Source organism: Plectropomus leopardus, chromosome 15, assembly GCF_026936395.1.
Source record: "Plectropomus leopardus strain MGB_pleo_1.0 chromosome 15, ASM2693639v1, whole genome shotgun sequence".
Taxonomy (NCBI): Eukaryota; Metazoa; Chordata; class Actinopteri; order Perciformes; family Serranidae; genus Plectropomus; species Plectropomus leopardus.
The window spans coordinates 11,076,541-11,179,429 of record NC_142190.1 but is presented as its reverse complement, the minus strand read 5'-3'; the positions used below and the strand labels follow the sequence as shown (position 1 = coordinate 11,179,429).

The 102,889-nt window shown below is 38.3% G+C and overlaps 4 protein-coding genes across 6 annotated transcripts; 1 reads left to right on the top strand and 3 right to left on the bottom strand.

Annotated features, from left to right (window-relative positions):
- Nucleotides 1–28,279: 28,279 nt before the first annotated feature.
- Nucleotides 28,280–34,505, bottom strand: vps26c (VPS26 endosomal protein sorting factor C). 2 transcript variants are annotated; one of them, XM_042498719.2, is made up of 8 exons: nucleotides 34,279–34,505; nucleotides 33,061–33,204; nucleotides 32,754–32,903; nucleotides 32,494–32,574; nucleotides 31,442–31,516; nucleotides 29,976–30,150; nucleotides 29,751–29,903; nucleotides 28,280–28,561 (listed from the first exon to the last, which is right to left on the bottom strand). In XM_042498719.2, exons 1-8 carry the CDS (start codon nucleotides 34,333–34,335, stop codon nucleotides 28,479–28,481), a joined length of 918 nt encoding a protein of 305 aa, XP_042354653.2. In that variant the 5' UTR covers nucleotides 34,336–34,505; the 3' UTR covers nucleotides 28,280–28,478. The 2 variants fall into 2 exon arrangements, with proteins under 2 accessions (XP_042354653.2, XP_042354654.2); XM_042498720.2 differs by having other exon boundaries at nucleotides 29,976–30,126; nucleotides 34,279–34,504.
- Nucleotides 34,506–36,820: 2,315 nt separating this feature from the next.
- On the bottom strand, nucleotides 36,821–41,468 carry kcnj15 (potassium inwardly rectifying channel subfamily J member 15). The gene is made up of 2 exons (XM_042498717.2): nucleotides 40,435–41,468; nucleotides 36,821–39,019 (listed from the first exon to the last, which is right to left on the bottom strand). The coding sequence occupies exon 2, from the start codon at nucleotides 38,949–38,951 to the stop codon at nucleotides 37,929–37,931; it is 1,023 nt and encodes a 340-aa protein (XP_042354651.2). The 5' UTR covers nucleotides 38,952–39,019; nucleotides 40,435–41,468; the 3' UTR covers nucleotides 36,821–37,928.
- Nucleotides 41,469–42,685: 1,217 nt separating this feature from the next.
- On the bottom strand, nucleotides 42,686–50,648 carry smg8 (SMG8 nonsense mediated mRNA decay factor). Its single transcript, XM_042498715.2, has 5 exons — nucleotides 48,998–50,648; nucleotides 47,946–48,849; nucleotides 46,955–47,100; nucleotides 45,370–46,254; nucleotides 42,686–44,193 (listed from the first exon to the last, which is right to left on the bottom strand). Exons 1-5 carry the CDS (start codon nucleotides 49,628–49,630, stop codon nucleotides 43,981–43,983), a joined length of 2,781 nt encoding a protein of 926 aa, XP_042354649.2. The 5' UTR covers nucleotides 49,631–50,648; the 3' UTR covers nucleotides 42,686–43,980.
- On the top strand, nucleotides 50,644–102,067 carry ppm1e (protein phosphatase, Mg2+/Mn2+ dependent, 1E). Of its 2 annotated transcripts, none has more exons than XM_042498595.2 (8): nucleotides 50,644–50,770; nucleotides 50,903–51,096; nucleotides 83,200–83,321; nucleotides 86,596–86,795; nucleotides 87,672–87,860; nucleotides 91,046–91,189; nucleotides 92,116–92,209; nucleotides 92,671–102,067. In XM_042498595.2, exons 2-8 carry the CDS (start codon nucleotides 50,912–50,914, stop codon nucleotides 93,612–93,614), a joined length of 1,878 nt encoding a protein of 625 aa, XP_042354529.1. In that variant the 5' UTR covers nucleotides 50,644–50,770; nucleotides 50,903–50,911; the 3' UTR covers nucleotides 93,615–102,067. The 2 variants fall into 2 exon arrangements, with proteins under 2 accessions (XP_042354529.1, XP_042354528.1); XM_042498594.2 differs by having other exon boundaries at nucleotides 50,651–50,789.
- Nucleotides 102,068–102,889: the final 822 nt, after the last annotated feature.

Genomic DNA, 102,889 nt, shown 5'->3' with positions numbered 1-102,889 from the left:
GTCAAAATATGACATGTCCCAAAAACAGATGAAAACACCTGAAAACAGCATAAAATAGCGTGCCAATAAACGCCATAGCATAGAATTTTGCAAAAACTGCCCAAAACACCATAAAAACACAGGTCCAAAAAATGAGCGAAAAAGCAAGGCTATAGTAAGGCAAAAATGTCAAAATATGACATGTCCCAAAAACAGATGAAAACACCTCAAAACAGCATAAAATAGCGTGCTGAAACACGCCATAGCATAGAATCTTGCAAAACTGCCCAAAACACCATAAAAACACATGTCCAAAAAATCAGCGAAAAAGCAAGGCTATAGTAAGGCAAAAATGTCAAAATATGACATGTCCCAAAAACAGCTGAAAACACCTCAAAACAGCATAAAATAGCATGCCAAGAAACGCTATAGCATAGAATCGTGCAAAAACTGCCCAAAACACCATAAAAACACAGGTCCAAAAAATGAGCCAAAAAGCAAGGCTATAGTAAGGCAAAAATGTCAAAATATGACATGTCCCAAAAACAGCTGAAAACACCTCAAAACAGCATAAAATAGCATGCCAAGAAACTCCATAGCATAGAATCGTGCAAAAACTGCCCAAAACACCCTAAAAACATGGGTCCAAAAAATGAGCCAAAAACCAAGGCTATAGTAAGGCAAAAATGTCAAAATATGACATGAACCAAAAACAGATGAAAACACCTCAAAACAGCATAAAATAGCGTGCCAATAAACGCCATAGCATACAATCTTGCAAAAACTGCCCAAAACACCATAAAAACATGGGTCCAAAACTGAGCGAAAAAGCAAGGCTATAGTAAGGCAAAATGTCAAAATATGACATGTTCCAAAAACAGATGAAAACACCTCAAAACAGCATAAAATAGCGTGCCAATAAACGCCATAGCATAGAATTTTGCAAAACTACCCAAAACACCATAAAACACAGGTCCAAAAAATGAGCTAAAAGCAAGGCTATAGTAAGGCAAAAATGTCAAAATATGACATGTCCCAAAAACAGCTGAAAACACCTCAAAACAGCATAAAATAACGTACAATAAACGCCATAGCATACAATCTTGCAAAAACTGCCCAAAACAACATAAAAACACAGGTCCAAAAACTGAGCGAAAAAGCAAGGCTATAGTAAGGCAAAAATGTCAAAATATGACATGTCCCAAAAACAGATGAAAACACCTCGAAACAGCATAAAATAGCGTGCTGAAACACACTATAGCATAGAATTTTGCAAAAACTGCCCAAAACAACATAAAAACATGGGTCCAAAAAATGAGCCAAAAACCAAGGCTATAGTAAGGCAAAAATGTCAAAATATGACATGTCACAAAAACAGCTGAAAACACCTCAAAACAGCATAAAATAACGTGCCAATAAACGCCATAGCATACAATCTTGCAAAAACTGCCCAAAACACCATAAAAACACAGGTCCAAAAAATGAGCCAAAAAGCAAGGCTATAGTAAGGCAAAAATATCAAAATAGGACATGTCCCAAAAACAGCTGAAAACACCTCAAAACAGCATAAAATAGCGTGCTGAAACACGCCATAGCATAGAATCTTGCAAAAACTGTCCAAAACACCATAAAAACACAGGTCCAAAAAATGAGCTAAAAAGCAAGGCTATAGTAAGGCAAAAATGTCAAAATATGACATGTCCCAAAAACAGATGAAAACACCTCAAAACAGCATAAAATAGCATGCTGAAACACACTATAGCATAGAATTTTGCAAAAACTGCCCAAAACACCATTAAAAACACAGGTCCAAAAAATGAGCTAAAAAGCAAGGCTATAGTAAGGCAAAAATATCAAAATATGACATGTCCCAAAAACAGCTGAAAACACCTCAAAACAGCATAAAATAGCGTGCCAAGAAACGCCATAGCATAGACTTTTGCAAAAACTGCCCAAAACACCATAAAAACACAGGTCCAAAAAATGAGCCAAAAAGCAAGGCTATAGTAAGGCAAAAATGTCAAAATATGACATGTCCCAAAAACAGATTAAAACACCTCAATACAGCATAAAATAGCATGCTGAAACATGCCATAGCATAGAATCTTGCAAAAACTGCCCAAAACAACATAAAAACACAGGTCCAAAAACTGAGCGAAAAAGCAAGGCTATAGTAAGGCAAAAATGTCAAAATATGACATGTCCCAAAAACAGATGAAAACACCTCAAAACAGCATAAAATAGCGTGCCAAGAAACGCCATAGCATAGAATCGTGCAAAAACTGCCCAAAACACCATAAAAACACAGGTCAGAAAAAATGAGCCAAAAACCAAGGCTATAGTAAGGCAAAAATGTCAAAATATGACATGTCCCAAAAACAGATGAAAACACCTCAAAACAGCATAAAATAGCGTGCCAATAAACGCCATAGCATACAATCTTGCAAAAACTGCCCAAAACACCATAAAAACATGGGTCCAAAAACTGAGCGAAAAAGCAAGGCTATAGTAAGGCAAAAATGTCAAAATATGACATGTTCCAAAAACAGATGAAAACACCTCGAAACAGCATAAAATAGCGTGCCAATAAACGCCATAGCATAGAATTTTGCAAAAACTACCCAAAACACCATAAAAACACAGGTCCAAAAAAATGAGCTAAAAAGCAAGGCTATAGTAAGGCAAAAATGTCAAAATATGACATGTCCCAAAAACAGCTGAAAACACCTCAAAACAGCATAAAATAACGTGCCAATAAACGCCATAGCATACAATCTTGCAAAAACTGCCCAAAACAACATAAAAACACAGGTCCAAAAACTGAGCGAAAAAGCAAGGCTATAGTAAGGCAAAAATGTCAAAATATGACATGTCCCAAAAACAGATGAAAACACCTCGAAACAGCATAAAATAGCGTGCTGAAACACACTATAGCATAGAATTTTGCAAAAACTGCCCAAAACAACATAAAAACATGGGTCCAAAAAATGAGCCAAAAACCAAGGCTATAGTAAGGCAAAAATGTCAAAATATGACATGTCACAAAAACAGCTGAAAACACCTCAAAACAGCATAAAATAACGTGCCAATAAACGCCATAGCATACAATCTTGCAAAAACTGCCCAAAACACCATAAAAACACAGGTCCAAAAAATGAGCCAAAAAGCAAGGCTATAGTAAGGCAAAAATATCAAAATAGGACATGTCCCAAAAACAGCTGAAAACACCTCAAAACAGCATAAAATAGCGTGCTGAAACACGCCATAGCATAGAATCTTGCAAAAACTGTCCAAAACACCATAAAAACACAGGTCCAAAAAATGAGCTAAAAAGCAAGGCTATAGTAAGGCAAAAATGTCAAAATATGACATGTCCCAAAAACAGATGAAAACACCTCAAAACAGCATAAAATAGCATGCTGAAACACACTATAGCATAGAATTTTGCAAAAACTGCCCAAAACACCATTAAAAACACAGGTCCAAAAAATGAGCTAAAAAGCAAGGCTATAGTAAGGCAAAAATATCAAAATATGACATGTCCCAAAAACAGCTGAAAACACCTCAAAACAGCATAAAATAGCGTGCCAAGAAACGCCATAGCATAGACTTTTGCAAAAACTGCCCAAAACACCATAAAAACACAGGTCCAAAAAATGAGCCAAAAAGCAAGGCTATAGTAAGGCAAAAATGTCAAAATATGACATGTCCCAAAAACAGATTAAAACACCTCAATACAGCATAAAATAGCATGCTGAAACATGCCATAGCATAGAATCTTGCAAAAACTGCCCAAAACAACATAAAAACACAGGTCCAAAAACTGAGCGAAAAAGCAAGGCTATAGTAAGGCAAAAATGTCAAAATATGACATGTCCCAAAAACAGATGAAAACACCTCAAAACAGCATAAAATAGCATGCTGAAACACGCCATAGCATAGAATCTTGCAAAAACTGCCCAAAACACCATAAAAACACAGGTCCAAAAAATCATCGAAAAAGCAAGGCTATAGTAAGGCAAAAATGTCAAAATATGACATGTCCCAAAAACAGCTGAAAACACCTCAAAACAGCATAAAATAGCATGCCAAGAAACTCCATAGCATAGAATCGTGCAAAAACTGCCCAAAACACCATAAAAACACAGGTCCAAAAAATGAGCCAAAAAGCAAGGCTATAGTAAGGCAAAAATGTCAAAATATGACATGTCCCAAAAACAGCTGAAAACACCTCAAAACAGCATAAAATAGCATGCCAAGAAACTCCATAGCATAGAATCGTGCAAAAACTGCCCAAAACACCCTAAAAACATGGGTCCAAAAAATGAGCCAAAAACCAAGGCTATAGTAAGGCAAAAATGTCAAAATATGACATGAACCAAAAACAGATGAAAACACCTCAAAACAGCATAAAATAGCGTGCCAATAAACGCCATAGCATACAATCTTGCAAAAACTGCCCAAAACACCATAAAAACATGGGTCCAAAAACTGAGCGAAAAAGCAAGGCTATAGTAAGGCAAAAATGTCAAAATATGACATGTTCCAAAAACAGATGAAAACACCTCGAAACAGCATAAAATAGCGTGCCAATAAACGCCATAGCATAGAATTTTGCAAAAACTACCCAAAACACCATAAAAACACAGGTCCAAAAAAATGAGCTAAAAAGCAAGGCTATAGTAAGGCAAAAATGTCAAAATATGACATGTCCCAAAAACAGCTGAAAACACCTCAAAACAGCATAAAATAACGTGCCAATAAACGCCATAGCATACAATCTTGCAAAAACTGCCCAAAACACCATAAAAACACAGGTCCAAAAAATGAGCCAAAAAGCAAGGCTATAGTAAGGCAAAAATATCAAAATAGGACATGTCCCAAAAACAGCTGAAAACACCTCAAAACAGCATAAAATAGCGTGCTGAAACACGCCATAGCATAGAATCTTGCAAAAACTGTCCAAAACACCATAAAAACACAGGTCCAAAAAATGAGCTAAAAAGCAAGGCTATAGTAAGGCAAAAATGTCAAAATATGACATGTCCCAAAAACAGATGAAAACACCTCAAAACAGCATAAAATAGCATGCTGAAACACACTATAGCATAGAATTTTGCAAAAACTGCCCAAAACACCATTAAAAACACAGGTCCAAAAAATGAGCTAAAAAGCAAGGCTATAGTAAGGCAAAAATATCAAAATATGACATGTCCCAAAAACAGCTGAAAACACCTCAAAACAGCATAAAATAGCGTGCCAAGAAACGCCATAGCATACAATCTTGCAAAAACTGCCCAAAACACCATAAAAACACAGGTCCAAAAAATGAGCCAAAAAGCAAGGCTATAGTAAGGCAAAAATATCAAAATAGGACATGTCCCAAAAACAGCTGAAAACACCTCAAAACAGCATAAAATAGCGTGCTGAAACACGCCATAGCATAGAATCTTGCAAAAACTGTCCAAAACACCATAAAAACACAGGTCCAAAAAATGAGCCAAAAAGCAAGGCTATAGTAAGGCAAAAATGTCAAAATATGACATGTCCCAAAAATAGATGAAAACACCTCAAAACAGCATAAAATAGCGTGCTGAAACACACTATAGCATAGAATTTTGCAAAAACTGCCCAAAACAACATAAAAACATGGGTCCAAAAAATGAGCCAAAAAGCAAGGCTATAGTAAGGCAAAAATATCAAAATATGACATGTCCCAAAAACAGCTGAAAACACCTCAAAACAGCATAAAATAACGTGCCAATAAACGCCATAGCATACAATCTTGCAAAAACTGCCCAAAACACCATAAAAACATGGGTCCAAAAACTGAGCGAAAAAGCAAGGCTATAGTAAGGCAAAAATGTCAAAATATGACATGTTCCAAAAACAGATGAAAACACCTCGAAACAGCATAAAATAGCGTGCCAATAAACGCCATAGCATAGAATTTTGCAAAAACTGCTCAAAACACCATAAAAACACAGGTAAAAAAAAATGAGCTAAAAAGCAAGGCTATAGTAAGGCAAAAATGTCAAAATAGCACATGTACCAAAAACAGATTAAAACACCTCAAAACAGCATAAAATAGCATGCTGAAACACGCCATAGCATAGAATCTTGCAAAAACTGCCCAAAACACGTTAATAACACATGTCCAAAAAATCAGCGAAAAAGCAAGGCTATAGTAAGGCAAAAATGTCAAAATAGGACATGTCCCAAAAACAGCTGAAAACACCTCAAAACAGCATAAAATAGCATGCCAAGAAACGCTATAGCATAGAATCGTGCAAAAACTGCCCAAAACACCATAAAAACACAGGTCCAAAAAATGAGCCAAAAAGCAAGGCTATAGTAAGGCAAAAATGTCAAAATATGACATGTCCCAAAAACAGCTGAAAACACCTCAAAACAGCATAAAATAGCATGCCAAGAAACTCCATAGCATAGAATCGTGCAAAAACTGCCCAAAACACCCTAAAAACATGGGTCCAAAAAATGAGCCAAAAACCAAGGCTATAGTAAGGCAAAAATGTCAAAATATGACATGAACCAAAAACAGATGAAAACACCTCAAAACAGCATAAAATAGCGTGCCAATAAACGCCATAGCATACAATCTTGCAAAAACTGCCCAAAACACCATAAAAACACATGGGTCCAAAAACTGAGCTAAAAAGCAAGGCTATAGTAAGGCAAAATGTCAAAATATGACATGTTCCAAAACAGATGAAAACACCTCAAAACAGCATAAAATAACGTACCAATAAACGCCATAGCATACAATCTTGCAAAACTGCCCAAAACACCATAAAAACACAGGTCCAAAAATGAGCCAAAAAGCAAGGCTATAGTAAGGCAAAAATGTCAAAATATGACATGTCCCAAAAACAGATGAAAACACCTCAAAACAGCATAAAATAGCGTGCTGAAACACGCCATAGCATAGAATCTTGCAAAAACTATCCAAAACACCATAAAAACACGTCCAAAAAATGAGCCAAAAAGCAAGGCTATAGTAAGGCAAAAATGTCAAAATATGACATGTCCCAAAAACAGATGAAAACACCTCAAAACAGCATAAAATAACGTGCCAATAAACGCCATAGCATAGAATATTGCAAAAACTGCCCAAAACACCATAAAAACATGGGTCCAAAAACTGAGCGAAAAAGCAAGGCTATAGTAAGGCAAAAATGTCAAAATATGACATGTCCCAAAAACAGATGAAAACACCTCAAAACAGCATAAAATAGCATGCTGAAACACACTATAGCATAGAATTTTGCAAAAACTGCCCAAAACACCATTAAAAACACAGGTCCAAAAAATGAGCTAAAAAGCAAGGCTATAGTAAGGCAAAAATGTCAAAATATGACATGTTCCAAAAACAGATGAAAACACCTCGAAACAGCATAAAATAGCGTGCCAATAAACGCCATAGCATAGAATTTTGCAAAAACTGCTCAAAACACCATAAAAACACAGGTAAAAAAAAATGAGCTAAAAAGCAAGGCTATAGTAAGGCAAAAATGTCAAAATAGCACATGTACCAAAAACAGATTAAAACACCTCAAAACAGCATAAAATAGCATGCTGAAACACGCCATAGCATAGAATCTTGCAAAAACTGCCCAAAACACGTTAATAACACATGTCCAAAAAATCAGCGAAAAAGCAAGGCTATAGTAAGGCAAAAATGTCAAAATATGACATGTCCCAAAAACAGCTGAAAACACCTCAAAACAGCATAAAATAGCATGCCAAGAAACGCTATAGCATAGAATCGTGCAAAAACTGCCCAAAACACCATAAAAACACAGGTCCAAAAAATGAGCCAAAAAGCAAGGCTATAGTAAGGCAAATATGTCAAAATATGACATGTCCCAAAAACAGCTGAAAACACATCAAAACAGCATAAAATAGCGTGCGAAGAAACGCCATAGCATAGAATTTTGCAAAAACTGCCCAAAACACCATAAAAACATGGGTCCAAAAAATGAGTCAAAAAGCAAGGCTATAGTAAGGCAAAAATGTCAAAATATGACATGTCCCAAAAACAGATGAAAACACCTCAAAACAGCATAAAATAGCGTGCTGAAACACACTATAGCATAGAATTTTGCAAAAACTGCCCAAAACAACATAAAAACACAGGTCAGAAAAAATGAGCCAAAAAGCAAGGCTATAGTAAGGCAAAAATATCAAAATATGACATGTTCCAAAAACAGCTGAAAACACCTCAAAACAGCATAAAATAACGTGCCAATAAACGCCATAGCATAGAATATTGCAAAAACTGCCCAAAACACCATAAAAACATGGGTCCAAAAACTGAGCGAAAAAGCAAGGCTATAGTAAGGCAAAAATGTCAAAATATGACATGTCCCAAAAACAGATGAAAACACCTCAAAACAGCATAAAATAGCATGCTGAAACACACTATAGCATAGAATTTTGCAAAAACTGCCCAAAACACCATAAAAACACAGGTCCAAAAAATGAGCCAAAAAGCAAGGCTATAGTAAGGCAAAAATATCAAAATATGACATGTCCCAAAAACAGATTAAAACACCTCAAAACAGTATAAAATAGCGTGCCAATAAACGCCATAGCATAGAATTTTGCAAAAACTGCCCAAAACACCATAAAAACACAGGTCAGAAAAAATGAGCGAAAAAGCAAGGCTATAGTAAGGCAAAAATGTCAAAATATGACATGTCCCAAAAACAGATGAAAACACCTCAAAACAGCATAAAATAGCGTGCGAAGAAACGCCATAGCATACAATCTTGCAAAAACTGCCCAAAACACGTTAATAACACATGTCCAAAAAATCAGCGAAAAAGCAAGGCTATAGTAAGGCAAAAATGTCAAAATATGACATGTCCCAAAAACAGATGAAAACACCTCAATACAGCATAAAATAGCGTGCTGAAACATGCCATAGCATAGAATCTTGCAAAAACTGCCCAAAACACCATAAAAACACAGGTCCAAAAACTGAGCAAAAAAGCAAGGCTATAGTAAGGCAAAAATGTCAAAATAGGACATGTCCCAAAAACAGATGAAAACACCTCAAAACAGCATAAAATAGCGTGCTGAAACACGCCATAGCATAGAATCTTGCAAAAACTGCCCAAAACACATTAATAACACATGTCCAAAAAATCATCGAAAAAGCAAGGCTATAGTAAGGCAAAAATGTCAAAATATGACATGTCCCAAAAACAGATGAAAACACCTCAAAACAGCATAAAATAGCGTGCCAAGAAACGCCATAGCATAGAATCGTGCAAAAACTGCCCAAAACACCATAAAAACACAGGTCCAAAAACTGAGCGAAAAAGCAAGGCTATAGTAAGGCAAAAATGTCAAAATATCACATGTCCCAAAAACAGATGAAAACACCTCAAAACAGCATAAAATAGCGTGCTGAAACACGCCATAGCATAGAATCTTGCAAAAACTGCCCAAAACACATTAAAAACACATGTCCAAAAAATCATCGAAAAAGCAAGGCTATAGTAAGGCAAAAATGTCAAAATATGACATGTCCCAAAAACAGATGAAAACACCTCAAAACAGCATAAAATAGCGTGCCAAGAAACGCCATAGCATAGAATTTTGCAAAAACTGCCCAAAACACCATAAAAACACAGGTCCAAAAACTGAGCGAAAAAGCAAGGCTATAGTAAGGCAAAAATGTCAAAATAGGACATGTCCCAAAAACAGATGAAAACACCTCAATACAGAGTAAAATAGCATGCTGAAACAAGCGATAGCATAGAATATTGCAAAAACTACCCAAAACACCATAAAAACACATGTCCAAAAAATGAGCCAAAAAGCAAGGCTATAGTAAGGCAAAAATGTCAAAATATGACATGTCCCAAAAACAGATGAAAACACCTCAAAACAGCATAAAATAGCGTGCTGAAACATACTATAGCATAGAATCGTGCAAAAACTGCCCAAAACACCCTAAAAACATGGGTCCAAAAAATGAGCCAAAAACCAAGGCTATAGTAAGGCAAAAATGTCAAAATATGACATGAACCAAAAACAGATGAAAACACCTCAAAACAGCATAAAATAGCGTGCTGAAACACACTATAGCATAGAATTTTGCAAAAACTGCCCAAAACAACATAAAAACATGGGTCCAAAAAATGAGCCAAAAACCAAGGCTATAGTAAGGCAAAAATATCAAAATATGACATGTCCCAAAAACAGCTGAAAACACCTCAAAACAGCATAAAATAGCGTGCCAAGAAACGCCATAGCATAGAATCGTGCAAAAACTGCCCAAAACACCATAAAAACACAGGTCAGAAAAAATGAGCCAAAAACCAAGGCTATAGTAAGGCAAAAATGTCAAAATATGACATGTCCCAAAAACAGATGAAAACACCTCAATACAGCATAAAATAGCGTGCGAAGAAACGCCATAGCATACAATCTTGCAAAAACTGCCCAAAACACGTTAATAACACATGTCCAAAAAATCAGCGAAAAAGCAAGGCTATAGTAAGGCAAAAATGTCAAAATATGACATGTCCCAAAAACAGATGAAAACACCTCACAACAGCATAAAATAGCGTGCTGAAACACACCATAGCATACAATCTTGCAAAAACTGCCCAAAACAACATAAAAACACAGGTCCAAAAACTGAGCGAAAAAGCAAGGCTATAGTAAGGCAAAAATGTCAAAATATGACATGTCCCAAAAACAGATGGAAACACCTCAAAACAGCATAAAATAGCATGCTGAAACACGCCATAGCATAGAATCTTGCAAAAACTGCCCAAAACACCATAAAAACACCGGTCCAAAAAATGAGCCAAAAAGCAAGGCTATAGTAAGGCAAAAATGTCAAAATATGACACGTCGCAAAAACAGATAAAAACACCTAAAAACAGCATAAAATAGCGTACAAGAAACGCTTATAGCATAGAATCGTGCAAAACTGCCCAAAACACCATAAAAACACAGGTCCAAAAACTGAGCGAAAAAGCAAGGCTATAGCAAGGCAAAAATGTCAAAATAGGACATGTCCCAAAAACAGATGAAAACACCTCAATACAGAGTAAAATAGCATGCTGAAACAAGCCATAGCATAGAATATTGCAAAAACTACCCAAAACACCATAAAAACACATGTCCAAAAAATGAGCCAAAAAGCAAGGCTATAGTAAGGCAAAAATGTCAAAATATGACATGTCCCAAAAACAGATGAAAACACCTCAAAACAGCATAAAATAGCGTGCTGAAACATACTATAGCATAGAATTTTGCAAAAACTGCCCAAAACACCATAAAAACACAGGTCCAAAAAATGACCGAAAAAGCAAGGCTATAGTAAGGCAAAAATATCAAAATATGACATGTCCCAAAAACAGCTGAAAACACCTCAAAACAGCATAAAATAGCGTGCTGAAACACGCCATAGCATAGAATCTTGCAAAAACTGCCCAAAACACCATAAAAACACATGTCCAAAAAATGAGCCAAAAAGTAAGGCTATAGTAAGGCAAAAATGTCAAAATATGACATGTCCCAAAAACAGATGAAAACACCTCAAAACAGCATAAAATAGCATGCTGAAACACACTATAGCATAGAATTTTGCAAAAACTGCCCAAAACACCATAAAAACACAGGTCCAAAAAATGAGCCAAAAAGCAAGGCTATAGTAAGGCAAAAATGTCAAAATATGACATGTCCCAAAAACAGCTGAAAACACCTCAAAACAGCATAAAATAGCATGCCTAAACACGCCATAGCATAGAATCTTGCAAAAATGGCACCATAATTGACGACAAGGTCACCTTCAAATTCAACAGTTCTAAGATGTTCTCCAAATGTCAACGCCTCTTGTTTTTGAGGAAACCCCATAAACTCCAGTTTCTTCAATCCATCTTTTGCTCCTTTTACCGATATTTCATCAAATCCATTATCACCTTCAACATTACAACCTGGTTTGGAGCCTTGATCAAAATCCATCATTATCCTCTCAACAAAATTATCAGGATGTGTAGCAAAATCATCAGCCTGGACCTTGAACCACTCATCAGCATCTATAACAGACAGACTAAACTGAAAGGTCTTCAAAAAGCCTCAGACCCCACTCACACACTAAAGAGCCACTACTGCCCCCCACCATCTGGCCGCGGGTACGGGGAACTCCCATTTAAGACTAAGCAGGCTTCGCAAAGCTTTGTGCCGACTTCTGTTAGACTCATCAATGCTTGAGTTTTACCAGCTTACCCGGCCCCTACCCTCGACTGACGGATCATTGGACTAATCGTTTTCTTTTTAACTACATCGATATGCTACATATTTTATGCTGTCCTGTTCTATCTCGTCCTGTATACTGCTCTATGTGTTGGTATTGTAAAGTTTCATTGTGTTTGTACGCTTACCGAAGCTTTTAATCACACATGAAGTTCCTGAGGGAAAAATAAAGTTCTTTTGACCTTGACTTGACTTTGAAAACAGCATAATATAGCATGTTTAAAAAACAAGACATATGCCAAGAAACGCCATGACATAGAATCTTGCAAAAACTGCCCAAAACACCATAAAAACACAGGTCCAAAAAATGAGCTAAAAAGCAAGGCTATAGTAAGGCAAAAATGTCAAAATAGCACATGTACCAAAAACAGAGTAAAGCACCTCAAAACAGCATAAAATAGCATGCCAATAAACGCCATAGTATAGAATCGTGCAAAAACTGCCCAAAACATCCTAAAAACATGGGTCCAAAAACTGAGCGAAAAAGCAAGGCTATAGTAAGGCAAAAATGTCAAAATAGGACATGTCCCAAAAACAGATGAAAACACATCAAAACAGCATAAAATAGCGTGCTGAAACACGCCATGACATAGAATTTGCAAAACTGCCCAAAACACCATAAAAACACAGGTCCAAAAATGAGCCAAAAAGCAAGGCTATAGTAAGGCAAAAATGTCAAAATATGACATGTCCCAAAAACAGCTGAAAACACCTCAAAACAGCATAAAATAGCGTGCTGAAACACGCCATAGCATAGAATCTTGCAAAAACTGCCCAAAACACCATAAAGACACATGTCCAAAAACTGAGCCAAAAAGCAAGGCTATAGTAAGGCAAAAATGTCAAAATATGACATGTCCCAAAAACAGCTGAAAACACCTCAAAACAGCATAAAATAGCATGCTGAAACACGCCATAGCATAGAATCTTGTAAAAACTGCCCAAAACACCATAAAAACACATGTCCAAAAACTGAGCAAAAAAGCAAGGCTATACTAAGGCAAAAATGTCAAAATATGACATGTCCCAAAAACAGATTAAAACACCTCAAAACAGCATAAAATAGCGTGCCAATAAACGCCATAGCATAGAATCTTGCAAAAACTGCCCAAAACACCATAAAAACACAGGTCCAAAAACTGAGCGAAAAAGCAAGGCTATAGTAAGGCAAAAATGTCAAAATATGACATGTCCCAAAAACAGATGAAAACACCTCAAAACAGCATAAAATAGCATGCTGAAACACGTCATAGCATAGAATCTTGCAAAAACTGCCCAAAACACGTTAATAACACATGTCCAAAAAATGAGCCAAAAAGCAAGGCTATAGTAAGGCAAAAATGTCAAAATATGACATGTCCCAAAAACAGCTGAAAACACATCAAAACAGCATAAAATAGCGTGCCAAGAAACGCCATAGCATAGAATTTTGCAAAAACTGCCCAAAACACCATAAAAACACAGGTCCAAAAAATGAGCCAAAAAGCAAGGCTATAGTAAGGCAAAAATGTCAAAATATGACATGTCCCAAAAACAGATGAAAACACCTCACAACATCATAAAACAGCATGCCAATAAACACCATAGCATAGACTTTTGCAAAAACTGCCCAAAACACGTTAATAACACATGTCCAAAAAATGAGCCAAAAAGCAAGGCTATAGTAAGGCAAAAATGTCAAAACATGACATGTCCCAAAAACAGCTGAAAACACATCAAAACAGCATAAAATAGCGTGCCAATAAATGCCATAGCATAGAATTTTGCAAAAACTGCCCAAAACACCATAAAAACACAGGTCCAAAAAGTGAGCTAAAACCAAGGCTATAGTAAGGCAAAAATGTCAAAATATGACATGTCCCAAAAACAGATTAAAACACCTCAAAACAGTATAAAATAGCGTGCCAATAAACGCCATAGCATAGAATTTTGCAAAAACTGCCCAAAACACCATAAAAACACAGGTCAAAAAAAATGAGCTAAAAAGCAAGGCTATAGTAAGGCAAAAATGTCAAAATAGCACATGTACCAAAAACAGATTAAAACACCTCAAAACAGCATAAAATAGCATGCTGAAACACGCCATAGCATAGAATCTTGCAAAAACTGCCCAAAACACGTTAATAACACATGTCCAAAAAATGAGCCAAAAAGCAAGGCTATAGTAAGGCAAAAATGTCAAAATATGACATGTCGCAAAAACAGCTGAAAACTCCTATAAACAGCATAAAATAGCATGCCGAAACACGTCATAGCATAGAATTTTGCAAACACTGCCCAAAACACCAAAAAAACACAGGTCCGCAAAATGAGCGAAAAAGCAAGGCTATAGTAAGGCAAAAATGTCAAAATATGACATGTCCCAAAAACAGATGAAAACACCTCACAACATCATAAAACAGCATGCCAATAAACACCATAGCATAGACTTTTGCAAAAACTGCCCAAAACCCCATAAAAACACATGTCCAAAAAATGAGCCAAAAAGCAAGGCTATAGTAAGGCAAAAATGTCAAAATATGACATGTCCCAAAAACAGATTAAAACACCTCAAAACAGCATAAAATAGCGTGCCAAGAAACGCCATAGCATAGAATTTTGCAAAAACTGCCCAAAACACGTTAATAACACATGTCCAAAAAATGAGCCAAAAAGCAAGGCTATAGTAAGACAAAAATGTCAAAACATGACATGTCCCAAAAACAGCTGAAAACACATCAAAACAGCATAAAATAGCGTGCCAATAAACGCCATAGCATAGAATTTTGCAAAAGCTGCCCAAAACACCATAAAAACACAGGTCCAAAAAATGAGCCAAAAAGCAAGGCTATAGTAAGGCAAAAATGTCAAAATATGACATGTCCCAAAAACAGATTAAAACACCTCAAAACCGCATAAAATAGCGTGCCAATAAACGCCATAGCATAGAATTTTGCAAAAACTGCCCAAAACACCATAAAAACACAGGTCCAAAAAATGAGCTAAAAACCAAGGCTATAGTAAGGCAAAAATGTCAAAATAGCACATGTACCAAAAACAGATGAAAACACCTCAAAACAGCATAAAATAGCGTGCCAATAAACGCCATAGCATAGAATCGTGCAAAAACTGCCCAAAACACCATAAAAACACAGGTCCAAAAAATGAGCCAAAAAGCAAGGCTATAGTAAGGCAAAAATGTCAAAATATGACATGTCCCAAAAACAGATGAAAACACCTCACAACAGCATAAAATAGCGTGCTGAAACACGCCATAGCATACAATCTTGCAAAAACTGCCCAAAACACCATAAAAACACATGTCCAAAAACTGAGCGAAAAAGCAAGGCTATAGTAAGGCAAAAATGTCAAAATATGACATGTTCCAAAAACAGATGAAAACACCTCAAAACAGCATAAAATAGCGTGCCAAGAAACGCCATAGCATAGAATCGTGCAAAAACTGCCCAAAACACCATAAAAACACAGGTCCAAAAAATGAGCCAAAAAGCAAGGCTATAGTAAGGCAAAAATGTCAAAATATGACATGTCCCAAAAACAGATGAAAACACCTCAAAACAGCATAAAATAGCGTGCCAATAAACGCCATAGCATAGAATCGTGCAAAAACTGCCCAAAACACCATAAAAACACAGGTAAAAAAAAATGAGCCAAAAACCAAGGCTATAGTAAGGCAAAAATGTCAAAATATGACATGTCCCAAAAACAGATTAAAACACCTCGAAACAGCATAAAATAGCGTGCCAATAAACGCCATAGCATAGAATCGTGCAAAAACTGCCCAAAACAACATAAAAACACAGGTCCAAAAAATGAGCCAAAAAGCAAGGCTATAGTAAGGCAAAAATGTCAAAATATGACATGTCCCAAAAACAGATGAAAACACCTCACAACAGCATAAAATAGCGTGCCAATAAACGCCATAGCATAGAATTTTGCAAAAACTGTCCAAAACACCATAAAAACACAGGTCCAAAAAATCAGCGAAAAAGCAAGGCTATAGTAAGGCAAAAATGTCAAAATAGCACATGTACCAAAAACAGATTAAAACACCTCAAAACAGCATAAAATAGCATGCTGAAACACGCCATAGCATAGAATCTTGCAAAAACTGCCCAAAACACCATAAAAACACAGGTCCAAAAAATGAGCCAAAAAGCAAGGCTATAGTAAGGCAAAAATGTCAAAATATGACATGTCCCAAAAACAGATGAAAACACCTCAAAACAGCATAAAATAGCGTGCCAATAAACGCCATAGCATAGAATCGTGCAAAAACTGCCCAAAACACCCTAAAAACATGGGTCCAAAAAATGAGCCAAAAACCAAGGCTATAGTAAGGCAAAAATGTCAAAATATGACATGAACCAAAAACAGCTGAAAACACCTCAATACAGCATAAAATAGCATACTGAAACATGCCATAGCATAGAATTTTGCAAAAACTGCCCAAAACACCATAAAAACACAGGTCCAAAAACTGAGCGAAAAAGCAAGGCTATAGTAAGGCAAAAATGTCAAAATAGGACATGTCCCAAAAACAGATGAAAACACATCAAAACAGCATAAAATAGCGTGCTGAAACACGCCATAGCATAGAATTTTGCAAAAACTGCCCAAAACACCATAAAAACACAGGTCCAAAAAATGAGCCAAAAAGCAAGGCTATAGTAAGGCAAAAATGTCAAAATATGACATGTCCCAAAAACAGCTGAAAACACCTCACAACAGCATAAAATAGCGTGCCAATAAACGCCATAGCATAGAATTTTGCAAAAACTGCTCAAAACACCATAAAAACACAGGTAAAAAAAAAATGAGCTAAAAAGCAAGGCTATAGTAAGGCAAAAATGTCAAAATATGACATGTCCCAAAAACAGCTGAAAACACCTCAAAACAGCATAAAAAAGCATGCCAAGAAACGCTATAGCATAGAATCGTGCAAAAACTGCCCAAAACACCATAAAAACACAGGTCCAAAAAATGAGCCAAAAAGCAAGGCTATAGTAAGGCAAAAATGTCAAAATATGACATGTCCCAAAAACAGCTGAAAACACCTCACAACAGCATAAAATAGCGTGCCAATAAACGCCATAGCATAGAATTTTGCAAAAACTGTCCAAAACACCATAAAAACACAGGTCCAAAAAATGAGCTAAAAAGCAAGGCTATAGTAAGGCAAAAATGTCAAAATAGCACATGTACCAAAAACAGATGAAAACACCTCAAAACAGCATAAAATAGCATGCCAATAAACGCCATAGTATAGAATCGTGCAAAAACTGCCCAAAACATCCTAAAAACATGGGTCCAAAAACTGAGCGAAAAAGCAAGGCTATAGTAAGGCAAAAATGTCAAAATAGGACATGTCCCAAAAACAGATGAAAACACATCAAAACAGCATAAAATAGCGTGCTGAAACACGCCATGACATAGAATTTTGCAAAAACTGCCCAAAACACCATAAAAACACAGGTCCAAAAAATGAGCCAAAAAGCAAGGCTATAGTAAGGCAAAAATGTCAAAATAGGACATGTCCCAAAAACAGCTGAAAACACCTCAAAACAGCATAAAATAGCATGCTGAAACACGCCATAGCATAGAATCTTGTAAAAACTGCCCAAAACACCATAAAAACACATGTCCAAAAACTGAGCAAAAAAGCAAGGCTATACTAAGGCAAAAATGTCAAAATAGGACATGTCCCAAAAACAGCTGAAAACACCTCAAAACAGCATAAAATAGCATGCTGAAACACGCCATAGCATAGAATCTTGTAAAAACTGCCCAAAACACCATAAAAACACATGTCCAAAAACTGAGCAAAAAAGCAAGGCTATACTAAGGCAAAAATGTCAAAATATGACATGTCCCAAAAACAGATTAAAACACCTCAAAACAGCATAAAATAGCGTGCCAATAAACGCCATAGCATAGAATCTTGCAAAAACTGCCCAAAACACCATAAAAACACAGGTCCAAAAACTGAGCGAAAAAGCAAGGCTATAGTAAGGCAAAAATGTCAAAATAGCACATGTACCAAAAACAGATTAAAACACCTCAAAACAGCATAAAATAGCATGCTGAAACACACCATAGCATAGAATTTTGCAAAAACTGCCCAAAACACCATAAAAACACAGGTCCAAAAACTGAGCCAAAAAGCAAGGCTATAGTAAGGCAAAAATGTCAAAATATGACATGTCCCAAAAACAGATGAAAACACCTCACAACAGCATAAAATAGCATGCTGAAACACGTCATAGCATAGAATCTTGCAAAAACTGCCCAAAACACGTTAATAACACATGTCCAAAAAATGAGCCAAAAAGCAAGGCTATAGTAAGGCAAAAATGTCAAAATATGACATGTCCCAAAAACAGCTGAAAACACATCAAAAGAGCATAAAATAGCGTGCCAAGAAACGCCATAGCATAGAATTTTGCAAAAACTGCCCAAAACACCATAAAAACACAGGTCCAAAAAATGAGCCAAAAAGCAAGGCTATAGTAAGGCAAAAATGTCAAAATATGACATGTCCCAAAAACAGATGAAAACACCTCACAACATCATAAAACAGCATGCCAATAAACACCATAGCATAGACTTTTGCAAAAACTGCCCAAAACACGTTAATAACACATGTCCAAAAAATGAGCCAAAAAGCAAGGCTATAGTAAGGCAAAAATGTCAAAACATGACATGTCCCAAAAACAGCTGAAAACACATCAAAACAGCATAAAATAGCGTGCCAATAAATGCCATAGCATAGAATTTTGCAAAAACTGCCCAAAACACCATAAAAACACAGGTCCAAAAAGTGAGCTAAAAACCAAGGCTATAGTAAGGCAAAAATGTCAAAATATGACATGTCCCAAAAACAGATTAAAACACCTCGAAAAAGCATAAAATAGCGTGCCAATAAACGCCATAGCATAGAATTTTGCAAAAACTGCCCAAAACACCATAAAAACACAGGTCAAAAAAAATGAGCTAAAAAGCAAGGCTATAGTAAGGCAAAAATGTCAAAATAGCACATGTACCAAAAACAGATTAAAACACCTCAAAACAGCATAAAATAGCATGCTGAAACACGCCATAGCATAGAATCTTGCAAAAACTGCCCAAAACACGTTAATAACACATGTCCAAAAAATGAGCCAAAAAGCAAGGCTATAGTAAGGCAAAAATGTCAAAATATGACATGTCCCAAAAACAGCTGAAAACACCTCAAAACAGCATAAAATAGCATGCTGAAACAAGCCATAGCATAGAATCTTGCAAAAACTTCCCAAAACACGTTAATAACACATGTCCAAAAAATGAGCCAAAAAGCAAGGCTATAGTAAGACAAAAATGTCAAAACATGACATGTCCCAAAAACAGCTGAAAACACATCAAAACAGCATAAAATAGCGTGCCAAGAAACGCCATAGCATAGAATTTTGCAAAAACTGCCCAAAACACCATAAAAACACAGGTCCAAAAAATGAGCCAAAAAGCAAGGCTATAGTAAGGCAAAAATGTCAAAATATGACATGTCCCAAAAACAGATGAAAACACCTCACAACATCATAAAACAGCATGCCAATAAACACCATAGCATAGACTTTTGCAAAAACTGCCCAAAACCCCATAAAAACACATGTCCAAAAAATGAGCCAAAAAGCAAGGCTATAGTAAGGCAAAAATGTCAAAATATGACATGTCCCAAAAACAGATTAAAACACCTCGAAACAGTATAAAATAGCATGCCAAGAAACGCCATAGCATAGAATCTTGCAAAAACTGCCCAAAACACGTTAATAACACATGTCCAAAAAATGAGCCAAAAAGCAAGGCTATAGTAAGACAAAAATGTCAAAACATGACATGTCCCAAAAACAGCTGAAAACACATCAAAACAGCATAAAATAGCGTGCCAATAAACGCCATAGCATAGAATTTTGCAAAAGCTGCCCAAAACACCATAAAAACACAGGTCCAAAAAATGAGCCAAAAAGCAAGGCTATAGTAAGGCAAAAATGTCAAAATATGACATGTCCCAAAAACAGATTAAAACACCTCAAAACCGCATAAAATAGCGTGCCAATAAACGCCATAGCATAGAATTTTGCAAAAACTGCCCAAAACACCATAAAAACACAGGTCCAAAAAATGAGCTAAAAACCAAGGCTATAGTAAGGCAAAAATGTCAAAATATGACATGTCCCAAAAACAGATTAAAACACCTCGAAAAAGCATAAAATAGCGTGCCAATAAACACCATAGCATAGAATTTTGCAAAAACTGCCCAAAACACCATAAAAACACAGGTCAAAAAAAATGAGCTAAAAAGCAAGGCTATAGTAAGGCAAAAATGTCAAAATAGCACATGTACCAAAAACAGATGAAAACACCTCAAAACAGCATAAAATAGCATGCTGAAACACGCCATAGCATAGAATCTTGCAAAAACTGCCCAAAACACGTTAATAACACATGTCCAAAAAATGAGCCAAAAAGCAAGGCTATAGTAAGGCAAAAATGTCAAAACATGACATGTCCCAAAAACAGCTGAAAACACATCAAAACAGCATAAAATAGCGTGCCAATAAACGCCATAGCATAGAATTTTGCAAAAGCTGCCCAAAACACCATAAAAACACAGGTCCAAAAAATGAGCCAAAAAGCAAGGCTATAGTAAGGCAAAAATGTCAAAATATGACATGTCCCAAAAACAGATTAAAACACCTCAAAACCGCATAAAATAGCGTGCCAATAAACACCATAGCATAGAATTTTGCAAAAACTGCCCAAAACACCATAAAAACACAGGTCAAAAAAAATGAGCTAAAAAGCAAGGCTATAGTAAGGCAAAAATGTCAAAATAGCACATGTACCAAAAACAGATTAAAACACCTCAAAACAGCATAAAATAGCATGCTGAAACACGCCATAGCATAGAATCTTGCAAAAACTGCCCAAAACACGTTAATAACACATGTCCAAAAAATGAGCCAAAAAGCAAGGCTATAGTAAGGCAAAAATGTCAAAATATGACATGTCCCAAAAACAGATGAAAACACCTCAAAACAGCGTAAAATAGCGTGCTGAAACACGCCATAGCATAGAGTAATGCAAAAACTGCCCAAAACAACATAAAACACATGTCCAAAAAATGAGCGAAAATACAAGGCTACAGTAAGGCAAAAATGTCAAAATATGACATGTCCCAAAAACAGATGAAAACACCTCAAAACAGCATAAAATAGCGTGCCAAGAAACGCCATAGCATAGAATTTTGCAAAACTGCCCAAAACACCATAAAACACAGGTAAAAAAAATGAGCCAAAAAGCAAGGCTATAGTAAGGCAAAAATGTCAAAATATGACATGTCCCAAAAACAGATGAAAACACCTATGAACAGCATAAAATAGCGTGCCAAGACACACCATAGCATAGAATCTTGCAAAAACTTCCCAAAACACCATAAAAACACAGGTCCAGAAAATGAGGCAAAAAGCAAGGCTATAGTAAGGCAAAAATGTCAAAACATAACATATCCCAAAAACAGATTAAAACACCTCCAAACAGCATAAAATGGCATGCCACGATACGCCATAGCATAGAATCTTGCAAAAACTGCCCAAAACACCATAAAAACACAGGTCCAAAAAATGAGCCAAAAAGCAAGGCTATAGTAAGGCAAAAATGTCAAAATATGACATGTCCCAAAAACAGATTAAAACACCTCAAAACAGCATAAAATAGCATGCCAAGGAACACCATAGCATAGAATTTTGCAAAAACTGCCCAAAACACCATAAAAACACAGGTCCAAAAAATGAGCCAAAAAGCAAGGCTATAGTAAGGCAAAAATGTCAAAATATGACATGTCCCAAAAACAGCTGAAAACACCTCAAAACAACATAAAATAGCGTGCTGAAACACGCCATAGCATAGAATCTTGCAAAAATGGCACCATAATTGACGACAAGGTCACCTTCAAATTCAACAGTTCTAAGATGTTCTCCAAATGTCAACGCCTCTTGTTTTTGAGGAAACCCCATAAACTCCAGTTTCTTCAATCCATCTTTTGCTCCTTTTACAGATATTTCATCAAATCCATTATCACCTTCAACATTACAACCTGGTTTGGAGCCTTGATCAAAATCCATCATTATCCTCTCAACAAAATTATCAGGATGTGTAGCAAAATCATCAGCCTGGACCTTGAACCACTCATCAGCATCTATAACAGACAGACTAAACTGAAAGGTCTTCAAAAAGCCTCAGACCCCACTCACACACTAAAGAGCCACTACTGCCCCCCACCATCTGGCCGCGGGTACGGGGAACTCCCATTTAAGACTAAGCAGGCTTCGCAAAGCTTTGTGCCGACTTCTGTTAGACTCATCAATGCTTGAGTTTTACCAGCTTACCCGGCCCCTACCCTCGACTGACGGATCATTGGACTAATCGTTTTCTTTTTAACTACATCGATATGCTACATATTTTATGCTGTCCTGTTCTATCTCGTCCTGTATACTGCTCTATGTGTTGGTATTGTAATGTTTCATTGTGTTTGTACGCTTACCGAAGCTTTTAATCACACATGAAGTTCCTGAGGGAAAAATAAAGTTCTTTTGACCTTGACTTGACTTTGAAAACAGCATAATATAGCATGTTTAAAAAACAAGACATATGCCAAGAAACGCCATGACATAGAATCTTGCAAAAACTGCCCAAAACACCATAATAACGCATTTTGAAAAAATGACCGAAAAAGCAAGGCTATAGTAAGGCAAAAATGTCAAAATATGACATGTCCCAAAAACAGCTGAAAACACCTCAAAACAGCATAAAATAGCATGCCAAGAAACGCCATAGCATAGAATCGTGCAAAAACTGCCCAAAACACCATAAAAACACAGGTCCAAAAAATGAGCCAAAAAGCAAGGCTATAGTAAGGCAAAAATGTCAAAATATGACATGTCCCAAAAACAAATTAAAACACCTCGAAACAGCATAAAATAGCGTGCCAATAAACGCCATAGCATAGAATCTTGCAAAAACTTCCCAAAACACGTTAATAACACATTTCCAAAAAATGAGCCAAAAAGCAAGGCTATAGTAAGGCAAAAATGTCAAAATATGACATGTCCCAAAAACAGCTGAAAACACCTCAATACAGCATAAAATAGCGTGCTGAAACACGCCATAGCATAGAATTTTGCAAAAACTGCCCAAAACACCATAAAAACACAGGTAAAAAAAAATGAGCCAAAAAGCAAGGCTATAGTAAGGCAAAAATGTCAAAATAGGACATGTCCCAAAAACAGATGAAAACACCTATGAACAGCATAAAATAGCGTGCTGAAACACGCCATAGCATAAAGTAATGCAAAAACTGCCCAAAACACCATAAAAACACATGTCCAAAAAATGAGCGAAAATACAAGGCTACAGTAAGGCAAAAATGTCAAAATATGACATGTCCCAAAAACAGATGAAAACACCTCAATACAGCATAAAATAGCATGCCAAGAAACGCCATAGCATAGAATTTTGCAAAAACTGCCCAAAACACCATAAAAACACAGGTAAAAAAAAATGAGCCAAAAACCAAGGCTATAGTAAGGCAAAAATATCAAAATATGACATGTCCCAAAAACAGATTAAAACACCTCGAAAAAGCATAAAATAGCGTGCCAATAAACGCCATAGCATAGAATTTTGCAAAAACTGCCCAAAACACCATAAAAACACAGGTCAAAAAAAATGAGCTAAAAAGCAAGGCTATAGTAAGGCAAAAATGTCAAAATAGCACATGTACCAAAAACAGATTAAAACACCTCAAAACAGCATAAAATAGCATGCTGAAACACGCCATAGCATAGAATCTTGCAAAAACTGCCCAAAACACGTTAATAACACATGTCCAAAAAATGAGCCAAAAAGCAAGGCTATAGTAAGGCAAAAATGTCAAAATATGACATGTCCCAAAAACAGATGAAAACACCTCAAAACAGCATAAAATAGCGTGCCAATAAACGCCATAGCATAGAATTTTGCAAAAACTGCCCAAAACACCATAAAAACACAGGTAAAAAAAAATGAGCCAAAAAGCAAGGCTATAGTAAGGCAAAAATGTCAAAATATGACATGTCCCAAAAACAGATGAAAACACCTATGAACAGCATAAAATAGCGTGCCAAGACACACCATAGCATAGAATCTTGCAAAAACTTCCCAAAACACCATAAAAACACAGGTCCAGAAAATGAGCCAAAAAGCAAGGCTATAGTAAGGCAAAAATGTCAAAATATGACATGTCCCAAAAACAGATTAAAACACCTCAAAACAGCATAAAATAGCGTGCCAAGAAACGCCATAGCATAGAATTTTGCAAAAACTGCCCAAAACACCATAAAAACACAGGTCCAAAAAATGAGCCAAAAAGCAAGGCTATAGTAAGGCAAAAATGTCAAAATATGACATGTTCCAAAAACAGATGAAAACACCTCAAAACAGCATAAAATAGCGTGCCAAGAAACGCCATAGCATAGAATTTTGCAAAAACTGCCCAAAACACCATAAAAACACAGGTCAAAAAAAATGAGCTAAAAAGCAAGGCTATAGTAAGGCAAAAATGTCAAAATAGCACATGTACCAAAAACAGATTAAAACACCTCAAAACAGCATAAAATAGCATGCCAAGAAACGCTATAGCATAGAATCGTGCAAAAACTGCCCAAAACACCATAAAAACATGGGTCCAAAAAATGAGCTAAAAACCAAGGCTATAGTAAGGCAAAAATGTCAAAATAGCACATGTACCAAAAACAGATTAAAACACCTCAAAACAGCATAAAATAGCATGCCAAGGAACACCATAGCATAGAATTTTGCAAAAACTGCCCAAAACACCATAAAAACACAGGTCCAAAAAATGAGCCAAAAAGCAAGGCTATAGTAAGGCAAAAATGTCAAAATATGACATGTCCCAAAAACAGCTGAAAACACCTCAAAACAACATAAAATAGCGTGCTGAAACACGCCATAGCATAGAATCTTGCAAAAATGGCACCATAATTGACGACAAGGTCACCTTCAAATTCAACAGTTCTAAGATGTTCTCCAAATGTCAACGCCTCTTGTTTTTGAGGAAACCCCATAAACTCCAGTTTCTTCAATCCATCTTTTGCTCCTTTTACAGATATTTCATCAAATCCATTATCACCTTCAACATTACAACCTGGTTTGGAGCCTTGATCAAAATCCATCATTATCCTCTCAACAAAATTATCAGGATGTGTAGCAAAATCATCAGCCTGGACCTTGAACCACTCATCAGCATCTATAACAGACAGACTAAACTGAAAGGTCTTCAAAAAGCCTCAGACCCCACTCACACACTAAAGAGCCACTACTGCCCCCCACCATCTGGCCGCGGGTACGGGGAACTCCCATTTAAGACTAAGCAGGCTTCGCAAAGCTTTGTGCCGACTTCTGTTAGACTCATCAATGCTTGAGTTTTACCAGCTTACCCGGCCCCTACCCTCGACTGACGGATCATTGGACTAATCGTTTTCTTTTTAACTACATCGATATGCTACATATTTTATGCTGTCCTGTTCTATCTCGTCCTGTATACTGCTCTATGTGTTGGTATTGTAATGTTTCATTGTGTTTGTACGCTTACCGAAGCTTTTAATCACACATGAAGTTCCTGAGGGAAAAATAAAGTTCTTTTGACCTTGACTTGACTTTGAAAACAGCATAATATAGCATGAAAAAACAAGACATATGCCAAGAAACGCCATGACATAGAATCTTGCAAAAACTGCCCAAAACACCATAATAACGCATTTTGAAAAAATGACCGAAAAAGCAAGGCTATAGTAAGGCAAAAATGTCAAAATATGACATGTCCCAAAAACAGCTGAAAACACCTCAAAACAGCATAAAATAGCATGCCAAGAAACGCCATAGCATAGAATCGTGCAAAAACTGCCCAAAACACCATAAAAACACAGGTAAAAAAAAATGAGCTAAAAAGCAAGGCTATAGTAAGGCAAAAATGTCAAAATAGCACATGTCCCAAAAACAGCTGAAAACACCTCAAAACAGCATAAAATAGCGTGCTGAAACACGCCATAGCATAGAATTTTGCAAAAACTGCCCAAAACACGTTAATAACACAGGTCCAAAAAATGAGCCAAAACGCAAGGCTATAGTAAGGCAAAAATGTCAAAATATGACATGTCCCAAAAACAGCTGAAAAAACCTCAAAACAGCATAAAATAGCATGCTGAAACACGCCATAGCATAGAATCTTGCAAAAACTGCCCAAAACACCATAAAAACACACGACCAAAAAATGAGCCAAATGACATGTCCCAAAAACATCTCAAAATAGCCTAGAAAAGCACGCTGAGACACACCATAGCATAAATGGTTACAAAAACGGCCCAAAACACTATAATATAGCATTTCAAAAAAACATCAAAAACATCATAGTATCGTATGTCATATGATATGTCGTGTGCTATGGCAGCAGCTTTTATTTGATCTCATACACTGTTTTTTCCTATTGAGCTCCGCTCAGCAGTGCAATAGAATTATTTTGTATTATTTACTATGATGACAATAAAAATATTCTGATTCTGATTTTGGGTCGTTTTTGATGACAAAAAAGACTGATGTTTTTAGGTCATTTTTGACAACATACTTTAATTTGATGATTTTGTCCCATCGTCATTTTTTGTCTTTGTAATGAATTGGAAACACTGCCATACTACAGTATGGCAAAAAATGTCAAAATATTACATCCAAAAAACAGCTGAAAACTACATAAAAAAAAAAACATGCTGAGATACATATGGAATGTTGAAAAAACATCCGGAAACATCATAATATAGCACGTCGAAAAAAACATCGTAGTCTGTCGTGTGGTATGGCAGCAGCTCTCTGACTGACAGGTAAGCCCTGCAAAGGTTATAAACAAAGCCAAGAAAATAACACCTGTCTGCGCTGGATGACATCTACACCTCCCGCTGCCCACAGACAATTTCATTTTATTGAGCTCCGCTCAGCAGTGCAAAAGAATTCATGTCGAAATATTACATGTCGAAAAAACTGCTGAATACCACATAGTATAGCATGTTGAAACACGTCATAGTATAGAATGTCAAAAAATTGCCATAAACATCATAATACTGCATGTGGAAAAAATACCCCAAAATGTTATATTATAGTATGTCAGAAAAAAAGGATGATATTAACAGAAAAGGAAGAAAACAAAATATTTTTTTTAACCAGTTCTTGACTGAAATCGGACCAGAGTTTTATAACTGTTTTTTCTTATCAATGCTAAGAGACTGTATGCACTGATTGATAGTTTTATCGGGAACCACACTTATCAAGCCCCTTGATGGTTTTCTTGGTTTCCCCTGCATGTCCCTTTTTATTGGAATGTATAACATTGCTGTTTTTTTTTTTTAAAAATTTTTTATATGTGCTAAATAAATCAAATCAAATCAAAGCATACAAGATAACATAAATAGTAAAAATGAATAAATCATTTAAAACATATCAACATGAATTTTAGACAGCATACATTACTGTGACGTTTTTAAATGGTGTTTTTGACGTCATTTTTAAGATGACATGCAGTAGTATGAACTCTTAATGTCTAGCATTTGTTTTTATTCACTGTATAAGGCCGTGGCTGAAGGAGCAGAGCACCTGAAGATTTCCCTGTGCTGCCTGGGAGAAGGCGCCAAGCCCTGTGATGTCTTCACCCAGTCTTAACGCTCCTTTTTCTCAATACCTCTGCTACCGTTCACCATCCACATGTGTGATTTTATCTTCTGTTTTTTGTACCCTGAAAAATTTTCAGATTCTGTTCAAATCTGTTAAAATGGAAACTGTTAAAATCTTTGGAAATCAGCGTCTCAAGTGATAGTAATAACTGCCCTTATTATCAATTTCAGCAAAAAGATATTTCAAAGTATTTACTTTAAAAAACTTGTTTATTGAGTGAAAATTATTAAAACATAATAGAGACATAATATGAAACACTTATGGTCATAATCATGTAGATTTAAGAAAAAAAAGGATATGTTTTAATTTAGATCAATGTAATTAGTTCTTGCAGAAAGTGCTGTAGGGAGAATCAAATCCAGAGCTGCAGTGAACTTATCTCAGTGGGTTCAGACTCTGCACAGTTTCAGGGGGAAGTTCTCTGTAATCAGGTGATCATCATGAAGCACGATGACAATGTTGACTTCAAACTCTATAAAAGACGGAAGCAAGCATATCCATAAGTCACAATAACAGTAAAGCTTAAATCAAAATTTTGACCTTTTTAATCAGACACAGTCTGACACACCGACCAAAAAAACATCAGTGTAGCATGTCGTCCAAAAATCTGTAAAAACGTCATACTTATGTATGTCCTCTAAAATGGCAAAAACGTCATAGCATAGTATGTTGTCCAAAAATCCCTATAAACGTCATAGTGTACTATGTGGTCCAAAAATCATAAAAGTTGACAAAGTATGGTATGTTGACCGAAAATCACTAAAACCGTCATACTTTAGTATGTCGACCGAAAATTACTGAATACGTCATACTTTAGTCTGTAATCTAAAAATAACCAAGACCGTATAGTATGTGTTGTATAGTATGTCGCCCAAAAATCCTAAGCATCTACATAGAGTAATATGTGGACCAAAAACCACAAAAAAATAGTATAGCATTTCACTCACAAATTTAAAAAAAAATCATCAAAATATAGTACGTCGCTGAAAAATCATCAAAAACGCTGTAGTACAGTATATCGCTCAAAAGTCATCAAAAATGATCAAAAAAATAATAGGATAGTATATTACTTAAAAATTATCAAAAACATCATATAATAGCAAGTCACTCAAAAATCAAGAAAAATCATCAAAACCATCATTGTATAGTATGTCACTCAAAATTCAAAAAAGTAATAGTACAGTTTGTCGTCCAAACATCATCAAAAACATCATAGTTTAGTTTTTTGCTCAAAAATCAGAAAAAAAATTTAAAACATCATCATATAGTATGTCGTCCAAAACCCACTAAAAATGTCAGACTATAGTATGTCATCAAAAAATCATAAAAAATGTCAAAATATAGAAAATATAACAAAAACTTTCACAGCATAGTTTGTCATTTAAATGTGATGTATAGTATAGTATAGTATAGTATAGTATAGTATAGTATAGAATAGTATAGTATAGTATAGTTTGTCACAAAAAAAATGTCATTAAAAAAAGTAAACTTAATAGAAAGGTACTTGTTAAATTTCAAGTAATTGTCATAATTATTACCAAGTTTTACATTAGGTAATTATTTAAGAACTTCTTTAAGTCGCTTTAATGACCAGTTTTTTAAAAATTTACCAGTAGAACCAGTGGACTTGGGACTTGAAGCAGAGAGGAAGTTTTACTGACCGACTTTGAAGTTGGTGGTCTCCAGTGTGGGACACGTGAACAGTCTGGGGAAGACCATGTAGATGGGAATAGAGAGTCCGTGGCAGACGTCGCCTTCAGCTATCTGGATGTTTTGGATCTCTGTAGCATCTCGTGCGTATCCTTCGGCACAACCTGAACACAACCAATGTTTAAAAAAACCAGCCGCTCTGCCACTGCAACAGAGAAGTTAATGCATGAACTCACCGCAGGTCTCGACTCGAACAAGCTGCAGTTCAATACTCTTGATGGGGACGTCTGAGTTTTCCACCACCACCTCTCCGGTCAGCGGCTGGCTGATCACACAGTTGGTGGCGTCTAAATGGCCTCTGACTAAAAACTTAGGCAGTGAAGTCCTCTGTTGACAGAGAGCAAGTTTGTCCTCCCAGTACAAATTTAAAAAATTAGTAAAAAATGAAAAAATAAAACAAAACATTAAAGGGATAGTTCACTCAAAAATGAAAATTCAGTCATCATCTACTCACTCGAGTCAATGGAAAGTCAGGTAAAGTTTTATAGTCCGCAAAACCCTGCTGGAGTTTCACAGGTAAAAGGTGCTGCACTCATCTCACAAACATCTGAAGCAAATGGTGACAAGGAACCAAATGTTAAAAAAATACACAATAAAAATAAAAAATGTCTTCAAACAGCTCGTCCGAAGTAATTATGAGTCAAGTTGTTTTTCGCAGTATCTGCACGCCAGTGTCTGCCACTAAAAGCTACAGGCTAAAACATGGCTAAAAACATGAGGCCAGTGACATTTTTCAAAACAACTTGGTTCATTGGGGCTTCAGGGCACTTTGGATTACTTTGGATGAGCAGTATGAAGACATTTTGTGTGTTTTTTCATTTGTTTGTTTTGAATTTTTTCTGTTTTTCTGGACAGCAGATTATGATACAGAATATAAATCAAGACAGACAGTTAAATTTCTCCTGTTCAATTTTTCCAATTTGGGAGAGACAAAGTTTATGTGTAAAAGTTCTGTAAAATATTTAAAGAGGAGACTTGAATGAAAAACAGGACAGCAGTCAGAATAGAACAAAATAATAAGCCATTGATCCAATACCTGTCCGTATCTGTCCATAAAGGTCTTAAATATTTCACCTAATAAACACTCTTCATGAAGGCGAAGAGAGAACGTAATCTTTACCATAGCATAAATATCCCTTTACTGTATCCACTCCTGTATCGTGAGAGGTTCGGGAAGTAATCTGAGCCTTGTGAGGGCTTTTTTGCAAGCACAAATCAAAATAACAAACATACATTAATGAGAGCCTGAAAATCGACACGTCCTAAGAAAAGTGGAGAAGAGTTTGCTTTTTAATGATTCTGCCCCAAAAGAACTTATTACTGCACAATCCCAGAACACGTGCCAGTGGTTGGCTTCCTGAAACCCACATTGTCTCCAACATTTTGCGTCCCCTCCAGTAAAATATGCCTTCTGCCTTGGTGACATTTTGTGGTTTTATTGTGTATTTTTTTAACATTTAAATCCCTGTCACCATTTACATCAATTGTTTGGGTGATGAGTGCAATGTCTTTTCTCTGTGAAACTCCAGCAGTGTTTTGTGGACTATAAGACTCGAGGGTGAGGGTGAGTACATAATGACTGAATTTTCATTTTCTGGGTGAACTATCCCATTAAGCATTAAGATGAAGCTGTTTTTCTCACCTCGCGGGTGCTCTGCAGCGTGTCAGGAGTGATGGTGAAGTTGACCGGAGTCGGGACAACTTTGGCTTTCTGCGGCTGAAAATCAAACCGAGCAACAGATTTAACACAGTTCAGCACGGCAAACATCTCACTGAGCGACATCCCACCGCTGCAACAGAGCAATGTCGTCAACTAAAAATGAATAAAACAATAAACTAAAAACTCACTGAAAAATCATAAAAAATGTCTAGTATAGTATAGCATGTCATCCAAAACCTATTGAAAAACCATATTATGGTATGTTTTACAAAAATCAAGAAAACATCATATATCAGTATGTCATCAAAATATTTTTTAAAAATGTCAGTATAGTATGTCATAGAAGTTGTAACAACAAATTTCACAGTATGGTATGTCATTTAAATGTGACAAATAGTATTGTATAGTACAGTACGGTACAGTATAGTATAGTATAGTGCATTGCAATATAGTATAATAGTATTGTTTGTCATAGAAATACTTTTAAAAAGTCATTGTATAGTATTTCATGAAAAAACTTAAATCACAAGTAATTGCTATATTTATTACTAGTTTAATTTATAGTTAAGGTAATTATTCAAGTACTTCTTGAACTAGCGTTTACAACCAGTTTTTAAAAATGTACCATTTTTAATTACTCTTTAAAGGTGCTATATAAATACAGTTCTTATTATCTGCTATTATTATTATTATAAAAATGGGACCATAAAAAATAACATCATGATGCATTAAAGAAGGCTTGAAACTAGCAATTGAGGCCAAAAACGTATTAGGAAAAGGAATTTTTTAATTTCTACACAATCATACTTTTTTTGCAGCCAGTGAAGTCGCAGAATGCAGGTTTATGTCTCTTCTTTATTGACCTCTTTTTTTCAGACCTGGTGATAACCCCTTGACTAATTCTTAGAAAGAATTAGAGTAATACAAATACATTTTCTTCATCTCACTGTATGACTTAACTGTGTTAAAATCAGTGTTGCCAAGAAAAGCAGTCATACAGCTTATTAGTTCTAAATGAAATGTGTTTCACTCACCTGACAGTGCACAATGAACTCACAGTTCCTGCTCAGGTCTTTGGCCAGCAGGGAGCGCTTCATGTCACAGCGGAGTGTGTACTGAGGAGAGGACGGTTTACTGACAATACCACAATTATCTCAACCTCAGCTTTATAATGTTTTTGTTTGTTTGTTTTTATACGTGGAAACACAATTCCTCTTCCATACAAATAAAGAATAAGTGAGCTCCTGTGACAGCAGATTCAACACTAGATCAAAACTCTGTGTCCCTCACTCACCTGAATGTTGACGAAGACGCCGTGGTAGGTCTCGTACAACACTTTGTTGCCTTTCGTGATCAGAGGAAACTCAAAGGGGATCTCAGTTTTGCCTCCTGGGATCTTTCCTGCCTTGGCCACCTCGATGTTGCTGCTGATGAGCTGGATGGGCTGAAAAGGTGAAAGCAGGAAGATCAGAAAATGATTTAACAGTGAACTGATACAAAACATCAATATCATGTTGTCAGGTTTAGTGGATTTGTAGCCTTGACCCCAAGTCACTGTTCCTTTAAACTTAAACAGCACTTAAAGATTGTTCATAGTTCACCTTGACAGAGTTGTAGAAAGCCTCGAAGACGCCGACGCTCTTAGAGCTCAGCTGCAGGTTCACCACCCCCTCCATGCTCAAAAAGATGCCGTGATGCTGCAGCGTTTCCTTACACACCAGCAAGATGACACCAGCCACCGTTTCCTACAAACAAAACACCACAGCATTTAAAATCTCAATGACAGAAAAGTACAAAAGCGCTTCCATCAAAATACACTTAAAGGTCTAGTGTGAAGGATTGGGGGTGACTTATTGGCATAGTAGAAAATATAATGATAAGTTTCTTTTCTTTAGTGTATAATCAACGGAAAATGAGAACTGTTGTGTTTTTGTTACCTACCTGTTACTTTTGTTCAGTTTTTCAGTTTCAATCACCTGGTTTGTTTTGAAGAGGACAACACCTCTGTGGATATTTTGGCTATCAGGGCTGATAGTGATACCAATTATTAGTATTTAATGAGGACGATACCAAACTGATATGTATTTACAATAACAAGAAAAATCTCTGTGAATACTTAGAATTTGAAATATAACCCCCCCCCCAAAAAAAACTTTGTTTAAATGCCTTTAGTAAATGTTAAATCAAAACTGAAAATTACAACATCAAATACAATGCAGCAAGTTCCCTGTAACTTTTTAAGAAAATATTAAATCTAGTGAAAATTTAAATAACAAAAAATAAATAAATAATAATAGCTTCCTGAGGTTTTACAAAGTAAAAGTTTCTTCAATGCTGAATGTTAATTCTATCGCCGATCATTACAACAAAATACTGATGATACAATAATAATACTGATTTCATATATACCTACACACACACACACACACACACACACACACACACACACACATATATATGTATCTATATGGTAAAAGTATCTCAAAACTGTACTGGAATTAATGCACTTAGTCCCATTTTTTCTCTCATATCGGATCACATCAGATCAGTGTTTCCTTTATTTTATTTGGTCGTCTTTCTGCACTAAGTTTGACAGGGACACAGATTTTGTTGTAACACCCGCTGATCACCTGACATCTTCAAGCTAACTATCAAGCTAACATTGTATCCTGTTCATTGCAACCTAATAAAACACACTCTTTCACTGCCGGTGGCGTTAAACATCCTGAGAGACAAATAAACTTTTACTAAGATAACTAACAGCCGAGATAACTGGCAGCAGCCTGCGAGGTAGATAAAGTTTGATCAGCGTGACTCACCCCTTCATGATAAACTTTGTTCGCTCTTTTCAGTCTAATATCCAAAGTGACGCTCATCTCTGACCGTCACACACCAGGCGCAAATTTAACACAACTGCTTACAGAGTACGTGTTGTTGACACAAACAAAAAACAAAGTTTTTAAACGCTGCGTCCACTGTTTGTGTTTTGTTCATGGATGTATCTGCAGCAGCGCCATAACAGTTCCGGTTCAAAACCTTCACAGTAAAAGCCTCAGCCTGTGTTCTCTGAAAAGCTTCCTGGCCCGAATCCCTCAAAGTAAAAGCGTCGAACAAAAAGCACCTTGATTGTGTTTGCAAATATTTTTTCGTCAGCAGTGGAAGAATTACTCAGGTCTTGTAAAAGTAGCAATACCAAAGTTTAAAAATCTTAGAGGTAAAATTACATGTGCTTTTTTTTGACAGATTAAAATGTAATTGTATTACTACAGTAGTAATACTCTGTTAAAAGGAGTCCTGCATTCAAAATAATAAGTACATAAGTATTGTCATCACAGTGTTCTTAGAGTAAAGGAGTGATATGTATTTGTATGTTTGTGTATGTATATATGTGTGTATGTATGTGTGTACATCATTTCATATCTGTTTTTTTTTATGTATTCATAAGTTTAAATAAGGAGACATATGCAGACTTATTATTGAATAATGGAGAGAGATAGGATTAGATAAATTCACACTTATTCCCACTCCCTTTCAAACATGTAATTACAACTGACTGTTTTCTTACGCTCTATTATTTGGTTGGTTGGTTGGTTGGTTTATGGTTGTTCTGTAGTCCATCCATGCCTGCAGGTCAGAGCTGTATCCTCAAACTATAACAAAATGCAGAATAAAGGAAAAGTCAGGCATACACTGTACAGCAGTGACAGTAAGAGATTAAAGTATCAACAGCACAATACTAAATGTCAAAACATTCCTCCTTACCTGTAAAGTCAGCAAGTGGCTATAAAGTGGTGGGGCTGAAGTGTTTACTGACAAACATTACATTGGTGGGTAAATATTTTAACAATATATGATTCATAGAGTAAGTACAAACGTTGAATTGACAAAGAGAGAGGAGGTGACCATTGCAACTTTCAGTAAACTAAATTTATATTTCTATCTCTGTACACAAACACACACACACACACACACACACACACACACACACAAACACACACACACACCTTTCTCAGGCAGCAGCAAACTTTGATATCCATACTAAAAATACCTACATCATATTAATTGCATACATTTATTACAGCGCCTGGCAGGGCTCCAAAACACAACAGGCACAGAAACTAAGAAATGACAAGTGTTTCATGCGTAAGCTTATAATGGGAAAATGTCGCCATCTTTTGGTATACAGTAAAAATCAAACGTTTTACTATTTTACTCAAAATTAAAACCCCGATATTACAGAATGCATGATGATATCCCATAATGGCTGTGAGATTAAAAAATGTGGTTTAGATGGGACTAAATGGGACATGTTTGTAACTGAATAGCCCATTTGGGAAATGAATTTTAAATCTGTACAAAAACATCATTAAAAGCAATGTTGTTGCTAATCTTTGACATATCCAAGACAGTGATTAGAAAATTCCCCAGCCACCCATAAATTATTATATGGAAACTAACTTTTTTGTCTGTTTTTTTTTTCAAATTAAAAACATCAGTGACATCATGTAATCATACTGACATTTAAAGGGTTACAATCCCCAAAATGTTTAAATATTTGGTAGTTTTGATAACGACTGAAGCTAAAAATATATATATTTAATATAATGTATTTATATATTTCTAATATATTTATTTATGTAAAGGAAATATGTATGTATAATATTTCATGAATGTTTTTGGAAGGGGACATTTTTGTCTTTAATAGCTGTATGTGGTTGTACATTTGTGCACAGTGTATTATAGATTCATGAGGAAAAATTGAAATTTGAACTCCAAAATGTATCGAGAGAAAAAACCCTCTTACAAAAAAAATCGTGCCACATGCAGAGACACATCCAAAATGATTGCCAAAACAAAAAATGTCCATAATTATACCGGAAGGTTAAATATATATTTTCTCATTAAGCTGTTTTAAAATAAAATTGCTTTAAAGACCAAATGTTGCCTCAGCATCTCTGACAGGAAAATATCAGCGGTGTTTTGGCTTTAAAGGTTGTTTTTACCAGATACAGTCACCAACAGTGTTGCCACAACAAAAGCTAAAGACAACCTGAGACTTCAGAGCTGGTGGCTGAACCTGTTTTGTCCTTCAAACGGCTCCATTCATCTTTTTATCCATTCTCTATGGACCAGTTAATCCTATACTGGGTCACTGGTGAGTGGAGTCTATCCCAGTATGAACTGGAGGATTTTCTGTCTTACCTAATAAACAAATCTTTATTTATCAAAGAAAAACCCTTTGAGGTCTACATGGTATAAGCTTCTGTACCAACATAGCCAGTGTATTACTATACCATCACGATGTATTTGTCCATCCTAACAACACAACAAGGAAAGGTTTGTTCCAAGAATCACATCATGTACAGTCTGATTTCTTTTAATAAAGCACAAAAACTCAGTAACATTACATGCATTTACACACGATGCTGATATTGATGTCGTGACAGAAATGTGTGGCTTTGATTATCAATAAATTTAAAGCAACAGTCTGATATTTTGAGGAAGGAGTCAGAATGTGGTATCTTTGCACGCAGACTGAAAACAGGAGGAAGTGCTTCTGACTTTGCCAAAAGTGAAAAATCTTCAAACCATGAACTCTAAAAATGTCTAATATGAATTGCATTTTGGTTATTTCAATGTTTTCTGACCAAAAACACTGAGCACAGTGACTGCTTCTCCTTTCACTTCAGCTCCAATACAGCTCCAATTTAAAAAAAAAAGATATAACATCTTAATAAGTGAGCTTTAAAGGTGCTGGTTTTTGTCTGTTTCCTAATACAACAAACTACTCAAACTGAGGGATCTTAGAATAAATCTGAACAGGCCAATTGATCTTATTTAGGTTTATAAACCCCAGGTACACTTAACTAGATCAAAACTTAAAAATATATACTGACGAACATGTTTGAATGATTAAAAGAATTTTAAAAAATGTGCAGTGTTCTCTAATGCAGGGAGCAGGTTAAGGACATCTTCATCGGGGAAAAATTGAAACAATATGATGTTCACTCACAGGCTCGTCCACACTGCATCCAGTTAGGAAGAGGTCAAACACCTCTCGCCCTGGCTCAAGTTTGCCGAAGCTTGGCGCACCTTAAACCTATTTTCAAAGTAAAAGCAGTGGCTCGTGCTCACTCAGGGTTCAACAGACTCCCTGAATGTTGTTGTTCTCACAGTAAATCTGGACACTTTTTCAAGCTCTATCTGCAATAGTTCGCCTGTTTGCAGAATCAAGAGGACATGTTGGACGCTTTCAGTCATCATAAAACACATGATGAAGAACATTTAAATAGAGTAGATAAAGTGAAATCATAAAACTATCAAATGCATTAAATAAAAACAAAGTTACTCGTGTTGCTGGAGTTTTACCTCTCCAGGCTGCACATTGGAAGTAGGTAAAGTTGTGATGGTTTCCCTTCTCTGCTTCTACAATAACAGTGACATCAAACAATCATAAAACATTTATCGTCTATTCTTTCTTATAGTCCTCCTCCAGTTTCAGCTTCTCAGTGTTGTTACTGAGGAAGGTCGCATCGTTGCTCATCTGCACCTTGTCGAAAAAGTTAAAATCTGCCACGTAGCGGCCACCAGCGGTGCTGAACAGCACCGGCTTGAACTCGTAACCCCAGAGGATCTCCTGAGGGACGTAGGAGGTGCGGCTCTGGCATGTGGCGGCTGTCGACTCCATGGTGGCATTGAGGGTCACCAGCAGCTCAAAATCACGAGTCAGCAGGTTTTCGGCGTTGAGCCCTGCAAGAGGGCTATGCTCATCCAGGACGTGGTAGAAGGTAAGCGGGAGGATGAGGAAGGGGCACTCTCCGCTGGAGTCCCTGTTGAAGTCGACAGAGCTCTGGTGAATTTGCGTCTTCTCGCCTTCCTGCGTCACGTTGGAGTGGAGGAGTTTTCCTGTCAGCTGGCACTGGATCAAAAGACTCTTCCTCATGTTGGCCACTCTCACCATCAGACACAGCTTGCCCTGGTGCCGGCAGATCACCGCCGACTGGCTGAACTTGATGGTCTCTGCTCGTTTCTTGGGGCGAGCCAGTTTGGCCAGAAAGGCACCAGTGACGAAGATCTCGGCCAGGCCGGTGATGACGAGCTGAACCACCAGAGTGAAGATCGCCAGAGGGCATTCCTCCGAGATGTAACGAAAACCATAACCAATAGTGGTCTGCGACTCCAGAGAGAACAGGAAGGCCCCGGTGAGAGTCTCCACGTTCTTCACACAGGACGTGTGGTTGTCGCTCAAATCAGGCTCAAAGTCTCCGTTGCCCATGCCGATGAAGTAGAAAAAGACACCGAAGATGAACCAAGTCATGACGAAGGTGGAGGCAAACAGAGTGAGTTTGTAGCGCCACTTCATGTCCACCACGGTGGTCCAGATGTCGTGCAGGTACAGCTTCACCATGCCCTCCACGTTGTCGATCCGCACGTTGTTGTGGCCATCCTTGGACACAATCCTTCGCTGGACCTCGGCCTTCCTGATTGCCATGTTGCCCTGACTCAAAACAAACTGACTGTGACTTCTGACGTCTCAGAATGGCATCGCCAATGGATCGACTGACAAAAGACCAAAAAATAAATGATTAATATCCAGTGGTGAAATGAAACAAAATGCTTTTAATAAACTGATGAACATTATATCAAAGAGGATAAATGTTGACAACACAATGTAATAGTTACAGAATAGCTACAGAATAATGACACTGTGTGTTTAGATTGGTTCCAGATAAGCCTCACTTTCACTGTGAAACTCTGCCAGCAGGAACGATCTCCAAAGGAAATAAAGCCTAAATTTACGGCACAAAGGAACCATCACGCAACCAAACCAGGAAGAGGCTAAGCCCTTTTGTTTACCTCAGTAAATATCACTCACTATCCACAGTTACCAAAGCATATCAAGGTCACTTTTTTGCAGTTACTGTTCCCAGTAGCAGAAATTGTAGATGGTGGAATAATTGTAGTAACTGGAAAACAAAATGTAGTGTGCTCTGCTCTTCTGTTGGAAGCAAGTGGCAACAGCCGAGGCTGAAAAATGAAGCCAATGCCAAAGCGAGTCAATCGTCACATGTTGTTATAAATGAAAATAGTTAATTGACAGAAAATTATGTAGCAACTGTTGATATTTAAATACATTTTAATGCACAAGGAGCCAAATACTTCTTGTTTTATCAGCTTCACAAATGTTAAGATTTTCTGCTTTAATTTTCAATAATGGATCTGTGAAAATATTCTTTGGATACACACAACGGACATTTTTCATCTTTAAGCACATTTTCCTTACATACTTTTAATTACGCAACATTTTCAAGGACTTTTGGGACTTAGCTGAAGACTATTTTTACAGTGTGAAGACTTGTTCTTTTAATAGTGATATACTAATGTGCTAAACTATAGCCTGGTTCAACTACTTCATTAAGCTGTAGGTGAGTTTTACCTACAGGAATGTTTCTTAGTTACTGAAAACTAACACTCCCACTGTACAGGCGGAGAAAAGCCTGTAAACTCCCATTGTAACACTTGTTAATGTGAAAAACACTAAAACAAAACATATTTATGTCGTAAAACTCTCACAAAACGGAAATACTTCAGTAAAATACCAGATTCTAAAAAGTGTACTTAGCACAGTACTGCATATAACCTAAAACTATGAAAAAACTGAAAAATGTTCCTTTCAAGTTGATCCCAGAAAGGGGACAAAAGTATGGCTAAGAATTTAACACAATAACATCGTCTACAAAAATATAAAATTACATGAATTAAATGAATAAAATAGTTCACAAAATCAATTGCAGAGCTAAACATACTGTGTCTACATGACATACTGTTACTACAAATCACTGTTACGTCTAACGGTTAACAAGAAGTTGAAAGTTAACTTTGTAGTAAACCATTGCAGGAGCCCAAAAACACTTGCTGTAACTTTTAATAATCATTGATTCCTTTTTAAATCTGACAGCGTGTATTATACTCACATCCCGCTGCCTTGTTGAACAGTCTCAGGTGTTTGCCTTCACTTGTCACAGATTGTGTTGCATACAGTCTGTAAGAAGAAGCTGCTGGAGAACATCTAGTTCAGTGTCTTCTTTCTCTCTATTGTCCCGAGTTATGAGCGCTGAACTTTGGCACAGTCGTATTCAGGGTCGGACAGAAATGAGAGACAAAAGCCGAGCTGTAAACTCTGATCTGCATGTGGGTTGTCTTTTATTCTTCCGCCTCCCCCCGTACCTGTCCACAGGTGGGAACAGCAACACTGAATACCGGGAGTTTGTTTTGATCCTTTTATGGCTGTTGTTGCTTCACACACACACCCAGATTTACAGACTGTTCTCTGAAGGGCGTTATGAACTCTTGAGACTCTCTGAAGTGTCAGTAAACAAAATTACATGAATAAACATGGCCTGTCACTGTAATAAAATTAGAAAAGGATAAATTAAAAATGAACGTGTACCTGCTGGTTTCTGCAGCCAAAACAGTTTGACAGTGAGAGCCAAAAGAAGTGAAAAAATGAAAGAAGTTGATGTGGTAAAAAACAGAGCAGAGCTGCAGAAATAAGGTTAAGCACTAAAAGACTTTTGTGTATTAGTTTAAACCTTTGAAACCTGCATCGACATCAGTTTTTTTGTTCTGCGTCTAGATGTCTTTTACAAGCTATATGACCCTTTGAAAACAGAGCATATTGGTTTGATGTCTTATGGAGATGTAGAGGAAAATGCAATGACCAACTTGACAAGAAATGTCCCACAAACTGCAAAAAAAAAAAAAGATTTTCAGCACTTTTTTATAGTGAATTAGTCTATATAGTGAATGACTCTTGTTTTGTTTGTTTTTGGCTTCTTTGCTCATTTTCAGGTTGTTTTTCTGTACATTTTTTAAACCATTTTTTTGCAAAGTTTTGGGCCATCACATGTGGCATACCTTGTTGCCTTCCCTTTGTTTTTCGATGAACCATTTGCTCAGGTTTCAATAAACTTGCTCAAGAGGTTGAAGTTCTAACACTGAAAGGAGTTGAAGTGTAAGCACTGAAGCCCTGAAAAGAATTTGTCAAGTAAATCTATCGCACATCATATAAACACACACACATATAGATACATATACATATATGTGTGTATAGATATATACATATATACGTATATAGATGTGTGTGTGTGTGTATATATATTTATATAAAGAGAGAGAGAGAGAGAGATACATTTTTACAATATTATTTTTTACACTTCCTCACAGTGCACACTGAATGTTTCTTTAAATCTTGACCAGAGGTTGTTAAACTTTATGACCTTGAGTCGCACTTCTTAGCTTTGTTATTAACCTCATTGTTATTACCCACATTCCTGAAGGCTCCGTGTGTGTGTGTGTGTGTGTGTGTGTGTGTGTGTGTGTGTGTGTGTGTGTGTGTGTGTGTGTGTGTGTTTGTTTCTGGGTTATGAGATCCCAAATTGATTTCCTTGTTTGTACACATTGATCTTTCTGTTCCAGCAGTAAAGCAATCTTACAGTATAATTTCATTGTATGAATCATGCACCAGTAAAGCAGTTCTCACTTCCTACTGGTGCTTAAACTAGAGGCAGAGGAAGAAAGCACGACTGTGGGGAACAACGGAGGAACAAGTGTGTTTTTTATAGGAAAGGAGAAATAGTTTATAGTCAGTTTTTTAAAATACTTTTACACATGAAGTTCAGTTTATTTGTCACTACTTGGCCAGTCTTATCATGCTTTCTGTAGCTCTGGGGTTAGTTTTTATGGGTTATTCTATAGTATATTTTATGCCTTAAATCAATAAGAAGGATTTTGAATTAAAATCTAAATTTGACAGAAAGCTGATAATTTGGAAATGCAGTGGAGTCTTAGTTAGTTAAAAGCTGAATTTTGAGCTAATTGTAAATATATCAAACCGGGGACTTTAACAGGTTAATCTTTTTGTCCATTTAAATTTGGTGAAAACTTTAAAAAGGTCATTTATCGCAACCAACTGATGATGAGGTGGTATAAACAAGATGAAGGAGTTCTACACCACCTATTGGGAAATAAATGTATATATGCAATGCATATTGTTTTACCACCAATCATTCATGATCATAAATGACAAAGAAAAGCAGCAAATTCTCACATATAAGAAGCTGGAGTCAAACACGTTTAAAATTTTTGCTTGATTGATTATCAAAACAGTGGGCACTTAATTTTCTTTCGGTCAACTAATAGATTAATTAACTAATTCGATGCGGCTCTAGTATTCACCTTTACTTAATGATAATAATAACATAATAGAGTGATTAACGCTTATTTACAGAGAAACAAAAATCCACTCCACTACCCAGTGTATCAGGTATGTCTGTTTAAGTTGTAATCAGTGTTACGATATACCTGTTGTGACACTGTACTACACATGATGCAGAATAGTCCCTCTGTATAGTATCCATAAACTGTATACAAACATTTAATTAAAGGTTTATAACACACCATAGTGCAGTTATATGCAGATATAAACCTGTTTTTTATTAATGTAGAATACTGGACAGCAATGATAACTTCTCCAAAGAAGACAAAATTTCTATTATTACGATTCACTCATGAATCATCATCATTCATTATCTGTTAATACATTTACGGCTGCTCACGGGAGGAGTTATGGTTGCTCACAAACACATTTATAAGTGTTTATATCTGCATATAACCACATTACATTAGTTAAGTCTTTATATACTGCGTATGATGCTAATTAGAGGGAAAGTAATGTGGTGCAAAATACACATTCAGATCAGCATAATCACTGACATTCGACGTGAGCCTCTGTTTTAATGGCTATTTTAGTTCACTACTGTGGATGTGCTTGAGTACTTCCACATCAAGCTGGTTAAATCTGTAAACACATCTTTTCCCCTCTATTTCAGCCCTCTGTCGAGACTAAAGCGCAATTTTTCTTCCCTTAAAATGGAGCTTTTCCAAAACAGCCCTAAGAGTGTGTAAGCCTTAAATTGTTGGCTTGGTGTTTGAGTGTGTACGGGATAAACTGAGCTTTTCTTAAACCACGACATAAGCTGCTGAAAGTTACAGAAATGGGCGGTTTCCAAAGCTGTTCAACCATTTGACAAGTGCTTCTGAAGAAGCATACTGGTACCGCTAACGGATGATGGAGGCTATAATGTGCATTTCACCCGCCGATACCCAAAAAATGTTCAAACGAATGTCATACTAATGATCTTTCTATACAATACTAAAAAAGGAAAATTTAAAGTCTGGATGACAATACAGAATGTGTACTACCCCTGGGAGCATTAAAGTTTTCGGTAAATTTGTCTGAATTATGTTTTGGAAGAAAGGTCATAAGATCGTCAAAATAAATGGAATTCAATGTTAAGGGACTGTGAAAGCTCGTTTCTGATACCCATAGTTGTTCAAGGCCAGATTTTAACCTGAAGAAGTGTGAAAAGATCTGAAGGTCACTGACAGACAAATAAAAAATATCCTCAGCCTGTATCAGGAGGTGTAAATAAATAAGAAGTCCCTCTCACTTTAAAAGTTCACTGTGGTGGAGGGTTGGCAGTGGTGGCCTTCAGGATGCCTCGCAGCACCTTGTAGTTGTTGAGCGGCTGGTTCTCTTTTGGAGGGTAACAGGGGCCGCGGTCTGTTGAGTAGGAATAAGGGAATCGCAGAACCCAAAGACCATCGGGTGGCAATAACAGGTCTGTCTGCTCTGGATGGAAAACTGGGCAGGGAGGAGGACCAGGCTGCACCTGAAAACACACAGCAAAAAAACGGAACAGTTAAAAAACAAATCACACCGTTATCAAAACTAAATGTCGAATAAATATTTTGCAACCAGGCATCTGGTAATTTTCCCCACAGGTGCAGTTGAAGTCCAATCAGAGCAGACTGGGCTTTTTTTGGGAGGAAGGCACAAAGAGACAGGTGCTAAAACAGAGCGTTTCAGACAGGGGGTGAATACAGGTGTTCAAACACAGACATTAAGAGAAAATGAAGTGTTTTTTGACCATTAAAGCAGGTAAATACGTTTTAGTAGAAACCAAAAATACATGTATGAACCTTACAATTAAACCTGATTATCTGGGCCGATATTTGGCATTTTGCTGACTATCTATTGTATTTTATTCTTATGATCCCCTATAAAATTAATTAATGAAAAAGTGCATATTACACTCAACCACCACCAGGTAAGGCAGTCTGCAATACATGCAAGAATGTATCAGCATGGAAGGAACTTTTACTTTGTATAACCTCAGGGAGCTGTTTTTATTAATTCATTTTTTTTTAAATTTTCACTGAATTTTAGAAAAAAAAGTTGCAGGGAACTTTCTGCATATGATGTTGACAAAACAGTTTTGATTAAACATTTGCTAAAGGCATTTGAACAAGGTTTTGGGTTGAAGTTCGTTATATTCCAAATTTCAAGTTTAAATGCATATCAATTAGAAATATCAATTATAGGTCTAATTAACTACTAATATTGGCACCAGCCCTAAAAAAATCAATATCAGTCAACCCCTACTGAAAATGAACATAATAAGTTCCCTTTAAGTACCTTCATTGACCATATAAGCTGTGTCCAGGTTGACCGCGTTGGTAGATGGGCAAAGTAAGTGGGTCAAACTACAATAATTAACTTCCTGTTTAACTTTTTTAGAACACCTGCACGCACAATTCACCTCGCTCTTTGTCGTTGATCTATTGATAACAGTAATTATGCCTTCTGGACTTCTGAACAGCCATACGATGCTGCCTGAGAAATATGACCATTTTAGTGCAGCGTAAGCTGTTGGCTTAAAGACTGCTTTATTTTGTTGACACGAAATTTAGCGTCACATACTTGGTAAATGTCATATGCAGAGCAGTATTACAGTATATTAGTTGACAAAGAAGTCATAGACAACGTAAAGGTGAAGAACATTTACCTGTGGGTTAAGAGTGACCTCCAGCGGGGCGTCAGGCACCACAATAAAAAGGCGAGCCAGCTGGGCAAAGTGTGGCTTCAGACCGCGGCCCTGTGAAGGGGAGGGGATGTACAGCGGCATGTCGGTGTTGAGCACTCTGGTGGCAGGATCTTTGGCGCCCCCTGGCCCCAGCACCTTCACTATCTTATCTGGCCCGCAGCTGATGAAGCGTCTTCCCCTACTGTCTTCATACTCAAACCCCACAAACATCCGAGCCATATCATCCCTCCTGCGGCTCCTACCCAGCCCTCCGGTGCTCCCTCGCTTTCCCACCAGGGTCTTGTTGGGGGCAGGCCACGAGGAGGTGCCTCCATCCAAAGGCTCCGACAGTCCTGTATCCTCCTCCGACCTAGAGCGAATCACCAAGTCCCATGGCAAGAGGAAGGAGGAGCCAGGGAGGAAGCCTGGCTGTTCCAGACCAGTGTGGCAGTTGTATGACTTGGCTGGCCCCAGTTTGACCAGTGACCAGCTGGAGAACTTGGGGAGCAGGCCCTTGGGGCAGCCGGAGTGCATCATACCCGGGAGGTACTCCACTGTGGAGGGCTGCCGGTCAACAAGGCTCGGCCTCTTTTGCTGAACTTGGGTTTCGGTTCCATCTCCGTCTCCGTAGGGCCCCAGACTGTCTGTGGACTGACCCAGACTGAGAGCCAGGCTGAGGCTGGTGTCTCCAGGTGTGTGGCTCTGAGCAGTGCTCGGCTCCTTCAGCCTCTCTGCGTCGACAGACCCCGAGGCCTCATTTGGGAGTCGCTGAGCTTGGTTGCAGGCTGGAGCTGGGTCAGGAGTGCTGGGCTGGAACACTGGAAACTCGATCCTCTCCAACTTTCCGCAGCATTTCTCCTCCAGCATCTACATGAATCAAAGAAACGGAGAAGCTAATATTTGAAGAAATGTGACGCTGTAGGTGCTTTGTTTCAGATTTTATTTAGAGAAATTTTAATCAATATCTATGTGTATTATGTCTACAAGTATGTCCGTTGGTGACCGTCATGATACTAATCCCATCCTCGAACTGGTGCTGAGTGGCTCACTGACAAAATAAATGTATTTTTTTGTACTCTGAATGTAAATAAGATGTCAGAATGCTTTGAAAAAGCGTCAAAATAGAGTTTGTTTATTTTTTTTAAAAGTACAAGGGGAGGATTCCCTGGACCTCCCAACTAAAGTTCAGGTTCAGCCAAGAATGTCCTCAAATTTAAGAAGCACCCGTGTGTACACCTGACCTTTGTGGGGCTGCAGTGCAGGATTCGCCTCGTTTATTCAATTTTTTCTGATAGTAGTATTAATTTATTGTGTATGTCTATTGGTGACTTTGTGATGTTGTGATAACACCTTTAAGATTGTACCGCAAACCAATTTCCCCACTGAGACAAATAAAGGTATCCATGTTTTTTCCAATAGCAAGCTATCAAATGAAAGCAGTCACTTGCATTGAACCTTCAGAGTATTATCACCCGACTGCAGTTTCCCTCGACTTTACAGAGAGAATTACAGGACGTGAAATCTGAACACCAGTGAAGACGAGCTGCTGTGCAGTGAGGATTCTGACCTGGTAGAAGTCATAATTGGCAGCCTGGATGTCAAACGGATCCTCACGAGGAGCCTGTTTCCTGCCACAGTTACAGGAGCTGGTGGAGCGCCCCCTGCTGTTGTGGTTCAGGATGGGTGGATTGCGATCCATGTCAGGCTTCTCTCCTGCAGACAGTTATGTCAGATTTCATGCTTCTGTGTTATTGCTTTTTATCCAAACTCTGATTGAAAATATACAAATATATCAATACAGAAAAATATATGACTACCTTCAGTTATCTATTTTTTGTCTCCCACCACAAATACATCTGTGCAGAACATTGTTGTATTCTACAGCCTGTAAAATGTAGTCTCCATTAAGTGCAGCAAAGGAGAGAGAAATACTGGAGAGACGTTTTCCAAACCCTACCCCTGATCCTTATACTAACGACCTAACCCTGGTTGCCCTTTCGACATCACAGGAGCAAACGATGTGCCCCTGACTCCAGTCAAATGGCACACACAGTCCTTAGCCTCTGGCCAGACGTTCAGTATCGCTATGATAGAAACCACGTTCAGTGACTGACGGAAATTATATCCTGTTAAAACCTTGAAAAGATCCGCTGCTTGTTCTGTAACTCAAAAACAAACAAAACACACCCAAAAGGTGTGTAGACCTTTCCTGAAATACTTAAAAAAAAATCAGTCAAACTAAAAACCTTCTAAAGTTTCCTTCTTTTACTTATTTACTCATTTTTTCCCCCTTTCTTCTTTGTCTAACTATAAAACTTGACTTCCAAAATCTTCCTGTATTACTCTAGGGACAAAAAATCCTTTAATATATGGAATTTAGGTTTATTAATGTGGATAATTTGGGTGAGGTATGATAAGAACAAGATTGAATATTTTGATCCTACATTTTAGATGTGCTCTGCTAAACTGACATGCACGTTTCAATTTTCTGCTTTTATTTTGTACAGTTGTTTAAAACGCAATAAAAATATTCTTCAGAGCAGAAACAGGGTGCTGACCTGGCTGAGGCAGTAGGTGGAACTTGTGAACACAGTGTTGGTCTGTCAGGCTTCGCTCCTCACACAGCTGGTGGCCGTTGCTCCAGAACTTGTAGCAGTCCTCATGAAGCTGCAGTGCGTAGCGCTGGAAAGCAACGCCTCGGGCATGCTGGCTGTACACTCGCAGAGCCTGCGCCAGCTGGTTTTTGTGCACCGTGGTGGTGTAGTTATGGGGAAGGTTGGACTGGTAAGCGCTGTGAGCCAGTGGCAGAGCTTTTTGACACCTGTTCTCAGAGAACTTTGTGTCAGCATCGAGAAAACCTTCCAGAACCTTCAGCTGGCCTTGCACTTTTGATGCTAGTTCGGCTATTTCTTCATCTGTGTTGTTAATTAGGACTTGGTGGAGTCTAGAGGCGACCTGGACCCATTTGGAGTAGGTTGGCAGCTCAAAGTGTGAGGGCTGTGGGTTGCGGCCAACGCTGTCGTCAAAGCCTTTCTTGGTCAGCACCAGCTCGACATGCTGCCAGAGAAATTCCTTCAAGCTGCAGTCCACCAGCTGACCCCCCATTGACATGCTGGCTGAGTCTCCGCTGCCGACAGACTGCCGAGCCGAACGTCGCATCTGCTGATAACGCCTCGGTCCGGAAACCACCGTGGTGGAGTCTTGTTCGACCAAGATGCAGTTGGACCGCAGCTGACCAAGCAAGGCACCCACAGGATCCTCGTCGACTGCTGGTATCACGTACACAAACGCCTGGTTGGCAGGAACAGTGAACAAGCAGTTGCTGCTTTGGTTGGTCAGGACTCTGCTTTTACGGAAGATGCGATAAATTTGGTCCTCCAGGGCGTGCTGTAGTCTCCTCCTGGGAGAGTGCTTTTTGGGCTTGTCTGGGTTTCCTCCAGACTCTGAGCCATTACCAGAGAGCTTTGGGGGGGAAAAGGGGAAATCCAAAAGAGGTGTTAGTGAAATTCACAATTTACAGTTTATCTATCAGTTATTTTAGACCTGCTTTCAGTTAACAAATCACCTGCTTGTAACTTTAAACAGAAAACTTTTTAAGTAACAGTCAGACCTTCAGAGAGCAGTTCATCTGGAAGACGAAGAGCAGTCTTGGAGGGCAGGGCCGACAGTTCACTTTCCACTCTTTGGACACCGGACAGTCCTTGATGGCAGCTCGGATCAGGGGCAGGACCTTCTGTCTCAGCGCGTCCAGGGCTCTGAAGAGCCGGTCGTATGTCACATCGAAGGTCTGGTTGGGGTGGACGAGCAGCAGGACGTGACACACGGAGAACATGTAGAGCAGGTGGAGGCAGTGCTGTCTGTCCAGGCCTTTCCACACTTCGTGGGCGTCAGAGTGGCCGGTACCGGCGCTCAGAGACTCGCAGGCCCGCAGCAGCTGCCTGCTGTCACACACGGAAGAGAGCAGCAGGTAGAGCACCCGGCTCTCCTGGCTGTAGAAAGCCTGGATGTGGCTGTCCGCGGTGCCGCCGTCCTCCGGTCCGCCGAACAGCGAGAAGATGTGTTTGTCCGCCAAGTTGTTGATAATGGACTCCTTCGGCGGTCCGGGCTGCATGTTGCTTTTACCGAAGATACCGACCACACACAGGCCGTCGTCCCGGTACGCAGTGTCCTCCTGGAGGTCTGCCTGAAGCAGAGCCCCCATACTCACAGGGAAAGCCATGTTTGCTTCCTTCATGTTGAACATCGGGGGAATGAAAACATCGACGCACACATTTCCGGGTTCATAAAGAAAAATGTCCGAGTACGTACAACACTTTCCGTATCGTTCCCCTCGTGGTTACCTGTACTTTTCTATTTCATCTAGGGACTTTTCTACATTTTTCAGTGGAGGGGGGTGGCTGGGGTTTGACTTTGCATATTATTACCGTTATTAGTATTATTATTGTTGTTGTTGTTATATTTTAAACATCCCCAAAACTACAAATATTTTTCATTGAGCCTCCATGATACTCCCTCCACCATAAAATAGTTGTTAGAGTTTACAAATTAACCTTTTGATGTTTGAGGGTGAAACGTTGAAGACGAAATCCTGGAGTTTATTTATTTACTTTATCATAATTAAATGTATATTTACTTCAGTAAAAGTAGCAATACAGTAGAAACACTCAATTAATTATATAAAAACCTGTGTGAACTCAGATTGTACATATATATACATATTACCACTGCATTGAAAAGCCAGATGTTAGTGGGTGTTGGCACGTTTTTTGTACAGTGGAAATTAGGCTTACTTAAGCTCCAGAGAGATGTGAGAAGGGATGGAAATTTATATTGAGAGGGTTTTTGGTACTACCACAACTATATCTTTTTTTATGGGTATCAAAAGTTGTAGTAACAAAAAATAAAATGTAAAATATAGGACCTTCAAGTACAGTAGGCTACTTGAGTAAATGTACTCAGTTCCATCCTTCTAATCCTCCTGCTTTGTATATATTACTTGTATTTAAAGAGCTTTTTGTCATAAAATTGACTTAAGAGTTTGTGAAAGATTTATCACATCATACTGTGTTTGACGTCATAAAAACCAAATAGGCCACCTTCATGTCTACAAAAAGGGCTCAGACGTCAGAGGACGGGAGGCAGCGATGCGTGCGCGCTCACGACCTATATGTAAACCACCGCGCTGTCTCTGACGTCACCGCTGTCTGATCATCCGAAATCCCTGATAACGCGATGCGCGCTCACGCTCAGCTGTGAATGGGGGGCTCAGTCCAGCTTCTGACAGCGAGTCCAGTAGTATAACCGGAGACGCCACGGTCCCTCTCATCCAGTCAGGTCCGCTGCTTTCAGACGCGCCGGTAGTCCACGAGCCCCGCTCCCTCCGGTAGTACACATTCATTCAGGTAGTCTGCTCGTGCACTGACAGTCCAACTAGTCCGGTTCAGTGTACCGACTTTTGTCTTCTCAGCCCGGGAAGTTAGTGTACTGACGGGCGGAGCTGTCTCTGTCTGTCCAGGAATGAGAGATGATGGCCGGCTCTACAGCAGAGGAGAAAACCTTCCGACGGTTCCTGGAGCTCTTTCTCCGGGAGATGAGAATGCCTCTGCAGGAGAGCGACCCGCCGCCGATGCGCCCCTTGTCGGACCTGGTGATAGAGGAAGAAGTGGAGGGGGAATGCCTCGACCTGTGTCTCCAACACCTCTACAAATAGTTAAGTGTCCACTTTTATGCAATGGCATGTTGTTGTTGACCGTGTGTCTAACGTCGGTGTTTCAAATGGAGTCACTAGGGCAGCTTAAATGTTCGTGTTTTGGCAGCGGAGCAGTGTTGACCCCGGCTGGGTCCACATCAGATAAGCCTCGCAGGATGCCGGCGACCTGCTCCATGCCCTGCTGGGTGTGTCCAGCACCAAGTTTATTCAAGTGTCTCTACTGAAACATTATGAGGAATTAAATTATAAAGCAGAAGTTAAAAGCTGCAGAACTGTGTTTTATTACTGTGTATTATATAGCTTCTCTTGTGCTTGTGTGCGCCTCCTTTTTTTTTCTTTTTTAATGTCACAAATGTGCGCCAGCGGTGACAGTGTTGGAGGTCTGCAAAAGGTGAACCCCTGGTTTTGCGTAACAGCACGACGTCATGATGGTGTAGGAGGGGGGAGGAAGCCATTGCCATCACTGCTGAGCGCATCCTCATGCAGGCTAAAAATAACCTCACCGGTTACGTTATTAGCCTCAATCGTTACACTCTTAAAATCCGAGACACAGACTGAATCGTCACACACTGAAATCTTGCTTTTATGTAAATAAAACGAGTTCGTGACATTTTCCACATCATTGTCTAAATTGTGTCCCTTTTTAAAATGGGGCTGGTTAGGAAAGATGAATTTTAACAGCTGAATTCAGACAGATGGTGAGAAAAGACACTCTACTTATAGTGTGCATGATTTTAATGAATTAAACTCTTCAGAATCTGGTGTTTAAGATAACTTAACTGGCGGAGAGAGCTCTTCCCTGAGCTCTGCTGCCTGCCCTGGTTTTGAATCCAAAATAGGTGCAGAAACTGTGCTGAGAAGAACAGGATGGAGGGACTCATCTAGGGCACTGATTGGCAAGGGGGACTGCTGCTCGCATGTATGTCTGAAAATGACTAGCGACTGCAGGAAACAAACTAAAAGTTGCTGAGCGGCTGAGGCATGGACTGGTCTACTGTCTGCCAAAATAAAAGATTTGACAAGATCCAAAAATGTGTTAAATAAATGTATCAATGAAAAGTAATCATCTTATTGTAACATGCACAAATTTATAATCAAAATAACCACGCTGATCGAAAGAAAGTGTAGTCAACAAAAATGCAGCGACCCATTAACTCTCTCAGGTTAATAGCAGATACTCATATTATAGATTTTGATTTTGACTAACAAAAACATGTAACAATACAAACTACAAACCATCCCAAATTAATATAAATTTAGAAAATTCACCCCTTTCTAAATTAAGTCATGGCTCCTACAGTGACTTTCACCATCTCAGAGGGTCAGAATGCTCTGGATGGAGAATAATGTCGGAGGCAGAATGGAGCACATGCAGCCTGTGGTGTTGTCAGGTGTCTTTACAAAGCCAGAGAGCCGGAAGCGCTCACACGTTTGACCTGTTGGAGCGGCCACATCCAGATTAGCGCACTACACATTTATATTGTCTTTGTCACGACGTCCAGGTTTGATTGGCTGGCGAATATAAGGTCATTGAGCATTCAGCATCTTGCACAGCTTACCCTACCCTCCCCCTCAAATTCTGTGCTGCCAGCATGCACACGCTGCCTATTCACTGCTGATGACAAACTGTGGAGAAAAATGAGAATAGACTGTGTATTGAAACATTATCAGTACATTCAATGTTTGTTGAAATATGCACTACGGCCACACAAAAAAGCTTGATTGGGTAGTGAGATGGACGAGAGGGCTACTCTATAATTTTGAATTGTCTCTCATGCTTTTATGTTGTCGAAAGTCCTCTTTACTGACATGTTATTTTGTATGAAGGGTTTATTTTGTAAATGCGACGCTGTAAAATGGTTCAACCAGACTGACAGCTGAAACGGCAGAAAGAGACAAAGATCTCGGAGCAACAGTGTAATAAGAATAGAGGAAATCAGCAGTCATTGGTGAAATAAACTGGAAGCTTTGCATCAAAATGTGTGCAGATTTCAGTATTAAGTGCACAATGATACTGAACAAAAATGTAAATTGCTGCTTTTAGGAGGAGTCTGTGATTAACACTAAAAAATCCAATAGCCCAGCTCTTCTGTGCAGTCTCAGGCTTTAGCAGGGGTTGCCAGATACAGTGGTATGTGTCTCTGCTCAGGCATGTTGGTAGCAAACCTGGCAACCTACTGTGACAGTCCAGAAAGCTGCACGCAGTCACTGCACCCAGCTGCTTTTTCTTGCAAAGAAAAATCTCCAAATCAGATCAGATTCTAGCTGTTTCCCAAGTCCTGTACTTTTGTACAGTTCTCAGGTACTTGTACTTTACTTGAGTATCTCCATTTTCTGCTACTCTATACTTCCACTTCACCAGAGAGGAAAATGTTGTACTTTTTACTTCACTACATTTATCTGACATCATATTAGGAGTAAACACACAACAAAAAGATGAATAATTAAAATATAATCTAAATCTAATGAAAATAAATATTTTTGATACATTCAAATACAACCAGCTGATGATGCTTTTGTGCTTTCATTTTATTCTTCTGCAGGACTTTTACTTATAATGGAGTACATTTTACATTGTGGTATTTCTGCTTTTACTTAATTAAAGGATCTAAGTCCTCCTTTCAACAGTGGAAAATACAAATTGAATTGTTTTGTTCACAACTCTCTGGGCTTCCTGACAACTACAAGCCTTCTGATGTTGAACAAAGGCAGAGACATGTAACTATTTGGTGGACAGTGAGACTGGAGTGTGATTCGTAATGTCAGTGCAGCTCCTCCTGCTCCTCACCAGGTTGCCACACAGTCATTTAAAATGGACTCCATCCAATCTGGCTTTGGGAAACGGTCATTAGGCAAACTTACCAAAATAACTGCAGCTCACCACCTGAGTGAAATGTCCCTGTGTCTCTCTTTCCTGGCCAAGGTAGCATCTTATACAGTGCATTTGGCTTGTCGGAGTGTATGAATCACTTTTTGGCCCCTGTCCACGAAGCAGTTTATCTTAAGAGACCCTACCAGGAGCTGACCGTTCAAGCTGCTCACAAGGTCAAGATGAGCACTTAGTTTTGCCGCTTTATGTACACACCTTTAAACAGTTTCTGAGCCGGCGGATTTATATATGATGCTATAGGAATGGTAGAAAATCACGAGGAATCATCCTCTGAATATCTAACACTGTCCTCCCCAGAAAGACAAGAGCATCGGCCATTTCAGCGAATGGACGAAAACAACATTACATTTAAATGATCAGGAAAGTGACATTCAAATTAAGACTCTTGTAAGGTGACATTATTATTATAGAAATGCAAAGTCTACAGATGGGTGTGTTGAGAGCTTTGGGTGGGTGGATGGGCCAACAAAACATTGGACTTTAACATGGCAGATTGCTGTTTATTTCCCGTTTCCAACTGACAATCAATGTTGATTTCTTTTATCCCTGACTGTGATTGTTACTAAACCATAACACAGTAGTTATTCTAACCCACAACGTTGAATGTTTCCCTGACCATAGTGTGGTTATAAGTGATATTTTCATGATAACAATGTGACAAAGTGGAAGAGGTCATTTGCACTGATGAACCTACAGAGGTTTACCAGCTTTATAGAAAATTTCAGCTCATTGTTTATCTGTCCGGCCCACAACTTCACAGTTGTAATTCATGCTCACTGCTTTTGTAGAGTTGTTTTCAGATGAAAAGCTGTAAAATCCCACTGTAAACTACCTGCTCAACAGCAATCAGCAAACAGACAGTCTGACACTACAACTGGAGCATTTAGCTGCTAAAAAGCTACATTTTTCCTTCAGGAGTTGGTGGAGACCAAAAGCATCCATTATTATCAACCGAAGATGCTACACAGCTTTCTGTGCAGCTTAATTGTAGTTTTACATGGCTGGTCAATTATTTTTGACCAGGGGTGGGGTTACAGCTGATCGCTGACAATCAGCGGTCAATGCCGTTCAACGCAGCGCTGAAGGACTGTCCCTGTGAGCAGCTCTCCTCCTGCTTTCTCAGCTCGATAGCTCAAGACATCACAGCACAGCGTGATCTTATCCCTTCTCATCATATTTCACTGCATTGGCAGAAGCCCCGCAGCAGCGTTTAACATCCGAAACAGGGACATTATCTCACACTGACACGAAAACGGCTCAAATCTGTCCTTAGAGTGAATCAATACGCTGCACGCAGCTCTACAATAAGATGAAAGTTTATCTGTTATAAATTGTCAAATTTGCAGTGAAGTTGTTGTTTTTGGACAAAACTGCAAGGTCATGCAGAATTCACAGGGACTGGCTGAATTTGCGTTGATTGTTGTGATCATCCCGGAGGGACTGGACAATGATTAAAATACCTCATTGTACCAGACGCAAATGCAACGCAGCAGAGAAACTTTACGGATGTTTTAACATTTCACAAGAAAATAAATCAATCAAATCAAAGCACCCTGTAGTTGGGACAATACATCTTATCTATTCAGTACCATAATCCGATTAATTAATTCAGTAATATAGCATACGCATCCAAACCCTGCATAACAAATTGCATTATCACTTGCAAAAACTAAATACAAGCAACGTAACCACAAGCTATAAAGATGGAGTCTGTATACCAGATAAAAACCCTGCTCCGCCTCGCCTATGTGTCCGTGCAGCATGTATTAGCTGTTACATTCATCTCATGAACGCAAACACAAAGACTCCATATGAATGATCATGGTGGTTCTCTAACTGCTGGATGTGGAAATAAGCAACTGTTCGTTAAGAAGTTCATCTTATTAACATAAAAACTGATCATCTCTGCTGCCCCCAAGTGGACAAAAATCTCAGTTGTTACAGGTTTAACCAAGGACATATAAACGCAAAAGCATGACGTTTCTAAGCCTAAGAAAGTCATTTTTGTGCCTAAACGTTATCATGGCAGTGTAAGATCAGAAAACAGACTTGGATTTTTGAACGCACAAATTCACTGACTAACTTGCAGAAGAAGCTTCAGGATTTGATTCCATCACTTCGGCAGCTGATCTCACAGATTTCAGAGCTGTCATGGTTTGAAGTGTTTTAATGAGCTGCTACAGTATTTTGGATGGAGTCAAACTCAGACAGACTCCTTTCCCTGGTACAGCAGTTACAGGGAACACAGATCATGTATCAACTCTCATTCAGGAGCTGTTACACGATCTAATGTATCACTTATGCTCCCATTAACATGGCTGCCTGCTGCCAGTTAAAGCTGGTGTTCTCAGGGTTCACAGTCTGCAGTGGAAAGGTTCATGTCGACAAGGTCTGATGTGTGTGTGTGTGTGTGTGTGTGTGTGTGTGTGTGTGTGTGTGTGCGCGCGCGCGCACGTTTGACACTTCTTTACATATACTGTACATCAGTTGTCATGGCAACAGCACAGGCGTCCTTGCTCAGAGTAATAATGGTGTTTTTGTAGTCAGTTTGAATACTGCAGGCAGCAGCAACAGGCCACGCTTCAGCCAGTCTTCTTCTTTATATGTGGCAGTCTGATATCAGAGCTTTAGACACACCAGAGCCAATACAAACAGGACACCAGGTTATTTGGATTTTTTGCTGCTTACTCAATACAACTGGGAAACATGACAATAAATACTGGGAGATTACTCAAATTTGTCAACCATGAGAGATTACTATCTAATTTTAATGTCTCTGGTTGTCTTATTAAATGCGGTACTATATGTGTCAAATCCTGCAAAAACGCACTACTGAAGGTTGAGTACTGATCCATTTTTGATAGCTTTTAGAACTTATTAAATACATATTTTTCTACAACCTCAATTTCTTATTTAGCAAAATTGCCTCTTTCTGTCTTCAGAGAGACACAGTGACAGACAAAGTGACAGGTAATGAGGGGAAAGAGTCTCGGGGAATGACATGCAAAACAGTATCCCCAGTAGTGACTCTCTGTCAGATGGGTCAGCCTCAATCAAGTTCAGACTGGACCTTAATTTCTCAAAATTCACCCTTGCTTTAGCCGGATTGTGTTCACTTTAATTTCCTTTTTTAACTCAGACCTTATAGTTTGTGTAATGTCATGGGTGATGTAAAAGCTGTGTTGCCATCAACCTTCCCAATTCCTGCTTCTCGTTAATGAGGAGAAAGGTTATACAACCTCTATTTAATGTATATGGCATATGACAGTATTTCGGCTGCATTGAACATTCGATAGAAAAAGTCTCAGTCATGTCTGAGCTTGTGCCACAAATATCTGTTACTGCACAAAAAGACAACACTGGAATTCAAACTCTGATACAGTACCTTAAAAAATATCAATATGTGATTCCATCATGGACACCACAGGGAAAAACTAACATTGAGAGCATAACATTTTTAATTGTTAAATGAAGATAAATATAACAAGGCTTTAACATGACAATTACTATATTTTTCTTTCTTGGTAGCAGAGAACAGCAGAAGGAATGTCATAAGCATTAACAAAAAAAGAGAGCAAGAAAGCGCAGCTGGTGTATCAGTACTGCAGAAAGTTCAAATATCCAGAATCGGTATGTTTTAGCTTGTAATAAATGTTTCAATATTCTTTATTTATTCAAAACAGTGGAAATTCAGGTTTTTAATCAGGCTTTGGACCAAATCTGCTGCCGTGGTCTGGGCTTGGGTAAGGCTTTAATTTGTCTATCAAGCTGAAAACAGCCGCCTGTGAGCTGCAGTGAGAGTAAACTGTTAAACCAAAACATATATAATTATACTTTTTACTTTATCCGACAGCTTTAATTACTTTACAAATTAGGATTTGCTGCTTTTCCTCTTAATTATTTCAATAAGTGTCATTTGGTAACAAAAAAGTATTGAGGTTAGTCCATGTAAAACATGACAGTGAGACTTCACTGATGTTGGTTGTGGGATGCAGGATAAAATAATGAGTTCTGGATGTCAGATACAGTAAAAGGATTTTGCACGTGTCAGAGTGAAACCCCGCAGACACGTGGGCCTCAGAGGTTCATGGATGAGATCTTTTGCTGCGTCTCGAAGCAGACTGACGCTGTGACTGTGTGTATGTTTGTGTGTTGATGGCCAGCATCCTACCTACATGGCTGTCTACTGTAGCGGAGCTGTGAGTGTAATGATAGTTGGAGGCAGCAGCTCTGGTGATTCATCCCAACGTGTCATTAGTTTGTCTCTGGGTTGAACAGCTAATAATAGACTTCTGCAAGAAGAGAGATCCCCTCTGTGTGTGTGTGAGCGTGTTAATAGGGGGTGGGTGAAGCACTTGGTGTGCTCGAACGAGTCTGGGGGTGTGGACAGAGCGCATGTGTGTGCATGTGTGTTAAAATGATGCTGGTTAGGTTTAAATCCGTTTTCCTCCAGGCAGCTGGGAGTCACATCAAAACAAAACGGGATGTAGTCAACTCCCCCTGAACACAGCATGATCTTACTGTGCATGTGTGTGTGTGTGTGTGTGTGTAGGGTTTACTCTCAAGCATGATTTAAATTATGCTGCAGTATGAATAAAACAAAGAGACATATATAGGCAGCTGTGGCCGGTAGGCAGAAGTGCAGCCATTACTGCCTTGGCACCTCATTTTTAAAACAACGCGGTGAAGTACGTAATCTCATCTCATATAATGGTCTGAACAAATTAAACTAATGTCTAAACTAATCTTTATATGCTTTGCTTTATGAAATCAAGTTTCTTTCCTAAATCTGCATTGCTTTCATGGTTTCATTGACGACAAATAACAATCAGGGATCGCTGAAGATTGAGCGATGATGAGCTGCTGCCCTGCATGTCTTGCTAGCTTGGTGCTACGTTTCCTGGCTAAAAGGTTTCACATTTTCATTAAGTGATGATTTCTTCATAATTACAAAGCAATGAATTGTTAAGTTTGATCATTTAAGCTAGCATGTAATTCCTGATGGGTTTAGGGCAGGGACACATGCCACGTCTTTAACTACCTGCAAAATACTAAGTCAAGGTTGGGTGCTACTCTTGTGCTTTCTCTGTGCCAGCTTTCAAGGGCGTGGAGGCAGGGCGTGTCTCAGCTGCAGCACATCTAGAGAAAGCAGTTTTTTAAGGTGTAATGCACACGCTTGTCAGCAGAAACAGACACTAAATATGGTGTTCTGATGATTATATTAACTCTGTACCACTTTTTACTGCAGCCTCTCTCTGTTACAGAGATGAGGAAATACAAGGACGTCTGTTTAACTCTAACTTCCCTTCTTCCCAATCAAAACAAAAGCCCTCTGACAGCATCTCTGTGGACAGAATCCCAAAGAGTTGATACAAGGCATTTTATTTCAAAACATTTACAGGAACATGTTGTCGGCAATGCAGGGGCTTGCAGGACTTCATAAATGAGTTGAATATGTGCTTACAATTATTGCAATACACTACTCAAGTCTATGCGCAGCGACATTGAAACAACGCTGCATGTGTGAACACCACACGCATAAAACATGCTGCAGTTCAGCGAGGCTGAAGTCACGCACTGCTGACACGCGCTGTGTAAAACGGGCCTCAGGTTGCTAAGTGACCATAACCAGCACTTTCATATGGCCTACTCACTGGAAATCCAGAGTTCAGAGCTGATCTTCTCCCAAGTGTTGTTTTTAAGTATGTATGAGGTATTCTACAAGAAACTGATGTTGGCAATAGACATACTGACATTGGATATTGGTCACCAAACATTACAATCTAAAGTCAAAAAATTCAGCATGTTTACAGACCCTTTATCAGCTTCTCCACACTTCACTTTCACATGCACACTATGACTGTCAGACAGAGAGAGTCAGTTAATGTTGTTTTTTCCCCCCCAAAGCCTGTGTCAACACTCACACAAACTGTCTTCATCTGTCGACTGTTATTAACCCAAACATTTCTGCTTCCACCATCAGTACAAATGAGTTCAGTTCCTCTCTGTCAGCGCTGTTATGGAGGCAGGACTTTTAGATTGCAACACATAAACTAGCTGCCTGTTTTGTCTTTACAGACAGGTGACATTAAGGAAAAATCTTAATAAATTAGTGGAGAAACGCAGATATTTCCATACAGGGCAGGAGGGTTCACTGAATGATTTGACGAACTTTTAAATAATATGATCTCAACTATACTGAGATATGTTTTGTAAGATATTTTATGTTGGGTTTTCTGCAAGTTGTTATTTTTCTTTCAACAAATTCCTGTTTGACATTTACTGATTTCAAGGGTGAAACTGGCTTCACTTTCAAGTCATTTCAGATTTTTTTAATACATGTACCTCCTGAAAGGCCCAGGAGACAATTAGTGTAATAATTGTTCATTTTTAGGTGGCAGACCTATTGTGTGCTAAAAGGCCTTGTGGGTTTTTATTGTTTAAAGCTGAATTTTGTCCCGTCAGGAGTGATAAATTAACACAACAATGGTTTAGATTGTGTTAGATGTGACACGTGTGGGTTTCTGTTCTAAGACCAGGTGATTGCTGCAACTTGTCTCCAGTTTTAAGGTGAGTTAAAGGGAACTTGTGGAGTTTTTGAATGCTAGTATGAGTTCTGTATGTACGCCTGAGGATGCAGCGGCGCTATTTACATCCTGCCTTTTTTTTCATGCCCGTCATAGTTAGATGGTGACGGTAATGTGCCAACAGATGTTGAAATACGCCAACAAAGGCAGTGAAAAAGAAAACTCTTTGAAAGCAAACCTGGATGTACACAAAGCATAATTTAAATATTGCAAAAATCAGCTTGGCAAGTGTTTATAAAGAGGGAAATCCATCTGTTAGACTTCAACAATACTTCTCAACAGGGTACCTTTAAGTTTATTGATTTTAAAATACTGATCACAACACTAGGGCAACGATTATTTTCATTGTAGAATAATCTGTTTATATTTTTTTTGATAAATCAATTATCCACAATCCAAAGATATTATGTTTATTGTTATAGCGAGGTAAAGAAACCAGAAAATATTCACATATAAGAAGCTGGATTATCAATTAATCTTTACAGATCTATACAATTTTGTTTGTTCAGAATAAATAAAGTGGCAGTCTCCATACTCACTGACAGGCTTTGAGCAGACTGCTGATAATTGATGATGACTCGGAGAGGAGTAAGAGGGGGAGTTAAATGACCCTCCACACACACACACACACACATAAAAACACACACACATGCACTGAGAGCTGATAGATAGTAATTGAGGGGAGAGCCTTTCTAGACCTCATTAGACAGAAACGTCTCCCACAGCTGTTAAGAACGGGGGGGTAGATCCGGCTTCCTCCAAGCACACATGACGCACTCAAGAATGTGTGTACACACACACACACACACACACACAAAATTACAAGAGTAGGTGGCGTTAACTGCTGGTTATGGATTTCTTAAAGGATAAACCAAAGACTATAAACTGCGACATGACTGTTGTCTTGTTCTCCATTTATTTTACATCAAAGCAGCAATTGAAGCACATCTCCATATAAATGTTATGTTGACTTTAGAGTTGAAACATTTTGTTTAATCGATAAGCTGATCAACAGAAAATGAATCTGCTATCGTGATAATTAACTGTTTAAGACATTCATCAAGCAAAAATGTTTAATTAACAATTTGAGCTTCACAAACATGATGTTTGCTGCTTTTCCTTCTTATACACAATAGTCAAACAGGTTTATCTTTAGGTTTTGGACTGTTGATCAGACAAAGCAATTGATTTTTACTGCCAAAAATTCTGACAATTTATTGACAAAGGTAATAATTGATTGATCATAAAAGTATAGTTAGCTGCAGTCCTAGATCACTTAAAGTCAGTAGTTGTGTATCCATCCTACTGTAAAGCAAATTTTAAGCAAACTTTTGAAATATCACAAAAAAAGCAAATTAGGCACATTTCCATTTACTGGCTTGAAGCAAATGAACTTGGCTCTGCAAAGTGTAGTTTCAGTAGAAGTTATGCATGGCTTTATCCACCAGTAAACAGAGTAGGGGTGTAGATCACAAGTTTGATCAAGGTACGATTTTATGGGGTGCCTGATGGCTCAGTTGATAGAGCAGGTGCCCCGTGTACAGAGGCTGTGTCCTCGCCGCAGCGGCCGCGGGTTCAAGTTAGGCTTCGGCCCTTTGCTGCATGTCCCTTTCATGCTATATCTGTCCTATTAAATAAGGGCATTGAAACCCCCCCCAAAATATCTTTAACATATGATTTTATATTGATTCTTTGGACAGACTAATGATATTTGTGAATATCACAAAGTCTGCCACAATACAATTTCGATTCAGGGGCCTGCAATGGATATGAGAGAAAGAGTGGAAGAAGCAGAGGCTGCGAACCAGAAACAAAAAACCCATCTACAAGAGAAAATGGAGAGAGGTATACTTTGTGCAAATTTGAGAAATGGGTTTTTAACTTGAGTATTTCCAGTCATGGAACTTTAAACTTCTACTCCACTACATTTGTCCAACAGCTCAGTAACTTTTCAGATTACATTTTTTCCACACCTGTGTGTTTCTTTTTGTAATGATTAAGTTCTCTTATATAATAATAATAATAATAATAATAATAATAATAATAATAATAATAATACATTGGATTTATATAGCCCCTTTCTTGAACTCAAGGTCACTTTACAAAAAAAATAAAAACATATATATATAAATTATCTTAGCACAATTAGCATAACAAACTGTCTTGGAAACATTTATGATGCATCGCTAGACTATTTTCCCCTGCTTTTACTTATAAATAACTTATTTGATAATGATTAATTTTATTATGGATGATAGTTTAACATTTAAACATTTTAAAATTACCTTGACCCAGATGTTCAACTTTAAAAAGGGGTCATTTTGAGGGTTTTAGTTGGACTTTAAGCAGCATAACATCTGTAGTACACCCTGTCTCCCACAGTTACCACCTTGTTACACTATGTTTTATTAAGATGATCAACCACATCAACGTTCAGTGGTTGTTGAACCATTATTAGTCATGTCCTCTAGTTCAAGGTCGAGCGCATTGCTTTGTTGGAAACAAGCAAACCCCTCCAGAGCTTTATTAATGAGGACTTCCCTCAGGCCGTCCTGCAGAAGTAGGATGCTGCACAGGAGAGAGGAAATACTGCCAATACAGGAGCGTGTAACAGCAATAATGTCCACTTGCCCACACACTCTTATCACTCCCACACTCCAGGGGCTGTATTCACACTTAGCTGCTGTATCTCGAAAATTAGTGACCATTTCATCTTTAGTAACATTGAGCAATTTGTACAGGATAAAGACAGTTTAATTAATGAGTGATAATTTTGAGCAACAAAATAGCATTAAATCTGATGACAAATCATTCTGCACAAAGCTGATTATTGATGAAATACATAATGAAATACAAATGAACTAAACTGGGATAAGTTGTTCAATTCTCTAAGGAAGATAGGGTGGTTTGAATATTGTGTGTGCTATTAAGTGATTTATATCCTTCTAGGAAGATTTGTATGATTTTTGTCATCCTACCCCACGTCTGAGCTGGCAGCTTTTGTTTAAAGAGGTGTCTGTGCACTTTGTTTCCTGTGAATTTGGAGTGCAATGAAAGAATACACATCTTACATTTGGTTTCATGTGTAGTAGGTTGGGGACTGTGCTGTCTCTTAAGAACCATCTCTTGTAATTTGGAGCCTGCTAACATGCTTTAGTTACAGGGGAACTGTGTGTTTTATCACTCACATCCTCCTGGAATATTAATTGTGTCCCACTTGTGCACCGCCTTGTCAGTATTTATGATTCTGTTAAGGTACTCCTATGTAGGCGAACACTGTAATAAAGACATTCACAAATCATGCTCATATGTAATAAGACTGCTCAAGGTGTGCCGAAGATGAGTTTTAGAAAAACACATAAATTCTGAATGAAGCCCAAATCATACTTTATGTATCCATAGCTGCCAAGATTAATGTGACACATCTTTTCTCATCTGCACTGTTGAAAACAGACCTGTGGACAAACCCATCTAAACCCAGAGTCTAGAAATATAAAAAAAAACAAAAAAAATAAAGACCTGATCGGAGAAAACCCTAGAATAATTTCACTCATCCAAAATATGGTCAACCTGAACAAACCCTAACAGAGTGACGATGCAAGAATTGCAGTAAAAAAAAAAAAAACAACCAGAAATGCAATAACAATGTATTGAGAAAAAATGTAAAGTCATAGAAACTGTCAGGCTTTGTACTAACTAAGCTTAGCTAAAATGCTCCTGGATGTAGCTTCAAATCTAACGAACAGACTTGAGTGTGGATTCAATCTGCGCTGTGCACATAATCTAATAGATTCTTCTTGGCAAATGTTATTACAAGCGATTTTGCCAACAAAACACATTTTGTGCATAAAACAGCTTGATAACCTCCACCAAGGTTATGTTTTTGGTTTGGTTAGTGTGTATGTAAGCGGGGTTATGGAATACTACTGGCCCATTTTTCATACAACAACTGAAAACTTGACAAGAAATTTAATATTGAGGATCAGTAATATTAGCCATGAATAACGGAGGGATCAGCAAAGTTTCTGGGGCTTTCTTTTTTCGTGTGTTTTTTGTCCCTTTGTATCATTCTGGCATCATTCTGTGTCCCCTGGGTCTATGAAAGCAGTGCAGGAGAAACTGTTTATAAGTTCTTTTTTTTCCCTCAGCAGCAGCAGCTGCAGTTTGTGCAGTTTGATAATCAGGGTTGATAACTGATCAGTCAATTCAATCAGAGCTGATAAGATCAGATGGATGAGAGGAGATGCTGCTGCATAGGCAAGTGGAAGCAAATTTTTAGACCCAGGTCAAGTTATGATTAAGTTTCGTTTTCAGTGTGCCTGCTATTTTACAGCTCCATCTTTGCCTGGGGAATGCTTTGTGCCTCGAAATTGTGGTGCAATTAAGAAACGAACAGTATTTATAATTGCAACAGCGCACTTAATAAATGGTCCGGCACCAGATGTTGATACTGTGGTGGGCTGCCACAAATAAATGAATGTGCAGAGAACCCTGCAGTGACTATGAACTAAGAAGGTGCATTTCCATCTACCTGTTAATGCATTTTTAATTTGCACAGAAAAACAAACCTTGAAATGCCACAAAATTAAAAAAAAAAAAAAAATCTGAAAAATATGGCAAAAAACGATTTAATGCTCGGGGAGATAGAGAAATTGGCGTATTGATAAAAGATAAATGCAACTAAGTGCAATGGAAACAGATTCAGTGAATAAATTATGATGTAACATTACTGTTGTTGCATGGGCCACTGAAAGCGCTCTCTCCATCATTCATTTGTTTACCGTAATTACTTCATGGTTGTACTAGTCAGAGGATGTAAATCAAATACTGCAGGCTCAACAATTGCCAGTGGTGTCGGAGGGCAATAACTGAGGCTGGCTTCTGTAGTAATCCCAGCGAGACACTCTGATTAAGGGATTACTCCTGCAACTAATTTCAAAGGCTTGGATAGCCCAGACCAGAGTAAGGAGGCAAAAGAAGAGAGAAAGTTTTTTATGAATGTCAGGACTGAGAAAAAAAACTGCCAAACCAGGGACAAGGATGGAGTTAAAATACCCAAAACATATTGCAGATAAGCACCTTCACATTTGTTTTGTCTGCATAACCAGGCCAGCGTTTTTCTTTTTCTTTGAGACAGGATGCCTCAAAGTCACAGAAAACCCCTTTTAAAAGAAGGCTGACAGCCTCAAGCAGCCTCAATTTTCAGAGGTGCTCTAGAAAGCCATACAGTTACTTCCCAGAAGCCTCAGAGGATGTATATCTCCTAGGGGATCAACTCTCCTGGCTTCATATTGCTCTGATTAAACAGTGAAAAGCCAGTGGACAGACAGATGGTAGCGTGAAAAACTAGGGCTTTCAAAAAATTCCATGCAAACAGAGCGCATGTTGTCTTTCATTTAAAGCTGCGTCTGCTTGGCTTTTTCTCGGCGAGAGGCAGCTTTCACAAGAGCGCCGTCTGATTTTGTTTTATGTACACTGAATGCAATGATGAGAGCCATATCCATTGTCTTTGAAACTAGTTCAGCTCTAAAAGGAGGTCACTTCATTCTGAGACAGTACATGTGGGACTTGAGTGGATGGTCTGATTTGTCTGCTGTGAAGTGACAAAATCCATTTTGAGCTGTGGACTGCAGCTTTATTCTGGATCATTGCTGTGGTCAAACACACAGTACATTCCTCTACTACATTCCTGCGCCTTGCTACTGAAAGCATCTGCCGGGTCTGGTCCAGCCTTGACCTTTTAATGTTCTAATTAAAACAGGAAGGGGGAAACATGTCGTCAGATAAACTCAAGAGCCTGCACCATGAATACAGCTTCATTTTGCTGTTTGAAAGCAGATGGAGCTTCTTTTATTAAATGAAAAGCTTGAGGCACCATACTATGAAGCACTGTGTCCAACAACAACATAAACCTTTGTATGTCATTTTCTCTATCTCATCCTTCATTTTCTGTCATGTTGCTACTCTCGACTTTCTGCTCTGTTGACCGTTTGAAACCTGAGCAAATTCCATGATTTTTTTCAAAAACATAGAAAGACGGCAATGAGCAACGAAAGCACAAATGACCCAAAAATGAGCAAGAAATTAATAAGTACAAGAAAATTACCTGAAAATGAGTTTAATTTAAAAAAAAAAAAAAAAAGACAGAAAGAAAAACAATGACCTGGAAAAGGTGCTTAGAAAGTACTATAATTTTGTAACATACTTTTAAATATGTATTTATAAATAAAGTTTTCCCGTTTACCTTTTTTCTCTAGCCTTTTTCCCTAGCTGTTTAAAAATAATTTTCTAAATTGACTAATTTCTTGCAATTTGTGGAACATGATTTCTGAAAGCAATTGCACCAATTTATTTCAGGTTCAAAATTAGTTTGCATTTATAAATACAGTTTTTAAAAATAATTTTCTAAATGAACCTATTTCATGCAATTTGTGGAACATGTTCTCTGAAAGAAATTGCACAAATTTGCTCAGGATTCAAAGGTTTTACTTTTGAAAGGCATTTGAAAGCAGCACAAGAGAAGTGATGTCGCTTCAGGTTTCAAAGGGCTAATAGCGTAAAATGTCCCAAACAAGCAAGGAAACTCTACTCTCCAGGTTCACACCATCCCTCACTCAGGTTCCCACTCCTCTCTGTAGATTTTACATCAGTTTATCGCGACCAGAAAGGCTTTAGCCATTCTTAGAATAACAAACCCGAATCTGTGACAGAACTGTCAGCGGGGGAAAAACACTCTGACAGTCATGATCATTTAAGAGTCTCCTATTCAGCGGAGCTGCGGCAGGAAAGCACAGCACCCGGAGGCAAACCATGCAAATGACGACAGAACATGCAAACTCCAAACAGACAGGACAGGGACTTAAAACCAGAGCCCTCTTGTCATGTGCTGCACGTCATTATGCTGCTTCAATAAGACACACGGTTTCATTTGAACAAATCTTCCTGGTGAAAGGGAAACTCAACTGATTTTACTTATGTCAAGTTCAGCCTCTGTGAGAAGACAGACAGCTGAAGTCATGATGTCACATCCGGGCTAACCTCAGATCCACTGGCTTCTCATCACCATCTCTTTCAAAGTGTGAAAACATCGTGGGGTGACCAGAGAAACCCTGCCTCCCAACCGGTCTTTCTTAGGCTCGCTCACACGAATAATAATCTCTGACATCTAAAAACGCATTTCTTGGTGAGCTGCGATGTTAGGGTTTAATTTTAAATTAAGCCCACTAAAACAAACATGAATACTAATATAATAAGTCGGACAACTACATTATCAGCAACAATAAGTCAAATTTTTGTATTAAAAATTTTGAGCTTAAAAAAGCCCAAGATTCTGTGGGTGTAACTTGCTCAGCTTCACAATTTTTACATCACTGATCTTCAGTATATAGTTCTCCACCCATTTTTTGTGCACAGCTTGATTTAACTTTATCATCTTCTTATTTATTTATATGATGTTTTTAAATGTGTTTCTACTGCTGTATTTTTCTTATTGCTTATTCTACTTCTGTATCTGATGCTATACAAATACAAATACTTGTCTTGCCCTGCCACACAACAAAAAGAAGAAGAAAAAAGAGGCTGTATATAAAATTCAGTTCTGTGCATAGTATATTAGATTTGAGACCATTATTAAAAACATTTAGACCATTTTATTAACATGGGCTAGAAATAGAACATATATTTCAATTTATTAGTGCCGCTAAATAATGTCCTCAAAGGAAAAACTTGTCAACATCTGTTTTATCTACTAATATAAAATTTAAAAGATTCAATCATTTCCATTGCAGGAAAGTGTATCTAGTGAACTAAAAAAAAACAATTGATTGTTATTTTTCTAATAGGCTACCAAAAGTTTAATTTGTATTTGCAATATTAATAATTTATAGAATTAAAAAAAAAAAGATAGTTGGCATGTGCATATTGATTAAATACTGTTATGCAAAAATATTGTGATAGTACGCTGTAACGACCCCCGCCCCCCCTTTGCTATTGACCCACCAGAAAAGAAGTAATCTGTAGAAACATTATGGTAACATTTAGAGAAAAGGTGCGTATTTTACATTAGTATTTATTATATGAATTATGGCTCAGTATCAATAATTTTGCATGGATTATTGCAGGTTGACACCAACAGCAGCAGGAGGGACTTTTATTTACCGTCCAGTTTTACAGCGTCCGCAGTTGGTTCACGGTTTATAACTCTGTAACACCGGGCGGTAAGAATGGAGAATCACCAGTCTTTCCAGCAGTGGCTCACATTGATGTCTCTAAAACAGGCGCCTTAATTAATTTCAGCTCTGGAGAGGCCCCATTTTTGGAAGTGCAATGACCTTCAAAAGTGTGCAGTGTCCTCCTTTCCCTCTTACAGCATTAATGGATCGACATTTTTGCAGAAGCTTTTCCAGTCTGCTGCTGCTGCTGCTGCAAAGTGCCGGGCTGTCTTTGTTCACACAAGGTGCCCATAATTCAAATGATGAGTCATATGTTTGTGGAACTGAATGCAAAGCAGTTCAGCTCACATTATAGTCCAGGATGCCTACCTGTCTGACCTTGAAAAATGTATTTGAACGCTGAATAGGTGGACAGAAGGGCAAGTCGAGCCTAAAGCAGTCAAACATAAAATCATTAATTTATCTGAGTGTGAATAAGTTCCTGCAGAAAAGGTCAAAAAGTGTGATAATAGCATTGGATTTCATCATGGTACAGACTTAAAGATTATCTGCTGGAATTTAACACAGTTTAGGCTTCATTGAACAGGAATATAAGGCTGTACAATAATAAGGTTGTAAATCATATCAGGCTAATGTTATATGAAAATAACTGTCGGTCAGTTGACTAAATACAAACCTCACTTATTTTAAAAAGTCTCTTTTAATAGTGTTTTAGGTGCCAAAACTGACAACATAGGGCTACAGGAAAGCAGTGGGGTAGTTAAATGGAAATGTTTTACTCTTTTAAGTGGGGCTGCAGCTTATGATGGTCTTTATTATCCATTAACGTGTCAGCCATTTTTTACATTTATCTTTTAATAATTTGGTCTGAAAAAGGGAAAATGCCTATCACGAATTCTCAGAGATACTTGCATTTCACTTAACTAAAAATCCCATCACCATCACCAGTATTGTAATACTGCTTTATTTTTCCTTGATCAAAACATTATTTATATTAGTCAGCATGCATGCAGAATGGGTGGTGATAAAAGATGGCACAAAGTATGACATGCATGACAAAAATGAAACTAAAATTTCGCTAATGAAACCTATATTAAACCTAGATCAAATAACTAAAATGTGACTAAGAGTAAAACTACTGCAAATTAACACAGATTAAAGTTTAGGACTTCTAAGATTTAGTATCTCCACTTGTATTTATATATATTAAAAATACAGCTTTTTCAGTGCTGAGAATGCAAGCTAGACTCTACAATACTTGAAAAGATTACATAAGAAATGAGCTGCTTAAAAATGTTCTATGATTTTAATTACAAAGTAAGGATCTTAAACTCACTTTAAGTTTGTTAAGCATTACAGGGCAAAGGTTACATTTATTCAGGAGATGTTTCAAAACAGCTGTTTTCTGCCAGTGTGCAGGAAGCAGTTCACAATCAACCAGTATTTTCATCCCTTAAGCAATTTAATACTCTGTTAAAACAGATGGCTGGGATGGGATCAAGTCAGCACACTGAAGCTTGAAGCTTTTGACGGGCTTGAAGGAAATCTTTAGACTGTGGGGCACCATGTCGTAGAATATCGAGGAATGATAACTGAGTCATAAATGTTTGAATCTTTGCTTTTCTTCCCAACATGGCTACAGCAGCGTGGATGAACAGGCTGACGGGCAAATCTCCAGTCTTTAAAGGATAAGGCTGCTGATACTTTATTTTTTATTATCATCAAATAATCCCCAGAGAAGACCAAAAAACGACAATGGTTGTATCCAACTAACACATATTTCCTGTGATAAAAAAACTTTTTTTGTTCTTGGAAGTACTTTGTCATATTTCTCTATATATCCACTGCTAGATATAACCTCCCACCCTCCAAAAAACATTTACTTGCTTTTACTCCTGTTTAGTAACATTTGCAAAAAACTACTGGTCCCAGCTGTTTTAGAAAATGTATGTGCCTTTTTTTGAAAGTGAAATCATGTGTCTGTGAGCTATTTTTAAAGCAGTTATAGTCCATTTTTATGTTAAAAATGGAGTATGTTCTGCCAACTTCTAATGAAACTACACTTTGCAGAGCCTGGTGTATTTGCTCTAAACCAGTTAATTGAAACGCATTTAATTCACATTTCTTTTTTTGCAACATTTCACGTAACTTAAAGCAACTCACAGTTGGAACTTCAGCAGCTTGGATCAGCATGTAATTGTCCCGGCTAAATCATCACTCCAAAAGATGATTAGATAGGTTTTTAAATAAAAAGCAAAGGTAGAACATCACTTACTTAAAACTTGGAAATATAAGTTAAGTTCCAAGATCATGCAAGTAATTATTAAACATTTTTCTGCGTAGATAAAATGGCAGTTTTCTTAGAAATAATTTCTTCTTTGCCACTCTAAAGCAGTTACACAGCAAGTTGTGCTGTGCAGCCATGGCAACTACTGTCAAGGGTCTAACCTTTAACCTGCCTTATAACAATGACAGCAATCATTTCACATTCATACAAAGTTAGAATCTGTATCAGGGAGGACAAGTGGTATTGCAATATCTCTAAGAAAAACACCTTAGGAAGCAGCTGCAACTCAAAGAAAAGAATAATGACCCTTACACCTACTGAACACGACCTGCCCAGCACCAAACAGCAGTCAAACAACGTTAGTGACTAACAAAATGGTATTCTTTTTAGAGCTTTAAGTCCAGTTCAGACCAAAGATTTGGTTGAGACAAAACCGTTTTAAAATGTTGCAGAGAAAAGTTGCAGCTTTGTGAACTGGCTCAAATTGCTGATGCCTGATTTTAGAATATAAAATCAGAAACTCACTCACACACAAACTCATTTTTATTGACTGACTGACTAGTGCTGGTTATTTATATTATTGTGGCGTATTTATTATGAATACAGTCCATCTGATGTTTGTTTTGTTTGTTTTTTTTCCCCGACATTTCATCACTTCAAGAAATTGAACTTTAGCAGTATTTCACTATCATTATCCTCATTCCTACTATATTAAGAAGCCACTAATTATATTGAGCCTCAAAAGATGCCTGAAAAGTTGAAGAGTTGTTGCTATGGACACTGTCTCATGTAGTTGCATTGGTGTTTTTAGAACATTGCAGATTGGCGAATTTCAAGTAGGTGCATCTCATTGTGAATCTTTGGTCTGAATTTAGTTTTAGAGGTGGTGGTTTTAGATGTTTCAAAGGTGTATTTTTGCAGAGAAAGGCTAGCTGTTTCCCCCTGCTTACTGTCATTATGCTAAGCTAAGCTTATTGCCAACATAGAAAGTGGTATTGACTTTGTCATTTAACTTTCAGCAAGACAGTAAAAAAAAAAAAAAAACAACCGTCAAACTATTTCTTTAAAGCGTGGGGACTAAAGATGAATAAATAAAACATGCATTGAGAAACAGGAGTTCTATAGTTGAGTATTTGCAGAAGAAAAACGTGTTAAGGTGATTACATTTTCTGTTTAGAGATAGTTTGAACATGAAGTCATGGCACTGACATTGCTCAACATGTGGTAACATTTCATTGCTCACACAGACAACACTAGTATTTATGTGAAATTGGTCCAATTAAAAAGGAGTACCAAGAGAAAGTTCAGGTCAGGGCATGATGTGGCTCTCACCGATCCACCAATGATCCAGCTGGTAGATTACATAATACTGCCTTAAGGCTTTGTGCAGAGCAGCACTGGGCCTGCTCAAAAACCTCACAGGGAATTACATGCAACTTCCCCAGTCTATCTGTGGAGGCAGAGCAGAGGCTGGAGGCTTATCTGGAAACTGACTACACTACAACAGACACACAACCGTTTCAAAAACATGACACATGCAAGCACTTTCCAGCTCTTTTTTCTCGCAGTGTGTCACCTTTGAGTCTCCAGCTGCTGTCACGTCTTGTAGCAATAGTAGACCCGCTGCCTACAAAACACTCAGAGATGTACAGCAGGTTGTGTGTGGATGTTTTTTTTCTAAATTTATGACAGATTACACACGCCTCTCTGCAGCCAACATTGTGCACTTCATCGTAAGTGGAACATGGCATCGCAAGTGCATGCAGCAGCACTCTGTGACGTCTGCAGTCACAGTCGCTCCATCATTTCCATGCTGTTTCAAGTGCAGTGTTACATCAGCAGAGCTTCAAAAACATCCAGAGGTGTACTTAGGTTATAACTGCTGACAGGGCAAAACACACTTTTTGTTGACATCTGCTGGTCTTCAGCTGCCGGCTGAACACACTGTGCAGATTTTACTGTTTGTTGTAGATGAGCTTGTCTTGTGATATGGTCGGCACGGCAACACATCTGTCCAGACACATTTCTCTACTAAAGTCATGCACTGAAAGTCATTATAGTTTTGGCTTATTTCATGTTCATGCACAGTGTTGCCTTGTTTGTCGTTTTGTTAACAACAAAAAACAGTTTTACTGAATCTCCGGCAGAAACAAAAGGTATTAAAGAATAAATCTCGAGATAATCTGTTTTTCTAATTGTGGACAAATCCAATGAAAAGCACAAAACCAACAATGAATCAATGCCACTAACAACTATTGCCTGTGTAGCCAAACTTTGATTCCTCTGAGCTGCAGAGCTCAATTGTTGTCTAAAAACACATCAATGAGCTACACTGTTGCACTACGTGTCATGTTCCTTTATTACCATGAACACACACTGTAGTTTATTTATAGTTAATAACACATACACCATCCTGCTGCTGCTAGATGCCTAAAACGCAATGCTTCATCCCCTTCCTGTCCAGTGAAAACTATGTATCTCCAGATATGTTGATTTTGAACATTTGTGATAAACTGAAGGATAAAGTGTTCCTTCATGTGCTGATAAAATTCTCCTACTGCTTGAGATAAAAAAAAATCTAGAAAAACCCTCTTGGATCAGCTGGAAAATGCATCATCACAAAGTAAATGGTAAATGAACTGCATTTACATAGTGCTTTTCTAGTCTTAGTGACCACACAAAGGGCTCGACACAAGCATCACTTACTTATTCACACACATTCATACACTGGTGGCTCAGACCTTATCAGATATACATTCATACACACTGACAATGTGGGATTCAGTATTTTGCACAAAGACTAATTGAATTAATCAATTAAAATATCATTGAATATAATCTAAAGCGCAATATCCAAATCGCAGGAGCTGTAATTTTTTTTTTTTTTTTTTTTGGAAAAGATAAAATGTGTCACAACATACTTCTGAAGCACTGTGATGCTACAGAGATATCCCATCCCACAAATCATGCTCCAGATGTAATGGATTATTCTTGTTTGGTACGGACCCCAGCAAAATCCAGTCATCACAATTTAATTTTTCTTTTTTTTTTTTTTTTAGCAAAAATGAAATGCCAAATTTCATTCAAACTAAAATCGTGACTCACGTCCTAATGGCAGTATCTGTAAAATTATCCACAAAATGATTTTTTTTCATGTTGTGCAGCCCTAGCCAGGACACTTTTACGTAGACTGTAGGGGCTGAGAATCTGTAAACCAACCTCGCCATCGGTGGACTACAAGCTCTACCTCCTGAGCCACAGTCTTGTCAAACAAAAATGAAAATTCTTTTCACAAAACTGAAAACAGCTCATGAAAAATTGTTTCTAGCTTACTGTCAAAAAATGTGTCGCCTATGACTTTTTGGATTCTTTGTTCACTGTTAAGGCATGACAAAGAAAAACACACTTTTCTCATCAAGTTTAACGTACATGGGATAGTTAATTGATATACAAATGATCATTTGTGATTTGCAGTATTCCTCTTATGTTGATGAATATGCATTATCCCTTAGAATAAATACAATAATGTAGATTTGCATAACGTCAGAATTAATTAAATATCATACCTATCTCACAAATTAATCCACAGGTTTTATTTTTTAATGCATTATAAAGGCCTGAAAGAAAGAACAAAAAGGTTTTACCCTTGATTGGGTGGAGTGGATTCCTGCTGCTCAACATTAGATGCCAGAAAGCCCAGCAACAGACTAAAGCACCACATGGCGTGTGTGTGTGGACTGAGGAGATTAATTAATTCATCAAAGTCATTTGAAAGCCATCTTAGGGGAGAAGCAGCAGTAAAATGCTATGATTTAAGGGTTACTGGTGCTCTTTGTGTTATGTAATCCTGTTATGCTCTCTTGAGAATACTGTGCTCACATAACGGCAGTTGTTAGAAACACGCTAACATTTCGATTTCCTTTTCACCATATTATTGGAAAATTGGATCAAAAAAAATAAATATGTGAGATTGGAAATAGCCAGAGGATTTTCCCTCTGTGTTCCCAGAAACGGCTCTTCCAGGTTTAATATGAGGAATGTCTGCTACAAGACATATCAATAGAGCCATGTGCGTTCCAGTGGATCCACACTCTCACCTCCACTTGGCACAGAAAAGGTTCAATATTTAGAATAATGAAGTGGGAGCTTGTTCTGCTAGTTTGGCAACAGAACGACTGACACCATTGACTGTCAGTCACTTGCTTCTGTATTGCTATGGAAACAACCTTGTTGCTCCACTCTGGGGCTAATTCTGTAGAAAAGAACAAGCTTGTAGAAAGCGAAGGAAAAAAAACATGGCTGCATGCATGAGTCATCTGCTAACACATACACTCAGAGCTCAGTTTTATCACCACGAGCAGCCTGTCAAAGCGTCTCTGCACGATTATTGTGGCTAAACGCACCACACGAGGGAACAAAAGCAACACCAGACTGTGTCGAAGACCATGGGAGAAAGCAGCAACCACCTCTGACTCCAAATGTTATCAACAGTCGACGCTTCAGCCAGAGGACAGTTTAATCTAGCGAGTGTGGGGGTTGTGTTGTTAGAATTAGAGGGAAAATATAACAATTAATCAAGAGAATTAATCAACAACTTTTTCATAATCAAGTATTTTTTTAAGCAAACACCAAATATTCTCTGTTTCTCTAATGTTAGGATTTATATCATTTTGAACTGAATATCTTTTGGGTTTAGGGCTTTTTTGTCAAGATGTCAATATGGACTCTAGGATGGACATTTTTCGATTAGATCATATTAGATCTTTAACATTTTTTTAGGCCAAGGACCACTTTGCTGAAACAGGGACGAAGAGGGACCCCCTACTACATGTAGCGTATAAAACTGAGTTGCACTTGAGATATTTCTCTGAATACTCTCTGGTTTGCACTTCCCTGTAGCTGTTAAGTCAGTAGAAGTTGCAGCACGACTAGGTGTGTTGGCCTCACCCTCTGCACTTTGGCTGGTGGTTTCTGAGGAGGACAGTATATCAGAGTCTCCTGCTCAAAAAAGCTACAAAACATTCTGTTATCCGTAATACAGCTAACTGGCCAATTTAAAAAAAAAAAAAAAGTAAAAAAAAGGTGCAGCAGTTATTCAGCCTTCACATGAGCTAGCTCACGACTAAACAAGGATTAATTGGTAACAGTTGGCCTATCATTAATAGTGTATACTGTAAACAACACAGGTTTATTCAAATTTATTTTCTGCACTAATAATCTGTTGGATTGCAGCCCACCTCCAGTGACTCTGAGGACCCCCGAGGGGTCATGGACCCCATGTTGAAGGGACACCCAGAGAAAAAATGCAGTTCTGCATCTAAGTGCAAAAAGTGCAAAAAGCAGTTCAACTGCAAAATAATTACTTTACACTTCTACTGTTTTTTTGCACTTCTGGTATTTTGGGATGTTTTATTGGCCAAACAATTAAACAATGAAAAAAGGTCTGATCAAGAAACTAATTGGCAGATTAATCGATGATGACAGTAATCATTAGTTGAAGCCCTAGAAGTCTATTCTTATATTCACATTTAATCTGTCTGATCCTCTTCCTTCACTCTGTCCAAACTGACTCACTGACACCAGAGGTCCTTAGGGACAGGAGGTGAAATAACAAAGTCATTTACTAACTAAGCATATCACTGGAAACTGTGATGTTTATTGTGTTAAATTCAAAATATATTAAGTCTAATTAAAAATATTTAGCCTACCTCTATATAATATATAACAGCATTTTTTTTTTTTTACTACTTTATTCAGCTAATTCTTGCTAGCCAGTCACAGTCACAGCTGACTAACCAGCAACAGGTAGATTTCAGCCAGAAGTAACCTTCAAAAAACTATGTAAAACCACCAGAAAATTTAAAAAAAAATGCAAAGTGATCAATCTTGCCTTTTTGGTCAAAGAAACAAAACAGAAAAATCTGACAAACACACACTGATCTATGGAAAAATAGTCAAATGTGGCATTGACTGGGAGCTCAGTTGGCAGACACTAGCGTGCTGGTTGCTCTTGCAAGTGGGTGCACATTGACTTCAGAGCTGCAATGAAAGAAAATGTATTCAGATTGATGCAAAAAACTCTGGGGCGAATTCACAAAAGGACTGTGCAGCTTGTCTCACCCCCCAAAAAACCCAAACAGCCATATAGGTCATCTGTGTAGCAGTTTGTCACGACCCATATTTATGTTTATTATTAGGCGGCTACTTTGAGTGCCTGTATAGAGGGTAGAAAAGGAGGAAGTCAGGCACCGAAGAAACGACAAAGTCCTAGACAGTGAGAGCTTGGGATGGTGGATACATCCTACAAACGCAGGACCTTACTCAGGATATTAATGTTCTTGTCCCGTGTGAAACCAAACCTCAGCGTGAAATGCACTTATTTGAACCCAGCTATGATCTTTTAACTAAACCCAATCAATCTGGTTTTTTTTTTACCTAAACCTTACCACTGAGATTTGGTGGGTAACTGAGACTATTTCACAACAGTACAAAACATGTTTAAAACTGTGACCGCTAGTACATGCACCTGTTGTTGGTGCTCGCGGTTTGGATACCAACAACAGGTGCATGTACTATGGCATCAGTACCTTTCCAGCGTGTACCTACTGGGATGAATCAGGAGGCAGATTTCAGTGTAACATTATGTACGTAGCAAGTGTGCTGCCAAGAGCGAGAGAGAGCGTGTGTCTCAGTCTTTCCTGAGATAGGGAGAGAATTGATCCCAACTTAAAATGTATTCTTCTGTTATATTACTGTAACTGTTTTATGTGTTTTTATGTTTTATTGATTTTTATACTGTTACATACTTGTTTGGGTTAAGGATATGTTGCTTCCTGTGGTGTCTGTTGTACTTGATTATTTAAGCTGTGTATGTGTGTCTGTGTCTGTGTCTGTGTGTGTGTGTGTGTGTGTGTGTGTGTGTGTGTGCGTGTGCGTGTGCGTGTGTATTGGTCTATACCATCCATTTATCACCAGTTATTTTAAAAATATTAAAGAGAAGAAGAAGACCAGACAGAGCACTTTGTAAAATAGAGCATCTACAAATAGAGTTTGATGAAAAAAGCATCTCCCTTACGTCACTATGAATATATGATTTTGACCACCAGTTGAACCAGTGCTGTTCATCAGTAGTGTTGTTGCAGTGCGATGGTGTGAACTGAGATTAAGCTCTCCTTTAATCCTCCTCCGCTCCACATGACCTCACTGTGATGCACAAGCCACAGGGAACTGCCATTGGTGCGCCAAATGTTCTCCTGTGTGACCTGCAGCCAATCAGAGCCTCTCGGCTCAGTATCCACCCCCACAGGGCAGCCAGTGGTGGAAGGAGTGAGGAGAGAAGAAAGAGAGGTAGAGGGGAAAATGTTTCTATGAATGGGAACATGGAGGAGAGGACACTTGTGACGAAAAAACCCAAATACTGACATCTCCACCCCCTCATCTCTTGATCTATATAATCTTTTTGCTTTCTTTTATCTATTGAACACTATCATGTGTCATACATCTCTTTTCCTTTTTATAGCATGTGGTATGATGTAGTGAACAGAGACAAATACTTGTCTTTCCTATGCATCTAAAATTGAAAAAAACATCCTACTTAGTGCCTTAAATATACTGCTCGGTGCAAATAGAGCACCTGTACATTTCTGTTGGTAGAGAATACTGCTGCTTTTCCAGCTGGGATAGTGCTACGGAAAGTGGGTATTTAACACAAAAACATTTTTTTTTTTTACATTTATACATTTACAATCTGCTCTAGCTTTTTAATGTACACATCAGTATTTGTTACTGATTGTTAATAATATGTTAATCCTTTACTGGAGCTCAGTGTGTCTTATACTGGATCAAAATAACCATGTTAAGTTTGGGTAAATGAGCCAACAGTAGAATGAAAAAATAAAACTAACACTGGGTCAAAACAACCCAGTGGTACTGGCTAAAGTTAACCCAGTATCGACCCACATTTTAAACCTAATGTTCTCCTTCACCGTATGGTGGCACCAGAATAACACGTCTGTAAAGTGCTGCTAAAATTCATGCAAAGACTTTGAAATCAGGTTTGTTACATAACTCGTCTCGACAGAGCTGGTATACTCTGTGATAAGAACATATTTCACCAATACAGCGGCCACATTTTCAAGGAGGTTACTATGGTTACTGCATTATGGGGGCAAGCTTCAACTCCTCCGTTCCTGATGTTTCTAGCCCTTGACCCAGTTTGAGAACAAAATCAAGGACTGGACGAAGAAAAAGTTTCTAAGTGAGGAGATTTATTGCAAGACTTGATTTACATATCTCTTGTTCAGATGTCCTTATTTCTAATGCCAACAGTGGCTGTTATTTAAAATCTTTAATCTAATGAAGACACTTTCGACAATAATAACTCCAGGCTATCACCGCAAGCCATTTGGGCCATCAATGGTTTTCTAACAGAGATTTTCTACCTTTATTGCTGAAGTGTTCATGCACCAGGAGCGAGAGGAGGAGCTGCCATGATAAGGAGAAAATACGTCATGAACTGTCTGGGATATGTTTTGATACACTGTCATGATGGATGAAAATGAGTAATAGCCTTTAATACATTTAACTATTTCTGCAAAGTGAGTGAGATGATCGTCAGTGGAGTTATTTGTAGTTTCTGTTGTTGCCATGGAGAGAAGAATATTCCCTGTTGTGTCTCAACTTTACATTTGAACTTTTTCCAACACTACAATGCACTGAGAGAGCAGAGGGAAAGAAAATGAGAGGCAAATTATTTACCTACAGATATAAAAAGTGAAGTACAGTTTGATTTTTGTTGACAGAAGTAAATGCAAAGCCAGGCTATTTATAAGGCATGTTTCATTTTGGGGGAAATACAGTATGCTTCATGGAACAGCGGAGACCTTTAGCAGTACGTTCATGTTTACAAAACAAGTTATCATGCAGTTATATACATACGTTAAAATGCAGTATAAAAAGGTAATCATATGTTTTGACTCAGCCTTATAACTTTTAAATTTGGAGCTGATCTAATGGCAGCTGCTTGTGCAGTTGTGTGTATGCTGTGCTAAATTATAAAATTATAAAAACAAAATCCTGTAAAATTGGGTTTAACTGAGACTCATATTTAAGGGCACAGTAAAATTATTTTCCATGCGCTTCCTTAAATGTTGCTACTTGATTGTTAGGGGAGAAAATGGTATCAAATTTGCTTTAGAAAGAGGAATGTTTTCTCTTCAATAGGAAGTTCAGCGATTGTTCTGTTTTACAAACTCTGTGTGGTTTTTTACTTCCTCTTTTATTCTGGACTTTTCTCTGGGAAATTATGCAAGAAAGACACTGTGAAGGCTTTGTTTCTCCACCCACTACAGTTTCACCAACTTTGCATGCTTGACAGATGACCTAAGAGGTCTGACAGGCCCTAAATGACAAAGAATGTCAGAGAATTGCTACGAAACAAAGACACAGACAATTATTTATAATCAAATACTAAAATTAATCAGAAGCCGATGCAGTCATCTGTTGGGACCATATGCTGCAACTGTATACTCATAAATGGAGGTACATATTCATGAATGTTAACACAAACATCCTGTTTCATATGTCTCAGAGTAGAGCTGACTGTTTTCATTGATTACACCAATGTTGTTGTACATTGGAGACAAGGAGGCCCTTTCACACAAAATACGCAGTATTTAAATGTCTTATTTGTCCCTGTGTTGTACTCAGCCAACCTCAGTTAATTTATTTGGGAAAATTAAATGCACTGCAATTACTTTTTCAAGTGTGCAACACAACACCATCTAGCATGTTAATGAGTGTATCACTGAGGATCCAGCTGCTGCACTGCTGCAATTTTTAATTACTATAAACCAGTAAAAGCTAAATCTATGGTTGTATAAATTACAATGTTAAGAAATAACAAGTTGTGTTCAGTGGGTAAATCTTGGGATAACCTTTTCCAAGAAAAAAGAGAAGGTTGTACAAAAGAGCCAGAGGATGGAGGAAAAAGAGCTTTAAAAAAGCTGATTGTTTTATATGAAACATTTAACAGAATAATTAACGTTCTGCATGTTTTTTTGTCATTATAGCTATACAGCTCTATGCCAGTCTGTTGCTCCACCACTTTGGTCCAGACTGAAATAGCTCAACAACTATTGTACGAATTGCCATTTTGTCCAGACATTCATGGTTACCAAACAATGAATCCAAATTACTTTGGGGATCTTCTGACTTTTCCTCTAGCGCCACCACGAAGTTCACATTTTAGGCTTTGAGTGAAATATCTCAACAATGGATTGTCATGAAATCGCACAGTGACATTAATGACCCTCCCGTGACATCACACTAACAACGATCATTTCAGGGTTAACGACTGGCAATTTATTTAATTTGCAGACATATGTGAAATCAGCAAACTTGTTTATTTCTATTGTAATTTTTTGTAATTAGCTGTAACTGTAACATTTTTAAGATATATATTTGGAAATGGTGGTCTAACTTAAGGGATCTTCCTGAAGTTACTATACACATTGTGATTCTGTCTATTGTGATCAGTTTATTCTATAACTCACTAACTAGTGTCATCGTCAGGTCACAATTTAAAATGGACCAATTTGACATATGACCAAAATACTGATGAAAAAGTAATTCTTTTCAGCCTCACATAAACAAAAAAAAACTTTTTTAACTTTTTTTTTAGTTTGTGAGTTTTGGGGAAGTACTTTCTGAGTGTCACTTATTATCTCCCAAATGTTGTCCCTATTTAATTAATTAAAAAGGTCAGAGTTGGGTTTTTTCTCCTAATTTAAACCTGACCTGCTTCCCTGACCTGATCTATGACATTTCAATTGATAGTTTCATGAACAACTGCGTAACCCAAAAAGGGCTTTTAATTAGAACTCCAAATTACTTTTCTGTGCTTTTGTACCTTGTCAAGAAAAAGATATGACGTACAACTGGCTTCAGATTATCATATTTATTCGGGACAGACATGAATAAATCATTTTTATAGTTATTTCAATCATACTGCATCGAAGCAAGCTCTGGCTTTCCTTGATTAAGTTGCAGTTTAACGTCAGTTCAGGTTTATTACCAACTTAATTTGATTGTAAGGGACAGCATCAAGAAGTTGGGTTGCCATGGTTACCTGCATCTGGAAATGACCCAGTTATCTTTGTGACTCATTTACAGCCAGCCTTCAGTCCTTCAAACGACCCCTCTCTTCCTTTACTTCCTCCTCCTCCCCCTCCTCTTTCCTAACACTCTCGATAACCTTAAGAGGAGACACACCTCCCTCCTCCAGCACAGTTGCACACACAGTTCTGGCCAGATGTAGTGATGTACCGCTGCTCTCAAACAGAACTGTTATATCACTTAAAAAATCTTCAAGGCACAAATTGCTGGCACCAGCTCATTCCAGCTGACAGGATATTTGTGGGTCAAACAGAAGTGTGTGCTAAAGAAATGCAGTTTTAAATGCATTATGCAGTGATCATAAAGCATCTTTGGATTCATTCATTGAAAATGAACTGTATTCTTTAGCCAGGGTTCATGTCACTGTGCATGTTAATCTATTTTTCTTTCAAACTGGTAACTTTTGGTAAAGAAAAAACAGCCTGTTTTCAGCTTTGTGACAAGTTATATTTTTAGATAATTTAATAAGCTTTTAATGTTTAGTTTATCTTGGCATTTTTTAGGTTAAATTTTCCACTAACATAATTTTTAATATATCTGTTGATATTCCTTTTAGCCATGCTAGCATTGAGCAGCTACTATGTGACGGACTGCCATGGATTTTACAGGGTTCCCAGACATATTCATGGACCAAATTTCAAATGGAGATTCTGTTTATTAATTATCTAAATCATACATTTGACTTTTTTTTTGCTGTAATTTCTTATTACCACAGACATACATGCTAATGACATCTGTGCCAGCATCTGTGATGAGCTAGAGTCAGATGAATTTTTTCGCCATGTTAATGCTTCAGTCTGTTCTGTCTGTAAAAAATAATCATTCTCCTGTTCAGGCTTTAGGAATATGTATGCTGTTTTTTCCATCTGACACAGTTATATTTAGTCAAATAAACCGGCTAAACGATAGAAGACATTGTTGATCTCCGCAGAGGATTATCATAATTTTCATTTCTGATCCATTCATAACCCTGTCGTCTCTCCCCACCACAGTAACTGTCCCTGCTCCCTGGCCGCAGCCCTCGCCAGAGCCACAGCAGACAGCCTCCTGCAGACCGACCTCTCCATCCACCACCTCAACAAGACTGTAGAAGATGGAGCTGACCCATTACCACGTGAGTCCCCCAGGGGAGCCCACGAGACTGCTCTCTCTCACACACGTACAGAGGCACAGACAAATTAGGTCTCCCACACACATACACAGCAGGCATCTAACCACCAGGGCTTTGTCCCAGTTCTCCCCCGCAAAGCTGCATTAAGTGGTATTTGACCACTAGAGGGCAGAAAGTAGACTCCATATCAAACTCTCAGGCCAACAGATTTTCATTAAAATGATCAACAGGTTTTGTCTCATAATTTTCTTATTGTAGAAATAGTTTGAATATTATTATAAATGCATCAAGTTTAGACAGAAGGCTTGGATGATGTTGAACTTGAAACTTGACACAGCACGCAAATATATACAAATTATATTCAGCACTCTGTTTGAGCTGCACTAATCAGCATGTTTGTATCAACAATTGATCAAATGATTATGTGTTTACTGAAAGAGATAACAAATATACTATTTATTTATTCCTGTGTATGTAACGTTCACCCAAAACTACAGCGGCCAGCTGTTTTAGAAAATTACAGAGCCTTTAAAAGTAAATTAAAAATTACACTATGTATCTGTGACCTGTTTTTAAAGATGTATTTCTTCAGTGGGAATGGGCTTGCAGTGTCACAGACAGGATGGGGAGATACTGAGAGAGAAATGTTGGACTTTTCATGGGATTTATAAAAAACAATAACAAACAGCCTTATCCTTTAAGACAGGTCAAATGCAGGGCTTAATAAATCATTATAGTACTAACATTACTTAGTTCTCATTTTACTTAAACACAAAAAATAAAAAAACAGGGTTCAGGCTGAAACATACCTCAGTTTCTCTCTAACTTTGACTTGTACACATCATCATAAATTGAAAGCGTAAAGAAAAACGCAGATTTTGTGGAGAGATTTTTTTTGTCTTTTCAATAAAAACAAGTTCCCTCCAGTTTAACGCACTTTACTCACTAAACATTTTGATCATCTTGCATTAATCAGGTTGACAACAGCCCAAAACATATGGCAATTACACACTGGAGAGGAGTTGTGCAACATGTTTTAATTTTGATGGACTCAAACTGCTCTGCACCTCGCTCTGAGTGTGAGTGTGTGTGTGTGTGTGTGTTTTTTGTGCGTGTGTGTGTGTGCTTTTTCAAAGAACTTCTTGTGTTGTATAACAGACGATCACAGCCTGTTTGATGTTGCTCCGCTGCACTCTACTGTTCACTCAACATTTTTTTCCTTCAGCTGTTTGCAAGGTGTTATGGGTAGCCCTTGATGCCAGACGCAGTACTGAAACATCTTCATTATGCAGAGGAAAGGGGGGAAGGAGCTGAACAGTCAGTTCACACAGTGAAGTTTAATATTAGGGCGCTGTTTGATGTCCATGTACTTTTAGAGGGTGGAGGGGTGAGGGTGAGGAAATGGGACACAGCGTAGGCTGGTCTGTCTCTGTCTCACTGGTACCATATTTGGGAGAGCAGCGTGAGAGAGAGGACAATGGCAAAGGCAGGATAGACTATTATACCTGCAGCTAACATTAGTAGGTCAAGCCCATGTACATGCACAGCCTGTGTCTTTGTTATTACAGAGAGATGAAGCCCTGATGCCACTCCTGGGCTTGCCTGTGTTCCACTAACTTCTCAATGACAGTGAATTTCGTCGGCATTTCTGAAAAAGTAAAACAGGTCACCAGGGATGGGGACTTATCACAATTAAATTTCTGACACAGAACGAAACTCAAATTAAACTTTTTAGTTCAGTTACCACCTAAAATCCTTCTACATGATGTCATCTGAATGTCAAGCTGCTAAAATCCAGATGAGAGATAGCTGATAAAAATGATGACATATCTTTCTAGGTCTATGCTCAAACTGCAAGAAAATCAGATTTTTTTCTTGAAATTAGATCTTTAAGACTAACTGCCTGCACTATCATTTGCAAGTGATCAGATCAGATTTGTATGACATCACCAACCTTTCTGCATCGGTTTTGTGGTAATGACCTAGTTGTAGTTAACTATGCAGCCACACAGCTTTCCAACAAAAAGCACGGAAAACAGAGGTCAACTCTTTTCATCCTTCATACAGTCACACGGTCAAGTTGTGGCGCAGAACTTCTCCATCCCACAATTTATTTCAGCATCTGTCCCAGGACTATTATTCTCCACGCTGACCTCTATAGCACTCTGCTCACAGCAGCCAAGGATGTATTATTAGATAGCAGACCTTAAGATGGCGCCTACTCAGTCCAATGGAACTGCTTGTGTGGTGCGTACAGATCAGAGACTTAACATTGTGATGACATCACAGATTCTTAAATCGCTTTTCTTGACCCAAGGAAAGTTTTATTAAAATAAAACCTCCATGGCTCAAAAATTAAAAAAAAAAAAGATTCATAATTGACCTTATTTGCAGTATGAGGTGTCCTATTAGCAGTTTTACAGATGTCTCTTTTGCAGTGTTGGTCTATGGGGAAAATACTTTTTCAGCCGCAGGGGATGTTTTTGCTGCAAGATCACGGGTGGCCACAGGGAACACTGAGAGCAGGGCTGAGCTACATTCCTTGTTGGATTTTTTATTTTTGCTGTCTGGACTTTATGATTCCTTAAATTATTACCCAGTGCTCACAGCAATTACGCTTTCCCAGCAGCAATGACTAAATAGTTAACTTTTTTGACTGAATAGCTGATTTTTTTGCTGCCTTAATTTATTGGTGATGTTAGGGTAGATCTGCAGGCACTACTAAAAAAAGTACTGCATGTTTTTGTGTGGAAAAAATATGACATTCTAGTAAAAAGACATTAGAGTTCAACTTAAATCAAAAACATGACAGTAAATGAAAGTCACCTAAGTAATAAAGATAGTAATACAAAATTTATCATTAAGTAGTAGGTTTATCAAGGATTCTAACAATGATTATAGTAGTATTGTTGATTAGACTCTTTCTTAAGTGACATTTCATAGACCAACAATTAATTAAGAAAATAACTTTCTGATTAATTTATGATGTTAATAATCGTTATTTGCAGCCCTAAATCAAAATTGAAAAAGTTGACAGTGAAATTAAACAATTATTATCAATTATTGTTTCACCAGCAAACTGTTAGTTGCACTGTTTCCAGTGAGGCTTCAGAGATAAGCAGAGGTGACAGTTTAACACAGACATGGTATATTATCATTTCTATAGTGGAGAAACTCAAAGTTGCTGGAACACTGTGTTACAAAGTGTTAAGACTTAGTAATAAAGAATCTCTTTGACTGATCTCTGACTTTGTGTGTGTGTGTTTGTGTGCTTTAGAGATGGAGTCTGTAAAGTTAGCCCGCCTGGTGTTTAACACACTGTTTGAGATGTGCTGCCTCTGGCTGAAGGAGCTGCCTTTCCGCCGCCGTCCACAGCCATACTATGAAACCTCCATCCACGCCATCAAGAACATGAGGCGCAAGATGGAGGACAAGCACGTCATCATCCCTGACTTCAACACACTCTTCAACGTTCAGGTGCATACAACTTACCCACACAATGCCAAAGGTCCTCGTTATAGCACCACTGAACTATGAAGCTGTTTCCAAGATTGGTAGCTGCGTTTATGATTTCTGATAGTATAGTGTTTTACTAATAGTAAAAATAGCAACTAGAACTAAAACAAAAAGTTTTTGCTGCTTAGTAATGTGCATGTTACTGCAGTAATATACGATGACTGAATATGACAATGATGAAGGAAAAAAACAGATCAACACAATGATGAACATCTGATTACTGAATACAATAAAGGTAGATAAAGCTTGTTGATTACAGATCATTATGAATGTCATAAGACCTTCCACTGCCAACAATTCATAATACATCGCAAATTTACTTAGTCAGTCTAAGGTGATCTACACAATATCAAGCAGGTTTGCTTAGCTTAGTTATGTGAAAGGCTTCTCATATGTAAATATAAAATTAATTTAGAAAAATTGAAAAAAATGACCACTTCTCTTCACCCCATCACTTGCTGCCACAAATTTTCTCACTTACAAAGAAATTGTACAAACTGGCACCAAATTCACTACGAACTGCCGGTATAAACAAATCTGACAACAGGTTTTGATATTTCACTTTAGTGCAAATGTTCAGAATTTCAAATGAAATTTAAATAGTATTCATATTACAGTAAAGTAGTGTTGTAGCATAACCACCATAAACCTACACTTTTTAATTAAAAAGAACATTCTAGTTTATTATATTCTTGCAAGTAGCTTTGCATGTCACCATATGAATATCTATTTTTGAGTGTTCTTTGAATCATGACATTAACCGCCTGCAGACCTGTGGTGTTACATGTGTGCATTTGACTACAACTTTGCTGAAGGTTTTTATGTATCGTCTGACAGGATCAGGAGGAACAGGCTTACTTTGCTGTGTTTGACGGTCATGGCGGTGTAGATGCTGCCATTTTTGCTGCCAACCACCTCCACGTCAACTTAGTCCATCAGGAATCGTTTGGCCAGGACCCGATCGAGGCGCTCTGCAGAGCCTTCAAACTTACAGATGAGCAATTTGTGAAGAAGGCCTCGCGAGAGGTAACCTCACCTGCAAAAAAACGAGAAACAGACTCAGAATTATAAACACTGAACCACACAGAGTAATAAGCAGAGTAAACCTGTGGGTTTTGCAAAGTTATCACCTGTTAGTCAACTGAAATATATTTGTGTACTAATATATTCTAATACTACTACTATATTACTGCTACAATTGCTACAGCCCCCCAACAACCATGACTAATGCTACTACTGCTGCTAGCCCTAATTACTGCTGCTAATTACTTCTTCTACTTTGATACCTGTTACTACTACTACGGCCACTTCTACTTCTATTTTTGCTACTACTATTATTACTGCTATTACTACTACTGCCACCATTACTACTACTACTGGTGGCCCCACTCGTACAGCAAACACTGCAAACTCTACTACAACTTCAGCACATTTCACTGATTTCACTACTGCTGATCTTCCTATTTGTTTTTCTTGGTAAAACGTATTTACACATTTACAGCCTACAGTCTCACATCGATGTATATTCATATTTGTGTGCAGCAAGAAAATTGTGTGGCAACAGCTACTCTGGATAGATGCAAAACGATAAAGTTACGCAATGTACATCGAAATAATATGCTATTTAACATTTAACATCCTCCGACCTGACCAAAAAACTCTAAGTAAACTCTAAGTAACCTAACAAAAATACTCTTTTTAAAGAAAAAATATTGATATGTTGATATTTTCTTGTTGCTTTGCTTCCCTCTGACAGTAAACTGAATATATTTGGGTTGTAAAAAAAACAAGCAATCGATTCATTGAGAAAAAATTTGACAGATGACAATGAAAATAATCCTTAGGTGCAACCCTAAACATTAGCTGTCACAATACTGTTGAGATGAAGAGCTGTTATCCAAAAATAAATCAGATATCAAGCTACAATTTCATATTTATTCTGAAGAAAGGGCTATTTATTTATTTTCATGAATTCAAAGGGAGAATGCACTCATTGGAGGCACACTGGCTCGAGCTCCTTGAATAGAGTGTAAAATGATCCATTAGCTAACTCTTTTGAGTTCTTCACCCACAGACATTTAGCCTTTTTAGATCGTGTTTTTCCTCCCACATTCAATACTCACTAATACACCACTAACTCTCTTCCTAATCTCCAAAACAGCCATGATGAAATAAAGTGGCCAACCAGTTCCAGTGTTAAAAGCTATACAACACGTCTATAGTGATACTGAATAGAATATACTTTGTTTTGAACATTTAAAAAACTTACTTTGTGCTGCAATTCTTGTATAAAAGGCGCAATATAAATAACGTGCGTTATTATTAATTCACAGTCAATCTCATAAACCAACTCTACAACCAAACTAAACCACTCAGTTCATGCTCTTCATATAAACATGTTTTGATATTATCCAGCAACAAATATAAGGTACAAAGTACATGTAGCTACAATGACACTTTCCTCTTGATAAAATCTACCCAGAAAACAATACACAGATGAAACATTTACATATGCCCACTTAGCTAATTTTAGTGAAATTGTACTATTAAATTGTATGGAAATTATGTATCATGCAATTTGCAATCTGCAACTAGCTTAACCGTGTTAAACTATCTTAATCATGTTAAGCTAGCCCAACAAGCTAGCCGTTAGTAACGTTAGCTAAAGTTAGCCATTTAGTCCAGAGACGTCCACTCGACCTTAAATTTGGTTTAGTTTAGAGTTTTAGTCTAAAACAATATCTCGCGGCTGGTGGGCACCAATGTGTTTCATTTCGAGTAAAGTAGGCTTACAAATTCATGCTGTAGGAGATAATCCGCTTGGTTCACAGTGACACCGCAGTTTATTTCTTCCTTTCACAAAAAGACGTACTAACGTCTGTCAACGTCGAGCTGATGACGACACCAGTACGTGACAGCCAACAGCCAATCAGATCGCAGCAGAACAACTGAGCAGTCAGCTGCACGTAAAGTCAAATTCACGCTGTTTGTTTTTATTTTATTACCGATGGATTTGGCAGTGTGGGAAGAAGTTGTAAAACTTAATAGCCAGGGCTATTATTTGCCCCAAATCACTTAACTAAACAGACAGATAAATGGGACAGGCCTTGATATGAGACAGGCTGTTAATTCATTTTGCACAAAACTTGCTCTGCAAAGATGGAAATAAAATCAAATTATTAATTTAGCCTTTTGAGACCAAGGGAAATTGGCTTTATTTTATTTGTGTCTTCCTGGTTCCCTCTTCAATTTGCTTTTTCCATTGGATTTTTGGATTATGGCAGAAAATAAATTCTATGGCCAAGAAACATTTATAATACTTACACATTATGTTGAAGACAATAAGCAAGATAATCTGCAAAAATGAACACTACTTTCAGGAGCTTAAATGCAATCACAAGTAGTAAAAACATAATGTCAGGCCATAAACAAACTACTATACAGTCGCTTTTAAGCTTTAAAAAACCCATTCAAAAGACCCATTGTCTTTGAAACAAGGGAACCAGAGGTGCTAACGTGCTAACTGATTTATGGGTTTTAGGACTCATTTCTCTGGTTCTCTATGCATCATATTATTTAAGATTATAATATGTTTGTAGCATGGCTGTCCTGTGAGAACCACATATCTCTAAAAGTATTTTTTTCATTCAAAATTAACATGTGGAGAAATGAATTTTATTACTGGTCAGGAGGTCTATCAAAGGCCGCAGTCTGAAAAGTAATTACCTGTCAGAATAGTAGAATAAGGTGGAGTAACAAGTACATTATTTACTTGAGATTTGGCAGAGTAGATGTACAAGTTGTAGTTGACTGAATGTACTTAGTTTTATTCCACTACTGATTAAAATACTGATCTTAAATAGTTCAACAACGATAACTAAAAGCAGCAACTTAGGATGTTTTTCATACAAATCCAGAATTGTATTAATTTCTAAATCACTAACTATCACCAAAACCCACACCTCTCCCCCACCAATCCCTCACATCTGTGTGTTTATTTTCCACATCAACACTTTCTGTTTATGTTTTTTTCCATTTTTCAAATTGGCTCAACTACTCCACATTCTTTCCAAAAAGTCATGACAGTTTTTCTGCTCGTAGTCTGATGATCCTGATCTGGTTCCTGTATGAAATGATTTAGCTGCTGCTCAGTTTGTGATCTGACTACTGTGACGTGTGTGTGTGTGTGTGTGTGTGTGTGTGTGTGGCAGCACCTGCGCTGTGGCACAACGGGCGTGGTGACATTCCTGCGGGGTCGGACATTGTATGTGGCCTGGTTGGGAGACTCCCAGGTCATTCTGGTCAGGAAAGGGCAGGTTGTGGAGCTGATGAAACCACATAAACCAGACAGAGAGGTAACACACCTTTACACATGGACACACACATCCTCACACACCATAAGTTTAAAAATCTATCACTTACAATAAGATTATTGTCCAAAATTACATCAAATTTCATACCTATGTTATGTAGGTAAAGAACAGAAACATCAGACAAATTTTGTCTCTTTTAAGGTAGCAGGAGGGAAAATTACCATCCTTAACATTTGTGAGGGTGGGTGGGTGGGGGGGGGCATAAGTCGAGTATCTCTGTTCTACATGATGATTTTTACCTTTACCAACTATCATGTTTTTTTCCCAAAATGATGGACAGATTTTTTTGGCATTCCTTTATCTCAAATGTCTTGAAAAATAGTGCATATAGCTGCTGTAAACAGGAGGAAAAATTGCCCTCAGACCAGGGTTGGAAATTAACTTTTTTGTCCCCCTGCCACTTTGGCCGGTGGACTCCAAAACCTACCAGCCACTCAATAGACAACAATTGTTTTTTGGCTGATGAGTGAAGCAAATCTAGCAGCCACTTGCATATTTTACCAGCATTTGGCTGTTGGCTGGTGATCATTTCCAACCCTGCCTCAGAGTTTAGTGGGTTTGTGCCAAGCACCCAAATGTTTACAGCATCTACAGCTGCGCCCCTGAATTTAAATCATGTAATTCTTTCTTTTTCTTCTTCTTTTTGTGCAAAAACAATTTCAAATCTAAGTTACATAATACATTTGGTGTCTAAAATATATTGTTCTCACCTCTGTTAAAATAAACATCACTGAAGCGAAGAATAATATCAATATAACAGCTTTTTCCAAGCTTTCCAACTGTAGTGTTTTTACAAAATTTGCACAAAAGTTTGTATTGCATTTTACATTGTGATTTAAAATAAAATATTTGCTAATTTGTGTCAGTAATCACCACTAAAACTGACTGTGCTTCATGTGTGTCTGCAGGATGAGAAGCAGAGGATTGAGGCTCTGGGAGGCTGTGTGATCTGGTTTGGCACATGGAGGGTTAACGGCAGCCTGTCTGTATCCAGAGCAATAGGTACCATTAATACTCAGAATAACCACATGTACCTGTTGTACATATTCATACATTGGACTCTGAAATTTTTTTCATGCCTGTTTTTACTCATTTTTGCTTAAACTTAAACATTGTCAGCTGAAACAAGAGAATCTTTGCCTGATATCAGACAGAACTGTCAACACATTAGTCTCCGTTTCCATCTTTAGTCGGATATTGCGACCACTCTAACCAGTTTCATCGGGGAGCGGTATTCACTTTTCTCTAAACAATCACTAGAGACCAACGCATCCTTCTGAATCTACTGTTATTAAAAGTCCACAATAGGGATGGTAACAATTAATCCATGAGCGGTTAATCGCTTAAGAATTTAATCAAACATGAAATTCAACTGATGAATCGTTAGGCTGTGTAATGCTGTCAAAGTATGAGCAGTGGTATGAGTCAATAATAACAGAATAACCTGTTACCTGTGTTGCCAGGTGACTCAGAGCACAAGCCGTACATCTGTGGTGATGCGGACCATGGTATCTTCCCACTGGATGGTTCAGAAGACTACTTGATCCTGGCCTGTGATGGCTTCTGGGACACAGTGAGTCCAGACGAGGCGGTGCGGGTGGTGAGCGACCACCTCCAGGAGAATGCAGGAGACACCACCATGGTAGCCCACAAGCTGGTGGCCTCGGCCCGTGACGCAGGCTCTAGTGATAATATCACTGTCATAGTGGTCTTCTTGCGGGACCCACGCTGCCCACCACCCAGCGGCACAGAGGACGAGGAGGAGGGTGTGGTGGAAGGAGAGGTAGAGGAGGAGGAGGAAGAGGTAGCGGATGTGGAGGAGGAGGAACAGGAAGAGGAGGAGGAGGAGGAAGACGAGGCAGTCAGGGTAGAACGCGATGGGGGTGAGGGAGGCAGCACTGCGGACATTGGGGGGAAGGGTCGCGGAGGCTGGCCCCTGCAGCAGTGCTCGGCCCCTGCTGATCTCAGCTATGAAGACCGAACGGACTCGTTGACGGACAGAACTAGCCTCAGCCTGCTGGGGCCGTCGTTGGAGGGCCGCATCTCCCTGACCGGGGGCTTACGGCAGCCCTGCTCCAACTTCAGCCCCGACCTCTTCACAGCCTCCCACATCTATCGAGAAGAACGCCCACTGAGGCGCAGGTCCTGTATTCCCTTTCAGGAGGCCAGCATCTCTAGCTTCACGGACCCACTGTGGCCCCAGACAGCCATGCTGTTAGGCCAGGCAGTGAGGCAAAGCCGCAGGCTCGGTTATGGTAGTCGCCGGTGGAGCCGTAGGAGGCCAGGCGCATCCAAGGAGCTGCTAGGCCTGTTACCATCTGGCCACTTGCTGCCGCACATGCGGCGCCACTCCGACCGGAGGCCCGGAGTGGCAGTGCCTCACCTGCCACACAATTCCACCTTCTGAAGAGGTGACCCAAACCAAACCATCTCCTTCATTTATTCAGTCCTGCCCCTCAGTCCACCCACCCACCTCTGCCTTCAACATGTCTTTCTTTGATAGTAGGTAGTTGTGGCTCCTGCAGTCTCTACATGATTATTGAATCTCTGTCGGAGGAGTGGTGCTCTCTGTCCTAAACCGAGATGTTTCCAAATGTAAGCCGGCCCACTAAACACAAGCCCTGCTCCTTAATGCTGTAGGTAAAGCGCAAAACTGCATCCACTCCATTCATTAAGTCAACATGAAGCCAGAGATGTAGGTTGATTAGATGTGTTCAGACTAAATGTAGGCTGCATCCTTGTATAAAAATATCAGACAGGACAACAGACAGAGTTTACTGTATGCAGTGCAAAAAAATAGGAAAAACTGGAGTTTCGGCGATATTTTAAATAAATTGCCTGGTCTGTGTGTCGTTAGCTGGCTGGAAAGGAAGTCTTTATTGGACTTCAAAGCTCTAGTGCTAGCTAGTGCTAGGAAAAGCAAAAGTTCACTTGCATTCAGTCTGAGCACAGGTTTAATTCAAATGCTTGGTTGCTCAACACTCTCGTCAGCATCTTCAGACAGAAATTATGTATTTTGGACAGCAAGAATAAGCCTTGTAGGACCAATTAGTTGCTCTCAGGTTGATGCATTAAAAAAAAAGATCTCAATAATAAACCCATACATGGTAGCTGAATTCCAAACCCACAAGCACAAGCATGTGCTCTTATAACAGCCTTCACACTTCTTTAAAGTCCCTAAGATGATATGAGGATAGTACCCATATCTCTACTTGAGATTTTAAAATATCCAATAACGATCTACTTTTTTTAAAAATTTGTAATACAAACAAAACTTACAGGAAACATTTTTGAAAAGGATGCCTAAAATTTGGTTATTGAAGAACTGCAGTGAATTACAGTGGCCCTGAGGGTCAAAACGTAAAGCCTTAAACTAAAACCACGAAATACTTTTGTGTTAATAATTTTTCTTTCCTTCTATCTAATGTTGCCCAGGTATAAATGGAGGTTGAGGTGACACACCTTTTGTTTTGAGACAGCTGTGGAGAATGTCGAGCGACTGAATATTAAACTCTAATGGCGAAGTTTACCTCTTTGTCAGCAGTCCTCTGGTGGCAGATAAATGCAGTTCATAGGGACTAAAGGCACATGCTGTTCTTTCCCTCTCCCCATACAGTCAATGACCCAGCCATTATCCAGCCACAATTTGTCTACAGATAAAAGCACTTAACACCGGATTATAAAAGATTAGCAGTCACTTACCTGAATAAATGCTTCGTGTTGTCCAGTATTCCAGATGGGGATATACTCCTGAGATAATGTTTTTTTTTGGGTGGAGGAGAGGGGTATTTAATTTATTTATTTTTTGTTATAGTTATTGTTGGGCCACATAGCTCTTGCAAGTATTCCAAGTGTATTTACTTTTACACAAAACCCATTAAACAGGAGTATTTTCCAGCAGGCTTAATAAGTGCAAACCATTTAATGTTGGGCCAGGACAGTTGAAAGCTGCAGAACTCGTGCCTTCCATACGTATTACTAAAGCCTGTTTCCCTAATGCACACACAGATTTACTGATTACTAAATTCATGTAAAACCATTAGGACAAGTTTGGCATTCAGTCGGGTCGTATTATTACTCTGTGCCATTTTAAAAGAATAGTTTGACATTTTGGGAGATACATTTATTCACTTTCTTGCCATGAGTTATATTAGAAGATTGATACCTCTCTCATGTCTGTATACTAAATATGATGCTACTTAACAGCCAGCAGCTGGTAAGCAGGGATGCATAGTATTGGATTTTTGGTGATATCTGATATGCAGATGTTTTCTGACGCAGTTTGGCTGATAATGATACATACACATATGTTTTTCAGCCTAATAACAGACAATATCAAGTCTCTCCTGCAGCGGCATTAACATAATTATTACACCTACACTCATTGTAATGGCCAACTGGTGGCAGGCACAAAATACACTTCTTTATAAAATGTAGCCTACACATTATTTGGGCCAAACAATAAAACTCCTTTAACCCTGCTTACATGTAAAACATGTTTATTTTTGTTCTTATGTAACAAATTTTAAACAGAACTGAAAAAATCCTCCCATCCTAACAGGCTTAGATGATGCTCTCCCTGAGACAATCCTGACAATAACCAGAACCTGAGCAAATTTGACCTATTTCAGTTAATTTAAGTCACACATGGGCAGCACGGTGGTGTAGTGGTTAGCACTGTTGCTTCAGGGTCCCAGTCTGTCTCTATGTGTCGGCCCTGTGATAGTATGGTGACGTGTCCAGCGTGTACCCCGCCTTTCGCCCCTATGACAGCCCCCTCCTGCGAACCTTAAGAGGATTTATAAGCTGTTACGACCAATGAATGAATGAATGAAGTCAAATAATTAAAAGTTCATCTTGTCGACCTGTCATAATGGCAGGGAAGTTCATTTTGGACCAATCTTGATGTGTCATTTTAAGGCGCTGTCTGCAGATACTGATGATGTGCTGATATACTGATTAACATATAGCTTTGCATGAAGAGTTTTAGGTTTAGCTTTACCTTTTGGCCGGATTTATGTAGTCATTAGGAGTGGGCAGTAGCACAAAATTTGCTTTTGATCCAATACAAAGTAATACAGAGAAAGAAATGCTGTTATCAGTACCAATATGATACTTTCCATTGTGTCTTATATACTTTAATGTTGGGGAGAGCAATGTGTCATTATTTATGAAGTGAATAATTTGCCTGCTAAAATAACAGCAAATGATGACCAATAACAGTTTGAAAATTTAACAATAACTGAGGCTGAAGATCTGATTTGACTAAAATATAAGTTTCACTTTTATATACATGGATATTCTTTGTCTGAGCCTCTCTGAAAAGACTCTGCAAGTGAACAAAGTGTCAGGGGTCTGGATACAAAGGTATTTCCCCCCTCCTCCCTTGTTTCGGCTACAGCTACAAGTTTTCTATTTTGTGGGTATTTTCCTCTTTTCTTAAGCCATTACTGCTATTATATGTTGGATGAAACCAGTCAGAATGCAAGCCCCACTGTGCTGCACGCATACGTTGTTTCTGAGTGTAGACAACGCATTGCAGTGGAGAAGCAAAGAGCCCTTTATGTGTTGACAACAAAACAACATGATTAAACAGATGGTGTTACTCTTAAAATACTAATAGGTACGACATAGAAGAGAGCAACAGATTTTTTGGTATCGATCCTTATTGACAGACATGAGAGTGGACTTAAAGAAAGTGAATATGCACATTGCCCAAATTGTCGTTTTAGAGTAAAAGTCCTTCGAAAAACCTGAATACAATCTGCACATTAGAGAGCAGAGTTTTCTAATCAATAAAGTTGTGATGTTTATGGCCCCCCTACAACGCAGCAAACATCCCAGTCATCACCAGCTGCTGCAGATAGCCCCAATCATTAGAGTAATCCACCGAGGGCAGCTTGCGTGGCCCCACGGCGCCTTTTATAATTAGATCTTTCTCTGATCTGATCTGGATTTAACACTGGAGAGCCCCCTCTCTGCTCGCTGCTGACAGTGCTGCAAACTCAAATCTGTATGCCACCTTTCATTACACCGTAGTCGTCTATAAGACATAAAAGCCATTTTCAACATTCATTGGTTTCATATGATTAACACCAGATATGATAGCGTTCCTCTTTAATTCATAACCATTATTAACAAATATAATCAACTAACACTAATTTGTATGATGATATGTGATAGCACCCATACCCGTTAACTTGGTGAGACTGATCTGTGGAGAGACTTATGTCACTTTGCTTTAATTGTGTAACTTTCTTTGTGTATCTAACCATACTAAATGACTATAAACTAGCTATAACACACACTTGCTATTGAAACTATGAAATCATAGGTAAACTTTGAGCCATATTACCCTGAGTTACTAACTCTGACTGTCAATTTCAAAGTACTGAAATGCTTTGGTTGCCTCTTATTGTTAATTATTTTATTTGTTGTGGGAGCAAATGACTGTTCTCTGAGTCCCATCACCCCTTTAGTTACGGCTGTCAGGCTTTGTGTTCTCACACGGTAAATGCAGATATAGCTACCACTCAAAATGGGTGGTAATTTTTTTTTAAAATAATGGGTATCCAATTTCACTTTGGCTTCTCATTTCTGGTCTGCAACTGCTGCTAGCATATTTTTTATCGTAATTAGTTAACTCATCAGGATGCTCAACTTACACAAAATCATACTTGGATAAGCAACACAGAGGTTATGTCTGCTTTTTGTCTGTTTTTCAAACAGTACATGGTCATATTTTAATGGCACACTACAAACGTCTTTGAGGATGAAGACTAACCAAGATGTTTGGTAAAGTTCTGAAGCCTCTGAGCCTTTTCTAACGTAACATGTAACCCCACAAAATAATTTAGTTAGCTAATAATATTCTGCTCGACTTTGGAGATGACACTTTGTTATACCCCTTTTCCACCAAAATTGGCGCACACACGCAGGTTTTTTTAAACACAGGAAAACCTGCTAAAAATAGGATATAGACTCCTTTCCCACTGCTTATTATTATTATTATGTCTTGCTTATTCAGTCTTTCTTCCAAATTGGTGCAGACTAATTTGGACTGATATTTTAAAGCTGCTTGGACAGAGACATACAGTATTCTGTGGTGGCACGTCACTGTATCTCATTGGTTAAGGGGCTAAAATTAGCACGTTCACTCTGGTATTATATTTCCATCAATGATGATCAGAGCTGGAGGTGATAAATACTCGTGACAACTGCAGAGTCATTTGATGCGGGTGTGAATACCTATTGTTACCTTTCCCATTACATTAAAATTCCAGATGTTAGTTGGGTTTTTTGTGCAGTGGAAAAGGGGCTTTAGAGCAGTATGCCAGTTAGCCAGACATGCTTTGCATCTTGCAGAAGAGCAGACAAACATTCCCGACACTTTTCTCATGTTTTAAGGCAAAAAAAGACCATGGAAACTCTTTAAGTACAATGTACGTGGAGGAATCCAAAGTGTGACAGCCTTCCTTGTTTAGTTGCTATGTTGTTCGGGGTTGGGTTTTACTGAACGGTCATTTTGGACACAATAATTATTCCCTAACATTCCCTAACGTCATCATTCCCCGCTCTTTGGTTGATAAAGTGAATTTCTAAACGTCAGGATGTTAGTGCCGACCAGGTTCTGTAAATCGTGCCTCTGCTTTCCTGGCCCCGTCACTCGCAAAAGGTGTGATATCAAAACATGTGAGTCACAAGACAAACAGGCACTGGTTTCAGGGCCATCACCTCCCCTTTTGGTAGTATGGGGGCTCACTCTCCTGCAAACCATCCTGTGGACGGATGAAGTGAAGAGCATCAGTGGAGCAGAATGTACCTCATGTGTCCCAGAATGTCCTCGGAGACTCGGTGAAGTGTGTCGACGTGAGGTGGTTCGTCTTTTGCTAAAGGCATCTTAGCTGCAAGGAGTTTATCGCCGAGAAACTCAACAAACTGAAACCACTGGATCTCTTTTGTGGAAGTATCACTGCAGTGTTGGTCGATACAAGAAGAAGATCAATGGAAATCATTTCAAATATTCACTTAGGCACGGATGTATATTATGAGTACTAACTGTGAGTTGAGTGAGTGCTGGAGGAGTGTACATATAATAATTATGTCTTGTAAATCAGTGGTTTTAATCCATGCTCCACGTGGCCCGACAGCTGGGTCAGATGTTGGATCTGGATCCCAAAATCTCCCGCCACCAGGCTGAGGTGGAGGTGAGGATGTTACGTTATTGAACAGTCTGAGAAGGGCATCAGTTTATTAACACTGCCGCTGCCTTCAAGAGCTGCTAAAGCATATAAAAGGTGTTGAACCAGTCTGGCTTTCACTGGAGAGTTGTAGTGTACTTTCGTGGCCTAGCTGCTGTTTCACCCTGCTTTCTTACCCTGTCATGAATTTTAAAAAAAACGTAAAGATGTTAATTATCGGCTTAAAATACTGAATCTCCAATCTGCAGCTTCAATTTTAAAACATTTTTATCAATACCAGCCTTAAAAAAATATCTTGCCAATCAAATTATATTTGTAGTTTGTAGGTTTTCATTCCAATTCTGCAGGTGTTAGATGATTTGCATGGAGTTGATTAGAGATGAAGAGCACACGAGTGAACTGAGCTGCTGTGGTGTTAAGATAAAACAGTTTTACCTAGAGTCACTGTGTTGCAAGTCAGATAGATTGATAAATAGATAGATAACAGAACAGATCTTTTACACGGATCACACAGAGCAGTAAACTTTCGAGAAGCAAAGCTGTAAGAAGAGTTAATCTCAGGATCTTGTTATAATGACAAAGTGTCAAATCAGAATAAATTTTAACCAAAACAATCACTTATTTCTGCCGACGTCGCTTCATCGGAGTCTGACAATGTCCGAAGCACTTATGCCTTCCTTACACCAAAAGATTTTTTCAAGCAGTTTCACTTTCTTAGACAAATTTCCAAGGTTCAAACAAAATCCTGAGAGTTTTACCACAGTTTTTACACTGTGATCTTGATCATTTGGTGTAAGGTGGTCATAAAAAGCTGACTTAAGCCAGCTTTTTCTCATATTGGCACTCTTCAAAGATTTGAACTTTATCCATCGCTCTAGCACCAAAAAGGAAGCAGCAAAAGACTGTAAACATGGAGGGGACTCCTGGGTGGCAAATAGCAGACATACATGCACCGTGATGACGTTAAGTGCTTGAGCAGCATTTTGATGCCATCTCAGCAATAATCTAGCTTGGCATGCCCTTGCTGTGTCGTTTGTAGTGAGGAAACAGCTAAAGGCTGATGTGAATGTCTTAAATTTTGCAGGTATTTGGTGATATTCCAGCTGACAAACAAATCGGAATTCATCCTGAGGGGAAAGTAAATGTCTGGATGAAATTTCATGACAACTCATCCAACATTTGTGGAGATATTTCTCTCAAAATCACAAATGTGAACCTCATTGTGGCACAAGAGGAAAAGTCAAGTGATCTTGGTAAGATTCATCCTCTGAGGAACATGTTCGTCAGTACAAAATTTCATGGCAACCCACCCATTAGCTCCTTTAAATATATCTTTTGGGCGAAAACTTCTTGCAATGTAACAAGATTTTATTCATCCTTACAATGAGAAACTTTGTCATTATAACCAGATCTCATATTGAAATAAATTTGAAGATCACAGAAGTGGTTTTTTTTTTGTAAATGGTGGCAGATCATTGAAGCATGTTGTAAGTTGTGTCCACACCTCAGAGCAGCTGTGCAGTAGTTTCCTGTCCTCTGTGATTCACCGATGCTGTCTCACAGCAGGTCTGCGATGTTGACGTGAACTGTCTCTGCGCTCTGGAGGGAAAGACGTACCACAACAGCGCTCGGTGACAAGGACCGCATTCACCAAAACCCTGTGAATCAGTAATACAGTGTTACTCATCATAATTTGCAAACCGCCAGAAGTTGTCACTGTATGAGCAATAAAAACATCACCACTTGTGGTAAATCCTCTACCTAAAAGCTCACGAGCCCCACACTCCCTCCCTCACTCATGCTCTGCTTGCACTAAAGGTTCCTTTGAGTCGGATGTTTTCCTTCCCTGGTGATGATGAAAGCAAGCAGTTCAGCTCTGCTCTCCCATAATAATCACTGTCTGACTATAGGGCCCTCCATGAATCTGCACTGTGTGTCTACACGCGCACACACACACACACACACACACACAGACACAGAGAGACACACACAAAAGGCTTTTTTCTTTTTCTCTGTAAGCAATAATGACGTTGCATTAAAAGGCTCTCCGAGGGTTTGTCTTCTGCTGAAGGACGCAACAAAAAAGTGGTTCTGTCAGCCGGAACTTGAAAGGTCACAGAGCAGAAACGCTGAGCTCCTGAAGTCAGTTTCTCATTCATTTTCCCCCCGTAGAGAATAGGATTATGAGTCATAATCTGCTGCCTGTTGTAAGGTTCATTTAACACACTCCTTCACCTCCTGTAAAAAGTCTGTGGCCAACTAGTTTGAGTCCAAAATGCTAAATGATCTTCATGTCAGAGGCAAAATGAATGTGAAGCTCTCTTCTTTACAAGATAAAGGAGGCAGGACGTTTCGGCATCCCTGAGCAGTTTGAAAAAGAAAGCCTGGACTTCTCAGACTCTTTTCAAATGTATGTTAATGAGGCTAATGTGGATGAATAAGCTCGCTGAGTGCTGTATTTGGTCCCTAACTCTTGTCCTCTGAGCTTGAAGACAAACCCCATGATTGGCTCTTCTTCAACATGCAGGTTAGGTTAAAAAACAAACAAAAAAACAGTAAAACACACGTTGAGTACCTGTATTATGTGTTCCTGTAGTATATAAAATATGTGTACTGTATCTGGTGACTAATTATCATGTATATAAAGATTAGAACAAGTCCTCGACTGACGCCTTTTCTTTCCTAGACACTTGTGATTGTCTGATCTTTGTCATTTCGTTTTCTCAGCTCCTAACTGGGCTCCATTAAATTACCCAGGATCCTTTGCCTTATGCGGCAGTGGAAAAGTGCATTCATTCAATTACTGTACTTCAGCACAAATTTAGGATACTTATACTTGTCTTTTATGCCACTTCATACTTCCATTTCACCACATTTATCAGACAGTTTTAGTTACTTCATTGATTAAGACTTTTGCATACAAACTAAATGAAGATCAATCAGCCAACTAACTATTCTGATAAGTAATTTTCACAACAAAACCTGTCATGTGTTTAGCTTCACAAGCATGACAATTTATGGCTTTTCCTTTTAATTTTGTTAATATTTTAATAAAGTTAAGGTTTGGACTGTTTTTTTGGACAAGACAAACATTTTGAAGTTGTCACTTTGGGTTCTTGGTAATTAAACTTTAACTTTTTACTTTACATCATTCATAGTAATACATGAAAATACAACACAAACCACAGGTTTCAAGCGGGTAATTTCTCCTCTAAACTTTTGAAATGGTCTCATTTAATTAACTATTCAGGGCCCAAAAAAGGCCAAATTATCTAATATTTAACAAAAGGGTAAAGATTTATGGAAGCCCTGAAAGGCAAGATCAAACTTTTTTTGTGGACAATTTTTGCCAAAACTGAAGTTAATCTGTTTTGTCTCCGAGGAGATTATCTCAAAAGGAGCGGCGTGTACGGCATATTGTCTGTTCTTCTGTTTTTAGGGTTTTATCAAAATAATTTATTCACCGTCTACAATGTAAAAT

Excerpts from the sequence above, each read along its gene's own strand:
- vps26c (XM_042498719.2), bottom strand. The coding sequence starts at position 34,335 with ATGAGCGTCACTTTGGATATTAGACTGAAAAGAGCGAACAAAGTTTAT. Across the intron at positions 32,575-32,753 it reads GCGTCTTCGTCAACATTCAG|TACACACTCCGCTGTGACAT; the intron begins GTGAGTGAGGGA and ends TCCTCTCCTCAG. Across the intron at positions 28,562-29,750 it reads GACCACCAACTTCAAAGTCG|AGTTTGAAGTCAACATTGTC; the intron begins GTCAGTAAAACT and ends CGTCTTTTATAG.
- kcnj15 (XM_042498717.2), bottom strand. The coding sequence starts at position 38,951 with ATGGCAATCAGGAAGGCCGAGGTCCAGCGAAGGATTGTGTCCAAGGAT.
- smg8 (XM_042498715.2), bottom strand. The coding sequence starts at position 49,630 with ATGTTCAACATGAAGGAAGCAAACATGGCTTTCCCTGTGAGTATGGGG. Across the intron at positions 46,255-46,954 it reads CCAATTATGACTTCTACCAG|ATGCTGGAGGAGAAATGCTG; the intron begins GTCAGAATCCTC and ends TGATTCATGTAG. Across the intron at positions 44,194-45,369 it reads AGGTCACTCTTAACCCACAG|GTGCAGCCTGGTCCTCCTCC; the intron begins GTAAATGTTCTT and ends GTGTGTTTTCAG.
- ppm1e (XM_042498595.2), top strand. The coding sequence starts at position 50,912 with ATGATGGCCGGCTCTACAGCAGAGGAGAAAACCTTCCGACGGTTCCTG. Across the intron at positions 86,796-87,671 it reads ACACACTCTTCAACGTTCAG|GATCAGGAGGAACAGGCTTA; the intron begins GTGCATACAACT and ends ATCGTCTGACAG. Across the intron at positions 87,861-91,045 it reads TGAAGAAGGCCTCGCGAGAG|CACCTGCGCTGTGGCACAAC; the intron begins GTAACCTCACCT and ends TGTGTGTGGCAG.